The sequence below is a fragment of the Salvia miltiorrhiza genome, chromosome 5 (genome assembly GCF_028751815.1).
Source record: "Salvia miltiorrhiza cultivar Shanhuang (shh) chromosome 5, IMPLAD_Smil_shh, whole genome shotgun sequence".
Classification (NCBI taxonomy): domain Eukaryota; kingdom Viridiplantae; phylum Streptophyta; class Magnoliopsida; order Lamiales; family Lamiaceae; genus Salvia; species Salvia miltiorrhiza.
The window spans coordinates 3,478,892-3,588,984 of NC_080391.1; the positions used below are offsets into that span (position 1 = coordinate 3,478,892).

General features: G+C 33.6%; 11 protein-coding genes across 19 annotated transcripts; 4 read left to right on the forward strand and 7 right to left on the reverse strand.

Moving 5' to 3' along the window:
• Positions 1-7,133: 7,133 nt before the first annotated feature.
• On the reverse strand, positions 7,134-11,480 carry LOC130985182 (ornithine aminotransferase, mitochondrial). The gene is made up of 10 exons (XM_057908005.1): positions 11,059-11,480; positions 10,321-10,429; positions 9,797-10,027; positions 9,574-9,733; positions 9,426-9,481; positions 9,018-9,170; positions 8,542-8,639; positions 8,037-8,117; positions 7,649-7,882; positions 7,134-7,502 (listed from the first exon to the last, which is right to left on the reverse strand). The coding sequence occupies exons 1-10, from the start codon at positions 11,205-11,207 to the stop codon at positions 7,346-7,348; spliced, it is 1,428 nt and encodes a 475-aa protein (XP_057763988.1). The 5' UTR covers positions 11,208-11,480; the 3' UTR covers positions 7,134-7,345.
• A 1,550-nt stretch (positions 11,481-13,030) lies between these two features.
• On the reverse strand, positions 13,031-19,371 carry LOC130985183 (KH domain-containing protein At4g18375-like). Of its 3 annotated transcripts, none has more exons than XM_057908006.1 (8): positions 19,168-19,371; positions 17,885-18,500; positions 17,201-17,695; positions 16,842-17,081; positions 16,491-16,754; positions 15,733-15,788; positions 15,553-15,649; positions 13,031-15,128 (listed from the first exon to the last, which is right to left on the reverse strand). In XM_057908006.1, exons 2-8 carry the CDS (start codon positions 18,482-18,484, stop codon positions 14,997-14,999), a joined length of 1,884 nt encoding a protein of 627 aa, XP_057763989.1. In that variant the 5' UTR covers positions 18,485-18,500; positions 19,168-19,371; the 3' UTR covers positions 13,031-14,996. The 3 variants fall into 3 exon arrangements, with proteins under 3 accessions (XP_057763989.1, XP_057763991.1, XP_057763992.1); XM_057908008.1 differs by having other exon boundaries at positions 17,885-18,517; positions 19,168-19,362; XM_057908009.1 differs by having other exon boundaries at positions 19,089-19,173.
• A 9,379-nt stretch (positions 19,372-28,750) lies between these two features.
• LOC130985184 (uncharacterized) lies at positions 28,751-29,771 on the forward strand. The gene is made up of 2 exons (XM_057908010.1): positions 28,751-29,053; positions 29,269-29,771. Exon 2 carries the CDS (start codon positions 29,274-29,276, stop codon positions 29,619-29,621), a length of 348 nt encoding a protein of 115 aa, XP_057763993.1. The 5' UTR covers positions 28,751-29,053; positions 29,269-29,273; the 3' UTR covers positions 29,622-29,771.
• A 464-nt stretch (positions 29,772-30,235) lies between these two features.
• Positions 30,236-32,990, reverse strand: LOC130985185 (protease Do-like 5, chloroplastic). Of its 2 annotated transcripts, none has more exons than XM_057908011.1 (8): positions 32,632-32,990; positions 32,385-32,537; positions 31,691-31,748; positions 31,479-31,606; positions 31,235-31,357; positions 30,695-30,782; positions 30,533-30,607; positions 30,236-30,459 (listed from the first exon to the last, which is right to left on the reverse strand). In XM_057908011.1, the coding sequence occupies exons 1-8, from the start codon at positions 32,887-32,889 to the stop codon at positions 30,353-30,355; spliced, it is 990 nt and encodes a 329-aa protein (XP_057763994.1). In that variant the 5' UTR covers positions 32,890-32,990; the 3' UTR covers positions 30,236-30,352. The 2 variants fall into 2 exon arrangements, with proteins under 2 accessions (XP_057763994.1, XP_057763995.1); XM_057908012.1 differs by having other exon boundaries at positions 31,479-31,568; positions 31,686-31,748; positions 32,632-32,989.
• Positions 32,991-34,559: 1,569 nt separating this feature from the next.
• Positions 34,560-35,266, reverse strand: LOC130985186 (uncharacterized). The gene has a single exon (XM_057908013.1). It carries the CDS (start codon positions 35,248-35,250, stop codon positions 34,711-34,713), a length of 540 nt encoding a protein of 179 aa, XP_057763996.1. The 5' UTR covers positions 35,251-35,266; the 3' UTR covers positions 34,560-34,710.
• A 4,405-nt stretch (positions 35,267-39,671) lies between these two features.
• Positions 39,672-41,585, forward strand: LOC130985187 (receptor like protein 29-like). The gene has a single exon (XM_057908014.1). It carries the CDS (start codon positions 40,040-40,042, stop codon positions 41,456-41,458), a length of 1,419 nt encoding a protein of 472 aa, XP_057763997.1. The 5' UTR covers positions 39,672-40,039; the 3' UTR covers positions 41,459-41,585.
• A 2,738-nt stretch (positions 41,586-44,323) lies between these two features.
• On the forward strand, positions 44,324-47,968 carry LOC130985188 (glycolate oxidase). 3 transcript variants are annotated; one of them, XM_057908017.1, is made up of 11 exons: positions 44,324-44,573; positions 45,186-45,347; positions 45,647-45,771; positions 45,947-45,993; positions 46,151-46,228; positions 46,569-46,693; positions 46,819-46,885; positions 46,980-47,042; positions 47,142-47,211; positions 47,301-47,506; positions 47,601-47,968. In XM_057908017.1, the coding sequence occupies exons 2-11, from the start codon at positions 45,193-45,195 to the stop codon at positions 47,790-47,792; spliced, it is 1,128 nt and encodes a 375-aa protein (XP_057764000.1). In that variant the 5' UTR covers positions 44,324-44,573; positions 45,186-45,192; the 3' UTR covers positions 47,793-47,968. The 3 variants fall into 3 exon arrangements, with proteins under 3 accessions (XP_057764000.1, XP_057763998.1, XP_057763999.1); XM_057908015.1 differs by having other exon boundaries at positions 44,358-44,463; XM_057908016.1 differs by having other exon boundaries at positions 44,394-44,655.
• A 2,411-nt stretch (positions 47,969-50,379) lies between these two features.
• Positions 50,380-51,437, reverse strand: LOC130985190 (protein TIFY 5A). The gene is made up of 3 exons (XM_057908018.1): positions 51,161-51,437; positions 50,972-51,065; positions 50,380-50,875 (listed from the first exon to the last, which is right to left on the reverse strand). The coding sequence occupies exons 1-3, from the start codon at positions 51,238-51,240 to the stop codon at positions 50,681-50,683; spliced, it is 369 nt and encodes a 122-aa protein (XP_057764001.1). The 5' UTR covers positions 51,241-51,437; the 3' UTR covers positions 50,380-50,680.
• A 14,184-nt stretch (positions 51,438-65,621) lies between these two features.
• LOC130985191 (uncharacterized) lies at positions 65,622-67,655 on the reverse strand. Its single transcript, XM_057908019.1, has 5 exons — positions 67,305-67,655; positions 66,759-66,870; positions 66,511-66,603; positions 66,196-66,396; positions 65,622-66,041 (listed from the first exon to the last, which is right to left on the reverse strand). Exons 1-5 carry the CDS (start codon positions 67,607-67,609, stop codon positions 65,829-65,831), a joined length of 924 nt encoding a protein of 307 aa, XP_057764002.1. The 5' UTR covers positions 67,610-67,655; the 3' UTR covers positions 65,622-65,828.
• A 194-nt stretch (positions 67,656-67,849) lies between these two features.
• Positions 67,850-71,093, forward strand: LOC130985192 (pyruvate dehydrogenase E1 component subunit beta-3, chloroplastic-like). 4 transcript variants are annotated; one of them, XM_057908022.1, is made up of 4 exons: positions 67,850-68,210; positions 68,574-68,677; positions 68,807-68,853; positions 69,848-71,093. In XM_057908022.1, exons 1-4 carry the CDS (start codon positions 68,126-68,128, stop codon positions 70,818-70,820), a joined length of 1,209 nt encoding a protein of 402 aa, XP_057764005.1. In that variant the 5' UTR covers positions 67,850-68,125; the 3' UTR covers positions 70,821-71,093. The 4 variants fall into 4 exon arrangements, with proteins under 4 accessions (XP_057764005.1, XP_057764003.1, XP_057764004.1 ...); XM_057908020.1 differs by having other exon boundaries at positions 67,875-68,210; positions 69,842-71,093; XM_057908021.1 differs by having other exon boundaries at positions 67,875-68,210; positions 68,810-68,853; positions 69,842-71,093.
• A 21,948-nt stretch (positions 71,094-93,041) lies between these two features.
• On the reverse strand, positions 93,042-95,164 carry LOC130985194 (9-cis-epoxycarotenoid dioxygenase NCED2, chloroplastic). Its single transcript, XM_057908024.1, has one exon. It carries the CDS (start codon positions 95,026-95,028, stop codon positions 93,256-93,258), a length of 1,773 nt encoding a protein of 590 aa, XP_057764007.1. The 5' UTR covers positions 95,029-95,164; the 3' UTR covers positions 93,042-93,255.
• Between the last annotated feature and the right edge of the window lie 14,929 nt (positions 95,165-110,093).

The following is a 110,093-nucleotide window of genomic DNA, read 5'->3' on the forward strand; positions in this document are numbered from 1 at the left end:
CTTAGATCAGAATATAAATTCAGATCAAAATGCGAATCATAATCTAAATACCTGTGAATTCGATTATACGGTATACCCTTGTACTCCCTCCGTCTCATAAAACATGACACACTTTTTTTTGGCACGGAAATTAAGAAATTGGTATTTTGTGTGTTAAGTGTGGTAGGTGAAAATGTGAATAAAGGATAAATTTTTTGCTATTTTTTTTAGAAACGTGTCATGTTTCGTGGAACAGACCAAAAAGAAAAATGTGTCATGCTTCGTGTGACGGAGGGAGTATTTATAATTTTGTTTTTCGTTGATAATTGGTGAGGGAAAAGTAAAATAAAAGGGCGTAGAGAAAATGGCTGTCGCAATCAAAGGATAATATAGATATGGTGGTTCGTGAGCTACCAAAAAGAATAATTTCCGTTTTTGCTTTGGAAGCGAAGAAAATTAGTAGGGGTAGCATGGTAATTTCGCAAGGCTTCGGTTTTGTAGTCAGCGTCTAACTAAAAATTAAACAGCAATTAATAAAGGTAATTACAAAGTCAATTTAGGGAATAATGATTTTAGCAGCAAGAGTAGGGGTGAAGAGCACGAGAGATTCCGCGCAAATTATGATCTGCAAATTGCTTGGATTTTACTCTTTGTGTTTTAGTATTGGAAAAGTAATCATGATTATGAATTTGATTTGGAACAGTGCCATTTGGATAAAACTGTGAATAGGCGAATCTACCCACTTTTATAAGTTGTCTTACAAAACTAAATATATGTCTAAATATAAAATAATTAAATATTTTAAAAAATGAATTTATTTTGGTTCAATTTTTTTATTTTATTTTTTAAAAAAGAAATACTCCCTCCGTCCCAATATTGTAAGAATGTGGCCAACAATATTGGGACGAAGGGAGTAGCTATTTTCATTGTTTATTCATATTGTAGTTTTTCTTCTTGTAATATTTTTAAAATTTTATTATTTTTGTAATTTTTGTACTTAAAAAAAACTACAATGTGGAGAAAATAATACTCCCCCGTCTCACTTAAAGTCACTTGTATTTCATTTTGGGTCGTCCCACTATAAATGACTTATTTTTACAAATGGAAAAATTTAATCCTTAAAAAAGTGTGTGCCCTATCACTTTTAACACATTTACACTTTCTTCTTAATTCTTGTGCCGGAAACTTTTGAATCACTTATAGTAGAACGGGTATTAAATATATTTTCATTTTGAAATAAAATTTTGAATAAATTAATTTTTAAAAACATATTTAACTATTTTTTGTTTGAATATAAAAATATATTTTTTTTTATCTAAATAGCATTATTAATTTTCTTTTGTGATTAACTTTATGTATGTAATATTAAATGCGTAAATAAACATGAGAATGTGATATGATAGAATTGGCATAAAAGAGAGATGCATGATTGCGCACCATTATAAAAATTCAATGGACGTGTTGGCAACATCAACTAATCAACTAAATAAATTAAGTATTAGTTTATGCTAATCTTACTCGCATAAATTTGATCGAAATTATACTCATTAATATGAAGATTAAAAGAGTTTCTTTATTTGGTGAATAATTCATGCGTTGGTTGAAAAGTTGGCCCTACTTGAAGTCACCTGCTTTGGGATCTCTCTCACTCACACACAATACTTTATAATTTTTTAAAAACTAAATTTAATTATTGCTAGAACAGTATAATCAAATAATGTGAATTAAATATCAACTCGAGTAGCTCTAAGTTGAAAATCTCATATTATTCATTGTACATGGCATTTAATCCACTACCATTTCCAATAAAAACACACCTATTTACTTAGGATTCGAAATGAATTATTTCTTTCATGAGTTATTCTTTTTCAATATTTTTCTTTCAAATAATTAAGGAAGTGTATATTTTATTTAGGGACAGATCACTTCTTAACACTCCCATAATTGTAGTAAAGTGCATTATTATTATCTTGATGATGCATTACAAGTTGTCATAGATCCACACTTTAATGAATATAATTTATGTTTTCTTGATCCATCAAGTTACTTCCAAGAAACTAAAATAAAATCATCAATTATCGATACCACACACGCATGCATATAATTAAGTTCACATTATTTAGGCAATAAATTTAAGAACCGTTACGAAGGCTCAATTATTCTGAATCAAACCACATGCAATATTATAGAAACTTACATAGTTACATGTGCATGCACATAATAACAAACACATATAATTCTTCCACCCCAAATCACAACGATTGCAGAAGCTGTATTTATTATTTTAAATTATGAATGCGATATCTTTAATTATAAATTTATCATAAAAAACGAAGGATAGAAAATGAGAAAAAATTATCACATTATTAGCCCAAGAAAAATATTATCACATCAATCCATCATGATATTATTATCACAAATTCGTGTTAAAAAGAAGAAAAAATGTCTGCTCTCGAAAAATGGTCCTTTTTATATAACATGTAAAAATATGGAAAAAAGTTGAAAATATATGTTATCCATCATTTTTCATCAAATAGAATTATAGAACACACCCCATGGTTATTTGACAAAAACACAATGAATTTTCAACAATTACATTAATTAATAAAATACACAGACTATTTGAAAAATAATATTTTGGTTGTCCCATTACAAATGTCACACTTTCCATAATGGGATGTCACATGACTCACATTACAAATATCTCATTCCTTTTTTGGCAACATATATATATTCTCACTATATACATGATATTTAAATAATTTTCACCAATTCAACTTTATCTACTAATTACATATTTCTTAATCTCTTCGTGCTCAAAAGTAATGAGACATTTGTAATGGGACGGAGGTGGTAAAACTATTTTAAACTTTTCATAATTATAATAAAAAATAATAACAAAAATACTCTATTACTCCCATCAGCCTCTAGCATTTTTCAATTCTTTACAAAATCACATCACATATTTATTAAGGAAAAAATGATGTATTGAGTCTTTGTGCAATTTAGAATAACTCGTCATGAATTGAAAAACACGTATTTTTGTTAATTTTCACATAATTTATACTCCTTATTGTAATAATTTTTTGATATTATTTATTAAGCGATTAACAATTTAAGGCATAAATTATAATTTTTCCTCATCAACTGAATGAAACGATTAGGGAATAAAGAAAGATATCCGAACTTTTTGGTAACGAATTGCGAAAGATTTTTTCCTTGAAAAATAAATTAAGTGGAACATGGGATTAAAAAAAATGTGTGCAATTATGGCAATGTAGGCTAAATAGGTATCACTTATCATGTGCAATTGTGAAAACCTTAGATCCAGGATCATATTTATTTATGTAATAAAAGTATAACCCATACCACACGTTACTCCATGTTTTCATGTTTATGTCCCATTTTTAAATTTGTGTTAGTGAATTTAATTAACCTTTATTTGGAGGGTATTTAATTGAAAAATTCAGAAAAATCCAAGATTTTCACAGTTTTCAAGTAGAGAGAGATCAATGGAGCCATGCATATATTGCCGTGCAATCCGTACTAAACAAATAGAATCAACATTGCATGAAAAACTGGATCAACTAAGACCACCAATTTTGTTTATTTTTTTTGAAGGTTAATGATGAATAGACATGCTTAGATATTTATTAATTAGGTTTTAATTAAAGTTGTTTTTTTTCTTTCACAAATCTTGATACCTAATCAACATCCAACTAACTTGCATTTATGAAGTGGCCCAATTTGTCTTGAACTTAATAGATATCACTATATATAGGTAATATTTAATTCAGATCGTTTTATTAATATCAATGTTAAGTACTTATGGCTCAAACATTATTTATTATCATTTTAAACCTTAAACTATTTATGTACTATTAATTAGTATATCATAAATTATCGAAAATGTTATTTTAAGCCTTGAACTAATAATTCTATATCAGTTGTACCATTCGTTCATTTTTTTTGCTCCGAAAATTTGACGTGGCTTGCTAGATATCACGATGTATTTAGAATTATTTTTTCAACATATATTATATAAAATGACGCCATTAATTAATATACCTTACTGTAGTGAATAATTGATACAAAATTGATAGTTGAAGATTTTAAAAAATATTTTTGATAATTCATAATATTTGATAGTGGAAAAATGATTTGGAGTTTAAAGTGATCCCTTGAAAAAATGACTTGAACTTTCACGACCGAGAATTCAACATCGAAAAGCCGAACCAGCTTGTCCAATTCTCACGTGAAATATATTAATAAATTAGTACAGTCACATTGATTGAAATTGAAGAGCACAATTATAAAATTAATTTAATTTCACCTTATTTAACTTTTCCACATAAATTCGCAATTTAGTTCGATTTTTAGAAAAAACTCACTCACGTTGGTAAAATCCAGCCATAATTAAAAAAAGGAAAAAAAAAAAGAAAAAGAAAAGAGCCATCATCATCTAATTTGTCTGGTCTGCCAATAAATTGGAAAAAGAAAGCTAGTGAAAATGTCTACCTCAGAAGAATTCCATCTTTTTCGTTTTAAATTTCTCCTCTCCTTTTAGGTCGGGAATAATCATATTTATGGTCCATGTAATGTTCCACCATCATATTTTATATAGTATTTATTTACTTAATTAATTATTTTAATTTTTCGATGGATTCCCTCTTACAAATCTTGAAAATGACTAGGAATTCATAGCATAAAGATGAACCCATCCCCACAAAACCTTCTTCAATGCCAATCAAAAGGAAACACTAAAGCCCCACGTTCACCTCAACTTGATTTTATTTAATTCCACTTCTACATAAATGGGATATACATATATATAACATTATTTTTTTGGACATTATAGTTAAAATGATAATTTTTGTAATCCACTTCCTCGAGGGAGGAATATTCATGTTACCAATTTTCTCTCTCAAAATAAAATCATGCAACTTAGCCATTTATGTGAAATGCAACATTTGTATGTGTAAGGTGTTACACTTGGCAGAGATGGTATCAAAAGATTATATACCTTTTGTCGTTTAATGATAGAGGGGGAAAAAAGGCATAAGTCAAATCAATTTATAAGTTGAAATAATTCAAATATGTTCTTTCAAAAAGTATGGAGAATTCATTAAACTTCAACAAATTATTGGATCTTATTTAAACTTATCTGCACTTCCACTTTTAACAAACGCATATTTGTCTCGTAGTTTGGGTTAAAAGTTTTTTACTTAAAGCATCATCTCTTTGAAAATTTTCAATTGTAGTATTTAATTTTGACAATAATAAAACGATAGTATTATTTATTTGATAAAATCATAAAACATCATTTTAGTAGACCTAGGTCAAGTGGCAAAGCTAAAACACTCGAAGACTCTTTTTTGTGAGAGGTTTTGAGTTCAATTCTGCATACGTGCGGGTAGTCTTTTTGTCAGAGATCTTGGATTCATAGTCAGTTTTCAGTCTTTTTGTGAGAGATCTTGGGTTCACTTCTGCCTACGTGCAGGTAGTCAATTTTCCACCTTTGTGTGGTGTAGAGATATCGCCTGCATACTGATTTCTTATTTGATTATATATTAGATATCTCTTGTAATTCTTAAAAAAACATCATTTTAGGTAATACATATTAGACACATTTTGATAAAAAATTGAATTGAATAATTACAAACAAAGGTAGAGTGAAAATTATAATTTTGAGTAAATGTTGTGTTAATTTCGACCACTAGCTAAAAAGGACAAAATTTAATCTAATATAGATTATAAAACCAAAGATAAGATCCAATAAATAAAAAAGGAACGGTAGATCCAATGAATACATGTTTAGTCGAATCCAAAGTCACAATCAAAATAATATAATAAAAAAAGGGTGATAAAAAGAGTGAAATGGTATGGGTGAAGAAATGAAATGAGTAAACGTAACGTGATGAATGAATCCAACTCCAAAAATTAGGCTTAAAAGAAATACGAAGCCCATGCTATATATACAAAATCATAATCTCATCAAACATGGACGCCACGCATACCCATAAATGAGAACGACACGTCAACATCATGTCGCATTCGTTCATCATTTCAATTTTCTTTTTTACTTATGTGTAAACTGTAAATCACGACGAAAAATTAGGTACAAATTTGTCTGATTTAATATTTTGGTATGAAGCAATGATTTATCTCATATTTTATATATGATGTTAATATTACAATATAATCAACATATTGGTGAGTTATCTTATCTAACTAATCTCTTCAGACATGCTTAAACATCTATTAGTAATATAAAAAATATGCCCTTTGGCGTGTTACGTGCATTGGTCTGACAGTAGCTGGTTAATACTTAAGTCCTGAAGTCCTGGATTCGAGTCCATTTATCAAAAAAATATGCCTAGACTCGAACCAATCGGATTTTGGATTGGGCCGGGCCGGGTCATGCCTTTTCGGGCCCAAACGAGTATCTCGCTAATCTCTAAAGACATCGACTAGTGACATGAAAAAGATGTCCTTGGCCCGAACAAGTCGAATTTCGGGCTGGGCCGGGCCGGCCTTTTGGGGTCTGGCCCGGCACCACCGGCGACGGCGATTCACGCATACGACAAACACAAGTAGGAAATCCAACTAAGCTCCTAAAAACAACACCAAGAAGTAGCTAGCTAACAACAACAAGGCTAAATCAATGAGTGGTGACTCTTTAATATTGTGAAGGGGGCAGAAGCTATACACTTATATAATACTCCCTCCGTCCCACTTCAATTGGCACACTTGCCTTTTTTGTTTGTCCCACTTCAATTGGCACTTTCCAAAAATAGCATGTGGTCCCTACCTTCTCTACACACATTAAACAAATGGCCCCCACCCACTTTACACACTCAACCCTTTATTCTTAATCTCCGTGCCCAAAGTAAAAGTGCCAATTGAAGTGGGACGGAGGGAGTATAAGTTGAAAAGCTACCAAATTATTATTGTTGTGTCTCCAACTTGTCTCCTTACATGCCTTTAAATAATACCTAGTGATGAGCGTGTACACATCCCAACCATATCTCAACTTCAACACTACATTATTCGTTACTTAGAAGGAAAAGAGCTCCAAGGATCGTATACGTACCGGGTGCGAGAAGGGCCCACACTCGATCGCGCTACCTAATCCTATCTAGTTGTGATAGCAGTGGTGAAAAATGTGTGCATGGTTAGATCTCCACATATGGAATAGGGTATGTTGCAGATAGTTTATGCATGAAGAGTTGGGAACATAAAAGATAAATCGAAGAGTGTTTTGAAAGAGCCGTACATGTTGCATCCGCATCGAATCATGTGCTTCTAGAAGCTGTGTGAGAGGGATTGCAGCGTCTGGCTGATCTTGGACGGGGGTGGGTCGTGTTCATGAAGAGCCATACAAGTTGCGCCCGCATCGGTCACACACATTTGAAGCTGTGTGAGTATGAGAAGTAGTATCTGGCTTCTCTTTCTTGATCTTTGGTAGATCGAGTTCCAACACGGCCTGCAGGGCTTTCGAGCCCTCTATGAGCTCATCCGAACTGAGAAAAGGGCGTTGTCGAAGAATTAGATATCATGTTACCAATCATACAGAATAAGTAAAGCCATAACTAAAGCTAGAAGAGCAACACCATATAAGAATCCTCGAAATATGAAGTAGCAGCAAACTACCAACTCGATGCCATACCTTATCGACAGAGGAGGGGTTAATCGAATGATGGAATCGTGTGTAGGTTTAGCGAGAATTCCTCTCTCTTTTAGCTTCAGGCATATATCGTAGGCAGTTACCGGGAACAAGGCTTTGCTATTAAGTTCCACAGCGTTGAACAAGCCTCTACCGCGTACTTCTTTTATAAGGTCAGGAAATTGCTGCTGAATTGTCGAAAGTTGTTCCCTGAGCTGCTCTCCCAGTTGTGCAGATCTATACACAAAAAAAAACGTTATCTCACAACGGCCTCAATTCGAAAACCCAATGGGCGTCTTATAAGACGAGATATGGTTGGTTAACTCGAAAAAATACATATGATAGAATTCAAGAATCTCAGAGACTTAATCAGGAATTGATTGATTGATACCTCTCGGCCAGTTGCTCGTCTCTTATCACATCCAGCGATGCAATAGCAACTGCACTCGCCAATGGATTCCCCCCGAAGGTGCTGCACAGTAGATAAACGTATAGATGAACAGAAGGCAAGGTTATTGTTCCTCTCTAAGACTCCAACTACAGTGGTTCGAGAAGTGCAAGTGCGTGCCTTCTTGAACCGCAGTGAATGCAGCGCAACTGATAAATTGTTTTCTTCTCCACTTCAGAAACTAGAAGGTTACATGTTCTGTGCTTATGCTCGAGAACTCTAAATTGCCAAGACGAACAACAAAGCATTTGAAGGCAAGCAAAACTCATCTAGTGATTCCTCAAAACCGTGATATTTCACCATTTCAAACTATTTGTTATATGAATCATATATTTCACAAAACACAAACACAGTTCGGTTGCAAAACCATCTTCATCCCTTAGAGAGAAGGAAATGATCATCGTATACAGTCAAAAAGTTGGACGTAGAATAGCTTCAAACTACTAACCTTCCGTGCTCTCCGGGCTGTATGCAGAGCATAACATCTTTGTCTGCAAGAACCGCACTCACCGGCAACACTCCACCGCCCAATGCCTTCCCTAATATCTTAACAAGACGAAAACCAGTCTGAACCATCGAAGCATATTCTTATGGCTTCCAATAATGAAGGAAGTCAAATGTATGAGAATACAAAACATTTCAAATTATACGAACGTTTCAGAGGAAACATAGTGATCATCTCAAAGATAACACTTTGCCCGGTTGGGGAAAAAGAGAATGATTAACAAAATTGGATGCATTTAACTTCAGCTGAATAGAAATTTACATGCTGCATATTTGGACTATTGAAAAAAACTCGTGAACATTTATTCCAAGTGACGGGTATCCAAAAAGATCAATGTGGGAGGGATGCATGTACTTGCCAAGAATCAAGGCAATTTAAACGAAGCAAAAATTTCAAGAACAAATCAAACATGTTCTTACTACAACATCAGGGCGAACGTTTTCCCAATCACAAGCCAGAATTCTCCCCGAACGTGCTAAGCCACTTTGTATTTCGTCAGCAATCATTAAAATATTGTATTTTGAGCAAAGGTCCCTCACAGCTTGTAGATAACCATCAGGAGGAATAACAACCTAAAGAAAACAAAAAATGTTATCAAAACCTCGAAATCATCTAAGACATATTTCAGTAGGAATTGTCAACTAGAATCATGTACTGCTAAGTTCTGCTTAATGCTCATCAGCAGGTAATTGAGTTTTCAGTCCATTAACAACAAATATTTTTAATTGCTATTTGCTAGTGATGCTCGCATTTTGCAACAATGAGAAAACGGCCTATATTTACATGAATAAATAGTCCAATTTTTTCAATTCTGAAATATGCATTACCCCTGCCTCTCCCTGAATAGGCTCAAACAGAAAACCAGCAATTCGATCTCCTTTCTCTGTCAACATAAGACGAAAGAATTAGTTTTACTTCACCAGAAATTGAAGTTTTTTTATATATCAGATAACATATGATAAAAGATTTGCAAACCTTTAAATATTTTCTCAAGTGCTGCAGTATCACCAAAGTCAACTTTTAGGTGGCCCGGTAGCAAGGGCCAAAATCCACGGGTTGCCTCATTGTCACAGCTCATAGAAATAACAGCTAATGTGCGACCGTGAAAGCAGCCACAGCATGAAACGATAATGGCCTGCCACGACCAAAGTCTTGTTAAGCATGAGCGCGATACAGTAAAATGACTAAAGTTCTATACCTCGTCTCTTGGAATTCCCTTCTTAAGATAGCCCCACTTCCTAGCTAACTTCAATGCTGTTTCCACACCTTCTGCACCAGTATTCATCGGCAGGACCATGTCATACCCGAACATGCTGGTCAGACGCTCAGCAAATACTGGAAATATATCGTTATAGAAGGCTCGGGAACTGAGAGTAAGCTTTTCAGCCTGTTCCACCATTGCCTTCATGATCTTGGGATGACCGTGTCCCTGCAATAGAATCATCGTTTACAAGTTACCGTTGACCTGAACATATCATCTATATGATTAATCTACAACACATTTGATTAAAATCTTTCGGCCATTTATGTGTCTCTTGACAATGGATGAACAGAAAAGAAGGCGCTCATGGCAAGATAACAAGATACATTTTTAGTCACAAGTATAAGGTTTGCCAACAAAAATGAAGGATGAAGGGAAGGAATACTGATTGTTGAATCGTTGCAAGACAAACTTAGCAAGGAAAAGAACATATCACATTACTTTTTCGTTGCGTGTAATACCTGATTAACTGCGGAATAAGCTGAGAGGAAGTCGATATATCGGTTGCCTTCTGGGTCCCAGATACATGATCCTTTGGCTTGTGAGAAGACAACTGGAACAGGATGGTAACTGCAACACAACCATGGGCAATCAGAGTTTCTTTATGACAACAGAAGAGATTGTGAAGATTCAAGTGCAAAGCAAATCAGTTTGCCATCACACAATTTTAGGTGCAAAGCAACAAAATTTCATCTTATATGAGTTCTAAATTTGAATCAATGCACTCTTATCAATCCAAATTTAGATGCCTAGATTTTATTGAAGAACAGAGCCCAGTGTGCAACAATATGTATTGCTGCTACTTAACCTTTTTTAAATAGTTTTACTACACCTCTCTCAAATCCACCCCAATTACCAATTTCAAATTCATCAACAACAATAGCCTCAAAAACACAAAAGCAAAAGCCCTCATGCAATGCAAAATCTTATCCACAAATTGTGACTAGTTATCTATATTCAAGAAATGGACACCAGAAATGCTACTCTTTCACAGTTTTACCAATATGGGAGCTTCCAAATTTTCCATACACCTATGAGTAGCAGCAATTCAAGAAAGATCCAATCTTTCCACAACAGATAATACAACTAATCAAAGAAAAGCATGAGACAGAAACAAGTCCCAGAAACACACACACACACGAGAGAGAGAGAGAGAGAGAGAGAGAGAGAGAGAGAGAGAGAGAGAGAGAGAGGATTACTTGTGGGCGCTGCGGTGGTATTCCAAGTCGATGAGATGTTGAGAAGAGTGAGAGGAAGCGCTGCTTTGGGCAACTGTGGCCAACCTCCTCACGTTTCTTGCCCTCCATGCTGCTCCCACCAAATACTGAAGATTTTTCTTGGACGCCATCAAATTACAATCAACCAACCTAGGATCAAACAATCTGGCTTCGATTAATGAATGGATGATTCTGTGTCTTACAATTCGGGATATGAATGATGATGTATGAGTTGGCTGGCAGGCTCCAACTCTCAGTGTTATCTAATTCGTGAAATTAATTAGTTTTGTTATTTTGGGAATGGATAAATTCGTAGGATTACACTTTCCCAAAATCCCAATAATCAATAACCAGAAGGAACTGACAACTGACAAATCAAAATGCTACTGTTTTTTCAGGGGAATTACCCATTTAAAATTGAGTAATGCTAAACAGCCACATTGTGGCCACCCACAATTTACTTAATTAGAAAATAATTTAATTTATTTAACTTATTTTTTAAAATAAAAATAAGATTTAGTTATTTTATCATATTCTCTACACAGTAGTTAATTTTTTGCAATTTTTTGGTAACTTTTTTATTTTTATTAAAAAATAAATTAAAAATAAAAAATGCAAAAAAAAATTTAAAAAAATAAGTACAATGTAGAGAATATAATAAAATAACTAAATCCTATTTTTATTTAAAAAATAAATTAAATAAATCAAAATTGTCCTTATTATATTAGTGTGTGGGTGACCACAATGTGGCTGCATAGATTTATTGTTTAAAATTTCGTCCAACTACAAATAACTCATACTTTTCGACACTGAAATTAAAAAAAAATGTGTAAAGTTGTTAAAAATGATAAGATACATATTTTTTTAAAGATTAAATTTTTATATTTATGAAAACATGCCAGTTATAATGAGACGATTCAAAATGAAATACAATCCATTTTTTGTGGGACGAAAAGAGTAAATATATTCGCATTTCTCAACTGTTGATATCGGCAATTACTCCAATATGCTGCCCAATTATTATTATTTAAAAATATGTCAATTAAAGTTCAATAATCTTCAATTAAGGCTTACTATTTTTATTAATAAAAGTGATTAAGTATAGTATGAATAATATTTTCACTTATATGATAAATAATAACAATTAATTATATTATGAATAAAAAAATTCATTATATGATAAATAAATAAGTTGATATATTGGACATAATAATCAATATGGTATGCAAGACTATAATGGACTGTTTTTTTCTAAATAAAAAGACTATTTTTTCTAAACATACCCTTAATAGTAAAAATGGAATAGTAAAAATGGACTGTTTTGCAAGAACGAATGGAGTATTAATATTTTAAAAAATATTTTTCCTTTTCTCTTTGTGAGAGAATGAGAATTATGGATTTTAGCTCACCACCCATTTGTTTGCCAAATATCACCCTTCTTGAAGGTTTATTTGCTACATTGTATGAAATAATGTGTAATATATTTAACTGAAATGTCTATTAATTTATTAAATATCAATATCATATTTGGTGAGATATATAAAAAAAACGTTACACTATCGCACCTGAGGATAAGACACAAAATCAAAAAAATATAGATAACAAATAGCGAACCATTAATTTATAAAGACTTTGAGTTTTAAAACAAACAGCATATTAAAATGCTATAGATATACATCTCACATTTATCAGGCATAGCAAACGAGCCCTGAAAGTACATGGCCACATATATACAATGTAAATATCATATTTATGATTTTACGGATCTCGACTTGTTAGACCGTCTTACACAATACTTTTCCCGCCAACAAAACACCTACTACTTCTCGACTTTAATCTGTAAAAACTCACTAATGAGAGATAAATGCAACTTAAATCATCACACAAATCTGTGGAGATGTACATAACTTTGCGCAAGTGCACAACCACAAATATATACATAATGCCACGAAAATTCAAGTAGAAAACAAAAATTTCCTGCCTCTTTACATGTTATACAATATTCTTACAACACTCTGATTCAAATACTTTGATTTTAATCAGCAATAGACCTAAAAGAATTACTTGAAACCGGATATATATATACACCTCTGAACATACAATTACGAGCCCTCGTCTCCCACCATAACCAAATCTAAGACTAAGATTTTGGGGTCGCCCCGAAGGAGCTCTTTGCAGTAAGAAACTCGAGATCTACTAGGGCAATCCATCTGCCATAACTTCACAGCCATGACCTTAATCGGGAACATATTAAGACACGATCATCTAAACGAGGGTAGAAGCAATGTGAAACGGTATAAACCAGCTCTACTTAAGATCTAGAGTTGTTAGCATTTAACTATTGCATCTGCTATAACAATACTATTACTGACATGGTACCAACACATATAGATACCGCAGATAAGCCATGAGTGAGAATCGAGCAAATCTAAGTACTCACCAGATCACGAAACTGTTACCCTGTTTTGCTAGGAACAAACTTAAGGAGCTGAAAGAAGAAATAAATTGCACTGACGTCCCAACTATACGAGCATCAAGTAAAACCTCACATATGCAGCAGAGTTTTTAGATTCAAGATTCTATTCTGATTCAGAAACAGCATAAGTGCTCTATTATATAAAGAAGTGATGTTAGATCAATACAGATCATAGTAAGGATTAGAAACTAAACAAACTACTCTCATTAACTAGGTGGAGAATGAGCTGTGCAGAGCGGATCTAAATCTTATCGAGAATCTGAAGGTGGAGATATCATTATAGTCTCTGCAGAACAAGACCCTGTCATCTAGTATCATTTCATAGGGAAGGGCACGGAGAAGAGTCTTTTCGAACGAGGATGAGGGTAGTATGTGAGAACAAATAATGTCAACACATAGATTAGAAAGAAAACAAGTTAAAGGATCCAAAATCTTATTTAATCAATGAACTCAATGCACGAGGGAGTGTAGATTCACTCCTTACTAGTAAAGAACTAGTTTAATGTCTCGATTCGATGAGCTAGGTCTGATCTTAATATTCTCATCAGTCATTCAGTATAAACCCATGCAGGCCAGCAAAAAAAGGTTGTATGGGCCATACCTGATGGAAAATAGAATAATACTGTCTGGTACTAAAGGTTCAATTGATTATAACTGAAACAAGGTAACCGGTAAACTTTTAAATGAAGATTATGGGTAACCGAATGTGATACTGACATGTCTTCTATCCCCATAAAGAACATGTCAATGGATCTTCTGGAGGATTTGAGAAGAAATTTTGGAGGACAATACAATATGGGATCAGATTAGTTAGCGAACAAGGAAACCAATGCAAGCTATTCAATAACAAGCATATCAGAATTTGTAGCTTATGATTGAGCTGAACGATAGAGATATTATCTTGCGAGAACGGAAGGAGTACACTTTATTAGGACAGAGGTCACTCTGAGCTTATTTCTATAAATATGATGAGCACGGAAAGGCACATGAGGAAGAGACCTTTGATTAGAGGCACATCAATAAGACAGAAGCAGCAGCAGAAAGCAAGGAAGGGATACATAGAAGATTATGTGTTATGATCTTGAAAATCAAGTTAACATCCAATCATGAGCCAAGCATGCAGGAAATAAGATTTCAAGAAGAGAGTCTGCCAAATGAAACGAAAGGAAAGAAATTTCCTATCCCTTATGATGTTGCTGCAGATGAATTTATCCTTATCATGCAGCAACTAGAATTGATATCACTCAGAAATAGATATGTATAAAACTTCTAGAAGCATCTTCATAAGATTCCCTATAGAAGAGATGAGAATCCACCAGAAGCCTAAGAAGAAGATTGATCTCCACGAACGGGACCTAAAGGACCACGAGAGAAGTAACCTTTGATCACAAACCCCAGTTATGAACTACTTTCAAGTTCACATGGACGGAGCTACTCCTGAAACTTAAGTTGCCATAATGAATGCCTGAATCAAGTTTTCAGCAGCACGCTTTTGGTCAGAGGTGCCTGATATTATAGCCACACGATCCCCTCGCGAAGATTTGGAATCTGGAATATCAATCGCCGCTCCAGATATCTGGAAAAGAATAAAGCATCCAGATGAGGTAGGTAGGCCAATGTGTGAATATGAAGGGCACATTGAGCAATGCATGAGCTCCAAGCATTTTTGTGGTAGAGATTTTAAAGCCAAAATTGCAAACATCCGAAAAAATGGAAATTCATAGAAAGACAAGAAATAACAAGGTCAACAAGCATAACACAAAATTGTAAGTACACACAGTTAGCAATTACTAATAAAGAAGTCCATTCTAAGTGCCAGGTTAGCCAAGCTGCTGGACTAAGATCACTAGGACAAGAATACAACTTTTGATATATTTACTTGATCAAGCAACAAAACTGAAACACATGTCAACACAATGACAAGTAAGAAGAATGTGGGGCCAGAATTTGACAAAATGTGACTATTTTCAATTTCATGCATAACGAGGCCAACAATTTACCTTGCGGATATTGTCAATATTTGTGCCACCTTTTCCTATTACTTTACCCATTGCATGTGCAGGGATGACCATTTCCAGAACAGATGGCGGAGGCAACCTGATTTAAGGCAAGATTTCAATCATATAAGGATATAAAGAACCCCAAAAAAAAAACTAAATTCAGGACATGAGTTGGCTAACCCTGCAAACAGTGATGTTGAATGTGAAGACAAGGATCCATAGCCATTGTCCCCCATCTATTAAAATAAAACACAAAATTATAATTAGGTGATGCATATTAAAGGCCTTGGACCAAGAAATTCATGGTAACAGCGAAATATTAATAACAAAATTTTGACATGCATATATTTCTTAATTATCCGTAATTGCCATAAGATTTCAGGACAGGACAGAAGTATGATAGCTCACTACTGAAATAGAGGGGCCTTCACAGCGTAGAAGGTGGAAAGTCCATAGTATGACTCTTTCATTAATCCCGATAAATTTCCACTCATGAAATAGCAATAATTGGCAAAAAAAAAAATATGATCTTCCCAAAAGGAGAAGGTTCATAAAAATTCTTCCCCTCATTTCTTTATTTTAGGGTTTCTTTGTTACAGTAGTTACCATGAAGATATCAACAATCTTTCAATTGAACTCTTGTACCAACTCAGTAATAAATCAATCAACAATTTAAATTTTAATATATAAGATTCCACAGTGTAAAGCAAGCCACTGCAATCACTAATGAAGGACATTACTGATATCGAGGCCCATATAAATGTAGACGGAATGGTGCTAAAATCAGAGAAGATGAGATAATTATAGCAGCTGAAGTCGAGTATGTCGACATACTAAGTGCAAATTTCAGTAATCTGAATGTTGTTGTAACTTACTTTATGCTTCTATGTTTTCATCTTTATATGTAATAAATTTAATAAAAAAAATTAGAAGCATACTGGTAAGGACCCATATCCATATCCACTGGAGGAAAGCAATCCCAAACCACTGCCTGTATCAGCCCTTTGGTCATAACTTAATGCAGCACCAGAGTGTCCACTGCGGAAAACTGATGACACTGGAAGAGATGCACCACCAGCATATAATGCCTCGACACCAGTAGAATCATTGTGGATGTCTTCCCTATCTTTTAATACATCATCTCGAAGCCTCAAAACAATCTGAATAAGTGCATCTCTCAGATTACTAACTTGTCCATAGACCTGCATAAGTAACATCATTAGGACATGAATAAGATCACCAACAACGGATACTGTCAGACTGCAAAAAAATATAACAATTAATTGCACCTCAACAAGTTCATCGTTTCCATCAGCAAATTTAGGCTTCTCGCCTTTAGAAATTCGTATATCTGCTTTAGTTCTTTTCCGAATTTCATTGATGATAGAACCGCTTTTTCCAATGATACAGCCAATAACCTTTGAAGGAACAAGGAGCCGCATAGTTACAGTATCATCATCTTCACTATTTATCTTTCCTTGTAACAATAAAACAGCTTCAACTGCCATGGATTTCAAATCTTCTGATGACTATTCAAAATAAACAACAAGGAAGGTAAGTAAAGTAAGACAAAAGTCAAAAAATGCATAAGCAAATAGAAAGAAAATGTAAAAGCATTGTATTCACATATTTTTTTTGGCGGAACTACCTCATAGGAGATCACAGTGATGACACACTCACTATTGTTGGTCTTGGGGTCCTCAACTTCAATACGAGCACCACTCTCTTGCCTTATACCTTTAATGGAACTTCCACCCTTCCCAATAACACGGCCAATCTTGTTAGAAGGGCACAGCACTTTTATGGTTAATTCCTCAGAACGTGACGCACCACCATAACCAGACACCACTGGAAGAGCAGATGAATATACTGGCCATGTTCCCCCGACATCAGCATAGCCTGGGATATCGGGTGCATGTGAATGACCTAAGATAGAAGGCACTGGTCTAGCAGGGTTAATGGGTTCTACATTTGGATAAAGTCCGGGAGCAGGATACATTGGAACATCTGATGGAATAATTATGCTTGGCGGTGCTTCGGGGACAGAAGTGTCAAGAGGAATGTTTTCCTTTGCTGTAAACTTGTACATAATCGCAGAAATGGCAAAAAGTGCTTTCTTGACCGCCTCTGACTCACCAGATATCTAACAATGAATGAGACATACATTATTAGGTAAACTAACAGCCTGCAGTTATGTGGAATACAATAAACTAATCTTCCAAGTCCAACCAATCAAGTAACAAATGAAATAATAAAAATGCTTTTAAGATAGGATATTGGATAAGTTATTCACTATTTAAGCTCGTTGATTTCATTTCAAGAGTCAACTAACCATAACAAAATTGTCAAACTCTAGCGCACAAGAATGAGATGGATCACCAGCATCCTTAGCAGTAACCTTGATGCTTGTCCTAGTCTTGTTCCTCAATTTCTTAATGGTTGCACCAGATTTCCCGATAATATTAGCAGACTGGCTAGATGGAACAAGAAGCTGACATTCTTCCCTCTCTCTGTCTTTCCTCTTTCTGTCCGATTCTCCAAGTACAGCTAGTGCATTTGCAATCGCGGCATGCACCTTGAGTAGGGCGTCTTGTGCGGGACAAAGAGGTTGATTATCATTGAATTCATCATCAACTTCAACTTCTTCCTTTTCCCTTACATAGCAATAGATAATAATAACTCTGTCTTTAGCACCTGGAAATGGGTCCACCACTTTTACCTTTGCTCTTGAGTCTTGCCTGATGGAATTTATCACTTTTCCATTCTTTCCAATCACACTCCCAATAACACTATCGGGACACAGAATCCTGTACACTACTACTTCATCATTTCCCTTTTCATCCCTCTCTCTTTCCCTATCAGTTCTCCTCCTCTGGTTCTTGCTGTCTGCATCATCTCGATATGAACGAGGACGCTTCCCACTTTCACCCATTGCACTGAAGACAAGCCTGCAATACTCCAACCGCTGAATCAAAACGTCGATCAGAAAAAATGCAACAGAACCTTCGAGATAAATACATCTATGCATTTTCCTTTCCTACGAAACAGAACATGACTTCACACACATACAACACAGTAAGCAGCTTGCTTCTAAAACCCTGTCCCCTGACATAAATACCAAATAAGTAACTTAACAAACACACAGAAGACCCAATTTTTTTAAAAAAATAAGACCAAATACACCTAAGCAATTGGGCAGATAGGAATAATAATCCATGGGGCGTCTACTTTGCACGATAAGATGTATGATTGAGTATTTTTATCCTCAAGATTAGTATTTCACCAATCCCACCCTTTCATTGGGATATAAATCAGGCAAAACTAGCTCAAATGATAGAAATAATCAAGAGCCGAATATCCTAAAGTTTCAATTCATCTAAGTAAACAAATGATTAGCCTTACTGTTTTTATCTATCAAGGCTAATTATCAAAAAGTAAACGTACCCTAAATCAACTAAGACAGTGATAAATCAAGAATTCTGGAGTTAACACAGCAAATTCACCACATCTATATTTGGAAATAAGCCATGAATTACCAAATGTCAGAAACAAGAAAACCGAGCACCAGAAACCACAGTTGTCCGAAAAGAAAACCCCTAAATCAGGAATCTTTACCTGGTTGGGCTTACAAATTACAGCATATCAGGCACTATAGTGGAGTCGCCAGAGCGATGAAGAGATCACAAAAGTGGCGGAAACGGTGACGTTGTGGGTGGGGCTGCTTCGCCTCAAAAAAGTCTCTAATTTTCGTAGCTCATCAAAATTTTGTAGGGCCAATCTGTCATCTAAATTTTTTGTTACAAACAAACTGTTTTGTATGATTTGGCATATTAATTTATGGGGAAAAGACACATTTAGCCAAACTCACATAGCTAGAGACTTATATAGCCACAAGGTTTAAAGTAAGACTTTAGTAACCAAAAGCCAATCAAATGACCAAACCGCCCTTTGTCCAAAATCATGCTTAATTAATACATGCAAATCACGATTAAACCAAATTTTATTAAACTGTCTTGCTCAAAGGTACGTGGCGTTGTCTCACAGTCCAGACCCAGATTACAAAGTAATCTATCGGGCACGAGGAAAGTTTCCAGCCGATATACCATTCAAGCTCATTTAACAAATCATTTTAACAGTTTAACATTTAATCAGGCCCAACATGCTTCCGTACAACTTCTAAATAATTCAAATCATAAATCAACAGTATACCTTTCGTCGACTGGTCACCTTCAGGAGCTTTTATCGCGTTTTACGGACTTCTTGCCTCCTCGGCCTTCGTCCAACCACACACTCGCAAGTGATGGTTGCAACCCTCTTCCTTCACTGTGTTCCGGCACTCGCCGAATGGTCACCTTCAGGAATCAGTTTCCCTCCTTCACTGTGTATCGACTCCAAATATTTTTGTTGAAAAATGAAAAGAAAATATTTATACTAAACCGGAATAGTTGGACAAAAACAAAGTGTTTATAGAGGAATTATATAATAATTAATTTTATTTCATAAATATCCCCCAAGGGAGGAGACAACTTGTTCAGCTACTCATAGTAGCCGATTCTTGTGTACATAAAATAAAAAAGCTAAAACTTAAAAACGAAAAACTTTGAAAACAGAAAATTAAAATTACAAAAGATAAATTCTAGAGAGAGGAAGTTGTGTGTGTGAAAATGTTGTGAATTTTCGGATGCCTTCTTCTCTCCAGCACTTGTAGTTTTATAGAGGTCTGAAACCCTCTATTATTGCTTGGTAGTTGGCCTTGGATGCTTTCTTCGTGGCCAGCTTGCTTGAAATTGACAGCCACCTTCTTTTGTTGGCTATTATTGCCGACACTTGTTGGTGTTGTCACATGTGCTGGACCCTTGCTTTATCGCTTTGTGATAATGCTGGTAGGGGCCGGCTGCTTTTTTCTCCACTCACATTTGTCTTGGAGTATTGAGTGGTCCTCCTGTCATTCCACCCACTTTTGTCGTTTCTTTTGTGGGTGCGATCCTTGCTGTGAATCACATGATTCACTTTGTTCTGTCGGCCACCTTACTTTTTTGGTGCCCGAGGGGTCCTCCCCTTTGGAGTCTGATGCTTGTCGTGTTCATCAGACCGGAACCTCCTTCTGTCTGGTTTCGGGAAGAAACCTTTGCCGAATTCTGGTTCCTTCTGCGACGAACATTGATCGCAGATTTTCTCGATCCACTGGCCCGAATGAGCCATGTTGCAGAATTTGCGACGAGTCTCTTTGCTCCCCGCCATCTTGTTGTCCCATATTGTTTGCCTCTTTTTCTCGAAAGATTTTTCGGCAAACTCAGTCGTTGTTCCTGTCATTGTGTTGACCAGGAACGTTCCCAGATCAGAACTTTGAAAGAACTTGAATCTGGACTTCATTTTGTCCATCTCTGTAAGACAGACCCATAGCCCCCATGCTCGTCTCGTGGAGATTTGATCCTCCGTAAATGTTGAGGCGATTGGGACTTGAAAATCAGGAACTTTGATCCGGTTCAAGGCTCCTGTATCTGGTCTCCGAAGCTTGATGAAATGGAAAGCTTCATAGACTCCTTTTTCGACAGGTTCTGGTGCTGCGCTGAAGAAGTACAGTTCCAGAACGTCTCCCCGTTTAAGGGACTCGTTGTTTTCCCAGGCTTCAAACACCGTTCTCTGGATCCACTTGGGTAGACCCTTGATTTCGTTGAAGGCTGGAGCAGTGGTATAAACTGAGGCCAAAGCCCCAAACTCATACCATTCCTTGATGTGGTCTGGATTAGCTCCCGGAGTTGTCCAGATCCTTGGATATCTCCCTGCAACATCAACCCGGCAATTTCCCGGATTAATGCCCTTTCTCGTGATGAGTTTCTCCCATCGGTTTTGATAAACCTGCCAAGAAGGAGAAATATCAACAAAATTAGTATCAACCTTAAGTTGGCCAGTCATCGGCCTAAGATTGATCTCTCCCTCTTTTACCCCAGAGGTGGTGGGTTGACATGTTGATTCAGGGAGTGACCCCTTAACAACATCTTTTCCTCGAGCGTCCGGCTGTAAAGCCATTCTCTCAGGACTTGTGCTAGGGGTACTTGAATCCCCTGCTACAGGTAATCCGCCCTGTACGGAAAGCATTGCTTTAGCCCGATTTTCACGGACAACGCGCAAGAGCGGCTTGTTGAGTACCTCCTGAAGATTGAACATCTTCATGAAGCAAACATCGATTTGGTTGGATACTTGGGCTTCGTCAGCCGCTTGTATCTTTCCAGCTTGTTTAGTGTGTAGTACACACTTCTGCCATTCTTGTTGTAGCAGCTCTAGACTTGCAAAGAGCTGCCCCTGTATTGCCTCGATGGCCTCCACTTCAGGGAGCTCCATCCCTTGTAAGGAAATCTGCAAGAACATTCTGATCAGATTTCAAAACGACAATATCATAATCATAATATTGACATTCGGCTTGCCATCTAAGCAGTCTAGATTTTTCAGGCTTAGATTCAATCTTTTTTGTTAAGAAAGCTTTAACGTTAGTGTTATCTACTTTCAAAACAAATTTCTTAGCAAGTAAGAAAAGCGGCCATTTTTTAAACGCCTTTCGCACTGCAAAGAATTCTTTCTCGTTGATGTGCCATCGCACAGCTTCGTCGTCGGAGAAAAGACCGCTACAGTATCTGCAAGGTTCTTCTCCATAGGGGGTGATCTTTGTAAGCACTGCTGCCCACCAGAAATCACTCGCATCGGTGTAGAGGACCAAGTCATCCTCATCTTGTGGTATTGAAAGTTTCGGAAGATTTTTGCAAATCTCTTTCAACTTCTTCATACCCTCCCGATGTTCCTCCTTCCAAATGAACGGAACATCTTTCTTCAGTAATAGACTGAAGACTTTCCGGTACTCTGCAAGATTTTTGATAAACATTCCTGCAAAGTTAACAACTCCGAGAAAGCTTTGGAGCTGCTTCTTTTCTTTGAGATCCTCCGGAAATCCCTGGACTTTTTCCACAATAATTGTAGAATTATCCCAGACTCATCGATCTCGATCCCCAGAAACTCCATTTTCTGGGTGGCTATGACTGCCTTCTTTTCTGACAGCACAAGTCCTTCTTGTTGACAAACATCCGCAAAGATCTCCAGATGTCTGATATGTTCATGAATGTTTTTTGATGCAATAAGGATGTCATCAATATAAACAAACATAAACGAAGAATAATCTTTGAAGAGATTATCCATTTTCCTTTGGAATATCTGAGGCGCGTTGGCTAGCCCCATTGGCATGACATTCCAGACATAATGTCCTTGTGGAGTTGAGAAAGCTGTGAACTTCTTACTCCCTTCCTCCATGCGAATCTGGTAGAAACCTGATTTGCAATCGAACTTTGAGAATACCCTTGCATTTCTGATGCAGTCGATGAGGTGTTCTCTGCTTGGGATGAAATATCCGTCAAACTCAAGAATGTCATTAATTCCTTTGTAATTAATAACCAATCTTGGTTTTCCTCGCTTGATCTCCCCATGATTTCTTACCAGAAATCCAGGACTGCTGTAAGGCGACTTCCCTGGTTCGATCAGCTTCAAATCAAGGTGTTCCTTGATTATACTCCTCATATCCTGTTGATCTTGAGTATTCATCAGGATAGGTCTGAACCTAACAAACTCATGCTCCTTTCCAGTTTTAACTTTTAGGGTAGCTTTGAGCTGGTTCTTGTCCCACCATGCCAAAGGATTCTCATGGTAACACTTCTGAATCCTCCTTTTGACGTCGGCTATGGACACCTGTTCTTCTTCCTTGATATCTATATGTGATATCAGGGATGCTTTGAGGATTTGAGTTTCTTCCTCGGAGAGATTTGGGACTCTCTCAGTTCTGCATTTGAGCAAAACTTCTCCGAATCTCCTTTGATCCTTCATTTGGGGTCTCCGGAGTCTACCATCATCACCACGCTTGCTGCGAAAGTTGATTGGCATCGAGCGATGAAAAGCTCCTTTGAGCCTTTGCACAATGATTTTGTGGTCACAATTGGTTGTGAACACTAGCCTCCTGGCTTCATTGTCTTGAATATACCTCTTGAAGCTTTGCAGAAAATTATTCCCGAATAATATATCTGCTCCGGTATCATGGAAATAAATTGGTGGAGTCTTGACCTTGTACCAAGGTGTCTGACCTGCTCCGCCGATCAATATTTCCGTCTGTTTTACTCCCTTTGATAAGAGCAAAATTTTCTTGGAGAAATCCCTTCCTGCAATTCGAGGTAGATCTTCTTCCACTTCTGTTGGAAAGACTCCTCGCTTTGCTGTACAGATTCCTGCTCCTGAATCCACATAAGCAGCAAAATATTCTGCTTTATATTTCTCGTATAACATCCCTACAGAGATGTATATCGAGAATGGACTGGTCATTGGATCATCACTCTTTGTCGTCCAATGGTGATCTCCATTCCTCCTGATTTCCATGACCATGGTTTATATTTGTCAAGGAAATCTCGTCCTAAGATCAGGACGTCTGCTTCTGGTCCGGCTTGGCCTTCGGTCTGAATTTCAAAACCTCCAACCTCCAGAGTTCCGATGTATCGGTTGTCTCCTGGATTCGCCAGATAATACAACATACTGCAAGGAAACTTGTTTTCCATGCTTGTTGTATCAAACCTTGTAGAAACCTGTCTCCATCCTTCGGGGCATTTGAATTTGACCCTCATGTCTGGGACTGGTGTTTCCTGGATCGCCCTTCTTTCATAAGAATGGGAGAAACTTCTTGATATAGGCCCTGAAGTTAGCCTATTTCCTTGGAATGATAGCCTCGGTCCTCCCAGTCTGAGACTCTGGGTATGGCTAAGCACTGGTTTGTCTCCAACATCGATGTCGATTTCCCTAATTTGGGGAATTTCCACTCGGTTTGGAGGGGCTGCCTTGGCAACTTCTTTGAATATTTCTGGAATTTCAATAAATTCTTTTCCCAGAAATAGCTCCGTATGATGGGAATTTGATAGGGCATACGAGACTTGATAAGTCAGTGAGTATGGCCTGTTTCCATCTGTCATGTACTCCTTCTTTTTGTAGTCCTGATAGAGAGTCAGGGCTCGGCTGAAGGATGAATCTTGCAGATTATAAGCGGTTTGTGGATAGAACTCGGTTATAATCTTCTTGGCATAGAGATTGCCCGAAAAAGCTCCAAGCACTGATTCTCTGGCATCTCTGACCCTTTTATCGCAGAGTGCGATATCAATTGGTTGGTCTGTCCCTGGGGAGAGGGAAGATTTGATTACCAACTGAATTGCTCCAATATGAATCCATTTCATCGTGCTTGCGACTTCTGGCTTCATTTTCTTGAGATCCTGCTTAATATTTTCGGCCGGTACCAGCTGGATTTCCACCCGGTTACTTGTGATCTCAATTGGAAGCGTCGTTTCTTGGCTTGTGACGCCAAAATAGACATGATGCTTCCTCTTGGTTGGAATCAAGCTTTTTAAAACTCGATTTAATCTCCCATTGGAAAACCCTTGGTAGGTTTGAACCTCCTCGGTTTCCTTCTTGAGTTTTCTCACGAGCTTCTTCACCACTTCTTCTTGTGGAATCAGGAAATGGCTGGTAAATCCATTCTGATCCTCCTTCTGGGTGTGGTGGACCTCGTGCTCTTCTTTAGTCTGACTCGGCTCCGGTTGATCCATCGGACATCTCCGAATCTTCAGAACTAAAGATTTCCTCTTGCTCATATATACTCTCATCAGAGGATATATTTTCGAATTGATACACGGGTATCAAATCCTGGTGGTAGATGGCGTCTTCGATATCCGGTGTGGATTCGAATTTCCTTATCTTGTTGTCTGGGCAATTTGTAGAGATATGCCCCTTTGCACCGCACGTCCAGCAGTTGCAATCCTTAAAACTTTCATTTGCTTTGGCCTGAGTGCGCCTGAAAGTTTTTCTCGCCGGGATTCTCTTTTGATTTGAGAATCGGTTTCTGGATGGTCCGCTCCGTTGTCCTGACTTGTAGGAGCGTGCCTTCTGTCTGGTCCACATAGTTCTTGGTTTCCAAGAACTCCTTCTAGACTTTCTTTCATAGGGTTGGTACCTATGCTTCTTTCGGCTCCTCCTTTGATACAGCAACTCAGCACCAATCTCTGTTGGAAGATCAATGTTGTCGCACATCAATGGGGATTTCTTGTTGAGCCTTCTCAATTTTTTGAGATTTCTCAGGTCCGCTGCCTTCTGGCACCATTCGGACATCTTCTTGTGGACATAGGACATCCTTCTTGATGCACTATCAAGTGGATATTCTCCTGGTGACACGTACTCGTTGATGAGCATTTCCCTCCATGGACTCGGAAACTTTGTGAAAAAGAGGTCCTTGGCGGTTCGATCATCAACTACCCCCATATGAATATATAGGGTATACAGGCGTAGAAATTCATCAAGAGCTTTTGGCTCTAGCACCATTAATCGAAGATTGTAAAGTGCCTGATGATACTTCTTGCGCTTCTCTTCTGCGGATCCTTCGAAAAAACCCATTCCCAAGAAATGGATTTTAATCTGTTTAGTAGCCTCCTTAATGATATCATAAGGTTTTGTGCTAGCAAACAGTTCTTCCCTTGCTGAGATTTCGATTTTATCCCAGTATTGTTTTGCCATTCCTGCCAGACTTGCTTCGAAGATTTTGGCAAACTCCTTTTTATCGTATTCGATTGTGGTGACTACGATATTCAATGCTGAAGCCCATTCGTCGATCAGATCCTCCCAATCTTTGAAGCTGGCTTCGTCGATGTTGAGAATCAATCCATAGGGATGGATTGGTTCAAGTGTGGCCTTTCCTACAGGAGTATCCCGCATCTGTGGCCTGCGTCTTTTGGTTCGCTGGAAATGGCTGGCATCTTCTGAAGCCCCACCCCTTTTTGACGAACTTTCTTCTTGGTGCTCGGTTTTGGGCACCTCATCTCCTTGGTTCATCTTTAGATCAACCATGTTGAGGTTAGCAAAAGATTCTGCTAACTCCTGTAAATCTTCTAATCCGATTCTGTCAAGGCTATTCATAATATTTGCCTTTCATGATTCGGATTATGTCCTTCGGCTGCAACTCCTTGGGTGCTGCATCAAATATAGGGGAATTCGTCGGGTTGTTGGACCATTGTTTCCGAATTTTCCCGGAACATGGTTTTCGCCTTTCGATCTCCTCCATTCTCTTTTGGATATCACGCAAGAGGGTTAGTATTTCCTCTTGTTGGAGTGATATTCTGCTTATCTCCATCGGTAGTTCATACAGCTTGTTGCCGTAATATTCCACCGTTTTCTGAATCTCCCGCAAGTTGACGTTGTCGGAAGAGTCTGGCTCGATCTTGTGGTAGCCTGGATAGACTACTCCCGCCTTGTCTTTTGTTCCATCAATCGTGTAACTGATGGGCCTCCTCCATGGTCCGTTCAATCCTTGCTCGGGCCGTGGCCATTATCATGAGATGTTCATGATAAAATTGGATACTCGCGATGACCTCGCGAATAAACTCGATATCTCCTCCTCGTCGTATGTTGGTAACGAGGACTCGATTATTCCACCTTAGATCACTTAAAAAGTGATTGGTTTCAATCTCCAGGTTCTGGAGAGAGTTCCTGTAGTGTACACATCTCGGACACTCGTCCGGATCCATAAACTTTTAATGGAGTCTCCTCCCACACATGGGTTAGTCATAAAATAAATTAAAAATTATATAATTCCTCTATAAAAACCCGCTCTGATACCATTTTGAGAAGCGGGGGATCAGCACTATAATTAAGCAATTTTTTCAATACTTAGTACACAGTTGAATTACAACGTGCACAGTTGACCAGGGGCGCAGTTGTCTTTTAAGGGGATTTTGGCCAGAAAAGTCACTCTTTAAAAGAAGTGGCTAAAAAAGTCATAAACTATGTGCTTTAGGCTACAAATGTCAATTCTCACTTAATTTATTACATGCAAATAGATTTGGGTGGCATTAACTTTTGATAATATTTATCTTAAAATTACTTATTTTTTATAAAATTAGATACTTTTTTGTTTTCCAAATAAGTGATAGTATATTTTATCAAAAAAATAAATTAATTAAGTGATAGTACATGATACTAAAAAGAAAAAAGAAAAAACATATTCAAGAAAGAATCTAAATTTATATATATTTAGCATTAACTACCTACTGTTAGACCAATACACGCACATTATAAGAGATGCACTTTCTTTTAAATGAATTATGTGAAGAAGAGTAGTTTATAAGTCGGAAAAAAAATCTAAATTACTACACGCACGTGTAAAAATATTATTTCCTCTAATAGATGTCTCAAAATCCTATTTTCGAAATCTAATTATCTTTCATCTCAAAATATAAACTATTGTTGAGGATGACATACCACCGTTGGTCGAGATCGACATTGTATATGACATTGACATATGATAGTCGTGGATGTAATTTAGTCGAGTTGAATTCAAACTTTATTTACTAGAAATCTAAACTTTGTATACTAATGTAACCGAAGGTTCGTGAGCATGCTCGTAAATATGTTCGTAAACATCGAATTGAACATGCTTGCGAATTTAACAATTCGAAGATTATTAGACTCGAACTCGACTCGATAAAATTATCAAACTCGAATTTGGTTAATTTATTATCAAATCGAGCTTTGAACGAGCTTTTTTTCGAATCGAGCCTTGAATAATTTACGAACAACTCTCTTCATTTACACTCATGCTACTCACGAGCTCTATTTGAGCTTTTCATTATTCTAGCCCCTTTCTCAAAATGTACGCTTCTAGCCCGTTTCTAAAACCCATATTACATACTCCCTCCGTCCCTGAAATAAGTTCCTCTTTTTCCATTTTGGGACGTCCCCCAAATAAGTTCCTATTTCTTTCTTTCTATTTTTGGACAACTACCCCACCACTAATAATACTTTATTTATTCTTACTTTTCACTTTTTCACCACTCCCAATACTAATTATAACACTTTTTCACCTTTTCACCACTCCCAATACTAATTATAACATATTTTTCTTCATTATCAATACACTTTACCATTTTCCTTAAAACCCGTGTCGTCCCCAAAGAGGAACTTATTTTGGGGACGGAGGGAGTATATCAACAAATGAATTTTATTATTGTGGGCCCATCAAAATAATACAATAGCCCACACCTTCAAAACTAACGCAGGCCTGAAAAGAAAAATAAAAATAAAATAAACTACAGCAGGCAAAGAAATATGGAGTAGAACAAAGAGAGCTTTCAATTTCACAGCGCCGCTTATTCTTCGTCTTCACACTTCACCCTATTTCTCTTCCATTCTCGTTTCCATATTTTTCTGTCAATAAACTAAAAAAAGAAGGAATTCGAGCTTTTTCTGCTCAATTCCTCCTCCTATTTTATAATCTCTTTGTCAGTACTCGTAAACCCGCAAATTCATCCGATTCATCCAGAAAATTTCCAGATCTAATATCATATGCCCTAAATTCACCGAAACCTGACATAAATCTAAAAGGATATAGCACACTCGGCGACAGAAGCTGCGCATGAGCCATAGATTCAGAAGATCTAAGGTAAATGTTATTTAAAGTCTTAATCAATCGATACAGAGCAGCCACAATTTTATTTTATTTTATTATAATAAATATTTTGGAGCTGTAGATTCGAAATCGAATAAGTTAGTGCAGATAAAAAAATGATAAAATTAGTAGATAGGTATGGATTAGTGGATTGGAATTCTCAGTTGCTCTGATGTCGAAGTGTAATGGAAATTTATTTTGATCAACAGTTGCGATGGAGGGCGGTGATTGCGAGGCAGTAGAGAAATGCGAAGGGTCGGAATCGAACGCGGTGGGCGTTGCGAAGAAACTGATACACAGCAGAATGCTGATCGGGATAAAGGACGGGCGGTTCTTCGTAGGGACGTTTTACTGCATGGATAAGCAAGGGAACATAATTCTTCAAGATGCGGTGGAGTATCGCAGCACCAGGCGATCTTCCCCGTCTCCGATGGAGCATCGCGGCGTCGGTCTCATCCTCATCCCCTCCTCCTGCCGGACTTCTTGCCACGTCGATTGCTCCATTCAGGATCAGCTCTCTCTGCTCTCCCTCAACCATCACAACCGTCGCATCATCTATTGATCGCATCTCATCCTTTGATATCTCAGAATGTATAATTTGATGCTTATATTACGAAAAAGGTATTAGTTTGATCTACGCTTAATGCATCATTTTTACTGAATTAATGCATCATATGAGTTCAAATATCAGAGGGAGTGATTTTTATTTTTATTTTCGAAGTGCACTAATTTGTCGATGCATTAAGTTCTTAAGTTTTCATATGAAATATACTTTATTGCCGGAAAATACCTAAAATTTGTTAATTTTCTGATTTATGATTTTTTTTTATTTTTATTTTTTTGCCTGAAAATATATGAAGTTCACATTGATTCTGAATAATCTATTGTTAGGGAGTTTAGTAAAGCTGCATACTAATAATAGAATGGAATAAGCAATTTTGCCCATATCCAACTTGAATAGTTCCACGACTTGCTATTTTTTAGAGCGACATCAGATTAGATTTGAGCAAAATTGTCTACCATGCGACGATTCAGAATCAATTTTAAATTCATGTATTTTTTTTGGCAAAAATAGAAGGCTATGATATAAATAAAAAAATTAGCAAACTTTAGGTATTTTTTTTAACAATAACCTCTCTCTATATATATATATTGACGCTGAATTCACACTCTAACTACTAGGGTAATTATATTCATTTATATTTAAAAAGTTCTCGCGGGAGAAATACAAAATACAATCTAAATATCGTGAATGTTTTCGCCTGTGATGGTCGGGGCTCGGCTGCGTCTCTATCAGTAACGATCTGCGTACGGAGTACCATATACGATAAGCGTAGGCACGACGCGGAGAGCTGTGTCGATCGGAATTGCAAAGTTCACACCGGAGGACATTCCACTGCCTGCATACATCCATCCAGACAACCTAACATGAATTTTATTGCATAGGTTGAGTTTAAACTAAGATAACTTTACCTCTGCGAGTGAAAGTAGCTGTATTTACTCCAATAACATGACCATATGAATTGATGAGAGGTCCACCTGAATTTCCTGCACCAATCAAACCCATAATAACTCTTACTAAGCAGTTATTATAGAAAAGAAAGCAGTGATATGAAGAAATTCAAGAATTGTTACCAGCATTGATAGCAGCATCTGTTTGGATTGCTCCTCGAATTGCTCTTCCATTAGGGGAGGGTATCTCTCTGCCCAATCCACTTATAACCTGCAAATGAAGCCAAGCCATCAAGCAATCTGATCAGTAACGAGGCGTTTACTTTGCATGATTGAGTATGATTTCTCAAATCCCACCTTTTCAATTGGATAATAATCAAGCAAAACTAGCTTAAATGATATAAATAATCAAGGTTCTTCGGATATCAAAAGTTTCAATCCATCTAAGTACACAATGGATTAATCTTACTATTTTTATCTATCAAAACTATCCTTCATTGCATGATTGAGTATTTTTATCCTCAAGAGTAGGATTTTAACAATCCCACCTTTTCAATGGGATAAGAATCACGCAAAAGTAGTTTAAATGATAGGAATTATCAAGGGCCTTGGGATATTCCAAAATTTCAATTCATCCGAGCAAATAAGGGATTAATCTTAGTATTTTTTTTATCTACCAAAGCTAATCTTCCAAAGTAAATGCCCCCTAAGTGAATACATTACCCCAGTCGTTAGAGTGTTCTCGTATCCATATGGATTTCCGATTGCAAAGCAGCTCTGCCCTACTTGTAATTCGCCAGACGTGCTAATCCTCACCGGCTTTAACTCGTTCCCTACTGCATCAACCTGCCACAGAAATCGAGTGAAAGATCTTCCACAACGAAGGGATCATTGACGACAATGGATGAAATGGAAACCGAGAAAACGACTAAAGCTGATGAAGCAATGCACATATGCAGAAGAAAACCTTAAGAACAGCAAGGTCATAGTCTGGATCAAAGCCAACTATCTTGCCATCTCTAGTGATGCTTTTGCCTCCAGAATCCACTAAATATACCTGAAGTGGCAAACGCAAACAACGCTCCTCACAAGCATCTAAACCAGTTCAAGAATCTTTGCTGCTGAATCTTGATTGTAAGGAGAAGTGCTTAACATGGAAATGAACAAAGAGAACCTTACAACGTTGTAATCCACTCGTGTCCTTTGCCAATTTTGAGACCACATGATAATTGGTCACCTGTTGAAAAATTAACACAAAATGAATACTCATCCAGCTCTTGATGAGCAATGGTTTTCAGGTATAGCAATGCCAATAATTAATGAACAATGTGATCTCATTCAAGAATTCAATCATAGCTGAGCTGACCCTTTTCTGCAACAACAATGCTCATTGTATGTATAATTATAAACAGAACATAACTGAATGGTGAAATTTCAAACTGAATTAAGAATGGTGAAATTGAGCTTATTAGCAACATTTATTTTACAAAAATAACCTAACTATAATTTTATACTTTCATCGTATATAATTGTAATTTCATCTCTTCAACCTTTTCTTATTAACAAATATTTTCTCCCTTTGACTAAAAATTCACTCTCTACCTTATAAGTTCAACTATCAAAACACTTTGACAACTTATGAGCTCTTAAGCTTCAAGAGCTTATACGCTCTTGGAATAAGCTTAGTCAAACACCCAAATGATAAATGAAAATGTGCATACTTTAATTATGAATGTTGAACAAAATATTACTCCAATGTGACCAAATTTAAAACCAGTTTCCTCCTAGAAAGTAAGTTTCTTAATCTTCCTTTCCAAAAGAAGTGAGCTATTAGAGTGGAAGAGGAAGTAAAAAAAGAACAAAGAAAACCTACAATGTGACCAAATTTATCCCAAATGAAACCAGAACCAGTTCCTTCCACTTTGGCATTATCATCCTCAGCTTCACCAATATTATTACCAGAACTGCTCTTCGGAATTTCAGCCAACTCAAGGTCCTTTATGTATACAACAGATGATGAAGTTTCCTACATTTAAAAATAAATAAATATATAAAGGAATGAAAAAATCTTCTCAATTGGCATCATTCCATTTAATAGTAGATGTAGAACACGGTAGAACCTGAAAAATTTGAACGACTCGAGTTTCTTCTTTATCAAGATCATCATCGAATTCCTGAGCAATGGCTGGTGGAGAAGTGGAGAGATTTGGATTTGGATTTTGATGCCAATGCAAATATGTTGCGAGGAAAGAAGTAGTGAAGATTAAGGTTTTTCGCCTTGTTATGGCGGCGCAGCTGTCTGAATTTAAGCAAGAGGAGGGAGTGCGATGCGGTGGAATTGAAGATTTCACGCACATTGCGAAACCCAATTTCGCCATTGCAGCTCTCAATATTGAGTTTCTTCCTTTAAATAGGAAGAAAATACACGTTGGAGGGGATAAGAAATATTTCTATGATATGAAGAGAAAGTAACATATTTTTCTAAAATAATATACGAGTGTTTGTTTTTATTGAAAGGGAAAATCTTAGTGGAAGGGGATAAGGAGCCTTGAACTTTTGCCACGTGTTAAAGGGACCTACTAATTTTATGAAAAAGTATAAAAATAATCCTTTTTTTTTCAGTGCCTATTATTATTATTATGGATCATTGGAGGACATTACCATAGGAAATGTGGAGACTATATTTAATTAAAATAAAAAAAAAATAGTAAAAAATTACTCCCTCCTTCCCGGCTTTTGGTACCCAATTGAGAACGACACGAGTTTTAATAAAGTGATTGATGTGTTGTGAGTGGAATAAGGGTCCCACATTTTACGTGAGAGTTAAAATAATTAAAGTGGAGTAAGGGCCCCACCTACTTTTACTAAAAATAGAAATGAATACCAAAATGTGGGACGACCAAAAAAGGAAAGTTGGATACTAAAAGCTGAGACGGAGGGAGTAATAAATTTTAATTACAGTTAATGAAATTTAATTAGATGTGTTGTCCTTGCAAAAAACTTTTCTTATTGGTATTTGTCTCAATAATGTTTTACATAATGTAACTATGTATTCGTTCTTGTGGTCTAGAAGTATTTTATTTGTCCTCATAAAATGTAGTAGTATCTATTTTTAAATGATACATATTTTAATAAAGTGATTGAATATATTGTGAGTAGAGTAAAAATTCAACTTAATTATGAGTAGAAAATGTATTAAAATAAATTGAATATATTTTATAAAAACGAACAAAAATAAAAAAATTGAATACATTTTATGAGTATTGTTTATAGGTACAAAAGAAGTAAGGACAAAATATGAAAATAATTGTTTGCCCGACTAATATAAGTATGAAATTTAGTTAGAAAACGATGGGCCTGGGCTTACTTTTAACAACCCAATAATTTTGGTCGGACATATTCTGCTTTTCAAGTGGGCTGCAACCGGCCATATTAGCAAATAACCTCACGATTCACGAACAAATATGTTTTGTACATTGTATTATTAAATTTTTATATTTAATTTTTTAATTTATAAAAAATTATACATTCACATAATAATTCAAGGTGAGTTATTACACAAATGCATGAAAGTATGAACGAATAGATTTATTCAATTCGTGCACTAATTTGACGATAAGAGAGTAATATTTTCATCACTCTCAATATCATTTTCGCCCTTATTTTTCACATTTTCATCTTAAAATTTGTGTTCCTCCCTCTTATGAAGTTAATTTGGGGACGAAGAGTGTAATATTTTTTTTAAGAACAATCTTTTTTTTAGGGAAAAAAAAAGATTGCACTATTACAATTATTAACTTATTAATACTTTTAATAAAAATAAATTTTATTATAATACTATCAATTATACTTATCAACCCACTAATAAAAGTGAAATTAAATGATAAAAAATAACTATACATCATAATAGGAAGGGAAGAACCATTAATTACTAATTACAAAACTAAAGTGAAGCATATAAACTTGAAATTGAAAATGGGACGAGTGGAGTGTGACACTAAATTTCAAATGCATTGTTTAGACTATATATTCGTAGTTGACTTTCCAATTAACAAGATGCTTAATTATAATTTAAGTGAAAAAGTCTTTCATATGAAACGCACCCATCTTCTTTCTCAACACGTTACACGAATTACTAATTATTACCAGAAAGATTAAAAAATTAAAGCACAGTTCATATCAAGAAAACAAAATTGAGGCTAAGGGTGGTCGGTTTTTGTGCGTGCTTGAAGCCTAATCTGTGTGTTAAACCTTCGAATAAATTCCTCAACTCTTCTGTTCACTTCTTCATTCGACATTCTAGAATACTCGTTTTCTTCCTCCTCTGCATTTTCTTCGAATTCAGATTTCTCTCCATCCAATTTCTCATCCTTCTCTTCGAGCGTCGTCGGAATATTCACGTGATCATCAGAAGAAACTACGCATATAATCTTTTCTGGAGGTTGTGCGTGATGGTAGATCTGGTTTGGTTGGAGGTTGTAATTAATGGTGTAATCTTCGAAAAAAACGAGAGTTTTAGAGAGAGAAAAGGCTCCAGAATCGAGTGCGATGATGAGGATGAGGGAGTTGGAGATGATGAACCAGAATTTGGTGGTGCGCATCAGAGATGAAGCTGAGAGATTGAAGATGTAGGATGTCGAAATATAAATGATTATCAATATAGAAATGGCATAAAACGAATTTAGATTGGATTTCTTCTCCAATATTTTCTCTGTGTGATTTGGCAACGGCGTTGCCATTTTTTTTTTTGTGAAGGTGAATAATGAATAACAAGAGGAAAAGTATTTATAGGGGGTTTGGGTTTCGAATACAATTAATGGTATAATTGTTTATGACTTTTATATTCTACATTACTAGTATTCCACCCGTGCATATGCACGAGGTAAATTATTGTAACGCTAATTAATTATATATTAATTAACATTATATTGTGTTAAAATAATAAATAAAATTAGTATTATATTGAAAGAAAACACATAATCTTTTAATTAATCAAATATTTTTAATTTTTTAAATTGTACTAATACAAATAGCGGCGCTATAATAACAAGAACAACAACAGCAACAATAACAATTATTATTATTATTATTATTATTATTATTATTATTATTATTATTATTATTATTATTATTATTATTATTATTATTATTATTATTATCAAATGTAAACTGATAATCGTAATATTGAATAATGCACGATGATAAGTTTTTTTTTCTTACTTAAGGGAGAGGGAGCGGTGGGGTTTGAACCATAGATCTCACTATTTATAGACAGGAATTCGCACCGCTTGATGTCTCCTTTGAGACAGTAAATTTATAAGTTTTGAAAAACTTCTTTATAAACAACATTCATTGTACTTTATATGCTATTATTATCTTTGTTACATGCTAAAATCTTGAAGTCGCTTTGACTCTTTACTCTTGAAACAACAACGTAAAGTTGACCATGAGATAATACTGGTTTCTTTAGAAAAAGTCACATGTGTGATAGAGATCGTCCTTGACTCTTGTTGATTGTCATGATAGAGATTGTCTTTGACTCTTGTTCGGATATTGGTAGTAATATTGTTGATGGCATAATTATCTGTACTTGAAGGTGGTTCAAGGCGGCTTTTCCTTGTGATTTTTTTGTACCGTCTCATTGTTGGTTTTCGTCTTGAGAAATTGCTATCATATGAAATTTGGAAGAAGAAAAAAAACAAGTGTGTAAACAGAAATTATGATATCATTTACAAAATAACATAGTGGTAAATGTGGTATTTACAAAAAGTTAGATAGATTGCGTGTGTGTTGATCTAGAGATAAGTAGAGTGATTAATATGTAATTAAAAGTTTTAAGTTCGAGTCCATCATCATACACAATTTTTAAAATAATACTCCATCTGTTATGTGAAAATGGCCTAAGAAAGAGTGACATGAGTTTTAATAAAATTGATTAAGTATGTTATGAATGAAGAAATGGTGCCACTATAAAACTAGTATTAATTATGATAATTAATTGTGTTGTGAGTGAAGAAAAAGTTCCACTATGTAGTAGAATAGATAAGTAAGTTAATATGTGGAGGTTAATCTATTGTGGGGTAATGTCCATAAATAGAATACGACTAGTTTCTGTGAACACCTCAAAATAGAAAATTAGGACTGTTTTTATAAGACGGATGGAGCAGTAGTATATCGGTAACAGTGATTTGTATACTCCCTATGTCCCCAAAAAATTTCCTCGATTTCTTTTTTGGGGTGTCCCCCAAAAGTTTGCCTCAATCTTCTTACTTTCTATTTTTGTACATGCCCTCACCATTTACTTTACAATTACAATTCTTTAAACATTATTTTTTACATGGTCCCACCATCAAATAATTTTTTATCAATTTTTATTAAAACTCGTGCCGCTTCTCTTGAGATAAACTTTTAATGATGGAGGGAGTATAATTTTACAATGACATTAAGATATTGAAATTCCATCATGATTATGCAATGATTGCATAAACTAATTGCTCAATCTTGATCTCTTAAAGTGTTGTACTTTCAACCTTGATGGTTGATGCTAAAATCCACAATGTGTATAGTAAAATGACCCCATCTTCCAAAAGTCTGCACTATTACCTCATCTTATGCACATAATTGTGAGATGTGGACCTCTCATCCAATTAATTATTTTCTCTTGTTCCACAAGTGTAAGCATTGAGATTAATTTAAAACATGAATTTAGGTGATGTGGCAATCCAATCATTGGGCTGCGACCGCTGGATCTTTTCCACGTGTCACTTTCATGACATACATGTAGCACATTTTAATCACCGGCAATGGTTAGTGCCAATAAAATAATAGTAACGAGCCCCTAATTATGGGAGATATTTTGAAATATTTTAGCTAGTTCTATGTTTTTAGTGCAAAATCAAGATTCTTGGACTATGTCCTAGTAGGTGTGTAGCAATTTTCAATTCAAGATTTTTTGGCTGGATTAGTTGGATTGGTTAATACGAATTTATTAACCGTGTAACAAGTTGAGTTCTTCAAGAAAACTCCAAATAATAGTGAAATTGAAAAGGATATGAAGAGTTTATTATAGATGTAGGTCAATGGTTGGTTTTGGGGCTTTTTCTCTGCAATATTGGTTAGGCCCAATATATAAATTGGCCTATTATCTAATGGGCTTCTAAAGAAAAGTAATGGCCAATATGCCCACACTCAGATAACTAGAACCAATGATATCATTTTACTCAAAAATACATTTAGGCAACCCCTACCTGTGTGGCCATCTTTTGTTTATTGATAGGAGAAACAAATATTATTAAAGACTTACAAGTTCACTCATTATTATTAGGTCAACACATGCATATAGGAATAAATAAATTTTGATAAATTAATAATTAAATTTAAAAATAATTTTATGATAAAATTTAGTTTGAGATATTTAACCTTAGTTGTTAACCATTCTACCACTAGACAATATACATGCACACATTGGCGGAGCTAGGGGTGGGGCAGGGGGGTCACTGGGCCCCCCTGGGATTTTTAAAAATACTAGGATATTTTCGTAATTTTATATTAAAAATAAAAAAAATATTTAATTTTATCTACATCATTATCTTGTTGAGCTATTTTATATTGTAACTGATATGTAAGCTTTAGAGTTACGATGTTTATAATAAGTAAACACATAATTAATTTATGCATATCATGCTTGGATTTGATTCTAGAAATTTCTTTTTTGAATTAGATATTGAATGTTACTTTGCCTTACAAAGTTTCATGTGATTTTGGAAAATAAAATCACAAACTATTTTGAATTTGCAATTTTAATGTCTTTTGAGTGTGGCGAATTAAATCACTATTTTTTCAAGTTTTGCAATTTCGTCCCCCAATTTTTTCGATCGCTAGAGTGTTGAATTTGAGCTTACGTGGATAAGTAAAGACGACGACGTTTTTGTAAGGCCTAAACGACATCGTTTCGTAACATTTCAATTAAAAATTTCTCCAATAGAAAGAGACTTTATCATGTATTTGCACTATATATAATATTCAATACTCCTATTTAGTAATTTTATTGTAAAATACATCGTAACATGAATATGAGCTTGAAAATTTGTTAAAATGTGTTTTTTATAATTTAAATAATATTAGAATTGTGTTATTGATTATCATTTATTTTAACTTAATTTAATTTAGTTTATTTTATTTTTTTATTTAATTATTAATTTTCTTTTAAAAAAATTGGACCCCCCTGAATCGAAAGTCTGGCTCCGCCCCTGCATGCACACATACAAATATTATTACAGACATACAAGTTCACGCGTTCATGGCAGACTAGACATTGTGGACAACACAACAACGTCACATATCCTTTTATTTGAAGTTCATCAAATCCTCTATATATAATATCCCAATTATTTTTGTCTGAATCGTGGATTTTGTAATATATATGATGAATCATGGATTTTATTTATTTTCTTTTTTTTAAGAAAAGTCGAATTGGCCACAAAAGTCGGACGCGAGTATCGGTTTAAAATTATACTCAGCTCCATCTCATTAATAACGACTCATTATTGTTCGACAAGGTTATTAAGAAAAAGAATAATTAAATGATAAAAGTGATAAAATGTGGTAGAACCCACCACTTTTTGTGCGAGTAAATGATTTCATTTTGGGAATAAGCCATTATCATTGAGACAGACGAAAAAGGAAAGTGAATGATTATCAATGAGACAGATGAAGTAACAATTTTTAAAATTTGGTTCCACTCTCTTTACCTATTAGTGAATAATACTCCCTCTGTCCCACGAAACTCGAGCAATTTTTTTTAGCACGAGTTTTAAGGAGTTAATATTTTGTGTGTTAAGTGTGATAGATGAAAAAATGAATAAAGGAAAAAACTTTTGTCATATAAAGAAAGTGCTCAAGTTTCGCGGGACAACCTGAAAATAAATACTGCTCAAGATTCGCAGGATCAATGAATAATATTTTCTCCGTCCACAAAAAGTATATAACATTTTCATGTATTTATACATGAAGATGTTATATTCATGGATAGAATATATCAAAATAATTACTATAATTTGTTTTCATTCATTTTTTATTTTTTAAATATATCAAAATAATTTATCTCTCTCCTCACTATTTCATTGATGCCACTACAAAGTTACCAACATTTTTTTGGAAGCATAGAGTCTACCAAGAACTGGGTGCAGTGGCATGTCTGTATCAAGGCAAGAGAGAGGTGTCCCATCATATTACAACACAGTCGTTTTGAACATCACTTTTAACTTTGACTGTCTTCATAAATGGCAACTGTGTCCCTATCCTCTCTCTGCATGCTATCGCTCTCTCACTTCCTAATTCGGCAAACATTTTCCCCTTTTCTTAGGGCTTTGCATGCAGCCTTATCACTGACCTACCTCACACACTAACACATGAATTTCTCATTGCCCCCAACATTAAATTCTTCATTCTCAAACACACTTTTTTCACAAATTCATGTACTAACACAACATTCACTCTGAAAAAAAAAACATTTGTTGCGTATATTATATGGCTTCCGCGTACCTTTTCGTCGTGGCGATTCTTGTCTTTTGCGGCGGAGCGGCGTGTTACGACGGCGGCGCAGGGATGGAGGAGGGGGAGCTGTTTGGGCTGTTTGAGGTGATGGGGTCGCTCTTGGAGGACCCCACTTGGGCGGAGATGCACCCGCTGCCATGCACCGATACGCCGTGGCCGGGAGTGGAGTGTGGGCTTATGGAAGAAACCTCCGTCTTCCACGTCACCAAGATTCACGTCGGCGACGACGTCGTTTCCCCGCCGTGTAAATCTTCTGCGAGAATCTCCCTCTCTCTCCTCAAACTGCCCTACCTCCGAACTCTCTCTCTCATCAACTGCTTCACCGATTCACCCGTTTCTCTGAACAGACTCCTCTTCCAATCTCTCTCCTCATTGGAGCACTTGACTCTCGACTCCAATCCCGCCCTAATCGGAGAGATTCCTTCCACAATCTCGAACCTCGCATCTCTGAAAACGTTGTGCCTGTCGCAGAACAATCTCAGCGGCCAAATCCCTAAGCAAATTGGGGATCTCGTTAACCTGCAGCAGCTCGTTCTCAGCCACAACAACTTCACCGGTCCGATTCCTCGAGAAATCGGAGCCATGGAGAAGCTCACGATCCTCGATCTCAGCTTGAATTCCTTGCAGGAAACGCTGCCGAGCTCGATCGGCGACCTCGCCTCCCTCGAGAAGATCGATTTGAGCTGGAACGAACTCCGAGGAGCTCCGCCGCCGGAGTTGGGGAAATTGAGGAGGCTCAATCTGTTGGATCTGAGCCACAACTCATTCACAGGTCCCATCCATGAAAATCTATCGGGAATGCAGCAGTTACAGTACCTAATAATGGATGCCAATCCATTAAATTCAAAATTCCCTTCGATCACAGGCTCACTCACTCGCCTCGCCGTTCTGAGCTTATCGCGCTGCGCGCTTTACGGCCCGATCCCGAGCGTCTTCTCGAGCCTGACCAACCTAACGGCGTTGTCGCTCGACGACAACCGCCTCGACGGCGCGGTTCCAGCGGAGATCGGCGCGCTGCGGAGCCTCGATACCTTGAATTTGAGCAGGAATCATCTCAGCGGTCGGCTGCTGTTTCCGCAGGATTTCATGAACAGGATCGGGCAGCGCCTCGATATTCGCGAAAACGACGGCTTGTGCGCGGATGTGGCGGTGAGGACGAGCAATATGAGCTCGAGATTGTTGCAGAACCCTAGCTGTGATACTGTGATATTTGCTGCGCCTAGCAACAAAACAATGGCGGCAGATCACACAAACCGCGGGGATCGTTCTGCAAATTTGAAGCCGGATCTGTATGGTGATGATGATACCAGCTCGGATCACCGTGATTCCGATACCAAACTTGTGCTTTTCTTTGAATTTGTGTCGTTGCTTTTTTTGTTGCTAGCCTCATGAATTTCTGTATCCACTCTCTGAGATTTTTATTTATTTTTATTTTTTTATGATTGTTGTGTAATTAAAGCTATGTTGAAATTTGAGATGTGCTAGTTTAATTGCTAAATTTAACACAATTTTTCATCAAATTCTTGATCTCAACATGTCTTTTCAAAGACTAAACAACGAGTATGTCTCATCGTTTATCAATATTCACAAATATGATGAAATAAGAACTAAGTTAAATAAAAGAAAAAAACAAAAACAAATTACAAATGGACACTCATTGAGAGGAAATTTGCAAAGTAATGGTATCCATGAAAGTTATTACATGTTGCGACATACAAAATTCTCATATTTAGTCATTTTTAAATGTTGCCATTGCATATGGACTTTTATTATTTTCTACAATTATAACATCTCATAAAAAATTTACTTTTAAATTTAATGAAAACATCGTCTTATAAGTGATTCGAACCATCGACCTATTGATTTGAGAAGAAACGTATTATCAATAGACTTCGCTTAAGTGTCTCCACGCATAAACTTTATATTTTTATTATAAAAATTGAGAAATCGTGATGTAGTTGCAACATTTAAGAAAAAAACAAAAAACAAAAAACTTGTTGCAATTTAACTTGTTATTTTAATGTTAATATTACTGTTTAGATTATTTGCCTCCATTTAAAAAGTTGTTTTTAAGGAGTTGGTTGAGTCCCATCAGAAATTGTTACTTTGTTGGGAAAATCTTTATTCAGAAGTCAGAATCCAAAGCAGGAAGTGTCGTAATGTGTGTAGAGAAAAGTCAGATTATTTCTGATTTCTGACTTGCTAAAAAAGGAGCATAAGACGGGACTTTTGCCTTACAAAGTTCAATTATTTTGTTTTTTTTGGATTTTCTACATACTTATTGATTGGATGCTATTTGGGGGTTTAAAGTAATTTCAGAAAATGAAACTGGGCCACTGTCTCTTCCTATTTGGGCTTTTCTCTAGTTGGGTTTGTTCGATTCGGCCTAACTTGGGTTGGGCCCAAAACAAGTCCTGATAGGTTTGGGCTGAGTAATTATATTGCCCATTTCCTAACAAAATGGTTCAATTCATATTCCAATATTATAGTCACATTTCTTGTATACATTAAGTTTTTAATTTCCCTTATTATAACCCACTCAATGTTATTTGAAATTAGCAGTACTTTTGTTTTCAATTAATGAATGAGGATTCTGTAATTTTTCTTTTCAATCAAAATTTCATGCTTTTCTTTCAGTGCGTGTGAAAAATCTGAGGCCACCTGCAATTTTATGGCATATAATTCAAACATTAAAATTTTGACATATTCAATTTAGCGATGAGAATAGGCCATGAGAGGCTCTTGAAATAATTTAAAGTTTCTGGTCTGAATTATTAATTGGTTAATCTTATCTTTGGCACAAAAAACAAAAATTATTTGACATGAATGCTTTCTTTGATAATGGCAGATTGAGTAGAATTCAATTCTATTACCCAAGCGGCAAATTGAACTAATATTATATCCTATCCTCTTCTCTATCTGCATGTGCATTTAATTAAAGACAAAATTATTTTTGGTAATTTATAGATCTTGAATTTTTCGGTATCGTCCGTACATATTATCTCATTTTCATAACTTTATTAAAATATTTGTACAATGAAGAAATTGACTGACCAAAATTTTCCATCTTATTATAATTAAGTTGTGGTTCGTAATATAGTAATATTCGAAATTATAAAACTCTAGAGGACCGAAATAATAATATGATAGGGTACAATTTTTATTTTAATTTTTGACGGAAGGGTACAATTTTTTAAGAGACACTAAGTTACCAAAATTGATAAGAAAAAAAAAATTTGATAAGAAATTAGGGTACCGATAAAATGACTTTTTTTTTTCAAAAAAAAAAAAGAAAAAAAAATGATTTTTCGTGAATTAAATGTTGGTGATGGGCCGCGGTAGGCTGCATATATCTCGTTTGTTGTGTGTAAACCTGCACTTTTGGTAAAATGTTATCCTTCAACAAATAAATTGATGTTTTACTTATCAAAAAGGAAAGTGATAAATTATATATATATATATATATATATATATATATATATATATATATAGTGGAAGGATCAAGTGTAAACTCTATCTTACGGTGAAAACTAGATCCTATGAACAAACACACACACACACACACACACATATATATATATATTGACTTGGGGGAGTTGGGGAGGGGGAGCAGTAGGGTTTGAACCCGGGACCTCACTAATCACACAAAAATAAAATTTATATACATACATTAATTTAATGATAGAGTAATTAATATATAAGACTAAATGTTGCTGGTTTTGACCTTCCAAAATATTTGTTTCTCATGCCCAAAAAATATACTCCCTCCTATTCATTATATAGAAGGTCTTGTAAAATTAATTATTTGTAAATTATATGAAGTTTTATAATACTCTTCCAAAGTTAACCTTATTAAATTAAGTATATTTATTAACGTTGAAAAATAAAATAAAATAAGCTACAATGGAAGAATTGTAATTGAGATTAAGTTAACCTTATTTATGTTCTTATTAATGATTAATTAACATTAATTAAGGTTAATGTTAGTAAAATATATGTTATTAATCTATGTGCAATAGCTAAAGACGACATGTATAATGAATAAAAGGGAGTATTACATTAATCTAATTATCATTTGTTTCTAGCACCATGTTGTAGGGTATTAAAAAGATAAAAATAATATAAGCATAAAGCACTCGACAAACAAGGCCAATTTGAAAACGTAGTTGTTTGTGGAAAAGTTGCCCCGTGACGTGGCAGTTCAATAATTCGCTGCCAATTTATTTATACAATAATGAATCAATGATGGTACATATTTTTGGAATAATGATGGTATATATTGGTATTATAAATTTATTACTAAAAAATCAGCAACGAAAACGGTTATTTCCTTGTGTAAATTGTCTTGGTCGTATCAATATAGCATTCCATATTTTGGTTGGACTGCTCAAATCTCAGCTGCGTATCATCTTTGAACTCCTCTCTCTCTCTCTCTCTCCGATACTTGAAATTGCTTTGGCTTTGCTGTGATAGAGTGTTGTTCTAGCCGCCTTTTGCTTTATTCTCGGTACTCTACTGTTCCTTTGATATTCCTTAACCGACTACAAGAAAACTCGACTGAATCTTTTTTCTTTTTTGTGCTTTTCAATGTGCGTGAATATGATCGATGTTCCCTCATTTGAGCTGATTATATATACTGTTGTGTGTGTGTGTTTGGACTTTCAAGGGTTTTATGCTTTCAGGATTTACGTGATTGATCACAACTGGACTAACTCGTCACCTTTGTAACACTTTATGGATAATCATTCGTGTCATCTCCAAATCATGGTCTTTGCGGGCGGAATCAATTGCTCTTGAATTGCTAATTATTTAATTTCTCGATTAATTGATTTCATGACTTAAATCTGGACCTCCTCGCAACTCTGTTCGAGAAGGCCCCTTTTTGGAGGAATTCTTCTTTTTCATGGGGTTTCTGCTATCAATGTGTGTATTTATTAATGAGTGAGGGCTTTGGGGGTTTCAATACTAGGCTTGAAATTTCTGTTTATTGTTTGGTAATGGCTCATTTTTTCGACTGATTCCAGTAATTCCTTGAATTTGTCTATGATATTTGCAGTGTTTGCAGCATTTCTGTAGTTTAAGCTTTATGATAATTGATTGCTTGTTGATGATGATGCAGAGGTGGCATGACTTCCTGGAAAATGGAAAACATTACCAATGTTATGGAGTTTGAGCCCATTGCCAGGGAGAAATTGCCCAAGATGGTGTACGATTATTATGCGTCTGGCGCTGAGGACCAGTGGACTCTCCAAGAAAACCGCAACGCCTTTTCTAGGATACTGTAATGTCTCTACTCTAAGTGTGCTCATGTGAACATTTCTCTGTGTTTTTAGGTCTTTTTTATCTTCACTTTCTCTAGAATGAGGATATTATAGCATTGCATTTCTTTCAAGAACTCTGATGAGGAAAAGAATATGGCAGGATATGTGATATAATCTTATGTCTTGGCCTTTGAAATCAATTTTGTTCCCAATTGTGCGAAACTTTCTTTTGTGGTATTTACTTGGAGAAGCCTGGCAATTAGAATGATTTCTTCGGCATTTTCCAATCTTTTTCTCTGGAATTCTATCATTGACATAGGTTTCGCCCTCGCATTCTGATTGATGTTAGCAAGATCGATACAATTACAACCGTTTTGGGATACAAAATCTCAATGCCGATCATGGTTGCTCCGACAGCAATGCAGAAAATGGCACACCCTGAAGGTACAGATAGCTTCTCTGGACTTGCCAACTTTGGCAATTGGTATATACTAACATTTTGCTTCGATTTCTTAGTGTTTGTACTTCATCTGAAGGTGTAGTAGGCTTTGCTCATAAAACCTCTGATAATTTTTTTTTCTGGTTTCTTTTCCTGAACTGAAATACCACTTTGCTGCAGGTGAGCTTGCCACAGCAAGAGCAGCAGCAGCTACTGGCACTATCATGGTGTGGATTTCGATTCTTTTCTCGTTTGCTTTCCCTTGTTTTAAGTATCTACTATAAATGGTTTAAGACTTGGGGAAGGAAAGCAGAAAACTTTGACATTATTATTGCTATATTTTTGAAACCATGCTGCTACTAACAGATGTTTCGTTGGTAATAGACATTATCCTCATGGGCCACTTCCAGCGTAGAAGAAGTCGCCTCAACTGGACCTGGCATTCAATTCTTTCAGCTCTACGTGAGTTGGAGTTTTGTCTTTGTTCTCCATTTATTCACCAAATATTGCTTCTCAATTTGATCAGCATATGATCTAATTGCTACTACGCGTAGATTTTCAGTACTGTTAAGTTGCTTTACCATTCTACCAATGATTGCTACATAAATTTTACTCTGTTTCACTCTTTTTTTTTTTCTGGTGATTCCCTTCTACACTTTTTTTTGCCAGCTGAAGTCATATCTTCCTTTTTTTCCTGGAATCTAGAGAGTTGAAACTTAGGAAATTCTGTTTGATGTTTATATTATATCTTCTTAACTCCAAAGTATTTGAACTAATCAGAGATCTCTTACATTGAATGTAGGTTTTAAAAGACAGGAACATTGTTCAACAACTTGTGAGAAGGGCTGAAAAGGCTGGTTTCAAGGCAATTGCTCTTACAGTCGATACTCCAAGGCTCGGACGAAGGGAAGCTGATATCAAGAACAGGTGATTTCCAAAATGTTTCCACACTTATTGATCATATCAAGTGCTTTTGCTATCACAATATCAGTTTCTTCTCTTGCTTCAGCTAGTGTTACTTAACCAACTAAAGCTTTATTTATGTCCAACAGATTTGCATTGCCACCCCACTTGACACTAAAAAATTTCGAAGGCTTGGATCTTGGCTCTATAGACAGGGTGAGTAATTTCAAAATTATTTCATAATTGGAGTTTTGGTTTCTCTCATTGTGTATGCTTCAATATCAGTAAAACAATCTTGGGATGACTGCAGACGAACGACTCTGGACTAGCTACGTACGTTGCTGGTCAAGTCGACCGTTCCCTTAACTGGAAGGTAAGAACACTCTTCTGCTCATACAATTCTTGCAAGAAATGGTTGGGACAAAAACACTACAAAGAAATTGAACTATTTGGTGTGATTGAATCCACACAGGATGTGAAGTGGCTTCAAACGATAACTAAGTTGCCGATTCTAGTGAAGGGTGTGCTAACTGCTGAGGACGGTAGGGCTGATCTTCGAGAAACTTTCTATTTTCTAGCCGGGGGGGCGTGCTCTAATGTCGTCTGCTTTTACTTGTTTGCACAATGTTAGCAAGCCTGGCCGTACAAGCAGGGGTAGCCGGGATCATTGTGTCGAACCACGGAGCTCGACAGCTCGATTATGTTCCTGCAACCATCATGGCCTTGGAGGAGGTAGTGAGAGCTGCGGAGGGCAGAGTTCCTGTTTTCCTAGACGGCGGGATCAGGCGTGGAACCGACGTCTTCAAAGCGCTAGCACTCGGGGCGTCTGGTGTTTTTGTAAGTGTGGAGACTTCAACTGCTCATTTTTGCCCCTTTTTGTTAGTTTTGGTGTGTTGAAAAATGAGGTGTTATTTCGTTGTGAATATGGAAGATCGGAAGGCCGGTAGTTTTCGCGCTGGCGGCTGGCGGCGAGGCGGGCGTGAAGAAAGCCATCGGGATGCTGCGTGATGAGCTGGAGCTGACGATGGCGCTGAGTGGGTGTCGCTCGATAAAGGAAATCACGCGCGCCCATGTCGTGGCGCCGTGGGACACGGGAAGTCCTCGTGTTGCACCGCGTTTGTGAGTGTTGCAACAACCGTAGATATGCGAAGAAGGAAGTGTGGGAACTCAAGAAAGTGAAGAGAAACCACCTCGTATCATCATCTCATTTGTGTTTGTATGTTGTTGTTTTGTGCCAAACGTGTTATGTTGTGTCGGATATGCACAATAATTTTTATTCCAAAACCACTTTCTTTTCTTGACTTGGTCAAGGAAAAAGGCTGTTGCTTTATCATTAGTGAAATTCAAAATTATGGGCCAATTAATTTCATGGGGGGGATCGTTAAAAATACTTGAAATATTTTCAGAATCATTTTATAATTTTTTAATATTTCATGTAAAATGTTGTTGGACTCGGAGGCCCTATATTTTCAGTTGTCGACAGGGGGAATTAAGATTAAATGAGGATAAAGAATACTAGGGTTAAACAATTTTTTTATTTATTATTTTTTTTTAAAGATGGAGGGTTACACAATTTTGAAATTTTAGAATTAAATGTATAATTTTTTAGTGGTTGCCTATAAAAGACACTTAGGCTTATTGCAGTGGGTGCAAATACAATCAGTATATACGTACTCATACTTACGTCTCTGTTAAAACTTGCTCCTTAATTAATAAACTGTTTTGTTTTAGAATTCCACTGAAAATAATCAAATAGTATCACTCTCTCCATTTCAATTATATATATTATATATTTTGCAAATCATCTATTTAAGATAATAATTTATGGATTCAATGCAACCATGCATTCGATTAAGGTAAAAATTGTAAATTTTGTGGATTTAATAACAATTATAATATAAATATTAGAAGTAACATATAAAATTAAGAAGACATGAATGAAAAATTAAGATAAATAAGAATCGAAGATTATGGAGATAATTCGTAGGAAAGAAGATGCCTTAAGCCCATGTTTGGTTCGAGTAATAAATTAACTATCACAAATACTCTTGTGCAACCGGTTGCACCATGCAATTGGTTTCCAGAATGACACTATTTCATTCGTAAAATGACACTTGAACATTTCCAAATGACACTTGAAGATCTTCAAGTGTCATTTGTATGTTGAAGTAGTGTCATTTCAAGTGTCATTTGTATGTTGAAGTAGTATCATTCAGAAACCAGTTGCACGGGAGAATACCTCATTAACTATCCCACTTATACCAGGGGCGGATCTTATGTAGGGGCTGTACAGCCTGTACTGGGCTCCCAAAATTTTGTCCTATATATATATATATATATATATATATATATATATAAAATATATTTAGCCTAATATCTACATAGTTCAATTTTAGCCTAATCCAACTTTCAAAAAAAAAAAAATCTTTGAACATAAAAATAAAAATTAGTAATTTATTCTTGTAGAAGATAGATTATTTTTAAAAATATATATTTATAGATGTAGTTTTTTATATTCTTTCAACTATAATGGTACAGTTTGCAGGGGTAGCGTTAGCATATGTTATTGAATCAATAAAAGAGAATAATTGTTTATTATAGTTGGTGATTGAATTTTAATCCTAAATTCATTAAATTTCTATTTACACATAAAAATGAATTGTACAAACTTCCTGAAAATTTTGGCTCGGGTAGCCCCCGAACCCCTGTTCAATATCTTCGAGTTCAGTCCCCCCTATCGACAAATCTTGGATCCGCCCCTGCCTTATACTTGAATGCAATCCAATCGCCTAATTTGTTACCCTCAAAATAGAGGGGAGACAAAAGAAATGAATCCCTTACTAATGATTCCTTTCTATCGTTAAACTAAACATCCAATAAAAATAATACTCCATTTCTATCGTTATTGTTATCATTTCACCCCTTTATTTGATTACATTTCCATTACTCTACTTGAACCAAACAAGCACTAAATCTATAATCATATACTCCCTCTGTCCCACGAATCTTGACACATTTGATTTCAACACGAGGATTAAGGAGTTGTAGATTAGTGTTTTAAGTATATAGTTAATAAAGTATAAAAGTGATAAAGTATGAGAAAAAATGTAGTTATTACCTTATTTGAAAATGTGTCAAGATTCGTGGGACGACAAAAAAAAAAAAAACGTGTCAAGATTCGTGAGACGGAGGGAGTAGTAATGATGAAATATTGATATGGTAGTCCATAACACTGTCAAGTCAATTAATGATTTGATGATCTTTAATTATACATATAGTGATTATTATAAAAACCATATTTAGGGTATAAAACGAGTAGTTATGAATTGCTCTGAAAAAATTGTGAGTTTAAAAAATAAAATTTTCCTCGTTTATAAGATTTGAACTTTGGACTGTTAATTTATTCAGCAAAATCATGAATTCAACATAAATTTTCGTGATCTAAAAATTAAAATTATTTTTATTTTATACAATAAATACGTGAACTCATTTTAAACCACTCCCAATATATGTAATTTTTAATTTGTGGAGGAGGTTAATATTTTGTCTCTTGATATCTCATAGCAGTCATTACAAATAATCCCAATAAGATGAAAAATTAAGGTGTAGGATTATATGTTCTCAAAAAAAAAAAAAGGTGTAGTATTATATTACAAGCTAGTACTAATTAAAGAGAAATACCAAGCTAAAGCAGAAGTGCAACAACAATATTAATTTCTTAAAAAATGGAGTACTATATAAGTAAATGAAATTCCCAGCAAGGAATACTCGTAACAACAACTCTAACTAATTTACATTGAATATAGATTATATTAATTTCATCAAACATTGCTAAACATCCCAAACGCAATAATTAATTAGCTTAACTTAATATGCGTCTAATCTGGTCGCAGCCCAGTCGCCTATCCATCAACGACAACAAACAATATTAAAATCAATAAAATCCAAACTCGCGCCAAAATATTCCAATATCTAATTACTAATTACTAGTAGTAATTAACCAATCATTAATTACTGTCTGGTAATCAGGTATGGCGACATTGATTGAGCCCTACTCTTTCTCTTCTCCAGGAATCTCTTCAGCGACCTCTTCATCGACATACCAGTCGCCGCGCTGTACACCGGCGAATTCAGCGGCGGCGGCGGCGAATTCCTGCTCGATTTTTCCTCCGCTTCTCGACTCGCCAGCGATATGATCGCTCTAGCCTGCGCCATCGTCAAAATTTTTACATTAATTAATATTCCGCCTAATGATTTCGGATATCGAAATTAAAAAAAAAAATGATGCGAACTATTTATTACCTGAAGTTCTGTAGCATCGCATGAAGCAATTTTGCCATTGTAGAAAATTGTTAGCTGCTGCGTATTGTACGGACTCTCTTCATTCATATCCAACCTTTTCAATTGAAAAATATAGCGCGAATACAATTAGTCATTACTCATAGAGAGAGAGAGAGAGATCTAGAGAGAGAGAGAGAGAGAGAGACTTACATGGAGTCGCTGCGATCAGCTAGATGGAAGGAGACGGAAGGCGTTACGAGCCGAAGCTCCAAATTGCAGTTGCGCTTCATGATCAAGTGATGAATCTAATTAGGGTTTGTGTGTGTGAGAGAGAGAGAGAGAGGAGAGAGAAGCAGAAGGAAAGATGAGGGGGAGATGTGAGTGTTGAGAGTTGGGATTTAAGGAAGTGAGTTTGAAGGAGAAAAGCAGCGGTGGTTGCGATTCTTATAAATAGGAATATAATTTAAACACGCAACGCATACGGCATGCCCCCCACGCAAAAAAGAAAAAGAAAAAGAAAAGAAATATCGAAAAAGAAAAGGACAGCAGAAAAAATGTGAGTAAAATAAATATGTATCACGTGTTACATGAGTTCTCTATCCCGCAGCAACCGCTATCTTCCAGTACTGGAATTAGACATGCTCCCTTTATTTTTGCACCGCTTCACTTTCGTAATTTCGCACGTGCTTGCCCCACTGTTACCAGCTCCTTTCCTCCTATTTTCTCCACTCATTTTTAGTAAATTTTACTTATCGTAATTGGATTTTAGTTTACGTAATTATGTGGATAAATATTATTAGCGCCGTAATTAATGGGTGTGATGAATACATTCGTACTTTTTTTGTAGGAAATTGTGATTTTATTCTTTCGTCCTAGTTTCGCTTGAAATGCTATCTCAATTAATTGCATCGGGACTAAGACGAATTTTGACTCATTATAAATGGGTTAATTACATTAAATCACTAAACTTACAATAAATTCTCATTCTACACATAAAATTATTAAATTTATTTAATTATTTATTTTTTCTCAGTTTATACACTCACCCAGGGACGGAGCCGGGGGGCTAGAGCCCCCTCCAAAATTTTGAGTTTTTTTTTTTAATTTTAAAATATATATAGATATATGATTATACCTATTATAAAATAATTTTATTTTATAAAAGAGTATTTGGTTATTATATTCTCTCATATATACTTAATTTAAGGATAATTTTGTTACTTAAAACTATATAATCTATGAAATATTGTTTGTTATTATTACTATTATACTTGTCTTTTAATAAAAAATGCCTAATATGTATGAAATGCTAAAAAAAATTATAATGTATTGAAACTAATTTGTAATATATAGAAAATATATAATCTATGAACATGTTGTTTGTTATTATTATTATTATTATTATGCTTGTCTTTTAATAAAAAATGTCTTAAATATACGGAATGTCCAAAAAAAGTTTTGTGATATATTGAAACTATATAATCTATGAAAATATTGTTCGTTATTATTAGTATTATGCTCGTATTTTAATAAAAAAATACCTTAAATATACATAATGCCCAAAGTTGTGAAAAAATAGAACCGATGTTGTATTATATAGATGGATGGAGACGACATCATTCTAGACCTAAAGTTTGGCCGAAAAATTGGCGAGTATGAAAAGAAAAAATTAATAATTGAGTTATTTTAATAATGATTTTAAAATTTGTGTGTAAAATGAGAATTTGTTGAAAGTTCAATAATTTGCATTAATCTCCTGATATATTTTTCAGATAATATGATATACTTCTTTCGTCTCACTCTAATATATAGGCTTACTTCTTCTGAACACGAAGATTAAAATACTTATTTTTTAGGAGGAAAATTGTGTGATTCACAACAATTAATTAAATACATTTTTTTTTACTCAAAATGAAAAATGAGATTATTCTAGTAGGACGTCCCAAAAAGGAAAACGAATTTATTAGACCATGACCGAGAGAGTATATTACTAGTAATAAAAGTTAATAACGATAATCTTATAAGGGATAATGATGAATCAATATTTGATCCTTTAAAAAAATAAAGAAGAAAAAGAAAAGTTATGTATCAAATTAATTAATAATGTTATTTATAATTAAAAAAAAAGGTGTGTATCAATTAATAATGTTAATTAATCTAAATATTCTAAACACTTCGTTACTAGATTTGTCATTTGTGATAACTAATATTGTTGTGGAAATGGAATAGAGGTTGAATACTAATCTGATCCGATCCCTTAATATATCTTAATTTCCCTAATAACATAGACATAAATATGTGTCGATATATAGTTTGTCAAAATCTGCGAATTAATTTATTAATTATGTTTGGCTAGTAGATCCTATGACCTAGCTAATTGAATTCCCAAATAGATTTTCTTGAATAAATGAGTTGTTTTCCTCTCCGAATTCTCGAATTTGTAATTATATTTGTTCGGTGATTTTTTTTCATTTAATAATCATTTAATTAAATAGTAGAACTTTTTTTTTTACTTGGAATTAAATAGTAGAACTTAATCAAGATGATAATCTAGATCTTTTTCTATATAAAATTGTATATGCGTAAGCGTAAGTCTTAGATGCATATATTTTTAAGTCGCAAAGACAAATGTAAGCTTTATATTCTACTGGACAAGAAGTCTCCGATTGTTTGTTTGTTTTTGATAAAAAGTTCCCACTTTTTTTTTTCTTTTGAATTTAGGGATTGTTTGTTTGTTTATAAAATATTAAAAAAATCCCACTGCTGTTTTTTTTTTTTTTTTTTAATTCAAAAAAGTGATTATTTATCACTTTAAAGTTGAATAGATTATGTAATCACCCCTCCAATCCTATCAATGTTACCAATTTTATCTATCTCATCCACCGAACGAACACCTATAGTATATCTTTTCAGACAATTTCGTGCTTTATTTCATGAGAGAAAATTTAATTGTCGTATATCTCAATATTTTCACTATAAAACTATACATATATATATATACACTAATATAAAAATGCACTGGGCATAAAAATATAAATTACTTATTTATCCCTATTACATATTTTATTTTAAGATTAATTTTATAATTACATATCATATATATATTTATAAAGTATATATATATATATATATATATATATATATATATATATTAGCTATTTGATAAGGTTTATAAATCAATATCTTTATCCAATAAAATATATTTAGAAGAATATATATCGATTAATTATATATACATTAAAATTCTACTCAATTTCATCTTTTATACTGCTACATATTTAAATATATCAATTATTATAATTACATACAAATTTTATCTGATTTCATCTTCCATCACTACATTAAAAAATATATTCGTGGTTTCACTTCACTATTCTACTAAAAGAAGAAGAATTAGATATAACAATATGTTACTTCACTAAATATACATTAAAAACCTAGATGATTTTATTTTTCATCGCTACATTAATTAAAAATATATCTTCAATTTTATATTAGTCATAAAAGAATAGTTTTTTAATATTACAATTATTTAACTTTAACAACTTATTAATTCACTAAAAGAAAAAGAATTAGATATAATAATATATTAATTCACTAAATATACATTAAAAACTAGATGATTTTATCTTTTATCATTACATGCATTTATTAAAAATACATCTTCAATTTTATATTAGTCATAAAAGAATAATCTTTTAATATTATACTTCATCCGTCCATGAAAGAACTTCCTAGGAGGGAGTGACACAAGTTTTAAGAAAAAATATTGTTGTGTGTATTGAGAGTAGATAAAAGGTAGTTGAGTGTATTGAGAGTGGTGAAAATGTGTTATAATTAATATTGAGAGTTGTGAAAAGTGAAAAGTAAGAGGATTATAAGTGGTGGGACCGGTATAGTCCAAAAATAGGTAGAAAGTTCTTTTGTGGACGTCCCAAAAATGAAAGATAGAAAGTTCTTTCGTGGACGGAGTAATTATTTAACTCTAACAATTTATTAATATAAAATTCTTTAATTGTGTCTAATGCACATCCTATGTGCTAGTAATTGGAAAAAAAAAAGATGTCCAACATGCAACTCTGATTAATTTGATTACTACATTCTACATATTAATTATTGTGAGTGTTTATATGATCAGCAAAATTCCACTTGGAACTATGAGCGTTACACAAAATGTCTAACTCCTCAACTTTCTCGAAATCACACAATGCAATTTCCTAAATGGAAAAATGTCAAAACAATATGTTAAAATTTGATTTTTTTGATCATATGTTACAAATTGATTGAAAACGAAATATGTAGCAGTTCAACGTGGTCCATCTTTTTCGTGACTAAAGTTGCTATTATCGGATAAACCTCTGGTGTTATTTTTCTTGATCAATAATATAATTAACTGAAATTTTGGAACAAACATATTTATGAGGCGGGACCACAAATTTTAGATATTTCTAAATTCTTTGAAATTGGATGAGTAACAATATTTTACTCAGCCGAATAGGACTATATTTTACAATGAATCTAATTAAAACGTTTTAGTTGATAATTGGGTGAGGGTTTGGTAGGACTTTGTCTACGAATCTAGATGGAGGCATAATAATAATCGTTTCTAAATTTTGAATACATTTAGTATCACAAAATTAAAGTTCTTCTGGCAAATATTGAGAAATTTCCAACAGGAATTCTAATTTTATCATTACAATCACATTTAAAAAACATTTTTTGAATATTCTAATTTGTACCTGCAACCTTCAATTTCAAACTTCAATATTATTGTCGATCAGGTTGAAGACAAAGAAAAAATTAAAGAAAATACTTGTTTGTGCACATTTAATACTGCCAAATTTCACAATTTCAAAAAAAAAAAAAAAATTACTGGCAAGTGTTACGCACGACACGTGTAAAGTTGAGGATTACACACACACACACTACATTGACGAAGGGAAAAGTTTCATTCATCACATAAAGAAAAGGTTTAAAGTCTATCTTAATAATCAAGTTGTAGTAGTTACTCCCTCCGTCCACGAAATGAGTACCCATTTGTGGACGGCACGAGTTTTAAGAAATGTATGGAGTGTAGTGTAAATAGTTTAAGGGTCCCACTTTTTGAGTGTATTAATTAAAGAGATGTGTGGGGTACACTTGCCAAAAAGGGAAATGGGTACTCATTTCGTGGACGGACGAAAAAGGAAATATGGGTACTCATTTCGTGGACGGAGGGAGTACTATTTTTCTTTGTTGTTATTATTTCTTTTTAATAAATTAATAATTAAAGAAATATAAAGATCACACCACGATAGACTCGAACTTAGGGCCTCTGACCTTGAGTATTAATGATTTATCGTTAAGTCAACACATGCACACAAATTAAAATTTATTTTTCACGTATGGATTAAGTACCCTTTAGGGGCGGGTTCAGGATTCGGGGGTTACGAGCCAAATTATTTGGATAGTCCGTAGAATTTATTTTTGTATTCAAGTAGAATTTTAATGGACTTAAGGTTAAAATTCGATCACCGACTATAATAAATAATAGTTATCTTTCTATTGATTCAACAAAAGATTCATCGAAAGCACATAAAAATCTAAACCTATATGTTTTTTTAAAAATAATCTATCTCTTACAAAAATAAACTAATTTTATTATTATATTATTTTTTTTTCTTTATTGAAAATTGGATTGTGCTATGAGCTTGACTATGTAGATATTAGGCTAAATATATTTAATATATATAGGAAAAAAATTTGGACTTGCACTAAGGTGAAACTAAATCCCGTCCCAATGTAATTAGGATGTGGATCAAGTGAGTTTTTTTATACCCCCTCCGTTCCACTATAAGTGAGACCCTTTTTTTGGGTATGAGAATTAATGTATTTTGTGTTTAGGTGAAAAAGTGAAAAAAGTGTTTAAAGGGTAAAAATTTATCCAAAAAGGAAAGAATCTCACTTATGATGAGACACCCAAAATAGAAAGAGTCTAACTTATGGATGTGGGACGCTCTTGAGAGGTGGATGGGGTATAGCTCGGCAAGACCTAGCAATATTACTCAGCATTTTACTCTGTTCATCAATCGAGGAAGAGGTAAAAGGACTGAAAATCTTCTTAAAGCCTTATGGATGTGCACAATTTGGCTTTTGTGAAAACGAAGGAATGAAAGTCGTTTTGAAGGGAAAGTTTGGGAGGTGCAAAATCTGATCGCGGAGATTAAAGGTAAAGTGTGGAGTTGGCTTATCATCTTCAAGGTTCTTGAGACGGATGTTAGTTTCCCAGTGTGGTGCTCAAGCGAGTTCTCGCTATCTTCTTGTATCAATTTGTAGGTACCTCTGGTATCTTTGACGTTTTTCAATAAAATTCTCTTTTCTTGATCCAAAAAAAAAAAAAAAGTCTAACTTATCGTGGGACGGAAGGAGTAATTATTATTAAAAAAATAAATTAAAATTGAAAACAAATTCATTGAAGTGTCAACTAAGCCTTAATTGATGTCAATTTTGTAAGAATGGTTATGTAAATCAATTATTTTATTGTAGCTGTCAATTCGTATAATTTATATAGTAATATAAGAAAAGAAATGCAATTATATTGAGAATTTTGATGTGATGTGAGAAATTGAAAAATATGATTTGCATATGAAAGATATTTATTTTGAAGAACCACATGAAAGATAGTATAGCTTTGTAGTTCGTATATCATAAGAAAAGCATGCTGCATTTAAAAGCTATTTCGGGAAGCTGCGCTGAAAATTAATAGTTGCACGTTAAACTGTTTGAGCATTATAATTCAATAATTTATGTCGAATTTATTGTACACGTGTTGCCCCACTGCGGATAGGTGGTTAGCTCAACAAATAATAAAAACTGAATTCTTTTTTAAATAGTTGTGATCCTAAACAGTCACATCGTGACTATTCATAAAGTACTTAAATAAAAAAAAATTAGTTAACTTATTTTTTAAAATAAAAACAAGATTCAGTTATTTCATTATAAACAAGATTCAGTTATTTCATTATATACAATGGAACGAACTCCTCAGGTGGCTCGGCAAGCAGTCAACTCTTCACTCAAATGCAATTGTCCATAGCTCGGCCTTCACAAATATTGGTAACAAAAAAGATGGTCAGTTTCTTGCGGGTGTGTGGATGTGTACTGTGTGGTGTATCTGGAAAGGGAGGAATGAAGTTCGTTTCAACCAAGGAAAATGGGTTGAAGATAAAATGGTGGCTGAGATTAAATCAAGACTTTAGAGTTGGAAGCAGACATACAATCTGAGAATCCCAACCGAAGACTTTAGAGCTTGGTTTGCCGCAGCAAATCTGGAGGTTTATGACTAAAAGTGTTGTCTCTCCTGTGTGTGTGTTTTTTTTTTTTTTTCCCTGTTCTTTTTCCTTCTTTGTTGTTGTTGGTGTTTTTTTCTTTTTCTCCCGCAGCTTCTTTTGAACTGTGTTTGGGTACTGCTGGTACCTTTGGCCCCTTCTTTAATCAAATTTTCTTTTTCCGATCAAAAAAAAAATTATATACAATGTATGTAGTATTTTTTTTATTTATATTTTTTTGTTTTTTATTAATATTTTTAATAAAAATAAAAAATGCAAAAAAAAGATTAAAAAAATAAGTACAATATAGAGTATACAATAAAATAACTAAATCTTATTTTTATTTTATTTTTTTAAAAATTTAATAAACTAAAATTTCTCTAATTTGTGGGTGGCCACAATGTGGCTGCATATAGATTTATTGTTTTAAATAGTACCTCCGTCTCAACTAAATTGAACAACTTTTTCGGCACGAGATTTAAAAAATTACTCCCTCCGTCCCTAAAATAACTTCATCTTTTTCCCTTTTGGGACGTCGCCCAAATAACTTCCTCTTTCTTTCTTTCCATTTTTGGACACCTACCCCACCACTAATAATACTTTATTTATTCTTACTTTTCACTTTTCATCACTCCCAATACTAATTACTATAACACTTTTCACAACTTCCAATAATTATTATATCACTTTTTCTCCACTATCAATACACTTTACAACTTTTTATTAAAACACGTGTCGTCCCCAAAGAGGAAGCCATTTCAGGGACGGAGGGAGTAGTATTTTAAGTATATTTGATAATAATATGAATAAATAATTAGATATTTCCTTGCTTATATTTATTCTATAGAAGGAAATTGATCGACTTAGTTGGGACGATCGAAAAAGAAATATTATTAATCAAGTTAATTGGAACGGAGGGAGTATATATGAGGGTTGTGCACGAGTTTTAAGAGAAAGTTGTTGAGTGTATTAAAAATGATAAAGAAAAATGTTATAATTAATATTGAAAGTGGTAAAAGCGTGTTATAATTAGTATTGGATGTGGTGAAAAGGTGAAATTAAGAATAAATAGGATATTATTAGTGGAATGGTAGTGTCCCAAAATGGATATGGAGTTATTTGGGGAACAACCCAAAAACAAAAGATAAGAAGTTATTTGGGGGACGGATGAAGTATTGGCTTTTCATTTTAGAAAATGATCTATTACAATAAGACGTCTAAATAAAAAAATATGACCTATTAAATTGAGACGGAAATAGTATTATAATAAATTAATTAATCAAATTCTTTTTTAGGTATATAATAGTAGGATATATAAAAGCACATTTTGGCTCTGAATTTACACAAGATAATTCATCACATCTATACTACATTGAAAAGCCAAGATTTCAATTTGAAATGATTTTAAAATTGAATGGCAATTTTGTAATTATAATAAAACTGAAGGTTTATTTGTAAACTATCTTTTTATTTCCCTTTTATTTCTAAAATTATGAAATCAAATAATTATAAAATATTTAATACCGATGATCGATCATAAATTAAAAAAAAAAAAAAGCGATGGATCCTGAGGAAACAGAATAAAGAATAAGTACTATAATTTTCGAATTCGATAAAATATTTTGAATTTACAAACAATTAGTCCAAAAAATAATATTAGTCAAAAATCAAAATTGAAGTATATTTCATATATCTACGTGTAATCAATTTCACTTTATTAACACAAACTAGTATGTTCCCGCTCGTGCGATGCACGACCATCATCGAAATTGAACGATAATTTAAATAAATAAATAAAAATGTTAAACATAATATATATATATATATATAAGTAAATATAAACATAAATGATCTCAATAAAAAATAAATTATTCACAATATAATCTCAATAAAAATATCTATCTGAAAACATTCGAATTTTCAATTATTGAAATAGCAATTAATTGATTTAATTGATAATGTGTATAAATTTATAAATAAATAAATTATGAAATATCAAAAGCAAGTATAGATGATAATGAGTAACATTATGGATCATATAATATTCTAAGATGTACAAAACTATTTATTTACATATAGTATAACTGTAGTTTAATATAGTTTTCGAATGCATATTTATGAGGTCATTTTGTTTATGCTCAAATTTTAAAATAAAGTTACAATGTATACATTTTTTTTTTCAATTGGAAAGTGAAAAAATAAAGGGTTTAACATGAGATATGTGTCGTTCATTTTCCAAAATAAAATGTATACAATTTCAGTAAATTTAAATAAATGTGCTACTAAAAAATTAAACTCTTCAATTTACTTTTATTTTTTATTTTTAAAGAAAATCGATAATGGTTCTCTAATTACTGATTTTCCAATGAGTAATTTTGAAGCTTAAAAATTCGATTTTTAAGATATACTATATATAAGTTATTTATCTACAAATTTATATTAATATAAAGTTGACCTTTAAAAAAATATTTTTAAGCTAAAGATTTCTAAAATGAACAAATATAAGTTTCATCATTGTAATTGCATTAAACTGATATAATAAAAATATAAATAGTAAAATATAAAAAATACTGATCTATAGTAAAAACATAAAAAATAAAATAAAAAAATATGGAAAAAGGAATGAAAGAACCGTGAATTTTAAAAAATGAGAAATGAGAGAGGAGATGATAGAGGAGAGAAGAGAGAGGAGAGAGAAAAAAATAATTTGGTGACTTTAAACTATAATAACTTATTGGTTTTAAATTTATTTTTTATAATTTTTACATCAAATTAAAGATATCGTCATTATCTTTAATTTAACATCCATATTGAATATTTTTTATAAATTAAAGTTGATGAATTAAAAAGAAAATCAAATTGAATAAATATATTTGAATAGTGTTTTCTAAGTAATTAATATATTTTGTTGAATTAGTGTGAACGTGTGAAATGAGTTAGTGGTGTTAATAATTTTTTTTTGAGGTGGACTTACGTGAGCGCATTCTTGGGCGCGCATTCTGTGAGCGCGGATTACATTATATACAACGTGAATGAAAACATTACAAATAGTGTTCCTAGCGTAGTTGGTTTAGGCGCTTATTGTGCCATTGATTGGTAGGTCCTATGTTCGAATCTCACTGGGAGCATTTCCATTATTTTGCTTCTCCTTTTTACCAAAGCTCACTGGGAGCATTTCCATTATGTTCGAAACTCACTGGGAGCATCAAAAAGTATAATTTTTACATATTAATGGTGTCATTTACCAAGAAAAATAGTATCATTTAGATATATTAGAAGTGTCCTTTAGATATAAATATAGTGTCTTCTTCTTTTTTCTATTTCGTTTCAATTTTTTAATTATTATTTTTTTATTTTATTTCTATAGTTTCTTTCTTTTAAGTATATAGTTTCTAATGGTGTCATTTACCAAGAAAAATAGTATCATTTAGATATATTAGAAGTGTCCTTTAGATATAAATATAGTGTCTTCTTCTTTTTTCTATTTCGTTTCAATTTTTTAATTATTATTTTTTTATTTTATTTCTATAGTTTCTTTCTTTTAAGTATATAGTTTCTTTCTTTTCACTTGTAGTTTCTTTCTTTTATAAGTTTCTATAGTTTCTTTCTTTTAAGTATGTAGTTTCTTTCTTCATTTAACATTTTTCTCACTTTTTTGACATATATATACGTATTTTTTCTCTTTCTTTTTGTTTTTTCAATTTTAAATTTTATATATATATATATAGTTTTTAACTTTTTTCTCAGTTTTTCATTTTATTTCTATAATTTCTTTATTTTATCATTTCATTTCTATAGTTTCTTTATTTTTTTTCTATAGTTTCTTTCTTTTAAATATATAGTTTCTTTCTTTTTACTTGTAGTTTCTTTCTTCTAGAAGTTTCTATAGTTTCTTTCTTTTAAGTATGTAGTTTTTTTTTTCTTTTAATACTTGTAGTTTCTTTCTTTTAAGTATGTAGTATATAAATGACACTACAAGATTTCAAATGACACTACGACATTTCAAATGACACTACGACCTTTTAAATGACACTACAAGATTTCAAATTACACTATGATATTTCAAATGACACTATGACATTTCAAATGGCACTATGACATTTCAAATGGCACTATGACATTTAAATGACACTACGATATTTCAAATGACACTATGACCTTTTAAATGACACTACAAGATTTCAAAATGACATTTCAAAAGACACTACGAGATTTCAAATGACACTATGACATTCCGAATGACATTACAAACTTTCAAATGACACTACGATATTTCAAATGACACTATGACCTTTTAAATGATACTACAAGATTTCAAATGACACTATGATACTTCAAATGACACTACAAGATTTCAAATGACACTATGACATTTTAAATGACATTATGACATTTCAAATGACACTACGAGATTTCAAATGACACTATGGCATTTCAAATGACACTACGAGATTTCAAAAGACACTACGAGATTTCAAATGACACCATGACATTCCAAATGACATTACAAACTTTCAAATGACACTACGATATTTCAAATGACACTATGATATTTCAAATGATACTACAAGATTTCAAATGACACTATGACATTTCAAATGAAACTTCAACAATTGAAATGACACTACAAGACTTCAAATGACACTATAACAATTCAAAATGAGATTACAAGATTTCAAAACGACACTATGTGTCATTCTAAATCTTATAGTGTCATTTCAAATATCATTTAAAATGTTATAGTGTCAATTTCAAAATCACATAGTGTCAATTCAATGTATTAATAGTGTGACTTGACAAGTAGTGCAATTTATATTTACGAATAGTGTCAATTATATAAAGTGTCATTTACAATATTATAATGTCAATTATTATAAGTAGTTTCATTTGTATATCCGAATAGTTTCAATTATTAAATGTATCATTTACAACGTTATAATGTCAATTATTACAAGTAGTGTCATTTATATTTTTGAATAGTATAAATTATAGGAATTGTCATTTGCAAAGTTATAGTGTTGATTTGATGTATTAATAGTGTCACTTAACAAGTAGTATCATTTATATTTACGAATAGTATCAATTATAGAAAGTGTCATTTATAATGTTATAGTGTCAATTATTATAAGTAGTTTCATTTGTATATGCAAATAATGTCAATTATAAAATGTGTTATTTACAAGGTTATAATGTCAATTATTACAAGTAGTTTCATTTATATTTTCGAATAGTGTCAATTATAGGAATTGTCATTTGCAAGGTTATAGTGTTGATTCGATATATTAATAGTGTCACTTAACAAGTAACATAGTTTCATTTTGAATAAATGATAGTGTCATTCTTACAAGTAGTGTCATTTAAAAAGCACATAATGTTAATTCGATGTATTAATAGTGTAATTCATAAGTAGTGTTATTCATTTATCCAAACAATGTCATTTATGAAATAGATAGTATCTTTTACTAAGAAAAATTGTGTCATTTAAATATATTAAAAATGTCATTTACTAAGAAAAGTAGTGTCATTTGTAATATAAATATATAGTATCATTTATTAGTGTAGATAGTTTCTTTTACTAAAAAAAGTAGTGTCATTTGTAATATAAATATATAGTATCATTTATTAGTGTAGATAGTTTCTTTTACTAAAAAAAAATAGTGTGCATGTGTGCAATCGAGAGAGAGAGTGAGGGGTCAGAAATATATGTAAATGACACTATCTAACTTAACAAATAACACTATTTATTTATTTTTGTATTCATTGAGTCATTTTAACAAACACCTTGTCCACAATCCTCAAAGATAGGCTTTTGTGCAGCTGATGGACCGAACCATGTTCCGCAAATTAATAAAATAATTTCGCTGAATATTGCAACATTGGTTTCAAAAATTTGATGCATAACACGATTAGCTACAGAATTAGGGAAATTGTTTCGAATGGAGAGACATAGACGAAGGGAATGTCGCCGGGGATGAAGGCAAAGCCCTCACTCGCCGGAGAAGGGACACCGCGGCGGCGGCGGCTTGCCGGAACTGGGGGAAGGATTCAGGGATTTCTTTTTAGAAATTGGTATTTGCAGATTTAGAACAAATGAGAGGGAGACAATTGAGCAAGGAGATGACATGAGGCGGTGGCGGCCGGCGAACTTTTCCGCCGGAGATCGAAGGGAGAAAAGAGATAGCTGAGGGAAGGGATTAGTGTCTACCGCTGAGAGAGAGAAGAGGGAGAGAGAAGCGCTATTCTATATATGACGGGTCGATCGACCCGGATTCGGAGCGGGTTCGGGCATGGAGGATCCGCGCTCACTGTGAGCGCACGGTTTGTACGGCGCGCATATAAGTTTTTGTGTTTTTTTTTAACCTTCATATTAAAAGTATTATCAAAATTGCCATTCAAATCAATTTCAAATTGATTTGAAATCAATTTCTAATTGAAAACTGCTGTTTTAATATAGTATAGATGTGAAATATGGAAAGAATGTCGGGCCAAAAAAAATTAGTATATCCTAAAATTGAATTATTAGTATTTAAATTAGTGTTAGTTGATAAAAAGTTGCGTTAAACATTCTCCGAAAATGAGCAACATGCCACCGGTTGCGTGAAAATATTTGTTTTTGCTCCGAAAGAAAGAAAGAAAGTAGAAACTAGTTGATTTTAAGCCGAAACTTTTGTTGAATATTTGACAATTTATACTTATCTGTCACGAAAGGCACCTACAATATTTTATTTTTAGTCACGTTTATTATGTTCATGGTAGCGGCGGTGTTTATGTTAGTGTTATTATACCGAATTAACATTTTGAAGAATCGACATCACAAAATGTGATCTGATACGATTACCCTACGTTGAGATTTGGGCAAATTTCTAGACGGCGGAGAAAGTAGAAATAGTACTAATTTATTATTATTATTATTATGAATGCATAGAATAAGTGCAGACTGAACACTGAGATAAATCCATATTTAACAGGGACATAAATGAAATGATTGACAACGGCATATATTCGTTCAATATAACAAAGACAAAATACACATGTTATTACAAAATATTCCCTGTGTCCTACCTAAGTTGGTCAATCAACTTCTTTTTGACACAGAAAAGAAAATTATCTATCAAGTTAGTTGGAACGGATGGAGTATATAAAAAATATTTCGAATTTACCCTTCATAATACAATACTCAATTCATATTTTGAGTTACTTGAATTCGATGGACGAAGTAATATACTCCACATCACATCGAACTTGAGCTTGCTCTGATACCATATTAGAATTTGGCCCATCATACTTCATAAGGGAAGAGAGTGCTCCAACCTTATATATATTGGAGACATGATCATTACTAAATCGATGTGGGACAGAAAGGGTGGCTTTAACGTGCATTATTACTTGAATTCAATGGACGAAGCATAGTTAAAAATCCATTGTACATGGCAAATGTACTATGGCATATTTAGAATCAATATTACATGGCAAATAATTGAGAATGCAGCCGCATGTTACATATGCGTTGCACATTTTGTTGAGGCTTTGATTTGTGCAGATACAACAACACATACTTACAAGTGATAGGCTCAACACCAGGGCCATTTAGCATCAGTCCAAGTGAAGCAGCGATTGTTCGGCGTTTTTGTTCCTTCTCTTCGATGGTCGAGTGCCTCCTCGTTCCCAAATGAGGGACAGAGATGAATACTCTCATCGCGTTTCACAGCATCTTCTCGATATGTTGGATTGTGATATCTTGGGTGTTGAACAAACACTACGTTTTTCCACCAAAGCTTGAGAGCCTAAGGCAATAGATCAAGAGAAATAATCACCAAGCCAAACTAACAAACTTCAAACATGCAACTCTCTTTAAGAAATACATCTACTACAGAAGTGAAGCAGCGCATAACCCGACTCATGTAATGAAAACAGAATCCAGTCTAATAGAGCACTTACATGCCAATATATCCATAACGCGACTTTATGGGGCATCAGCCAGAAGAACCATGAATGATCCTCTGACGTTGAAGATGCAACTCTTTTGGCTGTCAATGATGCAGTGAAGTAGTTCCCAAGCTCAGGGTGCTGTACTGATATGACTATATGGAGATTATCAGCAGGTTCGTTCGTTCTCAAGCTCCACTGCCCCATCATGTCCTGTGGTTAGTATATCGGAGAAGAAAACATAACCAAATGGTGATGATCCAGTAAGCTCAAACCAGCCAATTATCATACTTGGAAAAGGTGCAAAAGTGATCAATGTTAACCAACCATGAAAGGGCTGACGTGAAGAGGCTTGGCGACTAAATCTGAGTTTGGATTGAACAGAAATATCACTCTTTCACCCCAAGGCGTATTAGTAACCTGAAGCAAGTTCAACTCAATGTCATCAAGAAATTTAAGGCTTTCTTCCCTATCAAGCGAATGCAAAGGCGGATAACCATTGCAACCAAAAAAGCACACACTCGTCATCCACTACCGAGGAATACATACTTGTAATTGGAAATTTGGCAACTTACCTCAGCAATGCATTTCCTAAGAGTTTGGGTTTCACCTTCAACATCATAGCAATAATACAAACTCAACGGATTTTGTTCATATCCCACGCTTGGAGGTATTGTCAACAGAAAACTGGTAATCCAATGTAATCGATCAGTCTACACTATAGCAACTGTTAATGTAAATGCAACTGCTAATGCTTATACAAACTAAATTGGCAATAATTTATCAATAGTTCATTAGTGCTCTATCTCCACTTATCAGATACTTCACCATAGCTAGGTAAATAGGTAATCGAATTTTACAGTAGATCTACTTAATACAGTATGCTTTGGCAAATGAGTTCTCAGTTGGAAATGTCGAACAGTTGCAGATTAAATCTCACAACGTAATCTATGCAATGAATGATCCGCAAATGTCAAAACTGCAATTTGATTTTCACTTACCCCATCCGATACTAGGAAGCAGCAGCTCATAGCAAGCGAATTTTTCCATCAACAGATGCAGAATTCAAATAGGCGAAAATGCTACAATTCGAATAGAGCTAAAAGAGAGAGGAAAATTACACCGGTCCGTTAGTATCGGAAACAGAACGTGCTTCGTCGGCGGAAAGGTGGTTGGACGGTGGGCGCGGCGCATTGTCGAGGTCGATGAGGGCGTAGCGGACGGAGTAGCGGAATGAGTGGCGGACAGGACGGCGGCGCTCGTGCCAGACGGTGCCTTGGTAGAGCGAAACGGAGTTACGGCGGTCCAGTAAGGCGTCCGCGGCCGAGACGCGGCGGAGAAGGTGGCGGAAGGGGAGGAGCGCGGACAGCAGGAGGGAGGTGATGGTGGTGGAGATGATGGAGCAGAGGAGATACAGCAACTCCATGTTTGACTCGTGGTGTATTCCACCTTATCTAAACGTATGATTTTTCTCTTCAACGCAAAAATTTTGCGTATTTTTTGCATATTGGGCCGATTTGGATAGAAAAATTGGGCTTGACCCATAACAAATTGATGATCCATTAGTATACATATTGGGCCGATTTGTTTCCTAGTTGACTATGTTACCCTTAATTGCGCCACGCGTCTAGTGATTATTGGCTAGCAGGATTCTAGGGCAGTGAATCGGATGCAGAGGATTAGGCAGCATGATCAAAGTGGAAACTGTGGCACTGAAACATGTGGTTCAGCTCTCATGCTGTTCTTACCTTTTCCTGTATCTTTTCCTCTTTCCGCCGTAACTCAAATTCGCCGCCGCCGCTTCTCCACCAGCATCTTCGTGAAAAGCGGGGAATTCTTGTTCTCCTTTGGAATAATTTCTTAGTTTTTGCTGTTTTGATCAGTACGCTGCATTGGTTGTACGATTGAGGAGTTTCGGATCATCTCTCGAATCTGTATCTGAATGGCGGCCACGATTCTGCATGGAGTTGGAGCTACGACGGCTCTCTCATCGATCAATTACAATAATTCTCGCAGATCGCTCCCAGGTTCTGGGATTTCTGATTTTGTTTGTAGTGTTATTGTTGTTTTACTCTTTCCCTTTCTTGTACTGAGAAATTTGTTGGATTGATCTTCCTTGATTAATTCCTTTGGCTTCTATAGCTAGTTCTTGTTAATGCAGTTATTTGTGGGATGGGATGATTTTGATATACAGTGTGGAGTTCACTTTCCTTAATCCTAATTTTTATGGTAGCCCTAATTGCCTTATGCCAAAATTTATATGATGTTGTGGTTGATAATGCGTTGCCGTTACGATTTCTTGTATAAGTGTATTCAAGCATTTTGTTTCTATTTAAGTTTAAGATATTGACTATACATTTTGCTCTTTCCTATTTTTCAATATATCCCAGAGAGGAAAAGAACTTCTCTTGTCATTCAATGTGATGGAAGTTTGTCGTCTGGATTGAACATCAGCAATAACAGGGGGGCGAAGTTGTCTACTAATGCAGTTGCAGTAAGTTTACCACGTCCTTGTTCGTCAGTTATGTTGAAAAACAGTGTGTGCATTGTCATTCCAACATATATTCATCTCTAACAAGCTAATTTTAATTATTCTAATTCGTTGTGTTGTTCTTGTTTGCAGCAGACGAAGCAAGAGAATGTAACAGCTTCTACTACATCCAAGCCCGGGTACTTCTTGTTTTCTCCTTTATTGCGAATCTAATCGCAATTTTTAAGTTTGAATATTGAATGCTGATAATGTGCTTCCCTTTTCCTCTTAACGTTCTAGTGTTGCTGAGTGTGCATTAAGATTGTGTGAAGGGTAATTGATAAGTATGCTATCATTTATCAGCTATGCTGAGTGAAGAGCGGAGATTTTCATTTTTCCTTTTAAATATCGTAATACTTAGAGACCAAATACTGATAAGTATGTTGTCAGTGTTTTTTGAGTGAAAATCTCAGAGATAATCGTTTTTCTTCATAAGAGGAAAATAATTAACTGATAAAATTTGGACAAAGTCTTATGTCAAGCTTATCCTATTGCTCATTGATGATTGATGACGTGTGAATTAAAACATTACTTTGTTTAACCCCATTGAAAATGCACTTAAAGTTAGTGCTCTGTTTCTTCCTGATAAATTGCTATGCCATAATGCCAAGGCAAGTGAGGTTATTGGCAGAGATAGTTTGCACCTTCAACTTATACTGCTAGTGTGCCACATTCTACTAGTTCCATCTTAACATGGATCATATGCACTGTACTTTTTCTTCTTAAGAAGAAATCTATTAATATTCCTATAATCTGATACGATTCTAGAATCAACTCCTCAAATAGTTCTGGTAACTTAGATAGTGCCATCTGCTATACATCTATGTAAAATTGATTAATAACCACATGATTTTAGAGAGGGAGATTTCCTGCCATAAACCTAATTCATAGGAAAGTCTCAGGATTATGCATGTAGGATAAAACAAAATCACATTCCCAACCATTTAATAATTCCCCCGAGGAGGTTCTCACCACGAGTGGCTAAAGCAATCAATTTTCTGTCAAGATTAGGGTGGACGTTCACTTGGATTTCTGTCAATAGGATTCAATTGCATTGTTGTGTATATCTTTAACTGATTGACACCTCTGTAATCGAGATGAGATTATTTCTTTAATTGCCATGACCACTCTCAGGCATGAACTATTGCTTTTTGAGGCTCTCCGTGAAGGGCTGGAAGAAGAGATGGAACGAGACCCCCATGTTTGTGTTATGGGTGAAGATGTTGGCCACTATGGAGGCTCATACAAGGTGACAAAGGGCCTGGCTGACAAGTATGGTGATCTCAGAGTCCTCGACACACCCATTGCAGAAAACTCATTCACTGGCATGGGCATTGGAGCTGCCATGACTGGATTGCGCCCAATTGTTGAGGGAATGAACATGGGTTTTCTCCTTCTGGCCTTCAATCAGATCTCTAACAACTGTGGCATGCTTCACTACACATCTGGGGGCCAGTTTAAAATACCAATAGTCATCCGTGGACCTGGCGGTGTTGGTCGACAGCTTGGAGCAGAGCACTCACAGCGCCTGGAGTCATATTTCCAGTCTATTCCTGGGATTCAAATGGTGGCTTGCTCGACGCCTTATAATGCCAAGGGTTTGATGAAAGCTGCTATTAGAAGTGATAATCCTGTCATTCTCTTTGAGCATGTCTTACTCTACAATCTAAAAGAGAGAATCCCAGATGAAGAGTATGTATTGAGTCTTGAGGAAGCTGAGATGGTCAGGCCGGGCAAGCATGTCACAGTTCTAACATATTCTAGAATGAGGTATCATGTTATGCAGGCTGCTAAGACTCTGGTGAATAAAGGATATGATCCCGAAGTGATCGATATCAGATCATTGAAGCCATTTGATCTTCACACTATCGGGAATTCGGTGAAGAAGACTCACCATGTGCTCATTGTTGAAGAGTGCATGAGAACGGGTGGAATTGGTGCCAGCTTGACAGCTTCAATAAATGAACATTTCCATGATTATTTGGATGCTCCAATTGTGTGTTTGTCATCTCAGGACGTGCCAACTCCGTATGCTGGGGCTCTGGAGGAATGGACTGTGGTTCAACCTGCACAGATTGTTGCCGCTGTTGAGCAGCTCTGCCAGTAGTACCTAACATCCATTCTTTATTGTTGCTATTGCCAAATTGGTTTGTTTGGAGTTGCTTTTGTTATTCTTAAGATCTGTGCTGTTTCAGTATGCCAGACGAACTTTGTAGTTGTCTTTTCTCTTTCTAGCTGGTAAATTGATATCAGAAGAGGTGTTGTACATGAATTCCCTTTGCACTCGAAGTACATGTCCGATGAGTCCCTGCACTATTAAATTGCATTTGCTGACTGGTGCAGTTTACGTTGAAAGAGAGACTAGCATGATTCTTGCTAATAACCGATTTCAGAATGCAATCGTGCCTAGTTCCCCGTTCTGTGATGATTGTTTTTGTCACTATTATCTGCAGGCTTCACTTGTTTTAGCGGAACACGACCAATTTTGGAAGCATCTGCTAATTGCCAGCAGCTCAGGATGGGTTAGAAGAACCCCAACAATAAAGGGCTCTCACACCATCTCCACCGCTAAGTGTTCCCTTCCCTTCTTCTAAACATAAACATTCTACAGTTTGTTTTATTTAACTGAGGATTTGGAACGTATTTGCTTGTCGTACCACTTATTTACATGAATGCATAGGAACATTAGCAGATATGATCTTATCGATCACGAGCAAAATTGAATGTCTGTCTGCATCGTGACACGGCTCGTGGTGAGTGTAGGCGTATTTACATACATGTGAACATGGGCATGTCTGATTGGATATCTGCTCTCAGCACATCAGGTCTGTGTTGTTGGTGTGTATAGTTTTGTTTTGTACAACTCTACTATGTTAAATTCATGTCGCTTGTGGTACTATTTAATAATGTCTGGTTTTGTTTGCTGCATTTATACTCTCCATGTGAAGAAAACCGTATCTTTTTCTTTGCCTGCTCGAATCTTGACCGCATATCATCTCTTTATCTACCTAATCTGTGTCTCAAGAATCCCATGTACATCAATCTCTCTGCTCTTTCCACAGCCATAGCAGTTTTTTTAAACAAGTGGCCTACATTGCCCTCTCCTTGTCATTTAACTATTTTATTCTGCTACACAAATCACTCATTTTCTTTTGATTTTAGGTTGCCAAAACAATTATTATTATGTACAAAACGTTAAAATTTTAAACCAAACGATTGTATATGGAAAAATCATGAATTTGGTAAATTTGATACCTAACAATGTGCTGTTGAATCTGACTGGTCTTTACTTTTCATGCTTATTTGAATCAATGTTTGACGAAAAAAGATCGGATTTTACATTTACCATTTTCTTTTCCTTTTGTAGATTTTGAATTAATTTTCTCTAGTTGTCTACAAATTGTGAGACACATCAGTTACACTATTTTATATTTGCTGCACAATTTAATTATTAATTTAATCAACTTTTGATAAGTTAGTGTATGGAAATAGGGATTTAGCAAGATCTAAACGTCTAATTAAATTTCATATGACTTTGTACTTTATAAGGGGATGATGAATTCGCGTGTTACACATTATAAATACTATTCGCTACTTAAATATATCCTTCGTCACATAACAAGTGTCCTAGTTTTTCTTTTTGAGTTGTCCTAATATTCCCTTTGTCACATAACAAGTGTCCTAGTTTTTCTTTTTCAGTTGTCCTATAATAAGTGTCCTAATTCTAAAATAAGAAAGTGAGCTCCACCACATTTTACCTGTAATCATCTCCACTTTAATTCTATTCATCTCACAAAATAAAAATGGATTCCACCACTTTTTATTTTTTTTACTCTTTAATCATACTCACTTAAATTCTCGTACCGAAACAAACTAGGATACTTTGTTATGGGACGGAGGAAGTATTATTTTTTTTTTCTTTTTAAATGTACATACGCTACGTGAATATCTTATCACATATTTTTTTCCGGCCATCAAATTTTCACCCGTTTTACAATTTTGGTCCATCCACCTAGTGCTGATCACATGTTCCATTTTTAATAAATTTTCTCACTTACAATAAAATGAGATCCTTATTCTACTCACAATAAAGTGGGACCCTCGCGTCCGGATATTAATATGTGGTGGTGGCGAAATAAGCTAAAGTGTGAGAGTGCGTGTTGGCACATGAGCATAGGGGTGAGCAAAATATCCGAAATCCGAATATCCGGTCCGAACCAAACTGAAATTTAAAATTTGGTTCGGATTTTTCGAATTTTCGGATCGGATCGGATTGAATTTTAAGCAAATTTCGGATTTTCGGATCGGATCGGATTGGCACCTTAAAAATCCGAAAAAAATCCGAAATCCGAATTTTTTTTTATTTTTTTTTATTTTTATTTTTTTTATTTTATTTTTTTTTATTTTTTTTTATTCCGAAATCCGAATTATATTTATAATATAATTAATATTATAATATTATAAATAAATATATATAATTATTAATTTTTAAATAGTTAAATATTTCTAAATTCTAACCCTATACTCCCATTTTGGTTGATTATAATTAATGGCTTGTTAATTATGACCTTAATTTGATTGTAATTATCTAATATGTTAGGTTGACATCTATTTCGGATTTTTCGGATTTTTTCGGTTTTCGGATTTTTTTTTGACATTTCGATTTTTTTTCCACATTTCGGGTTTTTCGGTTCGGATCGGATTTTCGGATTCGGATTTTCGGATAATACGGTTCGGATCGGATTGAATTTTAGGAAAATTTCGGATTTTCGGATCGGATCGGATCAGGCAAAAATCCGATCCGAAATCCGAATGCTCACCCCTACATGAGCAGCTGAAATCCACGCGATGCATGCATGCAAAAATCACGAGAAGTTTTAAGAGTTGTGTGTCGTGGCATGGCAATATGGCAATGAAACACAAGATTTATTTTGTTTGATTCCTATATTTATAATGATTCTAAGCAGTGCCGTCGCATGTTGTAGGAGTTTTTGGGGACATCCTTAGGCTATGATTCTCTCACTTCGATATATGCCTCGTGCCTTCAACACATATAATTCCACACACACATTAGTTTAATTTTGTAGCCTTGTAGGTACATGAACCTTGAAAATTTCACAACTCACGCTAAAAGGTGATGTTATGGTTTGCAAAAAGACTAGTTAAATTGAGAAAATTATGATTTATTTAATTTGTTTTTAAATTAAAAAAAAAAGATATTTTATTATATTGTCCATATTGTAGTTTTTTTTGTGTAACTTTTTTATATTTTTTTTAAAAATAAATAAATTACATTTCACATATTACGATAACGTACCGCTTATTACAATCATAAATCAATAAAAAATCAATGGTTCAAATTAATTCCTAGTTTCTATAGAGGACGAGAGTTTTTATTTGTACTTATAAATTTACAGGCGATCCAAATTTGGACAAGATTTGAATTAAATATTTGTATGATAAAAAGCCATGAATGCATGATCCAGCCCCACCAAAATTAAGCTTTTCGGGCTGGCCCGAGTTCTTATACTAACGGTGAAGTCGAACCAGCCCGATGCTACCTGAGTTTCCGTTGGTCCAAAAATTTGTGACCAACTTTAACCTAAATTGGCACCTCTAATCAAGTCAAGTTTGGACGATTTGGTAACGGTCTAGTTCAAGTTATCATAGTTCAATAAATTTTATTATAATACTCTTGCCGTCCCAACTTTTAGTATTCAACTTTTTTTTTGTCGTCCCACATTTTGGTATTAATTTCTATTTTTAGTAAAAATAGGTTGGGCCTTTACTCCACTTTAATTATTTTAACTCTCACATAAAATATTGAACCCTTATTCCACTCACAACACACCAATCACTTTATTAAAATCCGTGTCGTTCTCAATTGGATACCAAAAGCCGGGACGGTGGGAGTATAATTTAATGGAAAAAATAGATTCTATTTTAAATTAATAGAATAAATTAGTTGAGTAGTGTCAAGGCGATAATTGAGCTCAACCAGTTTGATCTTGAATTTATTGTTCGAACCGGCGGAGCCTGTGCAAGTTTTCTCACTTTTACGATTAATGGAGTAAAATTTTGTGGCCAAAATTATTATTTTGGACAAAATTAAGTTAATTTTTTAGCTAAATATCTCCGCCCATGATAAATTTTCATAGGAGGAAGTGAAGCGGGTTTTAAAACGAGATTGTTGAGTGTATTAGAAATGGTGAAAATGTGTTGTAATTAGTGTTATGTTGTTTTAGTTTGTATTGAGAGCGATGAAAATGTGAAAAAAGCAAGAGTAAATGAGATATTACAAGTGGTGTGGTATAGTCCAAAAATAGAAAATGATTTTTTTTTTGTGAACATCCACAAAGGAAAAATAGAAAGTTTTATCATGGACGAAGAGAATAATATTTTGAAGTTACTAAAGTGTCCCTTTTTTTTATGATTTTTCTATATTGATACACTTGTAATATTTACACAAAATAAAACATTGGAACGTACTCTCTATTATGAATCCACAAGATAATATCAAATTCCATTACTATATATATATATATATATATATATATATATATATATATAAAATATCACTCTCATCGTCCCTTCTTTATTACTAGTATATTTTTTGTCCGTCCATAAAACATCTTCCTAATACATTTTTAAAAATAATTTCGCTAATTATTACTCTTACAATTCCACTAATTTGTGGGGCTTTTTTTTCCCTTAAAAATATGTTTCAGGGACATCGGGAGTATAATTTTAATTGATCAAGCTAAATTTCAAACTATTTTCGTTTTTTTTAAAATGTCCTAAATTATCTATCAACTAAAGTCACAATTTTAATTGATATTTTCTAGAATCTATGATATTTTTTATTGAGAGGAAATAATTTATCAATTAAAGTCGCAATTTTAATTGAAATTTTTCTAGAATCTGGGATATTTTTTATTAATAGGAAATAATTTAGAATTTAAAGTGATATTTTCCCAATGCATGATATGTAAGTCATGTAATATATATGAAATATTCTTTCACAACTATTTATATATATAATTTTAATATTTATTATATGTAGTATATTCTCAATATATGGCATCCAGCTAAACGTTTATTTGTATAATTCAAAAAAGCACCAGATAAAAGGGATTTCTTATGGTAATAATAATATACAATATGAAAATTAATATACATTAAAACAAATTTAAATTAAACTCAAATGAAATAATTGCATAGAAACATCAGAGCAATGCACCTGGTCCGATGTAGAAAACTAGTGCCTATTCAAAAATTTGGTTTCCTCTATATTATTTACAATACGTGTCATTAATGATATGATGAAGAATACAATTCAAAACAGATTTTCTAATTTTGCAATTGAAAAATGCAATAGAAAATAATTAAAATCATACGTACTACAACATTTGATGCGACGAATATGGTCCAGTATGCATAATCGGGTCACAATAAAAAATCCAAAAAAAAAAAAAAAGTCGGAAGTAGCACGGTCCTCCTACATAGGGTTGTAATCAAACTGAATAGTGGTGTGCTCAAGTTAGGTTTGTTAAGTATCGAATCGAATCCCGAACTTTACTTATCGAATACTTTGAGGCTCACGAGCCTCATCGAGCCTATATGAACTTTCTAAATTTATATTTATATTCAAAATATTGATTATTTTATTTAAAATAATAAATTTATTAATTATTTTCTTATAACAAACAAAATTAATTGGAGATTTAATACAATTATTATTAATTTTAGTGGATAAATATAAGTTGTGTCTACTAATAATTTATATTTTTCAAGCTGAATCACTTGACGAGCATGTTCACGAGCTAACGAGCCGAACACTACTAAGCTCAAGTTTGATTTGTTTATTTTACGAGCTTCTCTAAACGAACTTGAACGAGCCTTTTTCGAACCGAGCTCCGAATAGTTCGTGAGCGGTTTGGTTCGTTTACCGCCCTACTCCTACATCATCGGATGATATAAGTTAACTAAACAGAGCCCGAAGGGGCGCCCGATCGATGAAGTAACGTAGGCATTGTTGAAAGGGCGCCGTAAAACCGTTGAACAAACCTCTTCATGTGATACGTGGCGGCCTAATAAGATGATGAGTATAATCTCTAGCGTACGTGCGTGTACATGCAGACATAATTCTTAATCTAATTTCTCCGTTTTACGCTCATGTCTCATGTCATATATTATATGCACATAATATATAAGTACATTCTAGAGAGTACCCATAGATCGTATGGTAGTATCAATATAGTATAGTATTGTCCCCAACAGGGACGGAGCCAGGAATTTAGTTCGGGGGGCTGTACGGGGGTTCGGGGGCGGTAGCCCCCCAAAATTTTTTTTTGGGCATTCAGTATATTTAAAGTATTTTTTTATTAAAATACGGGCATAATACTAATAATAACGAACAATATTTTCATAGATTATATAGTTTCAATATATCACAAAACTTTTTTTGGAAATTCCGTATATTTAAGACATTTTTTATTAAAAGGCAAGCATAATAATAATAATAACAAACAACATGTCCATAGATTATATATTTTCTATATATTACAAATTAGTTTCAATACATTATAATTTTTTAGCATTTCATACATATTAGGCATTTTTTATTAAAAGACAAGTATAATAGTAATAATAACAAACAATATTTTACAGATTATATAGTTTTAAATAACAAAATTATCCTTAAATTAAGTATATATGAGAGAATATAATAACCAAATACTCTTTTATAAAACAAAATTATTTTATAATAGGTATAAACATATATCTATATATATTTAAAAAAAAAAAAACTCAAAATTTGGTAGGGGGCTCTAGCCCCCCCCCCCCCCCCCCCTCCCCCCCCCGACTCCGTCCCTGGTCTCCAAATGGGACACCAAACGGTGCGACCTTCTGTGTGTGAACAATGAGGGCCCGAGTTCAAACCCCCACTGCTCCCCTTTTCCATCTCCCCCAAATCAAAAAAAAAAAGTATCAATATAGTATTACTATGTACACATGAGATGAGTTTATTGTGAAATGTGAAATGTAACACAAAAATGTAATGACGATAAATATGCATGGTCTCTTTTAAGGTGGTAAGAAATTCTTTGTGGGCAACAACTTGAATTGTTAAACCTCGTGTACAAACATGATATAATTCACAATCTAATTCCTTTCTTACACTCTCATGTGAGGTGAATTAACCAGTGATCACATGAGATGCAACACAAAAATGTACAATAAAAATAAATATGCACAATGTCGAGTCAGAGGATTTTTTAGGACAGTAACTTATATTGATTTGGAAATTAGGACAAAAACTTTTGGACTTGTAAAAATAGGATACTAATTAATAAGCGACGTAAAAATAGGACATTTCTCGGCCAATAATTGGCTGAGAAATGTCCTGCGGGTGCAACACTTATTAATCAGTGTCCTATTTTACTCTAAAAAAAATTAGTGTCCTATTTTTACAAGTCCAAAAGTTTTTGTCCTAATTTCCAAATCAACCTAAGTTACTGTCCTAAAAAACCCTCGAACTCCATAATGTCTTTCAAAGTGGTAGAAAGTTCTCTGTGGGCAACAACTTGAAATGAATAAACCTCGTGTATAAACATAACGACCAGTGTTATACTCCATCCGTCTTAGCTTTTAGTATCTATATTTATTCCTCGTGTATACATATTTTCATTTTTTGATGTCCCATATTTTTGTAGTCATTTCTATTTTTAGTAAAGATAGTTGAGACTCTTACTCCACTTTAATTATTTTAACACTCACATGAAAGGTGAGACCATTATTTCACTCACAATATACCCACAACTTTATTAAAATTCGTGTCACTCTCAATTGGATACTAAAAGCTGTGACAGAAGGAGTAATTCACAATCTAACTCCTCTGTTACACTCTCATGTCATATACAATAAATGAGTTCATTCTATTAAGGTACTCATAGGGTATATGTATGGTATGGTAGTATAAATATAGTAACTATTACAATATACACATGAGGTAAGTTAGCAAGTGAAACATGAGATGCAACACAAAAATGTAATGAAAATAAATATGCACATGCATGGTGTCTTTGAAGGTGGTAAAAAAAAATCTCTGTGGGTAACACAATATAATCTAATTTCTCTGTGACACTCTCATAATCATATTTTTATATGCACACAAATGAGTGCATTCTATTAGTGTGTGTATATGGCATGGTAGTATATGAAATGCATGATCGATATTGTGTAACATGAAATGTAACATAAAAATGTAAGTGGAATAAATCTTGTATCTTCCGAGGTGGTAGGAAAATTATCTGTGGGCAAAAGCTTGAAATGAGGAGAGCTTTGTGCCTCGCAGAAGACAAGGGGGCAGTTATGCTCAGTCTAATTTATATGCTGCCAAAGCTTATGACGATTCTTTCTACTGTAAAATTATGGGCATAAGTTGGATCTTCAAATTAATTATTATTAATAACTCATTTATGATTACTTTCATCAATATATATATATATATATTCATATTTTCCCAGTTGAGATAGTTATCTTTGATTCAACGTCGTCATGTCACATCGCAACCACATCTATAGTGATCATTGTGCCCTACTTCAATATATATATATATAAATATGGTGCAAAATAATAACACCACCCTTGTAAAATATCCATAAGCATATCTATAGATATTTATGATCCAAGTGTTAAATTAGGTATTGTACACTCAATTACAGTAACTCGAAGGCTCGTAATGACACTATTGAATTTTTAAAAAAATAAAAAAAAGAAATGTCGAATTGTGATTGAACCGAATATTATTATTAATTCAAGATCTCTTTCGCACAAAAATTCATGTATTAAACGGTGTCGTGATATTCGAGTTATTCGGTCTTGACTCGTAGATAGATCTTGACTCGTTAAACGATCTGACATAAGAAACTTTCTTTTAATCTAATAACTAATCGAGTGATGGTTTGATCAATATTGTATTCAGCAAACGCTATAATACATAGCATTTACTATTTATGAATTTATATAATTTAAAAGTAAAAATATCATATATATCCAATATATATAAATATTTAATTAAACCACATAGATTAACAATGGAGAGAGTAAGTATCAGCATCAAAAGCTAGCTAGGGAAATTTCGTTTTCTCCACCATGAACCAAACACAAATAAACTAAACCTAAGATATACCATGTCTATATTCAAATCCAAATTCTATTTGGTGATCATGATATTTGATTAATTCGATATTGACTTGTATGATAGATCTTGACTCTTTAGACGATATGACACAAGATTCTTTCTTGATATAATAACTAATCGAGTGATGGTCCGATCAATATTGTATTCAACAAACATTATCATATAAAGCACTTACTATTTATGTATTTATGTAATTTAAAAAGTAAAAATGTTATATATATCCGATACAAATATTTAATCTCAAAAATTAAACCACATAGATCAACCATGGAGAGAGTAAGTATCAGCATCAAAAGTTAGCTAGGGAAATTTCGCTTTCTCCACCATGAACCAAACACAAATAAATTAACTAAACCTAATATAGCCTATGTCTATATTCAAATCTAAATTCATATTTGGTCATAATTTTTGATTAAATTAACTCAATCTTAACTCATCTGGTAGATCTTCAACCCTTAGACTACCTAGCACAAGATTCTTCCTCGATATAATAACTAATCGAGTGATGGTCAAGTTAATATCGTATTCAACCAACGCCATCATACAGAACACTTACTATTTATGGATTTATGTAATTTAAAAAGTAAAAATGTTATACATATCCAATACATATATTTAATCTCAAAAATTAAACCACATAAATTAACCACAACATCAAAAGTTAGCTAGCTAGGGAAATTTCGTGTTTTCTCCACCATGAACCAAACACAAATAAACTAAACCTAATTGGTGCCACCAAACACACATTATGGTTGACCTCCATTAATCCCCCTTCCTTAAAAGTAGAAAACCTAATCAATCTCAGTGGAAACTACAGTTATCATGCTTGTCTATTCTTTTAATTCCTCAATATAATCGAGTATGTTTGCAAAGTCAATCTCGTAGAAATTAAATTGATCAACTCATCATTTATCCAACTAATACTTTACTCCATTTTTCTTCTTCTTCATAGAATCTTATATCATATCGTTAGTGTATATATCTTATCTGATCGATATATATCTACCCAACTCGAGAAACCGATTGAGGAGTCAAATCATTGACCTTCTATTAAGTGATTTAGTAATATTCATAGCATTAATTATTCGAGTAATTAAGGAGAATAAATTTTGATCTAGTGTTACTAGGCTAGGTAGGGACTATTTATGTTGCTAATTTACGTATGCTTTGATATATATTAGTATTTGACCGACCACGGCATCATAATTGATAACACACTTTGAACTAACTTTTCAAATCTGGTCACTTTTCTTTTCAATGCCCACTATATACGTGCTCTCAATAATTATTTACACATCTTCGTTTGTGTGTATGGTATAAGAACCGATCACCTACCCATCGTGGGCAAACATAACGTGTCCACCACTGATCAATGTTAATCAGAAAGGAGAATTAATAAATCTTACTCTAATTACAATTATCTTACTCTAATTACAATTGTCACATCAGTGGTTGGTACGTTATGTTTGCCCATGGTGGGTAGGTGATCGGATCTGTTGTGTGTATATATGTGTGTATATATGGATTAATTATCCCCAAAGCCGAGGCAAAAAGGAAGTAATAGATTAAGGTTGAAAAAGTGCTGCTGTGCCACTTCCATTGCTTCTCTCTCCTTAATTAAGTAATAATGTTTGTAAGTTGTAACTATAAATTATTTGTGCGTACTAATGAAGAGATAAACCATGTTTAAGGATAACGCAATTAAAAGAAACCACCCAGAGATGGATTTGTTACTTAAAATATTTAGAGACAAATTAAAGTTAAAAAGCACAGTTATACTAGTATTTTTTTTTTCGATTCTGAAATGTGATGCAAGGGAATGCGATCCACTGTCTCGTAATTTTATGTGTGTCCTTGTGTTCCGTTATTATTATTATTTTAATATTATCTTTATAAAATAAAATTTATTATAATACTTTGGATTATACTTAACTTTTATTTCAAAAAAATTAAAATTTAAACTTTGAATGAAAGCTAATAAAAGTGAAATTAAATGATAAAAAAATAATTATATACTTTAATTAGATGGAATAAGCCTTAATTAATAATCATAAAATTAAATTAAAGTATATAAAGTTAAAATTAAAAAATATATATATAAAATGGGACATCAAATATGATACATTGAATCCCAATTGGGCACAGAATAGTTAAAACGACTGTTTAAATTGGTACGAATACTCTGAAGTTGCTAATATATATGGATGTATACATATAAGGAGTAAATATTAAAAATAGTCGATTAATTTATTAGGAGCAATAGTTATTGTGAATTCCACTAGGCGCAAATGCTTTCCTAGTGGGTGTGGAAGAGCATTAGAAATTAAACATGGATCAATAATGGATATATACACACACCTAAATTATATATATTTATTTATATATTTCCAATGGCTTAATCCCGAGATCTATGGAGTGTGACGAACAACATGATGCACATTGAGTCCAACTTTGGATATGCCTATCTCTTACTACAAAATTATGTAAAAAGTAATCGTTGAAAAATTAAAGAAAACGCTAAGACAAAGATTACATATCACAAATATTGATTATTACAAAAAATAAAATGCACCACTTTCATTGGGACGGCTCAAAAAAGAATACGCACAGTTTTCGTTGGGACGAAACAATACTAATTAATTACTAGTTTACTACTATAATAAACGCGCACCAACACAAGTAATTATACACACGATGAAAATAATTGTAACAACTAACAAAAAATCAAATCGATCAAAAAGTTTATTGATATGACAACACGATGTGATTATCGGGGCTTGTATATGTTCGCATGTTGTAGCTTTCACTTTTTAACCATCGACTTTTTACTTTGTCAGCCAATTATTTAGACTGGGAATGTATAGCTTTTTAGGAGATAATAATAATATGCATATTTTTCCCTCAAAAAAATAATAATAATATGCATATAGAGTATATAATTACGTGATAAAAATATTTTTTGTCTTTTTTATGGGTAAGAAATAAAAGTCGTGTTAAATTTAAAAAAAAAATGTATTTATTGACTAATAACTCTTAATTTTGTTATATATGCGGTAATCACGTAAAGTATTGATATTGACTTCTCATTTGACTATTGACTTGTACTTGATCGATATATATTTGACTATTGAGATTTTACTTTGAGGGAGAGCAGAATTGAATTGTGCTACTATAATATTTGACCTCTCATTTTATCGTTTATCTTCATTTACAAAGGCACATAAACTCAAAGCCAATTAATTACCAATCCACAATCAATGAACATTTTATATAACCACATTAATATTAAGCTCGGACTTCAAGAAATTGCCCAAATTAAAATTTCAGACATTCCTCTGTTAAATTCTCACCGCTCACTAGATTTTTAGTATTTGTTGTTGGGTTATTTACGCAAAAAAATACGTCAACTTTGAATCAATTTTAATTTTTAAGATGAATTTTAAAAAATATTAAAAATACATCTATTTATTAATTTTAATAATTTTAACACAAATTCTATTTCCGACCAAATAAAGCTTGTATTGGCACGTTGGAATGCATCAATTTCTGTAGTTGAATCATAGGTTTCTTTAGTTGCTACTTGTTCATGTCACTTTTCTTTCATAGATACAATTCAAGATGAATCAAAATAAATGTCTTACAATTTAACATTATCCGAAATTCGAATCCGTGTTAAAATTACTACGAGCAATAAATTAGTGTTTTTGTAACACCCCGATAATTTAGATTTATTTTATAAGTTTAATTAATAGTATTTTTCGTGTATAGCTTATTTTTTTTAAATAATTACATGATACATATAGATATGCACCATTAATTTTATCTAGACTATTACTATTATTATTATTATTATTAGTATTAGTATTATTATTGTTTCCTATTAGAACTAGAACTCTTTAAAGACTAGTATAAATATGAGATCAATTTTTAACCCTAAAACACACACACACCAGAACCGAAGCAGCAATAAGAATCGGTATTTTTTTCGTCTTCTCTTTATTTTGTTCACGCAAGGTTTTAAGAAATCAGTAGCTTTTCAATTATTTTCTTACGTCTGTTTTCGTATACATATTTGAATAGATAAATAGGTTACTTCTATTAGAAATCTATAATCATCAAAAAGTTGTATTTTTATTTAGAATCCCAACATGTATTTTTCTTTTACAGAAATCGAAATTATTTGATTTATAAATGCTTCATCCTAAAGTATGCGAATCCTACATAAATCATATCACTTTTGATTGAAGTCTTTGACCAAACCTTATTTTTTTTGTTCCCGTAAACTAGTTAGATTATTTTCCTTAATTTGTTTGATTAGTTAATTTGTCTCGTATAAAATAGTAAAATTTATTAAACAAAATATTTACAAGTATGACTATTTCTAATTGTTCCAGAATTGTAGTTTAATGTTTCTAGTATTTTAATTATGGGTTATTTATTATAGGTATACGTTTACATATATTATAGAATTTTAAATTAAGGATAAGTAATTATATTTTATGTGATTAGGTGCGGCGCTATTATTATTAAGACCTTCATTCCGGATTTTAGTTGATTTCCTTCGACTTTAAGGTGAGGGATTTTACGCTTATTCATATGGTTATATATGTTTTTATTATCGCGTTTGATTACTTGTTTACGTGCATCTTATGACTATGTTGTTATGTGTGATCATGAGACCTAAGCCATTGATCTATGTTATGTGTGATCATGGGACCTAAGCCATTGATCGATCATGGGACCTAAGCCATTGATTTATTGTTATGTGTGATCATGGGACCTAAGCCATTGATCGATCATGGGACCTAAGCCATTGATTTATTGTTATGTGTGATCATGGGACCTAAGCCATTGATCGATCATGGGACCTAAGCCATTGATTTATGTTATGTGCGATCATGGGACCTAAGCCATTGATCTATGTTATGTGCGATCATGGGACCTAAGCCATTGATCTATGTATGTGTTTGGTCATGGGACTTAAGCCATCGACTCAAACTATGATTATGTTTGTCAAGGGGCTCCGGTCTCTTGGCGTATGTTTGCAAGTATGATAATGTGATTTGATTATATATGTGACGTATGTGGATATTTGTTATGTTCCTCACTGAGTATATTTTCAATATGCTCACCCCTTATCGTTTCAGTTTTGCAGTTTCAGAGTCGAAGTGGCCATGGAAGTGGAGAATGACTAGGGATAAGGATTTCTTTTACATTGGACATTTTAGTTGAACTTATTAAGTTTTATTTTATTTTCATGTTACTACTTTAGTTTTGGCAAGTTGACTTTGAAATTAATTTAAATTTTCTTTATAAATCAATAAATTTTATTTTCACTATATTAGTTCTTCAAAGTTTTTAATTTGAAAAGTTTATGAAAATTGGGGTGTTACAGTTTTTTTTTTACATTTTTTAAATTTCGTGTTAAAAAACAAAATTGGTCCAAAATTAATGTATTTATGCTCCTATAACCCTTTTTATAAACGTTTGATTTGTCCACATCAGCATTTCGGCGTGCCAAATCGGCTTTAGTTTGGCCAAAAATATAGCTCGTGTTAAAATTACTATCATCAATAAGTTAATGTATTTTTTGACATTTTTAAAAATTTGTATTAAAAATTAGAACTGATCCAAGATTGATGTATTTTTAATAACCCTTTACCTTTTGATTTTTTTATTTAACTTATTTTATTATGATCAAAACCCACCGCATCAATATCATATTCTAAATCCAAGCTTATTAGAGGCTCTTTAACAAACAGACAAATTCCCTAAAAAAAAAAAAAACAAAAACAAAAGACAACCTTTTCAATTTCTACATAATAATTCCCAATATCTTGATTTTATCTTCACCTCCAAATTGAACCTTTTTTTTTCACAATCTTGTGTGCAAATTGCAATCAAGCTAAATGGAGTAGATTCAAAATGAATATTTTGGTTCGATAGCCGACGCCACAATCAAATCAATCATGTATTATAAAAGTAAATGTGAAAATAAAATCAATTAATTTATTAGCAATATGTCATTGTCGAAAGTATAGTGGATATGCGATGAATTAATTAAGTATAAGAAAGCTTAGTTTAGGAAGTTGGATTAACCGAATATTTTATTTCCATGTTTATATCGCACATAGGCGGGGCCCACGAAATTCCCGGAATTTCGGCGCTTGGTAAGGTAATAGGAACACCTGCCTCAAACATACGACGGCTGCTGTCGGAATCGCAAACTACCTTATAAATTAATATACAAAATTAATTTTCCCAACATTACCACTTCATTATTTATTTATATTATATGGTATAAATATAGTAATAATAAATTTGTTCTTTGTTTTGGTTGTCTCTGTGTTGACGGGTTAAGTGGGCCATCTTTTCGCGTGGACTTCACGTGAGCTTCATGCATATATGAGTAAGGCAATTTGTCTGTAATTAACGACTCGCTCCGTCCCACTTTAATTGACATTTTTGAGTTGAACACCAGATTAAAAGAATAAAGGATGTAATGTAGGTAGGGTCCACTTATTTTATGTGAGTAAAGAAAATAAAAACCACGTACTTTTTTTAAGAAAGTATCAATTGAAGTGAGACAAATAAAAAAAATAAGTGTGCCGATGAAAATGGAACGGAATTATTTTTATTTAATTTTTTTACACGAGATTGCTAAATATAAATATTTTGAAGGAGTTAAGGAAACCTGCGAAGAACAATATGCTGCGTGCTAAATATTGATTGATTGAGAGGTTCTAGAGATTTTAATTAGTTCTTTAGGTCCTAGGCTGTTGACATGATAGATGTTTCATGTGTGATGTTCTTAGCAAAGAGGGATATAGAAAATGGATGAGGTCTAGCCTAACTGGTAAAATTGAGGAATCAAAATTAAAATTTTTCAAGAGATTGTTGAATCAAATTTTATCGTTGGCTTGTGAATTGTATTTTATTTTTAAGTTGTATTTTTTTTTATATGTGGCCTACTTTGTAATAACATGATTCATTAATGTAAGAACAACCGCATCGATTGGTTCATGCGGCTAACTCGAGTTAGTTGCTGCGACGAGCCAGTTGATTTAGGGTGGCCTGACTCGAGGTGCAACTCATTCGCTCAAAATGTCGGTCATCAATTGCTAGTAGCTGGTTTTTTTTTTCCTTTTCTCTCCCTATTTATGTATTTTTCTTATTTATGTTTAATGTAATTTTATGGTATATCAATTATTGTAATTTCTAAATTTAAATTAATTCAAAATTTCATAACTCAAAACTAATTCATATGAGTCAATAATATGAGCCAATCTAATGCAACACTAGCTCGGAGCATGTAATCTATTATTGACTCAATCAATGTGGATGTTCTAATATACAATTTCACTAAAGAGGGATATAGAAGGGACACCAAAAAAAATATTAATAGGAATTATATTAATTTCATATTTCTTAATATTATATATATATATATATATATAAAATCTTTTTTTTTTCTTCCTCTCCCTATGTGATGTAATTCTCTCTTAAATTCTTAATCTTTCAATTCTATTGATTCGGCCTTCAACGGTGTCCGTTGAATAAGGGCTGAAAATAATTAATTACCGACAATTTCGAAAATATTGGCAATAAAAAAAAATTAAAAAATGAATACGAAAAATTGGTAGGGACTTAAGCCCCTCCTATTTCTTTCTTGTGTCTGCCACTGATTTATTCACACTATTAGTTTAATTATTTATTATAAAAAGAATTAAAGTTTATAACACTGTATAACCTAATTAAGAAAAAAAATCAAGTTTAATTATAAACTTGTACTCCGTCTCATAAAATAAATTTTTTTTTGGGACGTCCCACAAATAACTTTCTCTTTCTTTCTTTCTATTTTTGGATAACCATTAATAATACTTTATTTATTCTTACTTTTCACTTTTCACTTTTCACCACCCTCAATACTAATTATAACACTTTTTCATAACTTTCAATAATAATTACTCCACTTTTTTTCCACTATCAAATACACTTTATAATTTTTTCTTAAAAATCGTGTAATCCCTAAAGAGGAAGCTATTTCACGGACGGATGAAGTATTAACTAATATAGAGAGTACTTGATTTGCGTTCATATTGAGAGGTCAATAAATTTTTAATTCTTTAACAAAATGTATGTCTTGGATCTCGGTCCTAGACTATTGCACATGAGATCCTCTGTCCCACTATTTTGTGCGTACCACCGTGTACCATTCTTAATTTATTATTTTTTATTATATTTTCTTTAATTTTAATTTATTATGCTTTAATATTATAAAAAGATAATTAACAAGCGTTCACTCATCCAATTAGGGTTTATAATTATTTTTTTATATTTATTTGAATTAATAATTGATTATTTGGGTTCATTAATTCAAAGTTAGGATATATAATTTTTTAAAATTTCAATTTTTTAGTTATAAATATTAATTAGAGTTCATAATATAATACTAATATTTTTTATTTTTATAAAAAATAATTATAAAATAGATAAATTAAGAGTGAAACACAGTGGTACACACAAAATTGTGGGACAGAGGATCCCACCTGAGACTATCGACACCGATGGATGTTTTATGTGTAATGTAACTAATGTTCATATCGAAGAGGGACACCAGAAAAAAAAAATAAAAAAAAAAAAATATATATATATATATATATATATATATATATATATATATATATTGATAGGACTATATTAATTTTATATTTTTTAATCTGACATATTGTAGAGATACGTATGTATATATATCTGATTGTGCGATTATAATTCCTCTTAATCGGCCTTCAACGGTGTCAGTTGAATAAAGGGCCGAAAATAGTTACTGACAATTTCAAAATAATTGGCAATACAGCAACAAAAAAAAAGAACAAGAAAAATAAATTGTAGAAACCTAAGCCCCTCCAATTTAATTACTTTGTCTGCCGCTGATTTGTTCATACTATTAATTTAATTACTTTGTTATAAAAAAATAAAGTCTAAAATCAAGTTTAATTATAAATTACTCTCTCCGTCCCAATAATAGTATGCCATATCTTTTTAGCACAAAAATTAAGAAATGTGTAAAAATTAGATAAAGTGGGTTGATAAAAATTATTTAAATAATAGATATAGAGAAAAAATATATTGCCAAAAAAAATGAGACATTTGTATCAGGACGTTCCAAAAAAAAAGTGGAACTTACTATTGGGACGGAGGGAATATTAACTAAACATCGAGCGTATTGGCTTTCCTTAGTATTGACCTGCCACCATCCTCTTAAATCAGATTCAACTTTTCTCTCACTATAGATTTCTGCTCTATTACTGGAAATTCGATCAAAGTATTATATTATTTTTATCCATACAAACTAGAGGTGGTCTTAGCTACACTCGAATTGATCTGTAGTTCCGTACCCAAATTCTGGCCCACATCCTGATTCAAACCAGCATTCTAACTCAAATCATGTAAATGCCACTATTCGATTATACAAATGACATTGTTTGTAATTGACACTATTATGTTATACAAATGACACTCTGTATAAATGACACTCTAACATTGTAAATGACACAATGTATAATTTATATTATATTAAAAAATATAAATGACACTTTCTGTAATTGACACTATAAGATTGTAAAATGACACTATAACATTTTAAAATGTTACAGTGTCATTTATATAATTGAATAGTGTCAATTATAAGCAGTGTCATTTGCATAACTGAATAGTGTCATTTGCATAAGTGGGGTCAGGATGCGGATTTAGATTAACATGCGGGTCAGAATCTGAGTACGGGTCAACTCGAGTGTACGGTACATCCGAGTGTACATGAGATTTTATGTACAAACTATATAACATTGAGTTTGTCTTTGACACGGGTTTAAATAGAATACACGGTGAAAATATGTGTTTAGTGTGTTTAGCCCACGAATTTTAAAAGATTTTTAATAGTTTTATATTTTTATTTATTTTAAAATATCATCAAATTCAAAATTAAATAAGATATATTATTAATAAAGTTACTATCATATTTCAAAGATAAAGATCGATTTATTTGACAGCAAATTAAATCTTGATATTAATATATAATCAATTTTCAATAGTCAATAAAATCGCCTCACATAAGCTCTAGGTCCATAATTATGTGAGCTCGAGTCCAAAACTTGACTCTTCCTACAACTATAAATTTCCACATGAATTTTAAGCACACAAAATCATAGTTGAAGAGATTAAGAATGGAATGAGAAATTCTCTACCATAATATTATTTTCGATATTCAAGAATCAAGATATTTCATTGAGGTTTAATTTATGAAGGATCGATATTTTACATTATTTTTTTATCAAATAAAATACTCCCTTCGTCCCACCGAAAGTGGTGCGTATTATTCTTTGGGCTGTCCCACTGAAAGTGGTGCATTTTCTTTTTTGGTAATAATTTTACACTACAAACAATGTGACCCCACACACATTTACACACCTTTACACTACAACCTTATTCTCCTTAAATCTCGTGCTCAAAAACAGTGCACCACTTTGACCGAAACGAAGGGAGTATTAAAATATCATAGATATATTATACACCCTAGTCACCCGTAACAAACCATACGCCCACTAAATTTTAGTAGTATTGAGTTTTACCATTGAACTACGGCTATTTTGGGAGCTCAATCGTCTCTGTCAAAGGCATGAGCTCCTACCTAAAATCCACGGTCTGAAAAGGGATGATAATGACAATAAAGTCCCTGCTTTTCATTGTAAATAAAATCCCATTTGTCAAAATGGAAAGAAAGATGCTGTTTTATGTCCAACTCACCACTGATCTTTTTTACTCAACTTTCGTCAAACTCTCACTTTTTAGGTTATTTTTCTCTTTCTCTTTCTTAAATATTGACAAAAGAAATAGGAGTGGAGTGAGAGTTGCATGTGCTATTAAAGTTGTGGCCTATATTCAATCCGCGGCAAATTAAAATCCTAATTTAATTTATCCAACCTTCGTCTCAAATAAGTAAAATTATTTCCTTCTACTTTTCCATGGGCCGTGCTTCACGCTACAACTACTCTCTCTTCCACCACTCATTCGTTGCCTAATTATTCCATAATTCCCTCCAAATTAACTGTAAACTGCATAACTAGAAGCATAAAAGTAGGCTCAAAAAGGAAAGAAATACAGATTTTAATGAGTTGGATTCATTGATTTCAACCACAAATCAAGTTATCTGCGGATTTCGGTGAGATGTCATTTCCTCAAATTAAAATGTATAGGATAAGTGTAAGATAACGCTGCAACAATAATAACAATAGTATTTTATTTTTATAATAACAACAATATTAATAGTATTAATTATTGTGAACGTACACCTCAACGTAGCCTAACAATCTGAGTGACTAAGCTTTCCAAATTCAAAAAACCGTGGCAAACTCTCGACCTTGTATTGCCTTCTTTGATTCGTCTACGCACACGCTCGTTCCATTTTTGAATAAGTATTAGTATATTTGAAGATGATTAATCTTATTCCTACATAAGTGATTTGCTTCAAATTTTATAAGGAAATGATGTCATTTATTATATTTTAATTTTTCATGCAATAATTAGGGAGGGATTGAAAAATATAATTATTCAATTCTTTTGATACACGGGTATTGATGGATGAAAACATTTGTTTAGAAACCGTAGAAGTAGTGTCAATAAGACCTAGCTCAAGTGCAAAGTTGATGCATCTAAAGACTCGCTTTTATAAGAGGTTTTGAGTTTTTTGTATGAGAGATTTTGGGTTTGATCTTGCCTGCGTGCTATTGTTTTTTTTTTTTTTTGGTGTGGGTAGTGGTGTCCCGCCTGCGTGCGGATAGTTTTTCACATTTGTATAAAATAGAGGTCCTACTTATTTACAAATTACTTATTTAATTATATAATTCTCAACAAAAAAAAAAAAAAGCGTAGAAGTAGTAGGTTGCGAAATCTCATGAATTTGTGATACTATTTTCAATTTCTTTGAAAGATTCCTTAATAATGGTTTAATATTATTGGCGGTCTAGTTTCCACAAAATCAATTTGGAGATAATTTGTCTCTTCAAAATTTTGGTCCAAGATAGTGGGGGTTAGGGGGACGGTGACGACAGAGATGGTCAATTATTGGACTTTGCCTTCCATTACATTATGGATCATAAATAACAACACTGTAATAATTTCACAAAACCTTAGTGCCCACCTCATTTTGTTGGGGTCCACAACTTCCTTTCAAAATAGTTCCTCGTAAATTTTGGGACACAAATTTTTTAAAAATTTTATTTGTATATTTGATGAGTGAAACAAAAATTCATTAATTTAGAAAAAATAATGATATTTAGTAAATTTATATAAATTCGTTAGTAATAATATATATAACTATGTGAAAATTATAAGTGTGACTATTAATGAAATTATGTTTAAAAGAAAGTAGAAAAATATTTTGTATGTGGATGGGGAAAGTACATGCTAACTGGAGTAGTGTTAATAGGTAAAAATGCACGCGTACGTATGAAAAATACCAACTTTTATAAATACATGCATACTATGTCCAAATCAAATAATCAAACTTAAATATTCTAGATGTTGATGGTTCTGCTTTGATTTTTTGTGAAAAAATCTTACGGTGGCTAGATTATTTGGCCGGGCAGCTAGATCATCTGATTGTTGGCTAGAAGAATTTTTGACTGTTTGCGCTATCGAATCATTCTCTTTTTTATGACATCTCTCACAATAAAAAGAACGCGGGCATTTTACATTATCATTTTTTACATGCTTCACATCTCAACAGAAAACAAGAATTTCGAACATAATTTACACTTTTGTAGATCAATCTGCCGCAAATTCAGAGCAAGAGAAAAGACTGTGGATAGATTTTTTCTCCTTCACAAAGCATATATATCTCATGTTTCACTCCCGTGACACTTTTTAAAATTTTATTTTGATGAGAGAGATGAAATGTGCTTTCTAATTTGACGAAATATATACACAAAAAATTGAAAATGTTGTGCTCTGTCACTGATCAGAGTGGATTCGCTAGCTCAAAGACATAATAATTACGTTAATCCACATAGTTAAATCGCACGTGTTGCACAATTTTAAGCTTAAAACATAGTAATATTCACATGATTTAAGACAGAAGTAATTTCTCGATTAACACCTAATTCGTCTCCAACAGCACAAAATTAAAAAAGTTGGGGGTAAAAAAAGTAAATGAGGAGAAGTCCGGGGACGAAAAACTAAATCTACCAAATCCCTCTGGCATGCCCTCCCCTCCTCTCCCGATATACGTATACATATACTATACACAGTATATATACAGCAGAGGGCCATTTCCGTATTTTCACCACACCTGCTTCTCCATGTCCGACGAGCTTATGAACGTGCCGTGGAAACCGTAGGGCACCCTCGACGGCAGCTTCACCGCCGCCTCCATCTCCATGGTCGCCGCATTCACCACCTGCAGCTCCGACTTCCACTCCCTCTCGTCGTGCACGTACGTCAGAATGTACCCGCCGTCCTCCCCCTCCGCCCCCTCGTCCGGCACGAAGAACGGCTCGCCGCCGTATTTCTCCTCGCCGTAGACGAACTTCTCGACCTCCCCGGTGGCGAGGTCCACCTTCGCGAAGCCGGACACCTTCGGCCACGGCTCCGCGATCGCCAGGTAGGCGTACCGGGTTTTCCGGCCGAGCCGGTTCCGGTTCACCATCCCGGCCTCGAGGTTGATCTGGTCCGAGGCTTTCAAAATGGACCGCTTCTTCGACTCGCCGGTTCGGAGGTTGAGCCGGATTTCGGACAGCACGCTCTGGAGATTCTCGTCGGATTCGTTGAAGATGGAGTCCGGCGGCGTCATGCATGAGCCGATCACGACGACCTCGTCGGTCTCCGGCTCCTCCCACGCGTTCCAGAGATGGAAGCAGAAGGTGTCGGGGCAGTCTATCCACTTCATCTCGGCGGCGTCTCGCGCGTTTTTGCCGAGGATTCCGAATCTGGATTTCTTGTCCCTGTCGTAGATCATCGGGGAGCCGCCCTTCACCATTTCCTGGAGCTTGAACACCACCTGCTGGTCGGGGATGACGACGAAGTTCTCGGTGATGGCGAAGTCATGCATCATTGTCGGCACATCGAGGGGAATCTCCACGTCGGGGGATTTCTCGCCGTCGGCGGAGAATTTGAAGTATTTCAGATAGGGCTTCTGCACGATGTCGTAGCTGAGCGCGAACATCTCTTTGGTGACGGGATCGATTTTGGGGTGCGCGATCATGGTGCTGTTCAATTGGCCGCCGAAATCGTACCTCCCGACGGTGCGGAGGTCGCCGGAGGGGGTGACGCGCACCTCGTAGGGGAGGTCGTCTTCGGACATGGCGAGGAGGCGGCGGTCGTGGAAGACGAGGCCGGCGTTGGCGACGCCGATCCCGTTGCTGTGGTCGACGAGGCCGCAGAGGCCCCTGGCGTAGAACAGCATGAGGCGCGCGATGCCGAGGTGGCCGTGGAGCTCGCCGATGGCCTTGGGGAAGACGGGGCGGCCGAGGCCGCGCTCCTGGATGAGGCGCTGCGTCTCCGTGAAGCGGCACGCGTAGCTGGCGGAGTTGGCGCCGTGGAAGGAGACGGCGTGGACCATGCCGTCGCCGTCGAAGAGGTGGTGCCCGCCCACGGGCTCGTGGAGCGGGTTGGCGCCGTTGCGGACGTAGACGCCCCTCACGCATTCCGGGATGGCGCCGCTGACGTCGAGGTTGTGGCGCACGGGCCTCTCCGGCACCGGCGCGAAGTTCCCGGCGATCTGGACGCTGGGGTCGGCGGTCCTCGGGAGCGCGTGCCGCCGCTCGCGGGAGACCACCGCGCTCTCCACGGCGTTCAGCGCCATCGCCGCCGCTCGCTGCAGCAGGTTCCACTGCGGCGGAGCCGGCTCGGTCTTGGGCGGCGCCGCCGGGAAAGGCTGCTTCGGGAAGGTGAGGACTGACGGCGACTGCAGCGCGCAGTGGATTTTGCTTCTTGTTGAATGATTTCTCATTGAGATGGATTTGGATTTGGATTTGGAATGATTGGAATGATCAACTAGAGAAGTTAGTGATGAAAATGGCTGATTTGTAGGTTTTGTTTGAGTTATAGAAGCCATGATTTTGTTCTAATGTATTGAGGAATGAGGATTGAGTTTAGTAGCTAGTGTGAGTAGTTTTGGAACAAGTAGAGAGATAGAGATGTGTAGAGAGAGAGAGAGAGAGATGGAGATGAGATGAGTTTTGGGGGGAGAAAGGAGAAGAGAGAATGAGGTTTAAATAGGGGGATGAGAGAGAAGATTGGAAGTGAGAGATTAAGTAGACATGTAGGAGAAAACCACGTGGTGCATTTGTGGGGAGTGCACTGCCAAAACAAATTTTGTGTTTGTGAATTAGGATGACATATGACATGATGATCCCTCATTATTAATTTATGTTTGTTTAATGTTTAATACCACCATTTTACCCATATAATAATTACGAGATTTTAATTTAATGAGAATGTGGGTCTGCGGAGTTTCTCAGGGAAGGATTTAATTGGAGGAAGGCTTTAGATTAACGACCAATAATATTTTGAATTAGAGTCACAGAGCACGATTCTATTTTATGCCCCACGCATCCTCCTCTTTGCTTCACAGTAACTCAAATAAATTAATCATATATCATAAAATCACACCCTTCCTAACTTATGATTAGGGGTGAGCATCGGTTCAAAACCGAACCGAATCGATGCATTTTGAAAAAACCGAAACCGAACCGACCCTGGAAGAATGAGAACCGAACCAAACCGACTGAAGTACGAAAACCGACCAAAACCGAACCGCTAAAAACCGATCGGTTTCGGTTCAAAACCGAACCGAACCGTTCGGAGGAGGGAAGAATGGAGAAGCCGGGGGAGGCGGTCTGCTTCACCGGCAGTCGACGGAGGAGAAGCCATCTGCTCGTGGCTCGTGCTGGAGGAGACGCGGGCGGCGGGGTCTGCACGTGGCTCGTGCTGGAGGAGAAGCCGCGGAACCGCGGAGGAAAAGTCGGCCGCCGCCGCTCTGCTCGTGCTTCATCGTCGGAGGTGGCGGAACAGCGGAGGAAGAGAGGGCAGCATGTGAACAACAAACACCCTTGTCTGCAACTTCTTCACTCATACAATTTCTCAAGAATCATATCATTTTGAGCAGAAGGGGAGATTGCAGTCATGTTTGAGACTAGAGCACTTCTTTCCAACAGATCTATTGCTGCAGGGGAAGTTTCAAACCTTGCAAAAATCAGCAGAAATTTCCAAAGAATGTAACTGAGAAATGAATGTGAGTGGCGAAGAGAAATAATATTGAGGGTTCGAAATTTTTGAATTTGGAAATGGGAATAGAAAGAAACAGAATGAGTGAGCGGCGGGTGGTGTAGGGGAGAACTAGGGTTTCAAAATTTAGGCTAAAAGATATAAAATATATAATATATAATGCATCGGTTCGGTTCGGTTTATAACCGAACCATAAACAGAAAACCGAAACCGAACCGATATCCCATCGGTTTTTCACTTTGAAAACCGAACCGAAAACCGACCCAGAAATACCAAAACCGAACCGAACCAAAAATGGTCGGTTCGGTCGGTTTTTTCGGTCCGGTTCGGTTCATGCTCAGCCCTACTTATGATGTATAATGGTTGATACTTACATCAGATCCTCGGCCTCATCATTTTTTATATTTATTTTGTGTCTTACTTTTAATTATTTTTATTTTATTTTATTTCAATTAGATCATCTACAATGGAGAATTGATGGTGGGCTCACCTCCACCATGGAAGAGCCAACCTTCGGCTCTTAAATTTGTAAAAGGGGGGCTCGGAAATGAAAGGTGCATAACACGCGTCCATCCAAATGCACTATTGAGCTCGAAGCGCTGGAGAGAAGTGGGCTCGCGAGCCGCAGGCTCGGCAATGGGGGCTCAGGCTCATTTTTGAGCTCCACATTGCTGATGAGACACAATAAACTGTGAGACAAAAGATTTTATTTAATTAATAGTACTCGTGCAAATTTATGAGCATGGGTGTGACAAAAGAAATAATTATTACATGTCCCAATAAATATTTACAGAAGATTGAGAACATGCACTAATGCTATTCTTAAGATCTATAACAATTGTAAAACTTAAAGAGATATGAAGCCATCTATAAAAGAGAAAAAGAGCAATACTTCTCTTTTTTAACCAACAAGGAGCAAAGAGATACTACAATAAATTCATTTAAAAAAAAAAAAAATCTAATTACACAATTTGACATTCTTTGTGGAGGACTCGACATTTTGTCTTTTTCTTTTCATTTTTACCTGTACATGAACAGAGTCGATAATTCCAACAAATGAAGAACAGTTCCTGTCGGTCAATATCCATTGAACTATTTGCAACTGAAAAATTATTTCTTTAATTAATTGTTTAATCCCATATTAAAAGCTTTCTATCTCTTCATAAAAAGACTAAGCAAAAAAGCATTTAATAGAATTAAAATGGTAAATTGACATGAATTTTGTTCACCCAAAATGAATTAAACTAGTTAATTTCTTAAAAGGAAAAAACCCAAACCTTTGCAATAATTTAATTTGAATTTTAGCCAATCTATACTACTGTATATTAAAAAGTCAAGATTTCAATTTGATTGAGTGACAATTTTATGGTTATAATTGTAAATTATATTTTTTTTTCTTTTTTCTTTATCTTCTTACTTTTTTGTTTTATTTCTTTTTGAAAATAGTAATATTTAACTAATTATAAAATATTTAATATGCATGTCAAATTAAAGATCATATCGTGATTTGATATATTTTATGTAAACATTTGTTTAAAATGTAAAAGTTATACTTATTTAAAGATTAAATTTAAAAAAACAATCTCTCTACCCTCATCTTTTTATAAATAAATATATTTTCAATTATTTTTATTTTTTTTTTACCTTTTTATAATATCATTTTTATTAGTATAATTAATTCTTCTTTATTTTTTATTTTTTCAATATTCAGTTCAAATATATTTAATTAAATATTTTTTGTATTATAGATATGATAATTGAGTTGGTATCAGTGCTAATACAAATATAAAAATATAAAAATATTTTTTTTGCAAAATGCTACTCCCTCTGTCCCACTTCACTAGGCTTACTTTCCTTTTTGGGCCGTCTCATCCGATTTGCTATGTTTCCTTTTTAGTAACAAATTTTCACTATAACAGATAGGAGGCCCACATACTTTATACTATATCTTACTCTTCTTTACAATTATGTTGAAAAGAACTAGGTCAAGTGAAGTGGGACGGATGAAATAATTCTTTTTAAATTGTCAATAAAATCCTATATTGCATAATAATACAAGGGTTTACGTCATCTCATACGCCATATACGCTACATGCAATCTTTTATGCTGAAATTAAATTCGTGAAACATAAAAATGAAATAAGATTATGATTTATGAATGATCCGAAATGAGTTAGTTAAGTGACACTTCTATATTTGTAGAGACGAGAAATAAAAAAAATAAAAAGAAAAAAAGAAAGCGCGGCACTGCGGAGTTCCGGCACAGAGCACAACGGGGCATCACCCTCACTGCCACGTGTCCTATTTTTATTTACTTCTCCGTTTAGCTACCTTGTTCTCTTCACGCGCTACACACATGCCCTCGCCTTGGAATCAGTACTAAATCATGTACTCCCTCCGTCCACCAATTAAAGCCCTACTTGCCCTTAAATTTTTGTCCACCAATTAAAGCCCTATTGTGCTTTTTGTACCCTTTTACCCTCTCTCTTTACTTTAAATTACTACCCTTTGTTTATTTATTTATTTCCAGTTTATTTATTTTTCAGTTTTCAGTTTATTTATTTATTTATCTTCTGAATATTTTAATTCCAGTTTATTTATTCATTTATTTATTTCCAGTTTATTTATTTTTTATTTATTTTCAAATTTCAGTTTATTTATTTATTTATTTCCAGTTTATTTATTTTCAAATTTTAAGTTTAATTATTTATTTATTTCAAGCTTATTTAATTTCTGAATTTTCAGTTTATTTACTTATTTTCGAATTTTCAGTTTATTTATTTATTTAATTCCATTTTATTTATTTTCTGAATTTTCAGTTTATTTATTTCCAGTTTATTTATTTTCTAAATTTTCAGTTTGTTTATTCATTTATTTTCGAATTTTCAGTTTATTTATTTATTGATTTCGAGTTTATTTATTTTCTAAAAATAATAATTTTCCAGATTTTAATTTATTTATTTTATTTTCGAATTTTCAGTTTATTTATTTATTTAATTCCAGTTTATTTATTTTCTAAAAAAATAATTTTCCAGATTTTAATTAATTTATTTATTTATTTAATTCCAGTTTATTTATTTTCTGAATTTCAGTTTATTTATTTATTTATTTTCAAATTTTCAGTTTATTTATTTATTTCCAGTTTATTTATTTTCTGAATTTTCAGTTTATTTACTTATTTTCGAATTTTCAGTTTATTTATTTATTTATTTCCAGTTTATTTATTTTCTAAAAATAATAATTTTCCAGATTTTAATTAATTTATTTATTTATTTTCGAATTTTCAGTTTATTTATTTATTTAATTCCAGTTTATTTATTTTCTGAATTTCAGTTTATTTATTTATTTATTTTCAAATTTTCAGTTTATTTATTTATTTCCAGTTTATTTATTTTCTGAATTTTCAGTTTATTTACTTATTTTCGAATTTTCAGTTTATTTATTTATTTATTTCCAGTTTATTTATTTTCTAAAAATAATAATTTTCCAGATTTTAATTAATTTATTTATTTATTTTCGAATTTTCAGTTTATTTATTTATTTAATTCCAGTTTATTTATTTTCTGAATTTCAGTTTATTTATTTATTTATTTTCAAATTTTCAGTTTATTTATTTAATTCCAGTTTATTTATTTTCTGAATTTCAGTTTATTTATTTATTTACTTTCAAATTTTCAGTTTATTTATTTATTTTCAGTTTATTTACTTATTTTCGAATTTTCAGTTTATTTATTTATTTATTTCCAGTTTATTTATTTTCTAAAAATAATAATTTTCCAGATTTTAATTAATTTATTTATTTATTTATTTCCAGTTTATTTATTTTCTAAAAATAATAATTTTCCAGATTTTAATTTATTTATTTATTTATTTTCGAATTTTCAGTTTATTTATTTATTTATTTCCAGTTTATTTATTTTCTGAATTTTCAGTTTATTTATTTATTTGTTAAATAAGTCAAAGCATTAAAATAATGTCAAATAACTAATGAAAGATTAGTAAAAGTAATCAAAATATATTAACACTACCCTTTTAGTCTTTTACACCACTTTTACACCACTTTTTTCAGCTTTCTTAGTTTCCGCGCCGACACCCAAATGGGGCTTTAATTGGTGGACGGAGGGAGTAGTATATACATTCTATTTTCGCCTCAAATTTATTTATTTACTTTTTATAAAATTCATATATACATTTTCCCACCCCTCCAAGCTCCCAAGGGTCTTTTTCGAATAACTCGAACGATCGTCACTCCGCCAACTAAATCATCGTTCAAGCATATGCGACCGACGACAGCAGTCAATTTTTTTAATTAATTGAAGTTCTAGTAAAAATTAGTGTGATGGGAAAACCCTAAACATTATAATACCTGGCTAGCTAGTGGGATAATATATTTTCGATCGAACGATCGTCACTCCGCCAACTAAATCATCGTTCAAAGCATATGCGACCGACATCGGCAGTCGATGAATTATTTTTAATTAATTGAAGTTCTAGTAAAAATTAGTGTGATAGGATAACCCTAAACATTATAATACCTGGCTAGCTAGTGGGATAATATATTTTCGAATAACTCGAACGATCGTCACTCTGCCAACTAAATCATCGTTCAAGCATATGCGACCGACGACAGCAGTCGATGAATTATTTTTAATTAATTGAAGTTCTAGTAAAAATTAGTGTGTTGGAATAACCATAAACATTATAATACCTGGCTAGCTAGTGGGATAATATATTTTCGAATAACTAGAACGATCGTCACTCTGCCAACTAAATCATCATTCAAAGTATATGCGACCGACAGCGGCAGTCGATGAATTATTTTTGATTAATTGAAGTTCTAGTAAAAATTAGTGTGATAGGATAACCCTAAACATTATAATACCTGGCTAGCTAGTGGGATAATATATTTTCGAATAACTCGAATGATCGTCACTCTGCCAACTAAATCATCATTCAAAGTATATGCGACCGACATCGGCAGTCGATGATTTTTTTTAATTAATTTAATCTCTAGTAAAAATTAGTGTGATGGGATAACCCTAAACATTATAATACCTGGCTAGCTAGTGGGATAATATATTTTCGAATAACTCGAACGATCGTCACTCCGCCAACTAAATCATCGTTCAAAGCATATGCGACCGACAACGGCAGTCGATGAATTTTTTTAATTAATTTTAATTTCTAGTAAAAATTAGTGTGATGGGATAACCCTAAACATTATAATACATGGCTAGTGGGATGTATATATTATTGTCATTTGCTTTCACCGTGTCGAAAAAATGTCTCGTTTGATCGACATGAGTGTTTCTTTATTTTCCTTTTGCTTTAGAAAAATAAAAATAAAATAATCGATTACGACTTAGAAGAGAAAATATCAAAAATATCATGTCCCCAGAAAGTGCTTCTCTTGCGCTCACGGATTGCGTAAGAGACAAAGAAAGTGCGCCCACGGGTGTATATATACATATCTAATTAATACACTAAATAACGCATTCATAATCATAAAAACTACATTTATGAAAATCATTTAATTTGGATGTGATATGATATTGATGTGGACTATTGGGCTGAATTTAGCCCACTACAAATAATAGATAACTGATTCATGGGAATTTGCATTAGGTATTCTCCACTCCGATATACATTGATCACATTGGAGATAGTTAAAAATAAAGAAGGTGACAATAACATAATTAATGTGACAATACATCTTTCCTAGAGAGATTTGGAGTTATAAACATGTAAATATAAGTGTTGTTATAGAGTATTCCCTCCGTCCCATCGATAATGATTTCTTTAGGATTGTAAATGAATTCAATTGAATCGAATACTAGCAGGTTCGTGCTCGACTCGCTTAAATATTTGGGTATTCGAGCTTGACTCAAGTTCGATCAATTCGAGCTTTCATATTGTTGATCGAGTTCGGTTCGTCACTTACTTATCGGGCTCGAGCTCGGCTTTGGTGATCCTCGATAATCGAATTTGATCTTGAGCTCGGGCTCGTTAGATATTCGTATACATAAAGTTCACCTACTTACTCGAGCTCAAACTTGACTCGTTTAAGACTCATGCACTAGCTCGATTGAAGGCTCACAAACATGTTCGCGAATAATCGAATTTGAACATGATCGCGAGCTCAACGAGCCGAATGCTGTCAAGCTCGAGCTCGGTTTGACAAAATTATCGAGATTATCGAGCTCGAAATCAGGTTCGAGCTGGTTCGCTTACTATCTAATCAAGCTCCGAACGAGCTTTTTTCGAGACGAATCTCGAATAGCTCTGTTCATTTACAGCCATAAGCTCATTACTGTTTAATACGATTATTAAAAAGAAGAGTACTGATTAAATGATAAAGTGATAGAAAGTGATGGAGTCCATAACTTTTTGTGAGAGAATGTCAATGGCTATATAACAGCCACGTCCTTGCCCTATCCTTCAGCGCATACTGGAAGCATTTAAGCTTCAGCTGATCTTCTGTGATATCCAACAGCGGGAAGGTCTACAGAAATCTCGGATAAACTTCAGGGCATCTTCATTAGGCAGCCCGTAAAAGCAGGGCAACATGTTTGAATCCTGTGGTTTCAGGCTATAATTCCTGACTGCAGTAGGAAGAGCTATAGCTGAACTTGTGGCCTCAATGACAGGCCGGGCAAAATCTCCCATGTACTGCAGATTTCCTTGCGCCGTCTCTTCTCTGCCGTGGTTGGATTGCTCTCCTTCTTCTTCTGCTATAGACTCTTCAGAACGATCCGAGTCAAAATCTGCAGTGATCAAGTGAGACGGACGAAAAAGAAAAGTGAAATCAATGGGACATAGGGAGAAATGTTAATGTTAATGCAAGATACATCCGTACCGTATGTATATATATGAAACATGAATAGACAAAACGAGAAATAGTTGAATGAGATATTATCTAGCTCCCATGTCCCAACAGCGACGTTGGAACCACTTGCATTAAAAATTACCACCTGATATGAAGAAAAAAAGCAACAACCTTCTATATATATATATACACGTATATATATGTATATGTGTGTGTCAGATCTTTTTGCCGTAGGAAACATATTAATTGTGTCCGATTATAGGAAAGCAAACAAATGATTTAATCCACTTGAGAAAAAAGATGAGCAATTCATTGGCCTCATTGATTCACAAATTATTGTCATGCACGTTCATATCAAATGGTCTCTATTCCTTGCTAATAAGGCTCGAAATTCGGTTTGTTTTTCTACAAAAAAAAAATACCTAAAACATTGTCGTTATTACTCGATTAGGTTAATTTTTCATGTTACCAAATTAAATGATGAGTTATTATTGGTAAAGGGCGGAAAATCTAATCATGGCATGAGAAAAAGCACAACATATATATAAATATTTAACATGTTAGGCGCGCCCATGTACTAATTATTTTTATTAATCGATAATTTATAAAAGTGATCAACCACTATAATTAACTAATTAAGTCATGGATTGAGTAATATTTTATTTTAAATCTGCAATAACCGAAGAAGTTGGTTATTAATTGGCATCGGCAGCAGTTGGCACATGGAATGCACAAAGTTGAAAATATCTAGCACTTTGTAATTATTTAACAATCATACTTAGCAATACATTAAGATAATAATATCCAATTAAAAAGAAAAAGATAAGTATTTGATCTTAACGGCAGATGAGTTGACTGATTAGTGTTATATAGTGAATTTAGGTGAGGACTTTGACTTCGAATCTCATTAGGTACGAAAATCACATTTTTTTTTAGTGTGATTAATTTCACAATAAATTAGGTTGTTTAATATATGACACTCTGATATATCATGTTTGCATAAATAAATATATATAAAAAAACTTTTATAAAACAAAGGTCCATATGTATTATGCAAATCTTTGAAATTTTTTATTATACATCCTAAGTGAAATATGTAATACAAATCTTAATTAATTAATTAATATATTAAACTACCATAATTTCACCTTCTCACCATAAATTAATTTATTAAATTACCAAACTTTTATTCTCCAACCATAATTTATTTTTATAGCAGATAATTTAATATATGTAACCAAACATAATATTGATACCTTACATATAAAGGCGCATTCCGGTCAAATATATCACATCTTTCCTTATCCCATACTACATATCGGACGAGCTCTCAGTGCAGTGTTCTCACGATCTCACAAAAGATGTAGTTTTCATTATAATCAACTTTGAATGTGCCTAATCCCATTGAGTAAATTTACAATTTAAAATGTTATACATATGGAATATGGGATGCTACATTACATTACACATCCTTCAAAGAAAAATAATAGACATACATAATAAACTAGCTACAATTGGATTGTATGATGATTAATAATTGTTGATCTCTTGACGAGCTCATAATAATTGATGCTATTGCATAATTCATAAACTTAAAATATTGTGAGGATCAACTTACATATATATGATCCTAAAGTAAATGCAGGTAGCCACATGCAATTGGGATATTTTTAGGTCATTTTTTGGTGTATCACTCAATGTTCAACTATTAATTTTTCGTTTTTTTTTTTTTCATTTTTTCTTCAATTTCGATTGCTTGCGTTTTAATTTAATTTTACTTATATATAATTATATTTAAATACTGAATTTTTAATTTTAGTTAATAATTGATTATTCATAGGGTACATAATTTTGTTAAGCTTCAACATTTAGTAGGGAGAGGTTCAAATAAGAACCACTAAATAAAATTAGAACAGAGAACCATTTTAAACCATTCGATCATCAAGATCTACGGTGGATGCATCATCTTGGTGGATGAATGCAGATCCTGGGTTCGAATCCTGAAGGGAGCAAAAAATTTATTATTTTCGGATGCATTAAATTTAATAGCGAATGCATTAATTTATATAGTAGATGCATTGATTTTAATGGTTCTTATGTTCTCACGATAAGTGTGGTTCTCACTATAACCGCACCCAATTTAGTATACCCTTAATTAATTAGGATTCATTTTATTCAAGTTAATTAAACACATAAAATTGTGAGATAGTGAATCCAAAACTCAACTGTATGACTATACTTGAGAAAGAAAAATGCATTATATGCATATATACACACATCATTTACCAGATTTTGACGACTATTTCATTATCCAACATTATTAATTAGTTCGAATTCTAAAAAGAAAGAAAAATGTTTGTTAGTGAGGATAAGTAGTTGAAACATAGCTAGGTTGATTATGGGTACGTAGCACATGTATATAAGAGTAAAAGTCCCATATAATTGATGATTAGCATCGCATTAATGTATAATCATATGCACAATTAATTAGCTAACGACGAGATCTATAACACTAACTAACCTAGATTTGAGATCATTATTAATGTCAAATGCCTTAGCCGGTTTGATACAATATCTTATATCTGCACATGTGTGGGACAATATCATACTAATTAATAACTTCAATTTTATTCCATTAATTTGGGCTGCGGAAAAGATTTTTCATGGGCATGCAAAACAAGGGTTGAATGATACTAGACTATGTGCTTCATTAAATATAAATGTATACTATATTTTTATACGCTCTACGCCTCTACATATACTATACTAGCTCCCTCCAGCTTTAAATAAGTGTCATATGACATAAAATTACACATATCAAAGTGTAATTTTACATTGCATATATATCCTCAATTATATTTCCTAACTTCAAATTTTCATTTAATTATAATTAAGACATGGGTAAAATTGGAAGTTTAGCTCAGTTTTACTCTAAAATTCCACAATATGACACTTAAGAGGACCAAAAAACCTCTACATATTATGACACTTGTTTAAAGATAAAAGGTATATCAAAGCCTTGATTAGGGTTGTTGTCTTAATTCAAAATGTCATCACGCTCTACGCCTCTACCTATACTACAATATTGATTTTTCGATCGCTAAAGCTGCATTTTCTAGTAATGTGTCGTGAACACTAAGTATTTCAAGCCGTCTTTCTATCTTTCAGCGACATAAATGTCCTAATACAGAAAAAAGTCCTAATACACACACAAAAAAAAAGTAAATTCCATTTTCTCAAATAATTGTGTAGGGTGTGTGTAGTGAAATCACCAAAAGGATCACTTCTTTGATCTTTTAACTTCCGATTTGGCTAAGAACGACTTTCATGATTATTTCTCAAATATATATACATAGTATTCAATCATAAAAGTGCTTCTCATCCTCAAATGATTTATAACAACAACAATATTATTATTATTATTATTATTATTATTATTATTATTATTATTATTATTATTATTATTATTATTATTATTATTATTATTAGAGTGAATGGGAGCCATGTGTGGCATGTTGAAAAGAAATTTTTCTTTAAAACAGAATCAAATATACTTGAATTGATTCGTCCATGTTTGCACATGTATATACATGTGCACAACCACATGAATCTACATTCATATAAATTTTTTGGGACACTTTCCTTTAAACCCCTCTTGTTCCTCTCCATTCCACTCTCAATCATAAGTTGTAATTATATATATATACAATATACTTACAATGAAGACAAAAACAAAAGTATAATTTCAAATAAAAACAAAAGCCAGTAGGGAATATGCATAATTTAAGCTTGTGTAAACAACCAAGAAAACAAAAAGGAGAAACATAGTACTCCTGGAAGAATTTTTTGAGTGATTAGGCGCCGATTACATATGGTTGGTAAGATTATGAAAATCTTTGATTAGGTATTGGAGAATTTCACTGTGAGAAAATAAAATAAATAGTATATTCTATTAATTAAAAGCAACTGCCAATAATTAGGCATTAATGCAATCATGTGGTCCGTTTGCTTTGGTTATTTGTAGCCAAAAACATTAATAATAGTTGGGTTTGTGGATACGAATGGTCCGACGATGAAGATATGTTTTTTCACGTTTTAATTTTATTGTTGTATACTTAATTATATTACTCCTATTAATTTGATATAAGTCAAAACATGAGAGAATAATAACACAACTACTTTCTGAAATTCTACTCTCAAAGTGTGACCTACTCAATATATGCTAAGATTTGTTGGTTTGATCATTTAATTCTTGTTAATTTACACACACTTTTAATGTTAATTAATTTCTTTTTTTTTCATAAATGTCCCGTTATATAAAATCTGGTATAAAATTTGGTGAGGGAAATATGACTTATCTTGTCAGATGAAATATTTTGAGGACTGTCATTGTAGTTGGAAAACCATATTAGGACCCACTATTGTTTGGGATTATTTTTCATCTTTCAGTCACTGGATTTTGTATATAGAAGGACATTTTATGAAAAATATTGAAAATTCAGGATTTTTAAAGAGAAAAGAAAAATTGTGAACATTTTATGAAGAACGCTGAAAATCTGGGATATAAAACACTATTAACATTTTCTTTGTCGATACATATTATGTGTATATCTTATAAAACCAATCAATACATTAATCTGTGTATTGATTTTGCACTTATATAGGTTGATCAATATTAATAAAAATTTCATACTACAGTATCTCAAAGCTAGCTAAAATTTTGCCTGTATATTTGTTAACGTGTACGTACGTGATCTCATATTATTCTGTATATATTGAGAATTCTAAAAATTATTACTGTTGGGTTCTTCCATAGGTATCTTACGAAAACTTTTTACGTCATTATATTAGGATATTTTATATTTTAATTTGAAAACTACTTCGTGAAACTTTTTTTCGCTGAAATATGAGGATTAATTGTGAATGAAATAAAATGATGTGTATTTTGATTTTTGTTCATAATAAATCTTACTCTAATTAAAATTATCTTATTATAATTACAATTGCCACATCATGGTGGGCACGTTATGCATGCCCACGGTGGATAGGTGATCGGTTCTGATATCTTCATTCGTGCCATTCACTTTGATGATTTCATTCTTCATTTCTTTGATATTAATTTCCTTAGTTAACTAACTTATGCAATAAAAACACGTTATAATTATTCTGATAAATTTTATAGTCCAGTCTTTTCATCAAATTAATCCTTACACGGTTCAATTTCCTAAAAGAGTTACAATCAAAGTCAAATTATGGAAGGCTCTAAAAAAATAAGTCAAATTATGGATGTACACACTTAGTCCTGGGTTGAAAATATTATGGATTAGGTAAAAAGAGTTGTGAAATAGGAAGCAAAATTTCTTTCTAAAAACCAATAAACCATAGTCAAAAAGCTACAAGCAGATTTCTGAGTTAGGCGATAAAGGTTGATGTCATCTAGCTACTTATAAGGTAATCTGCAAATATTTCCACAAATAATGCAATTCTAGTCCACGCTCTATTTCAAGTCATAGTACTATTTGATAATAAATCACACACGTAACGAGAATAACGAATAAGTCAATATAAATTTATGAAAAACTTGCTTGTAATACACGATTAGCGTATTCAGTTAATATGGTGAAATTTACACCTCATCCAAGATTCGAACCCAAATTTAAACGACTATTCATGCATTTCAAGCGGACACAATATTACCACATGAGCGTGGACACAATATTTTGATAGGAATCACGCAAAAATTGTCTCGAAAAAAAATGTCAATCAGATATAATTTATCTTCTATCATGTATATTAATTTATTTTATCGTGTCCTTAATTTTCTCCCCCTTGAGACTGGGAAATATTACCACATGGGCGTGGACACAATGTTTTGATTTAAATGATGATTGATTCAAATTAACACATGATTCCAATTATGAATGAGAACGTCAACTATTACTAGTATATATATGGATTACATATCCTAATGGATTCTCACTTAGGCAAAAGAATACTTTCACAATATTCCAAAGCAATGTTTTGCACGCTAAAAACAACCATTTTCCACCGCCTAACTCACTAATCTCTCTCTCTCTCTCTCATTAATCCATTTTTCACCACTCTTTGGCTTCGAACATGATGTTTTCTCGTTTCTTTTGTTGGTTTGAAGACAAGAAATCTTTTGTCCTCGTACATTGTACATGAACCAAAACATGGAGTCTTTGCTTTTTAGATTGACGAATATTCCATCGATTTTAATGTGCATCGTATCTAATAGATATTGCAGCTTTTAAACGGATTTTCCATGCTCACACGCATTACTTACTCCAATAACCAAATTCGTTAATTTTGTCTTTTAAAATGGTTAATTTTAGCAGCATCAATATATGTGCCAATGGCCTAACTCAAATAGCAAAACTGAGACCTCCAAATACTTTCCTTTGTGAGAGGTCTTAGCCAGATTCAAATTCTGCCTTCCTGGAGATAGTTTTCACACTTTTGTGTGGATAGTGGTTCAGCCTGACCTATTTGTTTGGCAGTAAATTAATGTTAATTAAAAATATTATTCTTAGGAAAATGAATCCTAACATATTCATTATCCTATGTTTGAAAATACAAAAAAAATTAAGATTATGAAATTGTATTCATTTATTAAATATATAATTAATCAATAAATGTAATTATTAAATTGTATTTGCATGCATAAAAATATTATAATCACCTTTCTAGTAACAACAATGTACATTATTAATGTATATACCACATAAATCATAATTCTAAAATTAGATTTTCTTAAATTAAATTAAATTAAATTAATAATAAAAAATAACAACAACAACAACAGTACTAGCTAGTAATAATAAAATAATAAATAACGTAGTAAAAATACCTACACCAAAAATTCTAGAAAATCTCTCTATAAATAACATTCTAAGTATAGTTCAAACCTCTACTATTAGTTTCACGTGATATAAATTGACCTTAACTTTTATTAATCGTCATCGTTTGAGACAAACTAATGAAAGTTGCCGACAAACTAAATGACACAGACAAATTTCACTCAATTACAATATTACATCATTTAA

Coding starts and splice junctions, on each gene's coding strand:
- LOC130985192 (XM_057908020.1), top strand. CDS start 68,126: ATGGCGGCCACGATTCTGCATGGAGTTGGAGCTACGACGGCTCTCTCA. Junction 68,678..68,806: donor TGTCTACTAATGCAGTTGCA/GTAAGTTTACCA, acceptor TCTTGTTTGCAG/CAGACGAAGCAAGAGAATGT. Junction 68,854..69,841: donor TCTACTACATCCAAGCCCGG/GTACTTCTTGTT, acceptor TGCCATGACCAC/TCTCAGGCATGAACTATTGC.
- LOC130985184 (XM_057908010.1), top strand. CDS start 29,274: ATGGAGGGCGGTGATTGCGAGGCAGTAGAGAAATGCGAAGGGTCGGAA.
- LOC130985185 (XM_057908011.1), bottom strand. CDS start 32,889: ATGGCGAAATTGGGTTTCGCAATGTGCGTGAAATCTTCAATTCCACCG. Junction 31,358..31,478: donor ATGACCTTGCTGTTCTTAAG/GTTTTCTTCTGC, acceptor TTTCTGTGGCAG/GTTGATGCAGTAGGGAACGA. Junction 30,783..31,234: donor AGAACACTCTAACGACTGGG/GTAATGTATTCA, acceptor CTTCATTTGCAG/GTTATAAGTGGATTGGGCAG.
- LOC130985187 (XM_057908014.1), top strand. CDS start 40,040: ATGGCTTCCGCGTACCTTTTCGTCGTGGCGATTCTTGTCTTTTGCGGC.
- LOC130985190 (XM_057908018.1), bottom strand. CDS start 51,240: ATGAAGCGCAACTGCAATTTGGAGCTTCGGCTCGTAACGCCTTCCGTC. Junction 51,066..51,160: donor GCTGATCGCAGCGACTCCAT/GTAAGTCTCTCT, acceptor TCAATTGAAAAG/GTTGGATATGAATGAAGAGA. Junction 50,876..50,971: donor GCGATGCTACAGAACTTCAG/GTAATAAATAGT, acceptor ACGATGGCGCAG/GCTAGAGCGATCATATCGCT.
- LOC130985182 (XM_057908005.1), bottom strand. CDS start 11,207: ATGGCGTCCAAGAAAAATCTTCAGTATTTGGTGGGAGCAGCATGGAGG. Junction 7,883..8,036: donor GACGAGCAACTGGCCGAGAG/GTATCAATCAAT, acceptor TTTTGTGTATAG/ATCTGCACAACTGGGAGAGC. Junction 7,503..7,648: donor ACCCCTCCTCTGTCGATAAG/GTATGGCATCGA, acceptor CCCTTTTCTCAG/TTCGGATGAGCTCATAGAGG.
- LOC130985186 (XM_057908013.1), bottom strand. CDS start 35,250: ATGGCAACGCCGTTGCCAAATCACACAGAGAAAATATTGGAGAAGAAA.
- LOC130985188 (XM_057908017.1), top strand. CDS start 45,193: ATGACTTCCTGGAAAATGGAAAACATTACCAATGTTATGGAGTTTGAG. Junction 45,994..46,150: donor CAGCTACTGGCACTATCATG/GTGTGGATTTCG, acceptor CGTTGGTAATAG/ACATTATCCTCATGGGCCAC. Junction 47,043..47,141: donor ACCGTTCCCTTAACTGGAAG/GTAAGAACACTC, acceptor GAATCCACACAG/GATGTGAAGTGGCTTCAAAC.
- LOC130985183 (XM_057908006.1), bottom strand. CDS start 18,484: ATGGGTGAAAGTGGGAAGCGTCCTCGTTCATATCGAGATGATGCAGAC. Junction 15,650..15,732: donor TCAACATCACTGTTTGCAGG/GTTAGCCAACTC, acceptor GCCTTAAATCAG/GTTGCCTCCGCCATCTGTTC. Junction 15,129..15,552: donor ATATTGACAATATCCGCAAG/GTAAATTGTTGG, acceptor ATTCTTTTCCAG/ATATCTGGAGCGGCGATTGA.
- LOC130985191 (XM_057908019.1), bottom strand. CDS start 67,609: ATGGAGTTGCTGTATCTCCTCTGCTCCATCATCTCCACCACCATCACC. Junction 66,871..67,304: donor TCCGATACTAACGGACCGGT/GTAATTTTCCTC, acceptor TTGGATTACCAG/TTTTCTGTTGACAATACCTC. Junction 66,042..66,195: donor CGTTATGGATATATTGGCAT/GTAAGTGCTCTA, acceptor CTATTGCCTTAG/GCTCTCAAGCTTTGGTGGAA.
- LOC130985194 (XM_057908024.1), bottom strand. CDS start 95,028: ATGGCTTCTATAACTCAAACAAAACCTACAAATCAGCCATTTTCATCA.